We start from the raw sequence: 116,169 nt of genomic DNA, 5'->3' as shown, positions 1-116,169 counted from the left end.
CAGAGGAGGCGGGTACTCGCCCTGCACTGGGACCCGCCGACCCGAGGCGGGAAGGGATTAGTGCCAATTAACTGCCAGGTAGTTAACAGGCAGTTTTTAGCCTAATCCCTATTTTGAGGGGTGTCGTGTGGGATTCCCGACGGCTCCAAACCACGCCAGGTTAGAGCAGGCGGGCCGTCGGGTTGAGGGACTTGGAGGGGTCGCGATGTCAGTGTTCAGGTGAGTGATGGGTGCATGAGTGCAAAGGTAAGTGTGTTTGGTGTGTCTAAAGTGCCTAAAGAAGTTTAAATTACCTGTACTTACCTTAACAGCCTTTCTTCCTGTAGGCGTTGGGAGCCCATCACTCAGCCGGCACTTAAAGCTGAATGGCTGCAATCTGTCAAAAGTGACAGCCTTCAGCTTTGAGTGCTGCTGAGAGTTCTAACTGAGTCTGTGTAGAAGGACTCAGGTTAGAACTCAGACTGTCAGTGTTTCACAGCTTCAATCAGCTGTAAAACACTGATATTTTATCTGTCAAGAACTCTTGACAGATGAAATTTCAGTCTGTGACGTCACCTGGGCGGGCTCAACAAGGTCAATCAAGGGGAAATCGCGTGGATTGGCCGGACATCAATGTAGGCGGGTCTAAAACCCAAACGTTGTAGTCCCGCCTCCTTCCCGACAGCTTCAGGAAAATCTACCCCATGACTCTATTCTGGAGTGAAATCAGAAAGCACAAATGGTAATAGAAATCTGGAACTCTCTCCCCCAAAAGGATGCTAGGTCAATTGGAGCTTTCAAGACTGAGATGGATAGTTTTTTTTAGGTAACAGTATCAAGGGATATGTGACAAAGGCAGGAAAATAGAGTAGAGGTGCAGATCAGCCATGATCTAATTGAATGGCGGAGCAGGCTCGAGGTGCTGAACGGCCTACTCCTGTTCCTATGTCGTGAATTGGGCGGGGGTAAAGTTAAATCCCACCCTGGCAGTTTGAGAATTTGAATTCAGTTTTTTTAAAAAGCTGGCATCAGTAAAAATGACCATGAAGCTATCGAATTGTCGTTAAAAACCCAACTGGTTCATGAATGTCCTTTAGGGAAGGAAACCTGCCGTCCGTGCCCAGTCTGGCCTTTGTGTGACTCCAGTCCCACACCAACGTGGTTGACTCTTAACTGCCCTCTAAAGTGGCCCAGCAAGCCGCTCAGTTGCAACAAACAACTACAGGAAACTTTGGTTTATCCGGAGGTTGTATGTCCGGAATACTCGATCTAACGGCAAAAATCAGGAGCCGTTTTCTGTAAGTTTTTTTAGATCTCGTTCTTTTTTTTTCCCAGTCAGCCACTGCAAGGTCTGTAGCTATAGCAACAGCTTCAGCTACAGACGCTTGCAGCTGCAGCCGACTCTTTAGAAGCTGTTGCTAAGCAACAGTGTTTGTTGTCAGATACGAGATGAAAACCTCCGTATGCTTCAACATTAACTTTGTATGTCCGGCAGTTTTGATAGATCGGCAACACGCCGGTCCCGTCGGTGCCGGATATCACAAAGTTTCCTGTACAAAGAATTACTCTCCAACTAACAGCATTGTGGAGCACTTTATCCACAGGTCCACTATCGCCTTCTCAGGGCAACTAAGGATGGGCAATAAATGCTGGCCTTGCTGCCCACATCCCAGGAATTCATTTTTAAAAAGAATTAAAATATGTAATTAAAAAATCCACCAACCCGAAACAAATCCAGGAATTTATGGTGGAAATGGGTCAAATACAAGTTTAATGATCCTAGCGTATAAGTAATGCAAAAGGGCTTTGATTAAATTATTTAAGCTTCTACTCTGTTTAGCTATAAAAGTCCCACAATTCACCATATAATACATGAACATGAACAAAATAACCACAGGCAGAGGGACAAGAAAAAGGGACTCTTTGTACTGTAATAACAAAATAAATAATTCACATGGTACAGGTGAATACCTCAACACCATAATTTTCTCTCAAACTAGTTTTGTCTTAGCAAATGATCGAGGCAGTTTTATTGGGTCGGATCTTGCTGGAAAATAATGGCTAGTTAACGACGTAAGCTGTTATTAATGTGCAAATCGACCAGCAAGATCATGGGATTAAGAGATAAGCTGTAGTTGCGAATCTCCAGATCTTGCTAGTCGATTTACACCACTCCACTGTTTGCTTTGCACAAACAGCAGCTTACCCTTAGCCTCCCAATTATTTTTAATAACTTACTGGATTTGCATATTACTTGCCCATTGAACTCGCCACATAAAGTTAAGTCTGGTAATTAATAGCGCAAGTACCATTTTAATGACGTGATAATTGTTAATGACTGCCAATCAACCTCTCCAGCCCAGAAAGGGAACAATTGAAACTGGAGTCTCATTCCTTCAGGTAGTGAATTGTTCTTAGAGATTTTGAAAATGTCAAATTTTAAATTTTAAATCTCTTACTGTTCCTTTCTGTCTCTTTTTGTCTCTCTCTTAATCCAATCTTTCTTTCCCTCACTTTATTTCTCTTTCTATACCTGATTTGACTCTAATCACTCTATTTCCTTCTCCGTCGTTCCTCTGTTTCTTTCTGAATCCTTGATTAATCTCATTGGTTAAGGAGATAGACTGTTGGTCCCACCGTTCACTAAGCTCCCAGATACATAGAAACATAGAAGATAGGAGCAGGAGTAGGCCATTCGGCCCCTCGAGCCTGCTCCGCCATTTAATGAGATCATGGCTGATCATCCAAATTCAGTACCCTGTCCCTGCTTTCTCCCCATATTCCTTGATCCCTTTAGCCTTAAGAAATATATCTAACTCCTTCTTGAATATATTTAATAAGTTGGCCTCAACTGCCTTCTGTGGTAGAGAATTCCACAGGTTCACCACTCTGGGTGAAGAAATTCCTCCTCATCTCAGTCCTAAATGGCTTACCCTTTATCCTTAGACTGTGACCCCTGGTTCTGGACTGCCCTGCCATCGGGAACATCCTTCCTGCATCTGGTCTGTCTAGTCCTGTTAGAATTTTATAAGTTTCAATGAGATCCCCTCTCATTCTTCTAAACCCCATTGCCCTTGCCGCGTCATTATCAGCTCGCACTTCCAGCAAGTTATGGTGCAAAAATGTTCGAGCTGAAGGGTGCAGGAAAATGTCTAACTAACGGCGTGCGCCGCGAGATGTCCCATTCCAGCAAGATGCAGCAATAAATCAAGGTATAATTTGCTGCCTGTGAGACTAATTTAACAGCAGTATCTGGAGACCTACTGAACAATTATAAAGAACGGTGATCATTTTTAAACAGTGCGGACCAATGCTAACAATAATTATTGACATATTTACATTTTACAAAATGCTCAAAACTACTTGGTTGTTTTTTTTTTAATTGTTCACTCAGTTTTTTAAATTATTGATGGTGTCCCATAGCAATAAATAAAAAGACTTATTCCTGCAGTATAGAAGAAAAGTAATACAGAATTCTTATTACAAAAGCAAGATACTGCGGATGCTGGAAACCTGAAAATACTGGAAATACTCAGCAGGTCAGACAGCACCTTGGAGAGAGAAATGGAGTAAACGTTTCAGGTCGATGACCTTTCGTCAGAACTGGAAAAGGTTAGAGATGTAACAGGTTTTAAGCAAGTACAGAGCCAGGGACAGCGGGGAGGGGAGGAAAGAACAAAAGGGAAGGTCTGTGATAGGGTGGAAGGCAGGAGAGATTAAATGACAAAAGGGATGATGGTGCAAAGCGAAAGGAGATGGTAATGGGACAAGTAAAGAAACTGGAGATGGGTCGAGAGGAGGTGTAAATGGGAATAGCAGAATCATCAGCAACAGCTGCTGTCCGAAAAAATGGGGGCAGAAGTTATGAACTGAAATTATTGAAATTATTATAGAATTCTTAATCACTGAATACAGAATTTATCCCATGACAGAGAGAGTGTGTGGGGGTAATTTTGACTTTGGGTAATAGTGTAAAACAGGCGATATTGATTCAGCCACTGTTATACATCTCTCCTGACTTTCATTTCCATTGACTTCAATCGAGAGAGATCGCCCGAAGTCAAAATTACCCCCCGGTATGTGTGCGTGTGTGCACGCAAGATGGAAAAATACCTCAGGGGCCACAGGCATCAGAAATGAGCTGTTTAAAACCAACATGTGAATGGGATTCATTTCAAATTCAACAGTCTCCCATTGAGTTGTTACAACAACAACTTGCAATTATATAGTGCCTGAAAAGTAGAAAAATGCCCCAATGCTCTTGACTTCCCAGAGGTATAATCCAATAAAAGTGGACGCCAAGACAGAGGAGATATTAGGATGGATGACCAAAAGCTTAGCCAAGAGGTAGGTTTTAAGGATGGTCTTCAAGGAGATACAAAGCTGGAGAAGTTTAGGGAGGGAATTCCAGAGAGTTGGAGCTAGATGGTTGTAGGTAAGGCCGCCAGTGGTGGGGTGAAGGGAGGGGGGTTGCACAAAAGGCCAGAATCAGAGGAACAGAGAGTTTTGGGAGGGTTGTAGGGCTGTAGAAGGTTACAGCAATAGGGAGGGGTCATGAAGGGGTTTACAAATTTTAAATTTGAGGAGTTGAGTGACTAGGAGCTAATGTACATAGAGTCATAGTCATAATGGCACAGAAGGAGGCAATTCGGCCCATCGAGTCCATGCCGGCTCTCTAGAGCAATCAAGTCAGTCCCATTCCCCCACTCTATCCCCGTAGCCCTGTAAGTTTATTTCCCTCAAGTGCCTATCCAGTCTCCCCTTGAAAACATTGAGTGTCTCCGCTTCAACCACTTCTGTCAGCAGCGAGTTCCAGGTCCTCACCACTCGCTGCGTAAAAAAGTTTTTCCTCACATCCTCCCTGTATCTCTTGCCCAAATTCTGTGTCCCCTAGTCCTTGTACCATCAACTAGTGAGAACAGCCTTTCCCCATCTAGCCTATCCAAACCTGTCATAATCTCTAGCCTTTCTATGTCCTGTTGCAGTCAATTGGTATCCTCCTCATTGTTTGCCACACCCCTAAGTTTGGTGTCATCGGCAAATTTAGAAATTCTACTCTGTATTCCAATATCCAGGTCATTTATATAAATCAAAAAAAGCAGTGGCCCCAGCACTGACCCTTGGGGAACACCACTGTCTGCCATCCTCCAGTCTGAAAAACAGCTGCTCTTTTCTGTCTTTAAGCCAATTCCTTATCCAAGCTGCCACTGACCCACCTATTCCATGAGCCTCAATTTTGTTAACCAGCCTTCTATGTGGTACTCTGTCAAACGCCTTCCTAAAATCCATGTAGACAACATCCATTGCATTCCCTTCATCAATCCTCCCTGTTACTTCATCAAAAAATTCAATTAGATTAGTCAAACACGATCTGCCTTTTACAAATCCGTGTTGGCTCTCCTTAATTATCTTAAACCTCTCCAAGTGCCCGTTAATTTTTTTCCTTGATCATCAAGGACAACGGTGAAGGGTCAGCGGAAATTGGTGTGGGATATTATAAAGAAGTATATTATTGAAAAGATATTTTTCACTATAAACACTGACAAATGCAGAAATCTCACAAGGGATGGTTTCAATCCATGTTGAAAATAAACTGGTGTAAGCTCTCCCTACACAACCTTATCAGCTCCTTCCCGATGTGTGAAAGAAAGAACAAAATGATTAGCATTTATATAGCATCTTTCATGACCTCAGCATCCCAAAGGGCTTTACAACCAATTAAGTACTTTTTGAAGTGGGGTCACTGTTATAATGTAGGAAATGTGGCAGCCAATTTGTGCGCATCAAGGTCCCACAAACAGCAATGTGATAATGAGCAGATAATCTGTTTTAATGGTGTTGGTTGAGGGACAAATATTGGCCAGGACACTGGGGAGAACTACCCTGCTCTTCTTCAATGTGCCGTGAGCTCTTTTACGTTCACCTGAGAGGATGGACGGGGCCTTGGTTTAATGTCTTATCTGAAAGACCACGGGCTGGATTTTCCAAGCCCCGAGGAGGCGGGCATGGAGATGGGACAGCCGGTAAACTCGGCGAAAGTGGGAGCGGATGGCAAAGCCGCCCCCATCCCGCCTCCGTGCCATTTTGCCATGAGGCGGGACCCGAAGCTGCACATCTTGTGCAGATGTGCAGCTTTGGGTCCCGTCTCCTGGAGGCGGGAAAGGCATTTAATCCTTTTAACTGCCTGTTAACAGGTAATTAACAGACAGAAAAAAGAATTAGTGCCATTTTACCTTCACAGGTGAAGGCTTCCCGACCTCGGAGAACCCCGCCGCGTTGGAGGAGACGTGCAGAAGGTCTGTGGCGGTCGGAGGCACCTGGAAGTAAGGTGTAGAGGTGAGTGATGGGTGCAAGTGTGGAGTGGTAAGTATGGAAGGTGAGTGATAAGTTTTAAAAAGTGTTCACTTACCTTGTTTTCCTTCTACAGCCTTTAGTCGCGGTGGATCGGGAGAGCCGACATGTTGCTTGTCAGTTTCACAGAAATGTGAAATTTACAAATTTGAAAGGTTTGATGAGTCCTGAACACAAGGCCTCATCAAACTATAGAGAGTGTCAGTGTTTGACAGCTTCACAGCTGTCAAATGCTGACATTTCTTCTTTGAAGAAGTCTTGACAGACAGCACGTCTGACGTTGACATGATCTGTCAGTGACTTCCTCCCTAATTGGCCTGCTGAGCCCGCAGGGCTCAATCAGGGGACAATCCCTCTGGTTGGTCAGGCGAGGATGGAGGCGGGACATTGACACGACAAGCAGCTGTCTCGCCTCCATTCACAAAATCCAGCCCAGCATCTCCGACACTGCAGCTCCCTCAGTAGTGCACTGGAGTGCCAGCCTAAATCGTGTGCTCAAGTCTCCAGAGTGGGACTTGAGAAGTGCAGAGCTTTTGAAGTAGAAGTAGTTCTTTGTGGACACTGTTTTCTGCTTCAATATAACTTAAGAAAAATGAGAGGTGGCATAGCAAGTTGGTGATTCAACAAACCGCACTAAGGAGTAGTGGAACTTGGGTTTATGTCCTTAGCTCCTCACATGGCAAGTCATCAACTTCCATTGAACTGTCAGGGAGAGAGAGGGTGTCAAGCAGAAGATGGGTACTTCCCCACAGGAAAGTCGATTTTGAGGGTGAAGTGCCATGGGCCCCTGTAGGTTGGCACTGCCAGTGACCTGGGAGCAAGTTGCCCACCTTTGCCTCTCAGTTGGAGAATGGTATTGCCTGCATCCATGGACCTAAGAAGAAAACCAAAAGGAAAAATTTTAAAGGGTTTGCTTAACCAATAAGTATATTTGTAAAATAATTGTGGGTGGTTTCTGAAGTATATAATTTTCTTTATTCAAAAATTAATTTATCTCTATATGATTTTGCAGCTTGTTGCTGTTGATAATTAGAGCAGAAATATAGGCTCGGATTTTGCGGTCAGCGGCGAAGTGATGGTGCTCGCCGCTGACCTTGAAGAAAGCTGCCCACAAAGATCTAGCGATCTGTGTGGTATGAATTTTATCTCTCCCAGCATTTATTTGAATTTGACGCCAAGTTTAGGGGATCTCCAGTGTCCAGCAACTGGCTAAGCAGCCAATCACACTGAAGAATTCTCACAGACTGCAAACCAGGAAGTAAAATGAACTGATTATCCTTCACTTTTAATAAATTTTACAGAGAGCAAAATAAAGATTGGGACATACACATGGGATAAAGGTAGAAACTGAAATATCTTAAACAAACTTTAAAAATATATATATTATAAACCATAGAATTTTTATCATAATGGAAAAATTTGACATTTCCCAAATATAAAATTATTTTAAATCATTTTTTCAGGGCCAGAACGATTATGACTCAGTACACCAGTAGTTATGACTCAGTACACCATTAAAAACCCAGTTACATCTCATTGAAAAAGGCTTAACTTTTTCAGTGGGTTTTAACAGCGATATTAGAGCATAAAAGCTTCAGTTCTCGTCAGTTCAGTGATTTCAATTAATTGTCGGCTGCGGGGAGTTCAAGAACATTGCTGTGGAGGAGCAGGGAATGACTGACATCAACTTCTGGATTTCCGTGTTTAACTGCGCAGGTGCGGACGGCAGAAGTTGCTGTCAGTTTCACAGTTGTAATTTGCTGTCATTACAACCGCAAATTCCAGCCCATACTTTATAGAGAAATAGTGTGCAAAAGGGCAAAAATCACACAGCTTCCCACTGTGGCATTCATGTTGTCTGTAGAACAGCTCAGGCTGTTTCCATAGTGATCTTTTCTTCCTTTTGGCTATTTTCAATATATATTCTTCTACATCAGACATTCATTTTCCAAATGCAATGCAAGCAAGTCTCACCTTACAATAGTTTTGTTCAGATGCACCTCAATACATGTAGAGGTTCTGTATCGCCATGGCTGCTTTAAATCTGACATTTTGCATGTAATCTGACAGCAAATCAGTGAACTCCTCACAAATGTAACATGCAGTGAGCGATCTAGAATAACCAGGCGGTGCATTGTACATGAGAAAACTTGTAAATGTGACTGCATTTTTCCTAATTTCAGATTGCACATTGCTGAAGAAAGCAACACAGTTTGTTACGTAGAAAATGACCCTCTCAGATAAATCTTTGCTAATGTGCTCAGAGATGTCCCTCAAATATTTTTCATAATCCAGCAGATTGTCCCCCAAGGAAAGCTCTTGGAACATCTTGCATATGCTTTCTGATGCTGCTGCTGGACCCATGAAGTTCAGCACTAATTTGCAGGCATTTTTTGCCTCGTTGCTTTTGTCGTTGAGATGCAGTAGCAGTCTCATCAAAATGGAACAGAGGTGTTCAGTAAATTCAGAGTTCAGCTGCATATTTCAAAATCTGACTGGATTTTTGAAATATGCAGCTAATTGCCACGGCTCTCCTCGTTTTCAAAGGAAGGCTCTATTGCAAGTGCTTGGTGATAAGAATTGAACTTGCATAATCCTCTGGCAGCTGATTAGGATCTTGATTTTGCTTAGCATTGCCTCAATTGCAGTGAGATTGCTTGGATTATTCTTGTCTATGACCAAAATCATTGCAGACAATAATTTAATGGAATATTTTTCTATCACTTGAGATGCTCCATTTGCCGCATTTCCCAAATCTTTTACAGCAAGCCACTGGACAATAGGAGAAGCAGCCATCAAGTATCAAAGCATGCTTCCCACAAGAGTATCTACGAGTAACAATTCTGACACCACTGAGTGATTTAGAAGCTGTCCAGAGATTGCAGCTACAGTGATCCTCTGACTCTCATTAGTGTTTAACAGGATGGGAGTGAGTTGCTCAACAATGCCGATGAGAGATGGGACAACATACACAGACATTGTGCTTGCCAGCAGCATAATACCCTCATGGTGCTTTGCTGGACTTATCAGATCCCAAACTGCCTTTTCTCTTATGTTTGCATCACCTCCCTTTCCCTGTGTCAGGGCAGCTTGAAGTATCTCAGTAGAGTAGTTGCAAGCAGCAATGTTCTTAGGTTTTCGAGGGATGCTGAAGGTTTTCCTATCGAAACATAGAAACATAGAAGATAGGAGCAGGAGTAGGCCATTCGGCCCCTCGAGCCTGCTCCGCCATTCAATGAGATCATGGCTGATCATCCAATTTCATTACCCTGTCCATGCCTTCTCCCCATATTCCTTGATCCCTTTAGCCTTAAGAAATATATCCAACTCCTTCTTGAATATATTTAATGAATTGGCCTCCACTGCCTTCTGTGGTAGAGAATTCCACAGGTTCACCACTCTCTGGGTGAAGAAATTCCTCCTCATCTCTGTCCTAAATGGCTTACCCCTCATCCTTAGACTGTGACCCCTGGTTCTGGACTCCCCAGCCATCGGGAACATCCTTCCTGCATCCAGTCTGTCCAGTCCTGTTAGAATTTTATAAGTTTCAATGAGATCCCCTCTCATTCTTCTAAACTCCAGCGAGTATAAGCCCAATCGACTCAATCTCTCCTCATACGTCATTCCTGCCATTCCAGGTATCAATGCTTCAGCATTCTTGGAAAATCACTAGAACTGAGGTGAAGGTGAAGGTGAAGAACAACTGAGGGTAGAGAATATTTATCACTCTGAGTCAGGGTTACATATCATTGCACGAAGAGCATGGATAACAGCTGTAAAGGCTGCTGAGTTGCTTCATTGGTTACAACTCTGACAAAAGATTCTCTGTTGTGATTATCCAGTGATTTTAGGTTATCCAGTAAGTATCAAAGTGAGCTTGTGGCTAGTGTGTTATCACTCACAAATTATCTCAAAATGCCAGTAATATGCTTGTCAAATGGTATAAGGTATGTCAGGAGATAGGGCAAAACCACTGCACATTCTGTGAAGTTAGACAAAGATAGAATGCATCACTGCACAGGATACCTGTGGCTCAGTAATTGACTGCAATCAATTGTATATGGCTTTGAATGTTACTGGGACATCTGCAAGGCTAGATCCACATTTTCCAATGAGGACATTCCTGACACACGCCACTCAGGAACTGTTGCACTGCTCATTTGTGAGTCCTTTAACGAATAGTGTTCACCTGGTCATGAGCCATGCATTTTGACAGAACTTTGCCAACATCGATGCACTTTTGAAAGCTTCATTGTTGAGGTAACTTAACCCAACTTTGGTGGCTTTCAGATGCTCCAAAACCTCAGTTTTATGACTCACAGGAAACCCTTCAAAGCGTAACTGGACTTAAAACAGTATGTACAAGCTTTCAGTGGCTGTCTTCCTTACAACAAGTGATGGATCTGTGCATTGAAGCACCATGCATCCAATAATAGCCACAACATTATGGGATGGAACCTTATTGTTAATGCCAATATTTTCCAGGTAAAATGGCAGGATGTAAAGTAGTCTCCATTGCTTTTTCTCGTTCATGGTCTTTTGTGGATTGTTTCATTTTTTCTTTATTCATTCACAGGATGTGGGCGTTGCTGGCAAGGCCAGCATTTATTGCCCATCCCTAATTGTACTTGAGAAGGTGGTGGTGAGCCGCCTTCTTGAACCGCTGCAGTCCGTGTGGTGAAGGTACTCCCACAGTGCTGTTACATAGGGAGTTCCAGTATTTTGACCCAGTGACGATAAAGGAACAGCGATATATTTTAAAGTCAGGATGGTTTGTGACTTGGAGGGAAACTTGCAGGTGGTGGTGTTCTCATGCGCCTGCTGCCCTTGTTCTTCTAGATGGTAAAGGTCGCGTGTTTAGGAAGTGCTGCCGAAGAAGCCTTGGCAAGTTACTGCAGTGCATCTTATAGATGGTACACACTGTAGCCATGGTACGCCGGTGGTGGAGGGAGCGAATGTTTAAGGTGGTGGATGGGGTGCCAATCAAGCAGGCTGCTTTGTCCTGGATGGTGTCGAGCTTCTTGGGTGTTGTTGGAGCTGCACTCATCCAGGCAAGTGGAGAGTATTCCATCACACTCCTGACTTGTGCTTGTAGGCAGTGAAAAGGCTTTGGGGAGTCAGGAGGTGAGTCACTTGCCACAGAATACCCAGCCTCTGACCTGCTCTTGTAGCCACAGTATTTATGCGGCTGGTCCAGTTAAGTTTCTGGTCAATGGTGACCCCCCCAGGCTGTTGATGGTGGGGGATTCGGCGAAAATAATGCCATTGAATGTCAAGGGGAGGTGGTTCAACTCTCTCTTGTTGGAGATGGTCATTGCCTGGCACTTGCATGACACATGTTACTTGCCACTTATCAGCCCAAGCCTGGATGTTATCTAGTTCTTGCTGCATGCGGGCATGGACTGTTTCAATATCTGAGAAATTGCAAATGGAAATGAACTCCATGTAATCGTCAGCGAACGTCCCCACTTCTGACCTTATGATGGAGCGAAGGTCATTAATGAAGCAGCTGACGATGGTTGGGAATAGGACACTGCCCTGAGGAACTCCTGCAGCGATATCCTGGGGCTGAGATGACTGGCCTTCAGCAACCATAACTATCTTCCTTTGTGCTAGGTATGACTCCAGCCAGTGGAGAGTTTTCCCCCTGATCCCCATTGACTTCAATTTTACTAGGGCTCCTTGGTGCCATACTCAGTTAAATGCTGTCTTGATGTCAAGGGCAGTCAGGCGCATATCACCTCTGGAACTCAGCTCTTTTGTCCATGTTTGGATCAAAGCTGTAATGAGGTTTGGAGCCAAGTGTCCCTGGCGGAACACAAATTGTGCATCGATAAGCAGGTTATTGGTGAGTAAGTGCCGCTTGATAGCTCTGTCAACGATTTGTCCTGCTTTTGTGGTCAGGACATACCTGTAGGCAATTTTCCACTTTGTCGGGTAGATGCCAGTGTTATAGCTGTACTGGAACAGCTTGGCTAGAGGCGCAGCTAGTTCTGAAGCACAAGTCTTCAGCATTAGAGCCAGGATGTTATTGGGGCCTTTGCTGTATCCAGTGCACTCTGCCATTTCTTGATATAAAAAAATGTGGAGTGAATCGAATTGGCTGAAGACTGGCATCAGTGATGGTGGGGATCTCAGGAGGAGGCCGAGATGAATCATTCACTCTGCACTTCTAGCTGAAGATGGTTACGAACGCTTCAGCCTTGACTTTTGCATTTGCGTGCTGTGCTCCGCCATTGTTGAGGATGGGGATGGTCATGGAGCCTTCTCCTTCCGTTAGTTGTTTAATTGTCCACCACCATTCATGACTGGATGTGGCACGACTGCAGAGCTTTGATCTGATCCATTGGTTGCGGAATCACTTTGCTCTGTCTATAGCATGCTGCTTCTGCCATTTAGCATACATGTAGTCCTGTGTTGTAGCTTCACAAGGTTGGCACCTCATTTTTAACTACACCTGGTGCTGCTCTTCTACATTCCTCATTGAAGCGGGGTTCGTCCCCTGGCTTGATGGTAATGGTAGAGAGGGATATGCCGGGCCATGACATTACAGATTGTGGTGGAATAGAATTCTCCTTTTTTTTAAATTCATTCATGGGATATGGGTGTCGCTGGCAAGGCCAGCATTTATTGCCCATCCCTAATTGCCCTTGAGAAGGTGGTGGTGTGCCACCTTCTTGTACCGCTGCAGTCTGTGTGGTGAAGTAGCTCCCACAGTGCTGTTAGGGAGGGAGTTCCAGGATTTTGACCGAGCGACAATGAAGGAACAGCGATATATTTCCAAGTCAGGATGGTGTGTGACTTGGAGGGGAACTTGGTGGTGTTACCATGTGCCAGCTGCCCTTCTCCTTCCAGATGGTAGAGGTTGCAGGTTTGTGAGATGCTGTCGAAGAAGCCTTGGCAAGTTTCTGCAGTGCATCTTGTAGATGGTACACACTGCAGCCACGGTGCGCCAGTGGTGGACGGAGTGAATATTTAAGGTGGTGCATAGGGTGCCAATCAAGCGGGCTGCTTTGTCCTGGATGGTGTCGAGCTTCTTGAGTGTTGTTGGAGCTGCACTCATCCAGACAAGTAAAGAGTATTCCATCACACTCCTGACTTGTGCCTTGTAGATGGTGGAAAGGCTTTGTGGAGTCAGGAGGTGAGTTACTCGCCACTGAATCAATTGCACGAACCGCATCATGACAATCGCAGATAAGGCCATCTCTGACCACTTCCTCGTATCGGTCTCCACCCACATCCCCCTTCCCATCCCCACCACCACCCCTCCCCAACCCTACTTTCTTCTGTGTCGACCCCGGAAGAAACTCTCTCCAAACTCTTACAACTACACTTACGAAATCCCAACTGTCCAGCTTTTAGCCATCCATTCACCACGACATTTCTGCAGCTACTGATCTGCTCAACCACACCCTCACCACCACCTTTGATGCCCTAGTCCCTATTAAAACAATTACTCTCTCTCACCCTGGCCATTCCCCCTGGTACGGCTCTCACCTTCGCTCCCTTAAGTCCAAGGGAAGCAGACTTCAACGGATATGGCGGAAAACTGGTTTAGCCATTCACCGCCAGATCTGGCTGGACCACATAAAGCATTATCGGGTCCTGCCCTCGTCTGCCAAAATTGCTCACTATTCCAGAATCATTCTGGAATGCAAAGATAAACCCCGGCTTCTATTCTCTACTGCTAACCGTCTTCTTAAACCCCTCTCCCGTCCCCTCTACCCTCACCTCCGACAAGTGTGAGGACCTCATAGACTTCTTTGTCTCTAAGATTGAGACCATCTGTTCAGCTGCCTCTGCCACTTCCCTTCCTTCCCCTAGCCCACCATGCCAAACTTCCTCTAAGGTTCCCCCCCTGCTCTAGCCCTGAACTTGCATCTTTTTCCAGTTTCTCTCCGATCTCTACTTATGATCTCACTGCACTCATCTTGTCCATGAGACCCACTTCCTGTTCCTTCGACCCTATTCCCACCAAACAGCTGACCACCCAACTTCCTTTTCTGGCTTCCATGTTAGTTGACATTGTTAACGGTTCTCTCTCCTCAGGTAATGTCCCCCTCTCCCTCAAATCTGTCGTCATCATCCCTCTCCTCAAAATACCAACCCTTGAGCCCTCCGTCCTTACAAACTACCGCCCCATCTCCAACCTCCCTTTCCTCTCCAAAGTCTTTGAGCGTGTTGTTGCCACCTCCCAAATCCGTGCCCATCTTCCCCGCAACTCCATGTTTGAATCCCTCCAATCAGGTTTCTGCCCCTGCCAAAGTACCGAAACAGCTCTCATCAAAGTCACAAATTACATCCTTTGTGACTGTGACAAAGGTAAACTATCCCTCCTCATCCTTTATGACTTGTCTGCAGCCTTTGACACAGTTGACCACTCCATCCTTCTCTCCACCGTCGTCCAGCCGGGTGGGACTGTACTTGCCTGCTCCATTCTTATCTATCTAATCGTAGCCAGAGAATCACCTGCAATGGCTTCTCTTCCCACTCCCGTATCGTTACCTCTGGTGTCCCCCAAGGATCTATCCTTGGTCCCTCCTATTTCTCATCTACAGGCTGCCTCTTCGCGACATCACCCGAAAACACAGCATCAGTTTCCACATGTACGCTGATGACACCCACTTCTCACCACCACTTCTCTCAACCCCTCCACGGTCTCTAAATTGTCAGACTGCTTGTCTGACATCCAGTTCTGGATGAGCAGAAATTTTCTCCAATTAAATATTGGGAAGACCAAAGCCATTGTTTTTGGTCCCCGCCACAAACTCTGTTCCCTAGCCACTGACTCCACCCTCTCCCTAACATCTGTCTGAGGCTGAACCACACTGTTCGCAACCTTGGTGTCATATTGGACCCTGAAATGAGCTACCGCCCATATCCGCGGCATAACTAAGATCATCTATTTCCACCACAGTAACATCACCAATCTCCACCCTTGCCTCAGCTCATCCGCTGCTGAAACCCTCATCCATGCCTTTGTTACCTCTAGACTTGACTACTCCAATGCACTCCTGGCTGGCCTGCCACGTTCTACGCTATGTAAACTTGAGGTCATCTAAAACTCAGCTGCCCGTGTCCTAACTTGCACCAAGTTCCGTTCACCCATCACCCCTGTGCTTGCTGGCCTACATTGGCTCCCGGCTAAGCAACGCCTTGATTTCAAAATTCTCATCCTTGTTTTCAAATCCATCCACGGCCTCGCCCCTCCCTATCTCTGTAATTTCCTCCAGCCCCACAACCCCCCTGAGATATCTGCGCTCCTCTAATTCTGCCCTCTTGAGCATCCCTGATTATAATTGCTCAACCATTGGTGGCCATGCCTTCTGTTGCCTAGGGCCCTAAGCTCTGGAATTCCCTCCCTAAACCTCACGTCTGCTCTACCTCTTTTTCCTCCTTTAAGACGCTCCTTAAAACCTACCTCTTTGACCAAGCTTTTGGTCACCTGCTGTAATTTCCCGTTATGCGGCTCGGTGTCAATTTTTTTGTCTCATAATACCCCTGTGAAGCGCCTTGGGATGTTTCACTACGTTAAAGGTGCTATATAAATACAAGTTGTTGTTGTTGAATACCCAGCCTCTGACCTGCTCTTGTAGCCACAGTATTTATGTGGCTGGTCCTGTTAAGTTTCTGGTCAATGGTGACCCCCAGGATGTTGATGGTGGGAGATTCGGTGAAGGTAATGCCATTGAATGTCATGGGGAGGTGGTTCAACTCTCTCTTGTTGGAGATGGTCATTGCCTGGCACTTGTGTGGCATGAATGTTACTTGCCACTTAGCAGCCCTAGCCTGAATGTTATCCAGGTCTTGCTGGATGCGGGCATTATCTGAGGAGTTGCGAATGGAACTGAACACTGTGCAATCATCAGCGAACATGCCCACTTCTGACCTTATGATTGAGGGAAGGTCATTGATGAAGCAGCTGATGATATTTGGGCCTGGGATACTGCCCTGAGGAACTCCTGCAGAGATGTCCTGGAACTGAGATGATTGGCTTCCAACAGCCATAAACCATCTTCATTTGTGCTAGGTATGTCTCCAGCTAGTAGAGGGTTTTCCCCCTGATTCCCATTGACTTCAACTTTACTCGGCTTCTTGGTGCCACACTCGATCTAATGCTGCCTTGATGTCAAGGGCAGTCGCTCTCATGTCATCTCTGGACTTTGGTTGGTCTGGAGCCAAGTGGTCCTGGCGGAACCCAAACTGAGCATCGGTGAGCAGGTTATTGGTAAGTGCCGCTTGATTGCACTGTCGACAACACCTTCCATCACTTTGCTGATGATTGAGAGTAGACTGATGGGGCGGTAATTGGCCAGATTAGATTTATCCTGTTTTTTGTTGGCAGGACATACCTGGGCAGCTTTCCATATTGTCGTGTAGATGCCAGTGTTGCAGCTGTACTGGAACAGCTTGGCTAGAGGCACGGCTAGTTCTGGAGCACAAGTCTTCAGCACTACAGCCGGGATGTTGTAAGGGCCCATAGCCTTTGCTGTATCCAGTGCATTCAGCCATTTCTTGATATCGCATGGAGTGAATCAAATTGGCTGAAGACCGGCTTCTGTGATGGTGGGGACCTCCGGAGGAGGCCGAGATGGATCATCCACTCAGCACTTCTGGCTGAAGATTGTTGCAAACGCTTCAGCCTGGTCTTTTGCACTCGTGTGCTGGGCTCCGCCATCATTGATGATGGGGATGTTCATAGAGACTCCTCCCGTTAGCTGTTTAATTGTCCACCACCATTCACAATTGGATATGGCAGGACTGCAGCACTTTGATCTGATCTGTTGGTTGTGGGATCGCTTACTCACCAATAACCTGTCTATAGCATGCTGCTTCTGCTGTTTAGCATGCATGTAGTCCTGTGTTGCAGCTTCACCAGGTTGGCACCTCATTTTTAGGTACGCCTGGTGCTGCTCCTGGCATGCTTTTCTATGCTCCTCAATGAACTAGGGTTGGTCCCCTGGCTTGATGCTAATTGTAGAGTGAGGGATATGCCGGGCCATGAGGTTACAGAATGTGGTGGAATTCTGCTACTGCTGATGGCCCTCAGTGGATGCCCAGTTTTGAGCTGCTAGATCTGTTCTGAATCTATCCCATTTAGCATGGTGGTAATGCCACACATGTTGGAGGGTATCCTCAGTGTGAAGACGGGACTTTGTCTCTGACGTAATAAAACTCACTACGCACTTGGTTTGAGTATAAAGCAAGGCTTTAATCAACTTGTTTCAGAACATGGAGGTCTAGTTGTACTTCACTAGTTCCTTGTCTTACAAAATGTCCCTGGAAAGCTGGGCCCATGCCCGAGTATTTATACTCCTTGGACGGCGCCACCAGCTGGCCGTCCAGCGTTATTTCACGAGTAGTTTCTTGATGAATGATGAGATTTATAACATTCTTCCTGCCTAAAAGATTTGGAAGTCTGACGACTTCCTCTTAGCGGATCAGGCGGACCACGAATAGCCGCAGCCTTTTAGATTTTTGTTTATGGCCAGAAGGCACGTCTCCCCGGACCGTGTCTTGGTCCCTGGGCCGCTTGATCTGTACCGGTGGATCGACAGGGCCCGTGTTGCTCTGATCGACCCAAGGGAGGCTGGGGAGATCGTGATTCCGGGTGCGGGTCCCCACAGGCGCAGAACTGGCTTCATCCTGCTCGATAGCCGGGGATTGACCAGCGTCCTGGCCTCAGGTGGCCATCCCACGGGGAGCGCTCGGCTCCCCGAGTGGATCTGGTGGGGCAGCAGGCAGATCTCTCGATACCCCAGGTACGGCGTCATCTTTGGGGGAGCGCAGAGTGTCAGCGTCATCCCCGTGGGTCCTTCTATCGGTTGGGTCCGTGGAACCGGCCGGACAGGGAGCCAGGTCCCGGAGCGAAACGGTGGACTCCCGGTCATCCAGGTACCGCACGTGCGCGTACGTGAGGTTGACGTCCATGAGTTCTACCTCGTCGACGAGAGGATCAGTTTTAGATGATCGGACGAATCTTTGGAGCAGCACTGGGCCGAGAGCTGCCAACCATGATGGTAGAGACATCCCATGGGTGGAGCGACGCTGGAAGCTGAAGAATCGCTCGTGAGGTGTGACATTGGTAGACGTAGAAAGGAGAGACCTGATGGAATGCAACACGTCAGGGAGCATAGTTTCTCACTGCTGGTCTGGTAGATTGCGTGACCTCAGCGCAAGACGAACAGCGTTCCAAATGATAGCATTGTATCTCTCAACCTGTCCGTTACCGATGGGATGGTACGGTGTCGTTTTACTTGTGGCGATTCCCCGTTGGGAGAGATAACTTTTGAGTTCGCTTGACATGAAGGAGGGACCCCGATCAGAGTGGATGTAATTGGCCGTACCGCAAAGGGAAAAGACTTGATCAAGACATTTGATCACTGTGGAAGTAAGCATATTGGGACAGGGGAAAGCAAAGGGAAAGCGTGAATATTCGTCCACCATAGTCAGTAAGTAGGTGTTTCGCGTTGAGGAGGGCAATGCCCCTTTAAAGTCAATGCTGAGTCGCTGCATAGGCTGCATAGCGTGTATGAGCGAGCCATCCGATGGACGGAAGAATTGCGGTTTTAATTCCGCACAAATTCTACAGGAGGCGCACGTTCTTTTCACATCTTCCGTAGAAAATGGGAGATTTTTAGATCGCACAAAGTGCAACTACGGGTAACGCCAGGATGGCATAAGTCAGTATGAAGATCCGCCAGAGTCGAAGTTGACATAGAAGAGCAGAATGCCCGCGTGAGGGTATCCGGGGCCACATTCTCTTTGCCGGGTTGATAATGTATGGTGTATCCAAAGGCGGCCAATTCCATCCTCCAGAGTTGTATTTTGTTATTCTTGATCTTAGTGTGTTTCTGGTTATCCAGCATAAAGGCCACGGAGTGCTAATCGGTTATAAGTGTGAAATGGCAACGAGCGAGAAAATGACTCCATTTATGTACCGCTTCGATGAAGGCCGTAGCCTCCTTCTCGACAGGAGGATAATGGAGCTCGCTACCCTGCAAAGTTCTGGACAGAAATGCAACAGGTCGACCACCTTGATTCAAGGTAGCCGAGATCGCCACATCCGATGCATCGCACTCGACCACGAAAGGAAGATTTTCATCAATGGAATGAAGCGTGGCTTTTCCAGTTGTCACTTGAGGTTGAAAGCTGAAATAGCCGTTGCCTCTAATGGAAATGACTTTGCGTGAAGCAGTGGCTGGATCTTGTCGGAGAAGTGGGGTATCCACTTCGCATAATAGGCGAACATGCCGAGTGCCCGACGAAGAGAGCCAAGATTTGTAGGGGGAGGGAGCTCCTGAAGCGGACGAAGTCGCTCTGGATCCGGTTTGATGACACCGTTGCCCACCCAGTAGCCAAGGATGTTGACTGATGGTACTGATTTCACAGATTTGGACTCATTTAAGGTTAAGTTGCGACGACAGAGAACGTCAAAAAATCTCTGGAGGTTGGCATCATGCTCCTTCTGGTCATGACCAGTAATGGTGATATTATCCAGATATGGAAAAGTGTCCGTTAAGTTCTCCTGTTTGACTAGGCTATCCATTGCCCATTGAAAGACGGCCACCCCATTGATGACCCCAAATGGAAGGCGACAAAACTGGTAAAGCTGACCATTGGCCTCAAAGGCCGTATACTTCTTGTCAGAGTCCTTTAACGGCACTTGATGATATGCGCTCTTTAAATCAAAAGTTGAAAATACCTTGTAGTTGGCAAGGTTATTGACCATGTCTTCGATGCGTGGTAGTGGGTAGGCATCCAGGTCGGTACCCCATCCACCACTACCCTCCTCCGCCTGGCTGAACTTGTTCTCACATTGAACAACTTCTCCTTTAACTCCACTCATTTCCTCCAAATCAAAGGTGTTGCTATGGGTACCCGCATGGGTCCTAGCTATGCCTGCCTTTTCGTGGGATATGTGGAACACTCTTTGTTCCAGTCCTACTCAGGTCCCCTCCCTCACCTCTTTTTCCGATATATTGATGACTGTATCGGTGCCGTTTCCTGCTCTCGCCCTGAACTAGACAATTTCATTCACTTTGCCACCAATTTCCACCCTTCCCTCACCTTCACATGGTCCATCTCTGACTCTTCCCTTCCCTTCCTCGACTTCTCCGTCTCCATCTCTGGGGATAGGTTATTGACCAATATTCACTACAAGCCCACTGACTCCCACAGCTACCTGGACTACACTTCCTCTCACACCGCCTCCTGTAAGGACTCTATTCCATTCTCCCAGTTTCTGCTCCGACGATGCCACCTTCCACACCAGTGCTTCCGACATGTCTTCCTTTTTCCTCAACCGAGGATTCCCCTCTACCGTGGTTGACACGGCCCTCGACCGTGTCTGTTCTATCTCCCGCACTGCTGCCCTCACCCCTGCCCCTCCCTCCCGGAACCACGATAGGGTTCCCCTTGTCCTCACCTTTCACCTCACCAGCCTCCACATTCAACGGATCATCCTCCGCCATTTCCGCTACCTCCAAAGTGATCCCACCACCAAACGCATCTTCCCCTCCCCTCCCCTCCCCTTTCAGCATTCCGTAGGGACCGCTCCCTCTGAGACACCCTAGTCCACTCCTCCACCACCCCCAGCACCCCTTCCCCTTCGCCTGGCACCTTCCCGTGTAAGCGCAGGAGATGTAACACCTGCCCCTATACCTCCCCCCTTTCCCACTGTCCAGGGCCCCAAACACCCCTTCCAGGTGAAACAGCGATTTACTTGTACTTCTTGCAATCTAGTATACTGTATTCACTGCTCATGATGCGGTCTCCTCTACGTTGGGGAGACCAAATGCAGATTGGGTGACCGCTTTGCAGAACACCTCCATTCAGTCCGTAAGGGTGACCCCGAGCTTCCGGCCACCTGTCATTTTAATTCACCGCCCCATTCCCACTTAGACCTCACCGTCCTTGGCCTCTTGTATTGTTCCACAGAAGCTCAACGTAAACTCGAGGAACAGCACCTCATCTTCCGATTAGGCACTTTACAGCCTTCCGGACTCAATATCGAGTTCAACAATTTCAGATCATAATCTCGGCCCCTATTACATTTTTACTTATATTTTTTATCCACCTCTTTGTTTTGGGTTTTCCCTTCCCCCCCTTTCCTTTTTTTTCTCTCTCCCACATGGCAGCTGTCTCTCATTCTGCCAGAACATTTCACACCTAATCTGAGCCGTCTTTTGTCTCCACTAGTCCTATCACCATCTCGTCTCGTTTTGAATACCTCTTAATGTCTCTTCACTTCTTTTGTTCTCTCGCAGCCCGGCCTTTCGATCTATTTCATTTCCTTTCCAGTTTTGAAAAAGGGTTAGACCCGAAACGTCAACTCTAATTTCTCTCCACGGATGTTGCCTGGCCTGCTGAGTTTTTCCAGCATTTTCTGTTGTTAATCCGGTATACTAGTTAATAGTTTGCGAGATGCAAAGACGTTTCTTGTGTTGCTTCAGAGGATTTTTAACGACGACGACTTGAGCCCGCCAGGAAGATGAACATGGCTCAATGATACCGTCAGCTTGAAGGTGAGAGATTTCTGTCTCGATAAAGGATCGATCATCTTGGCTGAAACGTTGTGATTTAATGACTATGGGCTTACATCGGGGGGAAAGATTGGCAAACAAGGAGGGCTCGTCAAGCGAAGCCGCCGAAAGCGCACAAAACGGTACTTTGGAAACAGTAAGCTCCGGCTTTGACCCTCCAAACTCGAAAGTGAGTCTTTTGTGTTGTTGCTGGAAATCCTGTCCCGGGAGCACATCACTGCATAGGTTCTTGAGCACCCCGAGCTGGGTGGAGAAATAAGTGCGGCCATTGAGAATAAGGTCGACAAGTCAAAAGCCGGAAGAATTGGTAGTCAGTGTCGTCAGAGCCATTGCAATTTCCCTGTCCGAGGGGTAAATACGCAGTTTTAACTTACTGACAGCCCGCTCACTAATGAAGCTGTCAGAGCTGCATTAGTCGATTAGTGCATTCAAAATGTGTCCATTTACCGAAACCTTCGTGGCTGCATGGGACAGACTTTGGGGAAAAACAGCTGTGATGGGAGGAGGGGCAGTTTTACCCTTGACAGCTGTAACCTTAGTAGTGGTTCTTGGGGGAGGAGCAGTTTTATAGATTGCAGCTGTAACCTTAGTCGTGGCTCTTGGGGGAGGAGCAGTTTTATAGATAGTAGCTGCAAAACTAACAGGAGCTTGCGACCGGTATACCTTAGAAAAGTGGCCTTTCTTACTAACAGCGGCGCTTGACTGGCATACCTTAGAAAAGTGACCTTTCTTGCTGCAATGATTGCAGGTCTCGTTACGAGCAGGACAAAATTTCCTATAATGGAACGCACCTCCACAGAAGAAACACTTCCTTCCAGATTGCCAAGATGCCGCTAGGGTGGGGTCGTCATCAGTGTAGGTTTCTAGGGTAGGGTTGTCATCAGCTGGGTTGGAGTTGTCATCCGTGAGGGCTTCCGCCCGAGGCCTATTGAAAGAATCACTAAAAGTGATAGCAGCCCGTGCATGTGGTGAAAGATAGGTGTCTGCATTCCTCTTGGCTAAGTCCAGAGAACATGCCTGGTCATAGGCAGCCTGTAACTTGAGGGTTTTATTCTCCAACAGACACTGACGTATGAAGGGAGACGCAATCCCATTAATAAAGGAATCACGAATTAACTCCTCCTGGTACTGCTCAGCTGTAACGGCTTTAAGATTACAATCCTTGCTGAGCCTGCGAAGTTTCTGAAGGAATTCATCAAGTGATTCCCCGGGTTGTTGTCGAGTTGTGGCCAGTAGATGCCGAGCAAAAATTTCATTTGGGGACTTGACATATAACTGCTGTAGTATTTGGATAGCGGCGTCATAGTCTACACAGTCTTCGATATAATCAAACACATGAGGGGATACATAATTAGCAAGTATCTCTAATTTATCAGGAACATTTTCACCACACACCCTGAGGAAGTTGCTGAAAGTCCGATACCAGTGTTTCCATACCTTAGCAGCTGTAAGTGAATTCGGGTCCAGGTCGAGATGGGCGGGTCTGAGTAGTTTCTCCATGACGGATCGATTACTTGTCTGAGTTCCCTGCTACGGTTCGAGTCGTAACTGGCTGTTCCCGAAATCACCCAAAGCGTGGAGTCGATAACAAGTTGATTAAATTGACGTAATAAAACTCACTACGCACTTGGTTTGAGCATAAAGCAAGGCTTTAATCAACTTGTTTCAGAACATGGAGGTCTAGTTGTACTTCACTAGTTCCTTGTCTTACAAAATGTCCCTGGAAAGCTGGGGCCGACGCCCGAGTATTTATACTCCTTGGACGGCGCCACCAGCTGGCCGTCCAGTGTTATTTCACGAGTAGTTTCTTGATGAATGATGAGATTTATAACAGTCTCCACAAGGACTATGCAGTGGTCACTGCTTCCAATACTGTCATGTACAGATGCATCTGCGACAGGTAGATTGGTGAGGATGAGGTCAAGTAGGTTTTTCCCTCGTGTTGGTTCTCTCACCACCTGCTGCAGGCCCAGTCTGGCAGCTATGTTCTTCAGGACTCGGCCAGCTCGGTCAGTGCTACCGAGCCACTCTTGGTGATGGACATTGAAGTCCTCCAACCAGAGTACATTCTGTGCCCTTGCTGCACTCAGTGCTTCTTCCAAGTGGTGTTCAACATGGAGGAGTACTGATTCTTCAGCTGAGGGAGGGTTGTAGGTCAGCAGGAGGTTTCCTTGCCCATGTTTGACCTGATGCAATGAGAGTTCATGGGGCCTGGAGTCAATGTTGAGGACTCCCAGGGCCACTCCCCCCTGACTGTATACCACTATGCTGCCACCTCTGGTTGCTATGTCCTGCCGTTGGGACAGGACATACCCAGGGATGATGATAGAGGGGTCTGGGACATTGGCTGAAAGGCATGATTCTGTGAATACGACTATGTCAGGCTGTTACCTGACTAGTCTGTGGGACAGCTCTCCCAACTTTGGCACAAGTCCCCAGATGTTAGTGAGGAGGACTTTGCAGTGTCAACTTGGGTTGTATCCAAATCTCTATGTTCTTGGAGAGATTGAAGCCCATCAGGTGATAAGTCTAAAAGTAAGAGTTGCTTTAGAAGATCCTGCAGAGAGGCTATTATCTTACCATAAAGCATTTGTCTCTCTGCTACGTCCATATTTGTGCGTTCATGAGCACTGCTGGCCTCCAAACGTGGTAAGCTGTAAACAATGTTCAGGCATATTTTAATTAATTCCCCATTATCATCTTATAAAGGTTCTAGTTTTATGAGGAATGTACAAGCAGCCATGGCAGACTTTCAAATGAAAGTTTACACTGTGCCTATTGGCTCAACCTTAATGAAATCCTGCATATAAGTTAACAATTCAGTCTTTCTCGTGAAGTTGTAGCAGGACTGTTCTCTATTGAGTTGGATAGCCCTGGCTAACAGGGTTACAGCCTTTTTAAAATTTAACTTCATCGTCAAGCCTTTGATCTCAACCTTCATTTCCAAAATCTTTGTATAGAAATGGCTCAGCCCGATGGGAGAATGTGACATTATATGTCCATAACATAAAATAAGTGTACTTTGTTATGTCAATGTCAATTTGTTTATTCGTAATGTGGAAGAAAGTCGCAGTCTTCTTAAGAATATTTAACTTCACAAAATCCTTCAATGCAGTCAAACTGGTATTCAGGTGTTTTACAAGAGATGTAACCAATTCCAGTAACTATGCCCTCTCTAAAGCTTCATTATGCTGTACACAGTATAGCATCTCCTGAAGGTTCTTCTTTGTTCATGGTCTGCTGCAGAATTCTACCTAAACACTTGTAGTGAAACCCCCACTCTCGTGGATTAAGATGATAACTGTGAATGTGTTTGGTCACTTTCTTACCAAGCTGGACAATCCATTGCTCATCTTCTATTGCTTTCAGTTTGGGACAAAAGCTATAATAACTTCTCATCCCACTGGATCTGGAGTATAGAATTCTCCAGAAAATAATCAATTAAAATGGGAAGTTCTGTTTCACATAATTTCACTGCTGCTGAGTGGATGTTAATACCCAGGACTTGCATTAAGGTCAAAGCAGCTTTTCTATGCTGCAGAGAAGTAGACACAGTCAACAGCCATGTCAAAAGTGCACGAGATTTAGGAAGAGTTGAATGTTCCTCAAAATTAAGAACAAATTCTGTGGCCTCAGCTTGGTGTTTCTTTGTTCTGAGGTACACCAAGGAATGACAGACTGTTCCTAAGGCATTAGTGTACTGTGCTGCAATTACAAACTCCATTAGGAGAACCAGAGAACTCTATCATCAAGTTCGTGGCCATTGCTTTCATCAATGCTTTGTATAGTCTCCTTAAATCTTGATCTGTAACTACATCTGGAGTTATGTGGCAGAGCTCCTCTGCTCTTTCCACGTTTTCTTCATTCTCCTCAGTGGACAGTGCCAGATAATAAATTCCACCAGTTCTTTTCCCTCCTCTGGCTCTAGAAAGTTGTGACTGACCAGAGCATATAAAGCACCTTATTTCAATACATCTCAGAAAAGGCACTGTGGGTAGGTCCATTGCAATATAGATTTCATTGTGCAAATTTATAAGCACGCTCTCCAATTCTCTCACATATACTTCACTGCTCCTCTCTATGGCACTGTGTAGTACATCAGGGAGACCATGAATGGCAGAAATGTCACTGGCGGTTTCTTGAAACGTGGGCAGAATTGTTGGAAGTAACTTTGGCTGCTCGTTCTCCAGTTTGTCACAGGGTAGATGGGCCATCTGGCCTATTGCCTCTATGACTGCTGCTCTCATTTTGGAATCTTTTGATATCAACCACCAGCAGAAAGAACGTCCTAAGCGATAGAAAACTCTGAACAACCTCCCTCTTTATTGCAGGCTTTGGGGTCTCCTTTGTGTCCGCTAAGTATGCAACAATACTCACTAAAAAGATGCAACACACATTGCACCCATTGCATTTTCTCATCTGTTACTGTATGAATCACAGGGGGAATAGTTTTGAAGAGAGGTTTTAACTGAGGTACCATGCGATGCACATTAGCTGCAGACAGTTTGTCAACACCAGCACCATGTAGAAATGTGCTGGGCTCATTCACTTGAACTTTGACTGCAGCTCCTTTAAAACTAGTGGTAGATCTAGAAACCAGGAGCAAGTTTCTTCATGTTCAGCAATTGCCTCCTTTGATTCGGTCATTTCCATCACAGCTAAACTGATCAGTTTTTTGACCACTCGTCATGTTGATGTTGTCCTTAATTATTAACATCTCTACAATTCCAATTTCACTTCACTGCCTCAATAAGCAATGTATATATTTTAAACCACAGAATTCAATGACTGTGTTTGATTTAGTTCCTTGTGGTTGAATTATTTATATATTTGGCCCTGTTCTGTTTTGAACAATTATTTCTCTGGTACAAAAAGTGCTTGCTTACAGGTTAACGCAATCTTCTTAAGAGGTGTCAAGCTGTTTGTCGGTAGATTTTCACACTAGTTCTTGTTAGTAATTTAATTGCTCTGCTTCTTGATGTGCCTCAATAATTCCGAGACTCGAAGGTAGCAGAACAAAACAAGGCTTTTATTAACTTAGAACGAAACACGTAAGCGAGAGAGATGTCGTCCTTCTGGAGACTGTGGCTAGACTAAAGCTAGCTTACAAACGGGGCCAGGTATGGGCGGAGCCCTACACACAGCACATTCCAGTATACAATACAGCACATTCCAGTACACAATACAATGAGGTCTGGGGGAAGGGAAATGACACTGAAACCGATCTCAGTCACAGGCAGTGATGAATGGAAATATTTCATCACATTCACCCCTTCTATAGATTTAGTCTGTTCGGGGGTTTGATAGTCCTCTGCGACTGACGTGGCTGTTGCGGTGCCGCGGGTGTCGGCTGGGTGTCCCCGGTAGCCTCCTGGGTCTCTGCCGGGGGTGCCGCCAGGGTTGTTGAAGGGGTAGTTGGTGGGGGTGCCGTTGGTCGGTGTTCTTCCGGGGGTGATGAAAGAGTAGTGGGTGGGTAAGAGTTGCTGTGATCGTCGTTGCCGCTATTGCCGTGGTTGTTGTCGATGCCGGCTGGGGCGACGTCTTTTATGGACACGGTGTCCTCCCTTCCGTCGGCGTGCCGGACATATGCGTATTGGGGGTTGGCGTGGAGTAGGTGTACTGGCTCCACGAGAGGGTCCGTCATGTGGCCCCTCACATGCCTTCGCACGAGTACCGGACCTGGGGTGGAGAGCCATGACGGCATGGATACGCCTGAGGTGGATTTCCGGGGAAAGACAAACATTCGTTCATGAGGCGTGGTATTAGTGGCCGTACACAATAGCGACCGTATCGAATGGAGCACATCCGAGAGGACTTCCTGCCAGCGGGAGATAGGGAGGCCCTTGGTCCTTAGAGCTAGAGTGACTGCTTTCCATACTGTCCCGTTCTCTCGCTCCACTTGGCCGTTACCCCGGGGGTTGTAGCTGGTGGTACGGCTCGTGGCGATCCCCCTGGACAGCATGTACTGGCGTAGCTCTTCACTCATGAAGGACGCTCCCCTATCCGTATGGATGTAGCTCGGCATACCGAACAGGCAGAACAGGCTGTTGAGGCATTTAATGACCGTGGCGCTGGTCATGTCTGGGCAGGGGAAGGCGAATGGGAACCGGGAGTATTCGTCCACAATGTTCAGGAAGTAAACATTGCGGTCGACGGACGGGAGGGGGCCCTTGAAATCTAAGCTGAGCCGCTCAAAGGGCTGTGTAGCTTTGATTAAGTGGGCTCTATCTGGGCGGTAGAACCGAGGCTTGCACTCAGCGCAAGTGCGGCAGTTCCTGGTCAGGGACCGAACTTCCTCAATCGAGTAGGGTAAGTTACGGGACTTTATGAAGTGGAACAGCCGCGTGACCCCTGGGTGGCAGAGGTCATTGTGGAGGGTCTGTAGCCGATCCCCGGTGGCACTGGCACACATCCCTCGTGAGAGGGCGTCAGGGGATTCGTTAAGGGCCCCTGGCCGGTAAATGATGTCGTACTCGAAGGTGGAGAGCTCGATCCGCCACCTAAGAATCTTATCATTTTAAATCTTCCCCCTCTGTTTATTATTGAACATAAACGCTACCGACCGCTGGTCGGTAAGTAGGGTGAAGCGTTTGCTGGCTAGGTAGTGGCGCCAGTGGCGCACTGCCTCCACGATGGCTTGGGCCTCCTTTTCCACGGAGGAGTGTCTGATCTCGGGCCCTTGGAGGGTCCTCGAGAAGAAAGCTATGGGCCGCCCCGCCTGGTTGAGGGTGGTCGCCAAGGCGAAGTCAGACGCATCACTTTCCACTTGAAATGGAGTGTTCTCGTCCACTGCCTGTAGCGTGGCCCACTCAATATCCTGCTTAATGCTTTTGAAGGCGGCGTGGGCCTCAGCAGAGAGCGGGAAAGAGGATGCTTTCAAGAGGGGGCGGGCTTTGTCGGAGTAGTTGGGGACCCATTGGGAATAATAAGAAAATAACCCCAGGCACCTTTTCAGGGCTTTGGGAGTGTTGGGCAGGGGCAGCTCCCGTAGGGGGCGCAATCGGTTGGGGTCTGGTCCGATTTCCCCATTCTCCACCACGCTGCCTAGTATGCAGAAGCGCGTGGTGTTGTAAACGCACTTGTCCTCGTTGTAGGTGAGGTTGAGTTTTTGTGCGGTTTTCAGGAACCTCTCGAGGTTCGAGTCGTGATCCTGCTCGTTGTGACCGCAGATGGTGACGTTGTCGAGGTAGGGGAAGGTTGCCTGCAAGTGGTGGTCATCGACCATGCGGTCCATCTCCCTCTGGAAGACCGAGACCCCATTCGTCACCCCAAAGGGGACTCTGAGGAATTGGTAGAGGCGTCCGTTCGCCTCGAAGGCGGTGTACGGGCGGTCCTCTGGTCTGATAGGGAGCTGGTGGTACGCTGACTTGAGGTCGATGGTGGAGAACACCCGGTATTGGGCAATTTGGTTCACCATTTCTGATATGCGGGGTAGCGGGTAGGCGTCTAGTAGGGTGTACCTGTTGATCGTTTGACTATAGTCGATCACCATCCGTTTCTTCTCGCTACCCCTTACCACTACCACTTGGGCGCGCCACGGGCTGTTGCTGCGTTCAATAATGCGCTCTTTCAGGAGCCTGTCTACCTCGGTCGCGATAAACCGCCTGTCCTCCCAGCTGTACCTCCTGCTTTTGGTCGCTATTGGCCGGCAGTTAGGGGTAAGGTTCGCGAATAGCGAAGGCGGCTTTACCTTCAGGGTAGCCAGACCGCACACTGTGAGGGGCGGCTGGGACCCACCGTACTTGAGCGTGATGCTTTGGTGGTTGCACTGGAAATCCAGGCCCAAGATCACGCTCGCACATAGGTTCTTCATGATTAATACTTTAAAATTATCATATACAGTTCCGTTAACGCACAATTGTACCGTGCAGTAACCCAGAATGGTCGATGTCTGGGTTTTGTCAGCCATAGAGATGGTACCCTGAGTAGGGACCACCTTTAGGGAGAGTTGTTGTGCCAGTTCTGGGTGGATAAAGCTCTCCGTGCTTCCACTGTCAATTAAGCATTTAACCTGGCACCCGTTTACCTCGATGTCCACCATTGATCTGGATAGCGGGTGTGGCCTGGTCTGGTCCACTGTGACCGATGCCACTGTAGGGCCCTGATCGATACAAGATGGCGTCCACGCTGTCTGCTCACAAGATGGCGGACCCCACGAGGTCGGGCAAGATGGCGTCCAAGATGGCCGCTCCCACGGCGCACACGCGGCGGTGGCGGGTTTTCCGGCGGTTGGTTTTCCGGCGGGGTTCCCTCTGCACACCTTCCCGAAGTGCCCCTTCTTACCGCACTTAAAGCAGGTGGTGCCTTTCGCCGGGCACAGGTTTCTGGTGTGCTTTGGCTGCCCGCAGAAGTAGCAGTTGGGTCCCTGACGCGTCGCGGCTGTCGTAGGGCTTCTGGGGGGAGAGCGGGGCCCAGCCGGTGTCGGGCTGTCGGGCGGGGAAGATGCCTTCCAAGATGGCGGCGCCCTCGGTGCACACGTGGCGGCGTGGATGGCGCGGGCTGAAGAGTAGGCGTCTGAGTTTCTCTGGGCCACATCCAGGGATCGCGCGGTGTCCGCAGCCTGTTTCAGGTCCAACCCCGTTTTTTCCAGCAGTCTTTGCCGGATGTAAGTGGAGCTGAGGCCTGTGATGAAGGCATCGCGAACAAGCTCGTCAGTGTACACTGCGGCTTTTACATCTCGGCACTTGCAGTCTTTGCCAAGCATTTTCAGGGTGCTTAGGAACTCCTCCACCGATTCCCCAGGTCGCTGTGCGCGGGTGGCGAGCAGGTGCCTAGCATACACCTCATTCGTAGGCTGCTGGTAATGCGCCTTTAAGATGTCGCAGGCGGCCAGGTACGTCTCGGCGTCTTGGATGAGGAGGTAAACCCGGTGGCTTACCCAATTCCGCAGAATTCCGAGTCTCATCCTTGCAGCGTCCGTAGCGTCTTTGACGGCTGCGGAATTGTCCAGGAAGAATTCCATACACTCAAACCAGTGTCCGAAGTGTGCTGATGCGTCCGGAGCATGTTGATCCAAATCCAAACGTTCGGGTTTCAGGAGTTGATCCATAGTGTTGAAAATAAGTTAATAAAATTGATGTGCCTCAATAATTCCGAGTCTCGAAGGTAGCAGAACAAAACAAGGCTTTTATTAGCTTAGAACGAAACACGTAAGCGAGAGAGATGTCGTCCTTCTGGAGACTGTGGCTAGACTGAAGCTAGCTTACAAACGGGGCCAGGTATGGGCGGAGCCCTACACACAGCACATTCCAGTATACAATACAGCACATTCCAGTACACAATACAATGAGGTCTGGGGGAAGGGAAATAACACTGAAACCGATCTCAGTCACAGGCAGTGATGAATGGAAATATTTCATCATTTGCTTCCTAAGAAACCAGTGATGTTTATTTCTCAGAAAGTTGAAGCTTGTTCTTTGATTATCCATTCTTTTTCATTGTAGTTAAAAAAAAAATTCAATTCAATATCTCAACAAACTAACTTTTTTTCTTTTAATTACGAAGTTAACTTACTTCTTCAATTACAGGTCTGTTCAGCTCAGTGCAATAAAATCTGTTCTAAACAGATTGTCCGGAATTTTAACAGGCAAGAGTGAGTGGGTTTGGGAGCGGGTGGGTGGTTAAATGTACTGAAATTGATAACACGTTGGGAAGCCGGCTTCAACCCGCCGGCTTCCGCATTTAACTCGAGTGCATTCAGCTGCGAAAGAGAAACTCCCTCGGGAGAGGCGGGTTAGCAATTTAGAGCTCGTTAAGGGGCTAGTAAGAGCCTTTTTTACCAGGGGTTTCAAGTTTTACGGTGTGTGCGCGGGGTTCCCGGGCTTCCTGAACCTCGCCAGTGAAAGCAAGGTGACAGGCAAAAAATCCAATAAGTACTGAGGCCTCACACCTGCTTCCATGCCTAAGGGAAAGGCTTTTGCTCACAGCAGTTGTTCTGAGAGTTTGCTTTCAGTACTTTGCAGGTGGTTTCTACAACATGGAGATCATGCTCAGTACATTGGAGGTCACTCTCACTACATTGGAGGGTTGTATGTCTGATCTCCACTCTACATCTGTCATATATCAGATCAGCATGGGTGCCCGCGTATGCTGTTTCACTTTGGACCTCAGATGAGGACCAAGATGAGCACCAGCAGCAACAACATCAGCAGCACCAGCAGAAGGAGCAGCAGCCTTCTCCTCACCGACATGCCGCTCCACAGGAGAGAGGAGATGAGCACAGGAGTGCAGCTCGCAGGAGGCGACACCCCAAACATAGGGTATTTAGGCAGAGGATCAGCTTCCTGGACATGACTGAACACCAGTACCTCAGGAGGCTCAGGGCATCACGTCAGGTTGTGGCAGACATTTGTAGCCTGCTGGAAGAGGACCTGCTGCCAAGTGGACCTGGTAGACAAGCATTACCAGTGGCTGTCAAAGTGACCACTGCCCGCAACTTCTTTGCCTCAGGCTCCTTCCAGGGATCTGCAGGGGATAGTTGCAGGATTTCACAGTCAGCTGCTCACAAATGTATCACCTAAGTGACCAATGCCATGTTTGCCAGGGCAGGCAATTATTTACATTCTGCCACCGATGAAGCCAGTCAGAATGAGCGGGCGCTCAGGTTTGCGGCTCTGGCTGGCTTCCCACAGGTGCAGGGCATCATCAACTGCACAGGTAGCGATCAAGGCACCCCCAGATCACCCGCTGTTCGTGAACTATAAGGGCTTCCACTCCATTAATGTGCAGCTCGTCTGCAACTACAAGATCATCATCATGCAGGTGTATGCCAGATTCCCAGAGAGCTGCCATGATTCATTCGTCCTGCGCCAGTCCACCCTCCCTCAGCTCTTCGCACCTCCGACCAGACTTACCAGCTGGCTGCTTGGAGACAAGAGGTATCCACTGAAGACACGGCTGATGACACCCTTGAGGAGGCCAAGCAATAAGGCCAAATGACAACGAGATGTGTAATACAGCAAGCAATCAGGATGCTGAAGATGCACTTTGAGCAGTGTCCCCACTTCTATGTCCCCTTTTGCCATCATCCCTCTCATGGACCACCCGCACTTCCCCGCTAGCAAGGAGCTGGACAGCACTTTGCTGCACATCAGTGGGGCCATGAACGGCCAAGTCTAGGTTTTTATCCATCCATTCTTGTTAAGATGGTATTCAGAGAGTGCAAGCTATTCGTGGGGGCAAGCATGCACTCATTTGACTACCACTTTTGATGCTCTATGCAGCTGGCCACCCTTTCCATGGACGAACACATCATAGCCATGGCCTGCAACGCCACGCCAGTCATGCTTGAGGTGGACTCCTCCATTCTCTCTGCAAGTGAGCACATCATGGCTAGAAATCCTGCCAAAGCTTCACGCATTTTTTGCTGCTCCTCCAGAATCATCCTCTTTGTTGACGGCCCCCAAGGTTCAGCATCTGCATCCAGCTAAGCAGAGCTCGGAGCGTCTTGCGGCCTCCGACGAGGACTATCCGCTGCTGTCTCTATCTGCACCATCTGCTCTTACTCACATGTGATCTGTGAGACACCAGGTGACAACACTACTATCTGACTTAATAGTCCTTCCGATATGTTTGTATCTGCGCTGGTGCTTGGTGTGTATATGTCCTGTGGCGGAGCACCCTCAGAGTTAGCGACCTCCTCTGAGGAGTCTTCTTCCTCCTCTGGCTCCACTGGCTGTTGGACATTTGATGGGCCTGTGAGAGATTAAAGACATGAATTAGAACTGTCATGGTAAGAATGTTTTAAGTAAACATTCTGCACAATATCATATTTTACTGGCTGCTGACATCAAGTCAACATGAATGACTGTTGTATGCCATGTGGCTGTGTGATATTTAAATCTTTCACCGGGTAGCTGGGAGCTTTCCGTCTCTCCGTCTCTCACCACCATCAATGCTGCTGATACCCCAGTTAGCTCCAGTGCCTCCTCCTCTGCAGCAGTCCGTGTGGTGATGACTGGAGGGCCACCTCTGGTTCTCGGCCTCTCCCGGGTGCTTTGTGCTCTCTTCTCCTGCAAGGAGGGAAACATGAGACCTTTGAGTGAGAGTCATGGAATGAGTGGAACAGATGGATGGGCAACATCTGTAGAGGGTAACTATGAGGGAGAAGCGTTACATTGCATTAAGATGAGGGTGAGTGTCAGTGTTGGATGGTCAGATGGGGATGTGAGGAAGTGCAGAGAGAGAGAGAGAGATGGGTGCACCTGCAAGGTATGTTGGTGTGAAGAGTGATATGCAGGAGTAGGCTTGGGAAGGCAGAGTGAGGGGGTTGGGGTGACACGCACATCAGGGTGTAGTTGAAAGTAGCATTGTACTCACCTTTCCAGACCTCATAAGGTCATTAAATCTCTTCCTGCATTGAATCCAGGACCTCACCACCACAATCCTGCTGCTCACCTGTGCTGTAATCTCCAGCCTTGCCTTCTTGGTCGCTGAGGCTGGCTTCTCCCTCTCGTGGGCCCTAACTCTTATAGCAGGAGGTCCAGCGAGGCATCACTGAATCGAGGGGCAGCTTTTGTACGTTGGAACTGCATTTCTTTGTCTCCCAGCAACATCTCTCCAACCTACACCAACCTTCAGCTGTCACCTTTGCTGTGTTCCTTTAAATACCTGAGCTGAATTAGACCCATGCATGACGTCATCACGCCTGCTTGCGCTAATTGGTCGGGAAACCCGGAAGTCAGATGCAAATGCAGTGGCTTCGTTAAAAAGCCACTGCCAAACGTGCCGCTGAAACTTCCGGGTTCCCCGCGCGATCCAGGGCTCCCCCGCTGTCAGCGCGTGGGCAGGTAAAAATTCCAGCCGTTGTTTTTTCCAGACATTGGCCCAGAAATTCGGGTCGGGGGCTTCCCGCGGGTGCAAGCCCCCGACCTGCACTTAGCTACCGCGCCGGCCGTTGAGCTGTGGGCCCGCGTGGGATTCCGATCCTGGGCCTGCTCCAACTGCCGGCGCGCAGTGCTTGCGTATCCCAGGGGCGCAGTTAGTTCGAAGCGTCCCCTGGGATCACGTGGGCCATGGAGAGCCAATGGTAGCAGGGAATGCTCCATTTATAAGTTTGACAGGAAGAGCTGTCAAACGTTTAAATACTATAAGCCCCAAAACATCACTAAATCTTCAAATAATTTTTTTTTTAATCACATTTTTAAAATAAACTATAAATTACACGAAATAACTATTTTAAACAATAATTTAAATTTTTGAAAAAATTAATTACATTTTCTAACAGGGCTAAAAATAAACTTACCTCTCTTTAAAGTATTTAAAAGTAATAAACCTACAGGAAAAATGTTTTAATTTTAATTAATTCACCACTTACCTTGTAAAAAGCAGGCCTTGCGACTGCTTTTTATATGTCTAACTTCTGGAGACTTACCTTCCCGGGAAAACCTGCAAAAAAAACGTAAGTTCGATGCGCACGCGCAGCCTCTCCTGCGCACGCGTTCCACATCTTAACTCCTTCTTTCAGGGGAATGGAAGTGCCGGTTTCCCGCGCATGCGCTGTGCATGCACGAAACCGGCACTTACATTGGACTTACGGGTGAGTACCCCATGCGTACTCACCCGTGGAGACCCGAATTTCTGGGCCAATATCTCCTATTGATAAACTCATGATCTGCTGGAGCACAGAGCTCTCAGCTTTTACTCATTGATCTTCACAACAGTTGATGATGTTGACTTGTTTGCTGGTGTCGAGTTCACCCGAGTTCTCTGCTGTTGAAATCAGTTATCGCAGCAGAATTCTCAAATAATAAGTTGACCTTTCCTCACAAGGTTTCTATTTTGATAGTTTTTGAACTATTCGGTTGAAGGATTTAGTTGATTTTGTTTGAAAATTTCTCACTAGCTCTACTGGGTGTCAAACACAAAGTTTAACTGCTGTACTTTCAAGCAACCAACAACTTTATTTGAAAAAGCCATTGTGACCGCATTTCCTGTCTTAAATCTGATTGTGACGCCTTATGGCTCAAGCAGTCACGTGACCTGCCAGGTGATGACCTCATTGGTGATTATGACCTCATAATTGATTGAGTCATGCAGCTGTAGGCTGATGTTTAACTTGTTTTTACAACTATTTTCCAGAAAGCCAATCAAAAATAATATAACGGTAGATTTTATGAATTGTAGCTCCCAGCGGAAATTCTTCCAGAGTATGCTGGTCTCCATACCCCCAATTCTCCATAGGAAGCTGTTTCTCCATATTCATTACATCAACATTATACAGTATCATTATACAATACAGCATAAATGTTGCCATAGACCAGTTGGGCCGAATGACCTGTTTCTGTGCTGTACATTTTATGTAATTCTATGTAGTATCATTACATGGGTTCAGTATAAAATTCGACAAAATTAATAGGGGTACACCATTGTGAATTGTAGTCAGGTGTATCAGTTTTATAGTATTACTTTTTATTTTGAAGTGTCTTGAAACTTACATCAGAGCTGTATCTACTGAATTGCCTCATTATCCGTCTGCGTACATCTACGCAAGATGTTTCCTTAAGTTGTGTCTCTAACAGCAGCAATATACGAACATACGAATTAGGAGCAGGAGTAGGCCACTCGGCCCTGCTCCACCATTCAATAAGATCATGGCTGATCTGATTACTCCACATTCCCGCCTACCCCCGATAACTTCTCACCCCCTTGCTTACAAAGAATCTATCTACCTCTGCCTTAAAAATATTCAAAGACTTTGCTTCTACCGCCCTCTGAGGAAGAGAGTTCCAAAGACTCACGACACTCTGTAAGAAAAAAAATTCTCCTCATCTCTGTCTTAAATGGGCGACCCCTTATTTTTAAACAGTGACCCCTAGTCCTAGATTCTCCCACAAGAGGAAACATCCTCTCCACATCCACCCTGTCCAGACCCCTCAGGATCTTATATGTTTCAATCAAGTCACCTCTTACTCTTCTAAACTCCAGCGGATACGAGCCTAGCCTGTCCAACCTTTCCTCATAAGACAACCCGCCCATTCCAGGTATTAGTCTAGTAAACCTTCTCTGAACTGCTTCCAACGCATTTACATCCTTAAATAAGGAGACCAATACTGTACACAGTACTCCAGATGTGGTCTCACCAATGCCCTGTATAGCTGAAGCATAATCTTCCTACTTTTGTATTCAATTCCCCTCGCAATAAACAATATAATTCTATTAGCTTTCCTAATTACTTGCTGCACCTGCATACTAACCTTTTGCAATTCATGCACTAGGACACCCAGGGCTAGATTTTCAGCCGCTTGCGCCAGCAGTTAGCGCCTTAAGAGAAGTGTTTTTCGGGCGCTATGCATGTAGCGCCCGGGCGCAGCGCAGTTTGCGCCCCGCCCCAAATTAAGTTGCCCGTTAGTGCCGGCGCAAAGTTTAGCACCCGCCCGGATGCGCGCGCAGAAAATGACGTCACATCCTCGTGCAACGCCCTTTGTGCGCCCCGATTCCAAACTTCAGTCGGACCGCCCCATTGTGCGGCTGGCGCGTTTGGAAAAAGGAACGCAACACAACCAGCGCGGGCTCCGGGGGGCGCAAATTAAAGGGGACGTACTCTCCAGCATAAAGGCCAGCCTTTTTTCAGAAAACACTCTTGTGCAACGCATTTCTGGAGACACAACAAGGAGGATAGCTAACTGGTTTCAAGCAGCAAGAGCCAGGTATTTTTGGACTCAGGCCAGAGCGCTGCAAGTGGCCTTTTGGAAATTAGAGTGTTTGCCAGGATTTGATGGGGGTTGCATGGGGTGCCAACGCGGAGCTGCAGCTCCATGTCCGTAGGGCTCGCAGACGCATTGTGAGAGGGGCAGCCCTGGCTAGAGGCAGAGGGGGCTACAGGCGTCGGCCACGTAGGCCTTACCCAGTCAGGCTATACCGCCAGCAGCGCTCCTACCTAAACATGAGTGCCGCGCGACGTGTTAAAAGGCTCCGATTCCGAAAGGAGGTGATTGCAGAGATCTGCCACCTGCTTCGCCGAGATCTGCGGCCAAAGCTCAGGTGCAGGACGTCTCTGTCGGTGGAAGTGAAGGTGACGGTGGCATTGAACTTCTATGCCACCGGCTCCTTCCAATACGCTGCTGGGGACATAGCAAACATCTCCCAGTACGGCGCACATCGCTGCATCCGCCAGGTGACCGAAGCACTGTTCAGAAGGAGAAGCCAATTCATCTCCTTCCCCATGGCCCTGGAGAGCCAGCATCAGCGCGCATTGGGATTTTCCAGACTCGAGGAATTCCCCTTGGTGCAGGGCGCCATTGACTGTACGCATGTGGCTTTGCGGGCCCCTCTGGAGCATGGCGAGCAGTATCGCAACAGGAAGGGCTGCCATTCTCTGAATGTGCAGCTGGTCTGTGACCACAAGCAGCGCATCATGGCAGTCAATGCCAGCTTCCCAGGCAGCAGCCACGATGCCTTTATCCTGCGGCAGAGTACTGTGCATGACATGTTCCAGGCACAGCCTCCCCCAAGAGGATGGCTACTCGGGGACAAAGGCTATCCTTTGTGCACCTGGCTCATGACCCCGCTCGGCGCGCCCAGGACCGCTGCCGAAGAGGCCTACAACGAGAGCCATCAAACCACCCGCAACATCATCGAGCTAACTATTGGGGTCCTCAAGCAGCGGTTCCGCTGCCTTGATCGCTCCGGAGGGGCTCTCCAGTATTCGCCGGACCGGGTCTCCCAATTTGTGGTGGTTTGCTGCATGCTACACAACCTGGCTATCCGCAGGACTCAGGCACTGCCACCTGACGTTGGACCAGCACCTCAGGAGGAGGAGCAGGAGGAGCAGGAGTACGTTCCCAGGAGGGAGCGACCAGGGCCAAGGGCCGCACGACGCCACCTTATTACACGGTACTTCTAAGCCCCCTGTCAGGGAATGGCCAGGGGCCATGAGGGAAGATGAATGCAGCCGCTCCGCAAGCCCTCAGCCGGCGAAGCCAACAAACACCAAGAAGAACAACCATGGAGACTGCATGAATAAAGATAATTTTTTATTGCACAAAAATGAAAAGCCCTTCCCACATGAATCCCCAAAAACAATAAACGGGCCCCACAAAAAGCCCACCAAACGACTCACTCCCACAAACTGGGGAGGAGTCACTCCACCTTTCTTCAAACCGGGCCTCAACGTCGGCCTAACGCAAAAAATAAGCCCTCCAACAACACAACCATGGGCAAAATAAAGATGGCCACCGCCATATAAAAGGAAAGCTGCCCACACCCTCTACTGAGTGGCCCGCGAGGGCGAGACCTTGCCCAGCCTTTTGCCTCCCCTGCCCGGCCTGCTGCTCCTTCGCAAGCTCTGCCCAGTGGCTGCTGCGAGGCTGGGGGAAGGTGCCTGAGGCTCAGATGCCCTTCCGCCAGATGCCGCTGGGGGGCGGCCTACACGGCGTTTGGGCCTCGAGGGGCCGTCTGCTGAGTGGCGCACCTGAGCCTGGCCACCATCAGCTGCAGCCGCTTGCCCTTGACGCCCCAGTGGGGGAATGGCGGCGACGGATGGCGCAATGTGGGCTAGCTGGCGTCTGGGATGCGCTGGCTGGTGCTGTGGCGCGGTGGCACTCGGCCGGGCCCGCACTGCAGGATCCGCAACAATCAGCCGAGGGGCGGCTTGCTGGGATGGTCCAGCGCGGCGGCTGCCCTGGCGATGCCTGCCTGAGACAGCGCGTGTGGCAGCAGTGAGTGCCCCTGTGGTCCTGGTGTGCGCGCACATCACAGCCGCCAGGGTCTTGACGGCATCAGTCAGCATGCGGCCACTCGCGGCAGTTGCTGCCCCGAACTCGCGCACACTGGTCGCCAGCGACTCGATGGCCTCAGGCATGCGCCCCACCACGCTCATGAGCTCCGTGTGGCGCCGGTCCGAATCCTCGGCCATCTTATCCAGCTTCCGCACCTCCTCCGAGGTGAAGGTGTCCGGACTGGAGTCGCGACTCTCCCGCTGGGGAGGAGGGGGCCGAACTAGGGGACCCTTGCCGCGTTGGTGGCGGCGAGTGTGCCGAACAGCAGCACTCCCCTCTGATCCTTCCCCCCTTTGGGGGGAAGGCCGCGGGCCACGCGCACGGCTCCTGGGTGGCTGGACGCCACTGGTCCCAGAAGCTGCATTGCCCTGCGACAGTTCCTCCAGGCACTCGTCCAGTGAGGAGGTGTCAAGCATTTCCTCCTCTCCTGCGGGACGTGACTGTTCCCCCGAAGGTCCGGCTTGCTCCTCCTCCTCCTCCTGGTCGGAGGTGCTGTCACTGGCAGCTTCAGGGTCCTGGTCGTCACCAGCTGAAAGCAGGAATGCACAAGAGTAGCTTCAGAGTGAGGAGACGGAGTCAGCGAGGGAGTTAGGACTGGTGGCATTCAGCGCATTGGTGGGACAGTGGCAAAGGAGGTAGCTCGGATGGGCCAGTGCGACGCGAGAGGGCCAAAAGGCGAGGTCCTTACCATTGCCGGGCAGTGGAGGGTCGGATACTCCGCACGCTGTGGGGACAATCACACGGGCTCCCATGAGCACACACACGCGCTCCTCCAGCCGAGTGAGCTTCTGCAGCTTGGCGCGGCCACCCCTGGCACGCGCCTGGCGATTAACCGCTACTTTAGCCTGCAAGAGAAAGGACGGGCTGTAAGTGCACAGTGAAGCCCTGATGTAGTGTGCACTGCCTCCCATGGTGGAATAGCTTGGACAGAGTGAAGCCCTGATGTAGTGTGCACTGCCTCCCATGGTGGAATAGCGTGGACAGAGTGAAGCCCTGATGTAGTGTGCACTGCCTCCCATGGTGGAATAGCTTGGACAGAGTGAAGCCCTGATGTAGTGTGCACTGCCTCCCATGGTGGAATAGCGTGGACAGAGTGAAGCCCTGATGTAGTGTGCACTGCCTCCCATGGTGGAACAGCTTGGACAAAGTGTAGAGTGCCGAATGGCCATGTGATGCTCATGACTGTCCCAATGCTGCTGGCTGAGGGCTGGCCAATAGGACTTTCAGCTCCCTTTGCCCATCATGTCAGGTGTACATGCAAGAATGAGGAGGAGACTGGAAAGGCTACTCACCTTCACAATCCTGGTCAGATCGTTGTATTTTTTACGACATTGTTTGTGGGTCCTGGGGGCATCGCCGGTGAACGTCACCCTCTGGGCGATCTGCTTCCAGGCTTTGGTGTAGTCGTGGTGGGTTGGATTCCTCCCACTCTCTGGGAACAAGATCTTGCGCCTCACCTCCAGAGCTGTGACCATTATGTCCAGATCACCCTCTGAGAAGCGCAGGGCACGCTGACGGGCCTTCTCTGGCGTTGCCATGACTCCCTGGGGCTGAGCAGCAGTGTTGAGGCCTCTTTGCAAGGCTGCAGTGTGCAGGGCGTGGCAGCAGACCAATTCGTCCCTTCCCCCTTTAAGAGCTGGTCGGCGCCACGGGGTCTGCTGTCAGTCCAAAAATGACCGCACCCGCGCTGCGCCCCGCCTGGGCGCTATCCCTCTGGATCGCCGGCTTAGCACCTAAAGATAGGAGTGGAACGCCTCTTTTAGCGCTCCACCAATCTCTTAGGGCGAAGCCACTGAATTTCCGGCAACGGGGCGCTACTTTGGGGCGGGCGCTAAGGTTAGCGCCCCAAAACTGTCTATACTGAAAATCTAGCCCCCAGATCCTTCTGCATCTCAGAGCTCTGCAATCTCTCACCATTTAGATAATATGCTTCTTTTTTATTCTTCCTGCCAAAATGGACAACTTCACATTTTCCCACATTATACTCCATTTGCCAGATCTTTGCCCACTCACTTAACCTATCTATATCCCTTTGTAGCCTCCTTATGTCCTCTTCACAATTTACTTTCCTACCTATCTAATATGGGCCTCGATTTTGGGGGTGGAGGGGTTAAAATATTGGGATCGGGCAACCTGACCCCATTCCCATCCTTTTAAATTTTAAAATGCAGGAGTCAGGCCATGGATGAGGCTCCTGCAAAGCCGTGGCCTGATGACATCGCTGCACGAGCATCCTCTCTAATTTCCTTTTCCAGCCCTACAGCCACGAAAGAGGTTTTAAACCTGCATCCCATGGAACACGTGCATTTCACAAATCTCAGATGTCTCAGCCTTGGATCTATTCTGGCCAGAAGACAGAGCAAGAGGATGTGACACCCACCTTGGCTCCAATATCTGCTTGGACCACAGTTGGCACACCCTTGTATCCTTGCAGCTGCAGGGCCTTGTCCTCAGAAGGGGTAAGCTTCCTCAGGAAGGGAGTACTACCTGTCATCGCCCGCTCCTGCGCATTATGAGCCACCTTGCCTTGCACAGATGGATAAAATAGGAGAGAGAGCATCACATTGGTTGCTTACTAGGAGAGGCTTCTTTTCACGTATTCAAACCTGCTCTGAGAGATAAAGGTGTGAAATTCATCACCTTGGGAAGGCCGTCTCCCATGGCAACTGAGTTTTATGACTCACTCGCCTTTGGCTTCAGCCTTCAACAAACAAGCTGTAAAGCAAATAAAAGCTTACCGTCTGTATGAAGTAACAGAAACTGTAGTTTTAAAATTTTCCGCAAATCTTTTACCTTCCTTGCTCTGGTCATATCATTATAATTCTTTCTGCACTGATGTGCTGTCCACGGGACTGTGGATGTTGCAGCGAGGGTCTCTGCCACCTCCTTCCATGCCACTGTTAAGGGATAGGTGTTCTTACATAAGTTTATAAGTAATTCCTCAAGATAATAGGGTTCAAAGGCATTAATTGGCTTTCATAGGAATTAAGCGTACAATGATAACCCATATACACATAAGATTGCACTGACGATAATATGATTTACCGGAGAATTCACACATTACAGGTTTCAAGCTCGAAGGGTTAATGGTTGATCAGGCCTTGTCAAATTCTGAAGTATCTATTCTAATGACCCACGTTTTAAACCTTGTTTTCACTCTGCCATAACTTCAGTTTTAACAAGAATCACTCCTCAAGTCTTCACCTTGACTGAACTGTCAATCAAGTCTTTCACCTGGAGACAGTTACAGGGAACAGAGGCCCGCTTTAGGGACCTTACTCAGCTGTCCTCAGAAGAGTCACTATCTGAAGCTATAGCTTCTTGACTTGATGATCAAAACATGTCCATTGATGTCTCACTGCCAAGAGATCTATGGCAGCTCTAAAGGTTGAGCGAACAAAGGCAGTTTATAGCCTCCGCTGAATCTCATCAGCTACAACATTGGTATCCCTTTTACTAACTGAACATTGCTGACAGAAACTCACTTAAAAGCTAAAGTTAATATAAAGAATTAACCCTTTCCTTACAGCCCTCCCCTTTAACGTTTTGAATATATATCAATATATAAAAATAAGGCCGTCATTAAACATTTCATCAGCGTCATGTTCCTATCTCAATTTATTGTTACGCAAATTTCTACCCATTTCTTTTATATAATGTATTATTGCCTGAACTTGAAAGATCGTTCAGTCCTCTTTTACTGTCATTCATATTGTGAATAATTTTAATTTCAATTTTGGGGATTCACTGATTTGGAATTTCCATCTGTTGGATAGGTACCAGTGTACTTAACCCTATCCTGATTGTTTCATTAAAAAATCGGTTTCTCTATGGAGCATGCGGCAGTGCCTTGATTTAAAGGTATTCTCACTCTCCTGAGCCACATTACTTTTTTTAAATTTGTTCATGGGATGTGGGCGTCGCTGGCAAGGCCAGCATTTATTGCCTATCCCTAGTTGCCCTTCAGAAGGTGGTGGCGAGTCACCTTAAACCGCTGCAGTCCGTGTGGTGAAGGTACTCCCACAGTACTGTTAGGGAAGGAGTTCTAGGATTTTGACCCAACGACTATGAAGGAACGGCGATATATTTACAAATCAGGATGCTGTGTGACTTGGAGGGGAACTTGGAGGTGATGATGTTCCCATGCGCCTGTTGCCCTTGTCCTTCTAGGTGCTAGAGGTCGCGGGTTTGGGAGTTGCTGCAGCGCATCTTGTAATTGTTCTCGAAACACAAATATAAACACACACATCCGCCAGTAATCCACATATTCTGGGAGACTTTGGCCATATATTATAGCTGGCAAGGCAGTTAAGGATCAACCGTTTTTGTTTTAACTACTGTAATATGCTGTAAATATAACGGCACTAGGACCATGTAGAGGCCTTCTCAAATAATAGAGAATTGCCAGTCAGTTCAGGTTCTAGCCTGGCCCGCCTTGTTGGACTGTACGTCTTGTAATTCTCATCAGGCTCAGGGATATTGGAAAGCGTGTATTGAAGAACTCTAGGGTAGAAGAGAAAAGAAAAAGGGTGAGGGAAAAGGTTAGCCAAAACAGCAGAAACTCCAAGCAAAAGAAGTCTTGAAATGCAAAAAGAAGTAATTTAAACAAAACTTAAGTAGCGGTTTCCTTACTGGCACGATCAGAAAAAGCGCCGCCCAGTGTGGAACTGAGCCACAGGTCAGGGAGGTGGAGTGTACAATTCCCAGTGCTGAGTTAGCTGAGCTCAGCTGGAATGGCTGTTGGAGCAATGTAATTGACCTTTGTACTCCAGATATCCAGTTAATTCTGATAGAAAGTGCATGTGTGTGGACATCAGGTAAGGGCAGGATCAGGCTCGTTTGTGATTCCTCCCCATTGTCAAATACCCTGCTGACACACAATGTCCAGCTGATCTTTGAAACGTAGTCATTGTTCTGTTTATGAACGTGGCAGCCAATTTTCACACAGCAAGATTCCACAAACAACTAGATGAGGTGACTAACCAGTTAATCTGTTTAACTGTGGTTGAGGGGGAAATGTTGGCCAAGGCTCTGGGGGAATCCCTTTTCAAATATTTTCTCCCCCTGAACAGGTAGACGGCGGGGCTTGTTTTAATATCCCATCTGAAGGCTGGGCACCTCCATACTGCGTTGGCCTGAATTATGTGGATAGCAGCTTGGACCGAGAAGCTTGTGATTCGGAGGTGAAAGTGTTACCAACTGAGCTGAGACAACGCGGGTAGGAGTGGAACCAAGTGAGGGCAGTGTAACCGAGGTGGACTTCAAAGCATTGACGGGCGAGGAGGATGGCGTGGCTAGCACCCATGCAACTCTACCTGACCATGAGTGTGCTCCTTCAGGAAATCAATTCACTTCCCGGTCCCCCAGCCCGGATTATGCTACAGGATTTTCAGCGCTTATTTGCATATTTGATGTTTAAACCAAATTGAGATTATTTAGAGATAGATTGCAAGAATTTTTTTTTTTTTTTTTTAAGTAACACCTGGTCTCAATTGAAATACTTTTATAGAACACAGTGGAGGTAGATATATATCTGTACGTACCTGTATATATTTTGGAATCAAGCTACTCAAAATCACTATGCCTTCACACAATTCCATTGAAATAGTGAGCTAATTTTCTTTCATGATATTCAACCTCAGGAGTATTAGTGTTCTTTTTGTGCTTTACAATAAAACATATTTTGAAACCCATTAAAAGGATGATCATAACTCAAAGGTCTACCTTGTTCAACAATCCATAATTAAAAAAGACATACATTCGGTGCACTTTTTAAATACAGGGCATAAACGCTATTATCTATTAAGGGATCAGCGCCCGTTAATAAAGGGAAGCTCATGTCCCAATAGACCGTCAATTCTGAGCTTTATTGCCTATTAGTAGATAAATCACTGAATTCTGGTAATTCAGTTACTGACAGAGTGGTTATTAATGAATGGTAAAAGTCCACATTCATTCAACAAGCTCAGCGAGCACAGCTCTGTTATAATGTCACAATTTTGCTAATGGCTTTGCTGAACCAGGGGACCTCAGCTGCTTTAATTATCCTTCTCCTATCTCAGCACAAGACATTTTAGAAGGTTTATTGTAATCGCAGTTATTAGCCAAATGATCATTTGTAGCAGTAATTTATTAAGTGTCACACCAGAAGCTTCAGCAATTCTAAACCTACAAATACATGTTGAAGGAGCTTGGAACGTACAGTGTGAGAATTACTGACCGCATTAGAGAGGCCGATTCCCAACAGGAGTGACTTCACCCAAGCAAGCCAATAGAAATACAAGTGTGGCTCCTAGAGTCTGAATAAACTGTTTGAGAGAGTATTAGATGATAGAAAGGACTTGCATTTACGTAGCACCTTTCACGACCTCAGGACATCCCAAGTGCTTTACCGCCAATTAAGTATTATTGAAATGTAATCACTGTTGTAATGTAGGGAATATGAAGCATGACTTCCTGTCATCCAATACCCACAGGAGCACCTTCAGCAGATGTCTCTGGATATCAATCAGGATTGGGAGCCCAAATTGGTTTTTCTCTTCATAAAATGGTATTTTTCCATCAGTGCTTCTCATTTACACAAAAAAACACTTTAGCCTCTGAACCATTAATTATGAAGTGTTCGTAACCAATAAATTCACACCAGCTATCCAAATGTGAGGTTTTTATGCATCAATGTGACATTCCTAATGTGTATATTTCCTCAGTAATAATTGTTTTGTTTCCTTCCCTGTGCCCAAGTACACACATTGCCCCTTTGGGTCTATGCTGAGGAATAGAACAGTTCTACATTTTGCTTTCTGGGTCATCAATTATTCTCAGCTCAGATATAACAGACTCTACTGTTTGATAGCTCGTTCACACCATAACTGCATTAGTGTAACCTTCCCTTACCCACACCAGCCATCCTTGTGGTCTCATTGAGTGAGACTATTGTGCTGCTTTGTAGGCAATTTTAACTCGCACCCACAGGGGAGCTCCCCAAAAGGATGGAGAAAGCAGGAGAGGGGTGATTATGGATACTGGACTAGCAACCCAGAAGTTAAGTTCATAGCAAGTTTTAAATTGAATTCAATAAATCTGGCAATTTGTCAGCTGCCAACAGAAAATTGACGACGAAAAGCTGCAGGATTGTCACAAAAACCCAACTGGTTCACTAGTGTCCTTAAGGGAAGGGATCTGCCACCCCTACATGAATTCAATTCCACATTGTGTGATTGATGGCAATAAATATTGCCTTGCCAGTGTCACCCACATCCTAATCATTAATAATTTTTAAAAAGTACTCTTACAGCCAACAAATAAAACTTCCACCTTATGGTTCAAAGCGGGATTTGAATCAAAGTCCCAGATTTGAAATGATTTTGTTGTAACCCACTTCATCACCCAGCCTCCTTACAACTCAATTAAACTGAATTATTCATACTCTCTGGACTGTAAGCAGTAAAATTGTATATCCCCCATTTTGTTTTATTCTTTCTATAATTAATATCACAAATCATGTTACAGATTTAATAAAGTGCTACTTTCCATTCTATTAGTGCCATTTGTACATTTAGTGAAAACTCAAATTAAGAAGTTAATAACAGTGCTATGGCTTTATTGCAAAGTAGATGCTAAAGGTGCCTTAACTCTGATTATTTTAGTGTTCATGGACATGCCCAGAAAACTGCAATTTCTATCAAATCTATTTTCAGTCTGAAGACAGCAACACATTTCATTTTGGGTGAATATTTGATTCAAGACTTTGAGTTGTTGAAAATGACAGTTCATTACATTGACAGAATATTCAGTAAAACAACTGGACACGATGATGCTTCCTTTAAGTCCCATTCTCAAAAGTTAAGCTTTCAAATCAAGATTCCTGTTCTGACAGAGCAGAGGACTTGTTTTCTTCTGCCATCTACTCAACTGTTGCTATGGCAGCAGCCCGGGTCCCTCTAAGCAGTTGCTGTTATGAAACTTTCTCACCTTACAGCAAAAGACATTCATCAGTTTGGAAATCCCGAATTCAAATGCAAGGATATTGCTGGTATTTAAAAATGCACAAGTGATTTTTTTCCACACTGTCGAGCTGTAGGGTTCTATTCTCTAATAAGCAAAGCTGTGACAGACTGTATATTGTGGCATTCCCCTGCCAGGCAAATGAAGAAATTGAACCGAGATCTGATTTACTTCTAGGAGAATGGAACTTAAAAGCACTGGCAAAGAGAAATCAATGTTACTTAAGTAGTGTTGCAAAAACACTCAGAGTCTAGGCCCTTCGTATGTGCAGCTCAATAGTCTGATTTGGCAAAGGAATCTTAGGTGTGAAAGAGTTAAGAGATATCTGCCTTTTTCCTCTCACCTCGTGTTTTTGGTGAATGGTGGAGCTAGGGATTATGAAGTTATAATTCCTGTTAATTCTGAATGCACAAGAAAATAAGAGCAAATGCTGGTTTCTGTAAAACACACGTCCAATGTTACATAGAAAATGAACTAAGAAATGGAACAGAAGCAACAGTAAATCACACTTCAACACGCAAGATAAGAAAAATTAAAGTGATTATTTTTATTTCAATTTTCTTGATAATTAACAGAGAACCAAGTCCAGCTGGCCTGCATGATACAGCAATACACAAGGGAATTTAATGCTCTAGTTATTGCAATCTCCATATTCCGAGTCCTTTTTTTTCTTCTATGTATTACAATCCCACAGAAGAGGCTGCTGTACCATTTAAAGAAATGTGATTACAAAGTTTTGTTTTCATAATCAAGAATTGCATAGCAGGGGAATCTACAGCACACCCCAGACCCATAGTTAGAGACTACCCCAACACCCTGCACAGATCAACCATAGGAGAGGGACAGGAAATCTATTAGATTACCACAAAAAGAAACATAAATCAAGACAATAAATTAATCCAGCTAAACAGAACTTTAATAATAATGAGGTTAATTTTGTTTAAAAAAAATATTTCGAATGCAGAGTACCCACCATGTTGACGGAAAAGCTACGGGAGGAAAAAAAAGAAATCCACCACAGGCGGCATCAGACGACAGACATGGTAATATTCACAGGACTCAAAACAGGCAACGTCTGATGGAAGGAAAAGTCCTCCTGCCCTATTTTTGTGTGCGCGCATGTAAAAGAGCAAAACAAAGCAACACAGAAACGCTGGTGCATTCTGTAAGGCACAATGTTTGTGGCAACCGCAAAGCGAGAAAAAGAAAACAAAAAATTATACAAATACTGGACCTGTACTGGACTGGCATATTACATACACCATACACTAGGGCGCTATGAAGCTGGCATTATATGTACAGGGTACTGGCATGGTATTACATGTACCAGCACTGGGCATTACTGTACATGTGTCGGCACCAGTGCCAATATTGCACGTTTCAAACCTGTATTACAAATCCCAGATCTCGGTCTGGTAGCCTTGTATTGGGGACTACTGGCAAAACCACTATACCTGCGGTAAATGCTGCAAAACTAATTTATTTTTTAAAAACCCACAAAACCCGCTCATTGCTTGTCTGACAATCAGCTTCCTGCAGTGCATTGACGGTTTTCTTGTTCCTTTCTTGGTGTGTGCTGGGTGATTAAGAATACAAGTACCAGATTTTCAGCAAGAAACAAAGACATCACCAGTACTGGACCAGACTATTCTGTGGAATGGTCACTAGAGTTATTGGTTCAAATGATTAATATACAAGAACTGGTCATTTTCACTTTGACTACACTTAAACCGCAGCCAGAAGCAAATGCAAACACATTGGGTCCACTGATACCTAGACAAAAAAAGCATGGAGGGTCAGTTCTGTAGTATTTAATTTGCATGCATTTGTACAGTATAGAAAACCATCCTGCTGTCACGTTTAAACTGTAGGATAAGCTTGAGTATATTTGCAAGTACATTTTCTACTGTACAAACCAGCGAGTCAAAATCTTATAAAACCATCCCATGCACAATGAAACACATTTTAGTGCATTGTAAATACATCTTAATTTCACAGTACCTGCCAATGATATCTCACAAATGAGAAATTGAATAAGTATTCCATACAGGTGTGAAAATATCACTTGTTCTTCTGAACACGTGCTGCAGATCCACACACAGTCCAAACAGGTAATTGATGTCACCAAGGAGATCAAGTTTTTTGAAATGGCAGCCAGATTCTTGTTTTGTTGCATCTTCTACACATTCAAACATTGATGCACGTACAACAGAATATTGCTGAGTAACTGCGTTGCTGGACATGTTGTATTCATGAGAAAGAGCCTGATCCGCTGACACCTGCAGCAGCACTTGTGATAATGGGCTTTTCCACACTCATCGAATGGACCCAGCAACACACCAGTGCAGACTCCTCTCTCTTATTAAGGTAGGTGTGTTCAAACAACATTTATATGAATGTTAAGACATTAAAAAAAATATATAAATGATAGCTTTTAGGCTGTGCCAACTCAAATGTTTCAGCAATTAGTTATTCTGCTGTTACACAGAAAGGGCTCATTGGTTTATGGTGAGTGAACAAGTCAAATTCCATTACGAATTTCCAGGATTTCTACCAGTGTTCTGGGGATCACAGGCCACCCGTTTTGCTATGAAAACGGTGAACCAGCGGCCTTGTACGTAGGTCAAGCACACCGCTAAACAAAGCCCATTTCAGCATTGTGTTATTACAGCAATCTCATTAGTGTTCAGAACAGGATTTGAATAACTCAATCAAGTGAGAATACAATATCGGGCCATACCCATACTGATTGGCTCAACAAAAAGCTGATTGTTTAAAATATTTAAAATCAACAGAAAATGAATCGATTAACTGATCATAAATCGATTAATTGGTACAATTCTATATACTCTATCCCTCCTTTATATATTTGCTATAATCTTGCAAAAAATTTTGTATGGAAAAACTGCAAACTGATCTATAAATTGCTCAGCATCTCTCAGACAGGGTTTCAGGCCTAAATGCAACCCCACTTCCACACAAAGCGGAGAGAGAGAAAGAGACAGGGAGGGAGTAGAGAGAGAGAGGGAATGTTTACCTATGGAAGAAATTACCATTATTCCTATCAAGAGAGATTTAGACTCGCTGGTACTGTAGCACCGCACATGAAGGCTGTAGGAGAACAGTGTACAGGGTTCCCAGGAACAGCGTGAAAGTACCACGTTACAGACAAACACACAAAAAACACCAAATTCAAAGTGCTTTGGCCAGAAGTTACAGCTTTAAAAAAAAAAATGCAGTGCATTTCACATCGCTCGTACCTAGCACGCACCAGGAGACATCACCTGGACCTGGTGTATGCCATCCAGACATCTCCCATACCCAGTGTGTGCCAAGAAGAGACATTACTTGTGCCTGGTAAATGACACACTCAGACAGCATCCCTCAACATGAGCTCTGCTGCTCTGCATTAAACAAAAGATGAAACCTTTGCTGTGGATAGGTTAAGCAATCAAAACAAGCAAGTCAGTCATCTGAGAAAGTAGTGTCTTCCATCAAGCCCATCATACCTAATTCACAAGCTCTGTACAACTTACAAAGAAAGAATTATAACAATGATTACTATATCTCCTGTACTTGAGTAAATACATTATAATAAATCTGGTACCGACATGACATAGTGTATAAGGCAAGGACCAGCTAGATATTGGAATAAAAATTCAAAAAAATACATGTAATGTGGGAATTTTAGTCTTACCAACTGGTCTATGTTTACCCAATAGTGTTCCATGATTCTACCACTCTACCAGAGGCCCAAGGATATTTTCAAAATTAACATTAATTTACAGACAGTCAAAGATTAAGTTTAACCACTTAACATAGACCAAAACAAAACCCATATTATTCCATGTGTTTCCATTTCATTTGTAGTGAAACTTGAACATGTCATTCTTGGATCTCTGGTAGCTGTAAACATCTAACAACCCCTCAACTTAAAAAAATAATCATGACATTTCAGTCAACTTTCCATTAGCTCAGCCCAATTGCAATGACAACTCCTGGAGCTGAAAGATGTGAAGGTCAAAGATTGTACAATCTGAAATTCAGGAATCTCAGATTAGAATGCATGCTCTAAGCAGATCAGAAGAGGTTTTGCCTCAATGTAGTGAAGTGGAGAAGGATCTTGAGCTGTACACTAGGAAAAGAAAGGAAGTGAACGCCTCAGTCTTCCAACAGGGAAGGCAGGGAATAGCCAAACCCACACAGTCACAGATCACCTCGCAACAGGTGGCAAGGGTGGTGCCCCTCGAACAACTGCAAGAAATGAAAAAACACAGGTCAGCAAATATCCTAAGCAAACAGTAAAAGAGAAAGGCAGGATCTACTAGATTAAACAGATCTTCTGGTGGGGAGCTGCAGTGTTTCATCGAAGAAGCTTATGTACAATTTATGACAGCTTTCCCCTCCATCCTCCTGAAGACACAGACACAGTGGGGAATGGTTTCACCCTCTGGTACCTTACCCAAGTAGCCATTCATGTGTGAGCCAAAAATGTGACTGTGGCCAGGCTATTTGGCTGTGAGGACCCAGCCTTCTCCTATCTTAACCAGACACTCACGTAAACACATAAGGGTAGAAATTCAAATGGGCAGATCACACATTTGAGAACGAATGAGGCAAGTCCCAGGAAAGGTGGGGTAAAGTTGAAACGGGCATTTGGGGGGGGGGGGGGGGGGTGATCGCAACGACTGTGGGGTTAGGGGAGCACACCTGTTCCTCACGGCTCCACAGGAAGGTTTTTTTAAAATAAATTCTCTGAACCTTGCCTTTAGTTGGTGGCCACTGCTAAGGCTGCAGCTGCCACTTAAGAATCCTGAGCCAGGCACACCTCTCCTGTTCATCGCAAGCGAATTTCTGAGTGGACCTAAAACAGGCATTAACTGCCTTAAATATGCAAATAAGCTGCCTGTTTTAGGCAGCCGCCGGGGACGCCTGTACAATGGCCCAAAGCAATTTGGAATCGGACACTTTTCAGGCGTCCTTGGGGCACAAGACATTGGTCCCCGAAATAAGGCCTGTAAAATGGACGCAACGAGGCTCAATTTCAACCCCATACCCTTTCCATCAGGATTCACCGGATAACAATCTTCCTCCACCCTCCAGTCCAGGGGCACAGAAGCCAATTGCAGCAACTCAACTACTGCACTGGCTGAGGAGAATTAACTCCACTCAGACCAGGATCTGAACTTGGTGTTTGGCTTAGTACCACACTGGGCACTGATCAACACAGCCATCTGAGGAGCTAGCTTATTCCAGCATATTCAAAGGATGAAATTAAGACAATCACTTAAATTAGCACATATAGAGTATTTTACAGATATAATGTACAATAGAGCATCATGTGTGTCAAGCATTATGGTTTTAAATCTGCCACATTCACAAATTGATTCAAATAGATCCATTACCTTCTATTCCAGTACCAGTTCCAAACTTTCTCAGTTTCTAAATTTACTCTATTTCTAAAAATACACTTAGAGAGACTAGATCTGGCAACGTGTCATCCCGTTTGTCTTGCTTTACTGTAAAATCTGGTGTGTGTAGTCACTCTGTAGAAGTTGTTCCCTTATGTTACTGTTACCATTCTGGGAAAGTTTTTTTTTAAACTTCTGATGTGGATGACGCTGCAAAGTTAAATTTATTGCCATCCCTGGCAGCTGAGAGAAGATAGTGGTGGGCCACCTTCTACTAGCAGTGCTGTTGTGTAACCATCACTGTTGCACCAACTCTGGGCAAAATTTTAACAGACACACATGATAATTGATAGGCCTTCACATCAAGATTGCTGAATAATCACCTCAGGAGGACATTATGGCTCCATGTCTTGTATGTTGTACATGTAGTTTTCTAGAGCATCTGAGGTATTGGAGATTGCTCCAGAACATATTGATCTTTCAGCTTTGCATGGTCTGTGTTGTTCAAATTTTTTTTTTTTTTTTTTTTTAAATGAAGCTTCTCTGAACGTTGAAGCATTAAAATAGACATGAAGATGTGGCTAATTCCACTACATTGTACAATGGAAAATGGATAAATGTTCATGATACAATGGCCACATAAAACTTATTCCCACCATCTCCCCTCTTAACACTCAGTTCCATTGCCAACTACTCTGATGGTTGCAATTTATATTAGTGTTTTACAAGGTCAATTGTTTATAGATACAGGAAACTCTCGATTTACCGGCACCTAAATAACCAGAAATCTCTTAACCGGCAAAATTCAGAAGTAGGTTCAGGTAAGTTTTACTTCATATTAGTGGCCGTTCCTGGATCTGTGGTCGTGTAACCGGGGTTCCTGCACCTGTTGCTATGTAACAGGGACGCCTGGATCTGTGGCCGTGTATGGGGCTCTCGTACCTTTTACTATACCTCTCTGTAATCCGGACTTTTTGATAAACCGGCACCACACCATTCCCGTCGGTGCCGGATAAAAAAAGTTTCCTGTACTACAAATATTCACTGAAAAGCTATGGGCCATGTACCATGTGACAGAATAACCAGACATTATAATTTCCTTTACTCCTTCACAGCTACCATTCAATCGCTAGCTGCATAGTTGCATTTAAGGGGAAGCTAGATAAACACGAGGGATAAAGGAATAGAGGATATACTGATAGGGTTAGATGAAATGGGGTGGAAGGGGGCTCGTGTAGAGCATAAACACCAGCATAAGCCATATGGGGCGAATGGCATGTTACTGCGCTGTAGACTCTATGTAATTCTGTGTAACCCAACACATCACCAGTTGCACAATTGTAAGAGAATGTTTCTAGTGTTGGTGTCTACAGGACAGGTGCCCCGAGAAAAAAAACGAGGACCGATTCCTTTCATGTAAACCTATTCTATGCTAGTAGGGTTTACTTGGATAGTATGTTTGACAAATGATTGATCCGGGAGGGTGCCGAGCACTCATTTAAAGTTGGGATCCTTGCATGCTGACAGCACGTAAACTGGAGGGACTCACCTCTGTTCATCTTACTTGGGTACGTTTTTTGGAAATGCCGATATTCCTCCGGCGCCGGAAAGTCTTCAATCGGATGAAATGAGTATTTTGCTTCAAAATCATCTAGGGAAGAGACAATTTTTTAAATGTCTTTTTTTTTTTTAAATAGTCGATGCAAGTTATTAATAACCTGGGTGAATGAAGGAGATCAACTAATTCCTGCCACTCAGGAAACTGAGCACCTCCAGGTCTGCTCCAATTTGATTATACTGGGGTTCTGCTGGAAAACGAGATTTGAACAGCACCCTACACCCTCTAGGCTTGACTCTTAGAGGGTACTTTAACATAGTGGTTATGATACTGGACCAGTAATCCAGAGGCCTGGACTAATAATGCAGAGACGGGTGTTCAAATTCCACCATGGTAGTTTGTGAATTTGATGTCAGTTAATTAAATAAATCTGGAATAAAAAGCTAGCATCAGTAATGGTGACCATGAGGCTATCGGATTGTCGTAAAAACCCTACTTGTTCACTGATGTCCTTTAGGTAATGAAACCTGCTGTCCTTACTCACAGCAATGTGGTTGACTCTCAACTGTCCTCTGAAATAGCCTAGCAAGTTGTATCAAACCGCTACAAAAAAGATATACCACACGGGCTGCAGCGGTTCAAGAAGGCGGTTCACCACCACCTTCTCGAGGGCAATTAGGGATGGGTAATAAACACTGGCCTTGCCAGAGACGCCCACACTCCGTGAATACATTTTTAAAAAACAAGACCCGGCTCAGGGTTAAAAGTAGTTTCCCTTTGAGTTGCCCACTTTTGCCAAGTAAAAAACGGGATAGAAGCAGAACAGAAGCAGGGCAAGGGGCGTGAGCATGTCTGGCGTTCCTGCTGATGACCCTCGATAACTAACACCTCCACATTAGAAAACAAACACGTTTATGGAAAAGCGGGCTTTTGGAGTCCAATTTTCAGACCTGCCCAATCCAAAACTGAACAGGTGGGAACCCTATTGATGTTAAAAAGTCTCCAGTGAAATGTAACCTGACCATTTTAATCAGCTCCCGGGTACACGAGCCCACAGCAGTAATATTACTAGTTGAAACCCGAAAATCTAAACAAGCATAGGCTTATTTCTGGATTTCCCATATGGTGAGTTGTTGGATTGGCACAGTGTTCAGGTGCCCACAGGCGCATGTCTGCGTTGCCCATGTGGTGAGTTACTGACGTCAGCGGACCATGCTAATCATGGGGAGAATGGGAGCAGGGGCCAGCCACTTTCCAGTAAGAAGGGAGGAAAGACTCTCGGAGGGCAATTCACTCTGGCTGGCTCTCCCATACCTCCTAACTGTTGTCTCGAGCAGCATTGGGCGAGACACCTTCCACCCCTCTTAGCCAGGAAATGCCACACAGTAAAGGGCATCCAGAGAGGGTGAAAGAATAAAGCTTAAAAAAGAAACTAAATCCACTGTAATTTTTCCTTTCATTACATTCTTGATTTCTATTTTCAGCACTTTTCTGTTTGTTATTTCTGGAAATCAGCTAAAGCTCCCTGTCCTGATCACTAATCCCGTGACTTTAAGAGATTGTGTGAATGGGTGTTAGGTGAGGACAGGATTGGGCTCGCCTTGTGATGCCTAGCACAATGAATTAAATGTTCGTCACTCACTATCTAGGATCACACACCAAGAACGGATACGTGAGCAAGATAGTAGACAGCTGCAGGCTCCCATAGATCTAAACCCCAGGAAGGAGTCAGCACGTTCAGGAAAGGAGGAAGGGAACGTGGAGGAGGAAATTGGCAAAACAAAAGTACAAGAAACACGCAATACTTCTAATAGGGCAATGTGCGCTTCAACATGTCGACTCTTATGTAAAACTGACAGAGTTACAAGTTTCTGATTCTTTGATGTCAGTTTTGTCCTGTTTGCATCTGGCTGTAGTGACGGAAACTGCACACTTTTTAAATAGGATACACCCGGTGTGTGTTAATCGCTCATGCAACTGAGTGATCCAGCCGAGGATAAATATTACAATATTACAAGCACGGCCAGTAGGAGACAGGAATTCCTGTCACAAAAACATTTCAGGATGTTTTCATAAATAAAAGGAAAGAAGTTCATTCTGTGCCATTGTTCATATGATGGGAACTACAAAAAAGAAAAAGTGACAGAAACAGCTCGAATTTATCTGTTCTGAAAGCTACCATTTTGCATGTAGCCAACAAGCTGCAGAAACAAACAACCAACAAGCTGCAGAAACAAACAACCAACATGCGCAAAACTGTGAATGGGCCGCAAAAAAAAAAAATTAGGGGAAACATTGCAGACAACCCCATTGTTGAGGGAGCGATAAAACAGATTTTAAAACAGCAGCAATTTGGCACTTTTTCCCTCCTTTTACCTAGAAATGATTTGGATGATGATCCAACAGGGTCTCTGTGTCCGTTTCTTATGGGCGGAGGTGGGGGAGGGGGTGCAGGAGTCCGCATTGGAGGTGGTGGTGGTGGCTTCCCTCGATTTGGAGGGTCCGAAGAGGGTGTCCTGTACGGCGGTGGCGGGGGAGGGGCCTCTCGAGCTCCATTCCGCATTGCAGGGGGAGGTGGTGGGGGAGCTGCAGAGAAAAAGTTAAACGCTTAACAAGTTATGTCAAGTGCCACATGGAAAAATACATTTAATATTAAACACAAGAAGCTTGTTAGTTATATAAAACTGCACACAACCAGAAGGAGCGAATCCTGCAAGATTTGATGGTGATCACTGTAGACAAAAGGGAGAGATTCATTTCAAAAAATGGAACTTGGTGAGATCCATCAAATGACACTCTTAAAACTCATGCAAGTCAAATGATCACTTAGTACTGTTGTCCTGTTTGTGTTTCACTTTCTTCTCGGGTACAGTCTCCTACGCTGCAGTCAATGTTTGCAGACACAAGCAGTTTCTTAATAAAACACAAAGCAGATACCCATTATACCTCAGTCCCCCATTATACTGCACCCCTCTTCCCCCCACCCCCACCTAATGTCACTTTACAGTTTGTTCTGAAGAATGTAACCATTTTAGGAAAGTGACAGGACCTGCGAGAGTGGCCTACAGTGGATAACTCCGATTTATTACAGCTGGATGTTGGGAGAAATTTTTTTTTTTTTTTTTTTTAGAAAGCGCTGTAATAGATGCAAAAATATTGGAACAGGAGTGGAATTAGCCTGCCCCTGCTTATCCAGACTCTCTCTAATATATAAAAGAAAATTCTTGGAACCCAAAGGCACAAAGAATATCTAAAGACCATTCTCTTGAGTAATACTCGATTGAAAAGTTCTTGGTAGGCTTGTGTTGGGAACCATTAGCAGAAAGCTTCATCAGATTTATCAGTTTTTATATAATCAGTCGGATCTATTTTGGAATATTCTACCAGGGAATGCCATTAAAATTGACAGTGCAAATAAATTCAAGAACAGCAATGCATTTCTGCAGAGAACACGATTGAGGCCATGTTGAGAAGACAGCTAAGGAGGAGTTTACCCCTCAAAAACAGATGATAGTTCGGGCAAATGGCCTTTATCTCAATAGAAATTCTTGCATATTATCTAGTTGAGCTGCATACGGAGCCCTACTGATCGAGTCCCTCTGCTTAAGGACGAGGTTATTTTCAGATCATCAAGCCAAGTCTAATGCTGGCTGTTGAAGGCTCTCCATGTTCTTATACAAGGGGAAAGACAATAGGTATGAAGGACACTGTAGAGAGGCTGAACACAATTAAAGATCTGGGAAGAAACTCTAGCATCCAACAATCTAGATGCTATATGGTCTACACTGTATTTGTGATGACTCCCTACACACTGCACTCAAATAAATTTGACAAAAGATGCCTGAAGTGTCTACAAATCTGACCAGAACTTGTCCATTTGAGATTCACCGACCTGAGGACCAGAATGAGTCAACAATCGCCTTTCATTTGGAGAACTCTAAATTATCAAGACCGTTTCACTTTGTTTGCATGACATCTATTCTCATTCCCTTCCCCATCCCCCAATGGCTCAACAAGGAAGTAGGCGAGTCAGACAGATAATAAAGGTCCAAGGTTCAGACCCTCCACAAGGTGAACTAGGTGATTTCAGTCAGAACAGCAGTAAGGGAAAATTGCTCAGTTCCTGTTCCTCATTGCCATCCAGCAACCTCTGCTGAAAGCGGGCGAGTGTGGATGTCGAGTGAAAACAGAATCAGGCCTGGCTGTCACCACCCCCGCCCCGCCTACAGATAGAAAGTCTGCTAACACTGACTGTTCCACACAGTCAATGCCTTTAACACAGGATGGGAAGAAAATTGCCAAGGAGGAAAAAAAACTTTATAAACGGGACTTTTCCTTGCCCTGGCCAAACAACAACAAACTGCATTTATATAGCACCTTTACTGTAGTAAAACGTCCCAAGCGCTTCACAGGAGCATTATAATTAAACCTTCATTATAGCCAAGGTTCCTTCAATTCTGGAGCACAGCCACACCAATTTCTGCAGTAATTTGAACCAAATGCTGTGGTGAGAATATAAAGATTCTACGGCAGGTCAATCTAGTTTCTGTGGCACACTAAGCGTTCTGAACATATTTATATATTACAGAACTTGCAATATTTTTTTTAATTTAAAAAGCGCCACAATACAAACATAAAAGCAGCAGGTAACCACAGTTCACACAGAAATCTTCTGAAGAAGTGAAACTGTGTCTGAAGTAGAGTGCACTTTATATCTAGGGCGGTGGACCTGTGTGTTATTTTCCTAAAGCTCTGGCGAGATTTGCGCCCGAATTGATTGGCATCGTGTGGCATTCTCTAACTGAAAGAGAAGATTTTTTTAAAAACTGCAATTAAAAGTAGGGCTTCTGCAGGGAGAGTCAATTCTGTGGCTCATACTGGTGCTGCGGAATCACAGAAGATTAGGGGATTTGATAATAGCTCAGATAGAGGTTGATGAATTGAGGAGATGAAAACGAAGTTATAGATGTCCATTAGTTTGTCTGTATTAATTATTTAGCAAGGTTTCTGTAACTCAGACTCTGGGGCTTTTGATGTAAATCTTTGACCCCTCAACATGTTAGACAAGCGGTACCAGGGATTGATCCTGATCTATGCACAGTCTGTAAAGGTCCTTCTATTTTGTCTTTCAACAGATTAGACACGTGATGATTTTTCCTTTATTCTTGAAAATCTTTTATTCTTGAAAACAGACAAACTAATGGACTTTTGAGAATGTAGGTCAAGAGTTGCACACCCAATTTTTGGGCTGTGGTTGTTCAAATTTTAGTAACTTACAGAAATTCTAACCCTAATTTAAAGGTTATTTCCTCATTTCAAAGCATGCAAATCCAATTTTTGAACCATGATTGATACTTTCCCAAAACTTTTCAGTGACTTCATAATTTGAGGTGACAATTAATGTAGAATGCTGCATTAACTGAGTATTAATGTTCTAACATAAATATGTTTTGCATTTTAAACATGTTTTTATTACATCTTTCTTTTTTGTAGTAACATTTGTTCATCTGACGAAATAAGAGAAAATGTGGTAAGGGGGAACGTGGGCCCATTAAAAACAGATGCATGTGCCACTATAATGGATTATAAGGAAATGGCAGACTTGTTAAATTAATAGACTGTATCCGTTTTCACAGTCGAGGACTTCTATCCCAGGGTATTAAAAGAAATGGGTGAGGAAATTGCACACGTTAATCATAATTTTCCAAAGCTCCCTTGATTCGGGAATTGTCCCTTTGGATTGGAAAATTGCAAATGTTACTTCACTATTTAAGAAGGGAGAAAAAAAAAAAATCAGGAAACTACAGACCTGTCAGTTTAATGTTAGTTGTGGGGAAGTGACTGGAATCTATCAATCATCGGGGACAGAGTGATTGAGCACTTGAATAAGTATGAGCTGATCAAAGAGAGTCAGCATGGATTTTTGACGGACGTGTCAAATCTGTTTGATCTGTTGAACTTTGAGGTCACCAACATGGTAGCTAGGGGATTATCCATGGATGTTATCTATATGGACTTCCAGAAGGTATTTGATAAGGTTCTACACAAGAGATTATTAGAAAAATAAAAGTGCACGGAATTGGAGGCATCATTGTGACATGGGTTGGAAAGTAGGAGATAGAGAATAGGGATAAAGGCAGAATGTGACAAGTGGTCTTCCTCACAGATTTGTAGTGGGATCTCAGCTTTGCACCACATATGTCAATGTCTTGGATGAAGGAGTAGAGTTGTACAGGAAACTCTTTTTTATCCGGCACAGACGGGACCAGCGTGGTGCCGGTTTATCAAAAAGTCTGGATTACAGAGAGTTATAGTTAAAAGGTACGAGAGCTCCGTACACAGCAACAAATCCAGGCTTCCCTGTTGCTTAGCAACAGCTGCAGGAACCCCGGCCACAGACCAAGCGTCCCTGTTGCTTAGCAACAAGTGCAGAAACCCCCGATTACACAGCCACAGATCCAGGAACGGCCACTAATATGAAGAAAAACTTAACTGAACCTACTCCTGAATTTTGCCGGTTAACCGAGATTTCTGGTTGGGTGCCGGTAAATCGAGAGTTTCCTGTATATACAAGTTTGTAGATGACACTAAGTTAGAAGGTACAATTAGGAGCAGATGGGAGCAGGAAGCTAAAAATGGACATATGGCAGTGTGTGGGCAAAACTGTGGCAGGAGGAGTGCAATGTGGGGAAGTGTGAGGTCATCAACTTTGGATCTAAGAAAGACACATCGGAATATTTTCTTAATGGTGAGAGACTAGGAACTGAGAACGAGAAAAGGGATTTAGGTGTTCAGGTCCACGAATCACTAAAAACTAGTGCACAGGTACAAAAAGTAATCAAAAAGGTAGTAAGATAAATACAGATGAGGAAGTCCATTTTAGAAGCATAAAAACAGGAGTAGGCCATTCAGTCACTCGAGCCTGTTCTGCCATTCAATTAGATCATGGCTGATCTGTATCTCAACTCCATTTACCACTTTTTCTCCATGTCCCTTGACATCCTCACAACAATAAAACTATCAATGGATAGTGCGGAAAATTCCAATTGACCCAGCAACTACAGCCTTTTAGGGAAGAGAGTTCCAGATTTCCATTACCCTTTGTGTGAAAAAACACTTCCTGATTTCACTCCTGAATGGCTAGCTCTAATTTTAAGATTATGACCCCTTATCTGAATTCCCCCACAAGAGGAAAGAGGTTCCCTGTGTTACCCTGTCAAATCCCTTTATCATTTTATGCTATCTGCCCTCGTTTTAACTCAGCCCTCCAGAATGACCCGAACCACCCATCAGTCGCTTCCTGAATGATTCCAGGATGTTTGCCTCCAGTACTCTACATGCAGATCCACCCCATGTGTTGATTATTCTTTGTGCTAGAAGTCGCTCCTGATATCAGTTATAAATATCATGGAATCATAGACTGCTCTAACACAGAAACAGGCAATGTGGTCCATCAAATCTATGCTGGTACCTTTCTTCATATGAACCAGCTAGTCTAATCCCACTCTCACTTGTTCCCCGTCCACCTCGTCAGGCAGCTAATTCCCTTTTTAAAAGAATTCCGACTCTGCATCAATCTCTACACAGACATTTTTTCTAACTTCCTCAATTTTTTTCTGATTTTAAATTTCTGTCCTCTTGTTATAGTCTCACCAACCAGTGGAAACAATCTATCACTATTTATCTTATAACTCTCCATAATCTTGAAGACCTCCATTAGGCCACCCCTCAACCCCAATGGGGGAAAAAGCTGGCAGCTTTTCAAGACTTTCTTCATAACTGTAACTGCTCAACCTGGTAACATCCGAGTGAATCTACACTGCAGTTTCTCCATTGCGTCTTGTGCCCAAAACTCACACCGTAACCAAATTTACCAGAAATCTGGTGTTGCCCTCACAAGAATCGCTTCACCAAAAAGAAAATGCTTACAAACTTTCTTGAATTGCATTTGTGTAACTGGGGAAGTTAACAGAATCAGTAACATTCTTTACTTTTGCACACTTACATGGGAATTCCAGTGACGCACTTACTAGAAAATTATTGCCATCTTATTTATTCTACTTGGACAAAAACCAAGATGCTCTAACAGCTTCCCACGAGCAGCCAGCGGGAGCGACAGTCTGATGCACAGCACGTCGCCATATGCCAGCTCTAAAAATAAACTATATCTGACGTGACTGGCAACAAATTTGGAAGAATTCTTTTCTTGCAGCCAAACTCACCAGCTGCGGCTTAAAAATAGAAATGCTCCCAATCACTGCAGAGATTAAATATATTTGTTTTCAGTGGCAGCAGTTGGATATGGCCATTCTGTGTATCAAAATAAGATTCCCAAAGGGTGCTGCAAATTCTGACTAACAGTAGAATTTGCTACAAAGGACACGTCTTTTATATATACTCACTGTGTTGAAATCAAAACTTGCTGCATTCTCTCCTACCCCAACTCATTTTCTCGGGTCTTCAAAACGGTTAGAAACTCCTTATCTGCCTCAGTTTTCCCTTCTTCTTGCAAACTAAGATTTTAAAAATCTAAGCTTGCAGTCACCTACTCACTGCTCCTTTATCATACTCTTTTCAACCTTGGTGTCCTAAAACTATGGGCCTTCACCAAGGTTTCTCAACTTATTTTTTGGTGTGGTCCTCTTTAAATATTCTGAAGTCCAATGAACTGGACATGATGACATATTAAGAAATGTCATAGTCTAACAGCACAGGAGGCAGACATTCGGCCCATCAAGTCCGTGCTGGCTCTCTGTAGAGCAATCCAGTCAGTCCCATTCCCCCACTCTATCCCCGCAGCCCTGCAAGTTTATTTCCCTCAAGTGCCTATCCAGTCTCCCCTTGAAAACATTGAGTGTCTCCGCTTCCACCACTTCCGTCAGCAGCGAGTTCCAGGTCCTCACCACTCGCTGCGTAAAAAAGTTTTTCCTCACATCCCCCCTGCATCTCTTGCCCAAAACCTTAAATCTGTGTCCCCTAGTCCCTATACCATCAACTAGTGGGAACAGCCTTTCCCCGTCTAGCCTATCCAAACCCGTCATAATCTTGTACACCTCTATCAAATCACCCCTCAACCTCCTTTGCTCTAACGAAAACAAATCCAGCTTCTCCAACCTGTCCTTGTAGCTAAGATCCCCCATTGATACTCTGAGTATTCTAGCCTTGCCCTGCGCCTCTAAGCATATATCACCTTCTTTGTCTCTAATAGGCCCCACCCTGCCTCTTACTACCCGCTTACTGTTTACATGCCAGTAGAAGATTTTTGGGTTCCCTTTTATGTTAACCACCATTCTACTCTCATATTCTCTCTTTGCCAATCTTATTGTCATCTTCACACCCCCTCTCAACTTATTGCATTTGGTTTGGTTCTCCCTTGAAGAATTCACCTGACATGCGTCATACACCCTCTTTTTTTGTTTCATCATCTTCTCTATTTCCCTCGTTATCTAAGGACCCCTTGCTTTAGTTCCCTTACCCTTCCCTCTTGTTGGAATGTACCTAGTCTGTACTTGTAACATGTCCTCCTTCAAGATCACCCATTGCTCCGTTGCAGTTTTTCCTGTCAGTCTTTGGTTCCATTTTACCTTGGCTAGATCCTTTCGCATCCCATTGAAGTTAGCCTTATTCCAGTTTAGAAGTTCCACTCTAGATTGTTTCTTGCTCCTCTCCATTGCTAATCTAAATCTTATAATACGATGATCACTCGTACCCAAGTGTTCTCCCACAGACACTTGGTCGACCTGGCCCACCTCATTCCCCAGCACCAGATCCAGCAATGCCTCCTTTCCTAGTTGGGCCAAGTACATATTGGTCAAGGAAATTCTCCTGAACACATTTCAGAAATTTCTCCCCTCCTTTCCCTTTACCCTAGCATTATTCCAATCGATATTTGGGTAATTAAAGTCCCCCAATATCTACACTATAGCTCTTGCATATCTCTGCTATTTCCCTGCAGATTTGCTCCTCTACCTCCCTCTATTTGGAGGCCTATAGAATACCCCCAATAGTGTGATCATACCCTTTTTGCTCCTCAACTCTAACCAAATGGATTCTGTCCTTGTCCCCTCAAGAACATCCTCCCTTTCCAACACTGCAATGTCTTCCTTAATCAGCACTGCCACCCCAACACCCTTTTCTCCTTCCCTATCTTTTCTGAACACTTTGTACCCTTGAATATTAAGTGCCCAGCTTCTCCAACTTGTCCTTGTAGCTAAGATCCCCCATCTCCGGAACCAATCTGGTAAATCTCCTCTGCACCCTCTCAAGGGCCTTCACATCCTTCCTAAAGTGTGGTGACCAGAACTGGATGCAATACTCCAATTGTGGCCTAACCAGCACTTTATAAAGGTTCAGCTCAACTTTTATACTCAATACCTCTATTTATGAAGCCCAAGATCCCATATGCTTTGCTAAAACCACTCTCTCAATATGTCCCGCCCCCTTCAGGGACCTATGCACATTAACTCCCAGGTCCCTCTGTCCCTGCACACTCTTTAAAACTGTGCCATTAAGTGTATATTGCCTCTCCCTGTTCCTTCTGCCAAAATGCATCACCTCACACTTCTCGGTGTTAAATTCCATCTGCCACTTGTCTGCCCATTCTGCTAACCTTTCTATGTCCTGTTGCAGTCGAATGGCAGTCAAATGTGAAGACATTACCACGAAGAACATTGCAGTTGTTACTGTATGCTTATTCCATTAAAACAACATTTTACAGAGCAAGTGCTTTAACAGGTGTTTTAGCTCAATTTCCCCCACCTCCCTAAGTCACTCACAAGCTGCTGGGAATCCCTGGCTCAAGACCGCACAAAGTGGAGGAGAAGCATCTGGGAAGGCGCCGAACACCTTGAGTCTCTTCGCCGGGAGCAAGCAGAAGCCAAGCGCAGGCAGCAGAAGGAGCGCACGTCAACCCAAGCGCCCCACCCACCCGCCCCTTCAACCACCGTCTGCCCCACCTGTGACAGAGACTGTAGGTCCCGCATTGGACTCATCAGTCACCTGAGAACTCATTAAAAATGTGGAAGCAAGTCATCCTCGGTTCCGAGGGACTGCCTAAGAAGAAGCTGTATAGTCCATAAACTGCCGGCAACCCCCAAGCAGCCACTCGTACAGTGTGTGCTGGGAAGCTATTTGACCACGGAGGCCCAGAGGTTGATCAGGCGCAGCATTCATGATGCTGCATTCATCCAATGTCCACACACATCCAATTTTCAATTGTGATCAGTGGATCAGCAGCAGGAACCAGATTTGAATTTTCCCCTCCCTAACCCAGCGATGAAGCCTGCTTTTAAAATCAATCCATTTTCAAATGGTTTCTTGTACACATAAGGCAACTTTTCTACTATTGTTCATAAAATGCGTTCGCTTCCGAGTTTCATCAGTTGCCCACTGTATTTGATCTCTATTGCACACACAGAAAGCTCTTACCTGCACCTCGGTTTGGCGGATCTCTAGCAGGTGGCGGTGGTCGGTTCTGGGAGGGTGAAGGAGACGGAGGGGGAGGAGCGGCTCCCCGCATTAATCCCGTTGACTTGCGCGATAACGAATTGTGTCTCTGCGGTAATTCTGGGGCAGCCTCACTCCCTGGACTGGAAGGGCCATTATGTACATGGGGAGGCTGCCTGTAAGGTGGGGGAGGGGGTGGCAAAGGTTGGCTCTGAATGCTACTAAGCCTAGGATTGATTGGTGATGGGGGAGGCTTGACAGATGGAGGGGCAGGAGGTCCATCTCTATTGCCAGGAGTCCTTTGTCCTGGAGTAGGAGGCAAAGGCTTTTCTCTGTTGTATGGTCCACTGGAATGAGTTCTGCTGCTGTGCATAGGTGGCGGAGGCGGATTTGTACGTCTTCCAATTGGAGGAGGCGGTGGCGGTGCTGATGCGCTGTGCCTCACACCTCCGGCACTACTGGGGCGGGATGTGCTGGAAAGGTCTGGTAATGAAGGTCGGTGAACTCTTGGAAGCTCTGGTGGAGACGTTTTACTCTGTGAATCAGAATCATCGCTGTAGCGGTTACTGCTAGAAGGAGGTCGAGGAGCAGCTGATCTCGTGACAGGTGGATTTGGTGCTGTTTTACTGGATGTAGAATCTGAAATAAAAGGGATAAGCGATTGAAATGTAAAGTGCTGTACTTTAGAAACTACACCCTAGGCTCCCTGATGGTTTAGTGAGTTTGTCCCATGACTAGTGAATGATACAAACTAGAAAGGCCCGAGATTCAGTCCCAGACTGCAGCGTTATCTGGTCTCAGCTGGGCAGCAGTAGGGTAGCTACAATTGGCCTGAACGTCCCAGGGTTAGAGGGGAGTGTTCAGATTCCTCGCGCCTAACTGCTATCTGTTGACCCCTATTGGAAGCATGCGCCTGGACCTCAACTGTAGACAGAAATTGCCTATGATATACTCGCGATCAAAAAGCCTGTCAACAGTCATTGTCAAGGCTCACTTGGGCAAGGTACCAGAGTGTGTCCGTGACACCATATTACAGTAAGGAGTCAACACTGTGGGGAGAGAAGAGTGGAGGAGTGGCCATTCTTCCAATACGAGTCTGGATGGCTAGCCCGGCTGGATATTCAACCATATAGGCATCATACACAAGTGTGTTTCAGTCCTCATCCCATGCCACACATGCATATTTTCCAGCTGGAGTCTTTGCATAGCAAACAGGAGCGGGAATTCTGGTTGGTTTTCTCCCCCCCCCCCCCCCCCACCCCACCCCACCCCCTCGTCCTTAGCTTTTGGATGGGGGAGAAAAATTAAAAAAATTCCACTGAAATAATTGCGTCCTTCACTGCATCAGTTTTATAATTATTGACTTTTTTGCAGCAGAAAAATCAAACATACTTCATCTGCGTAATCATGCTGCTGACCTTTAGCCAGTTCTAGTTTGGTGACTGGCAGGTAAACAGGAGCCTAACACAGGTCAATAGCCTGAGTGCACAAACTGGCACAGCTTGATCTTACCCGCACTTTTGCAAAAACTTAATTACCTCTTTCAATGTGGCCAACGCGAGAAGCTTGATTGCTTCAGTAAATGGCAGCTTCACCTCCCACCTACTGTGGGGCACTGCAGCTTTAATGCAAGGTGATAATGTAGCAGAATATAACTAGAACGGTCACACATTTTAAATTTTACAGCCCATTGAGGGAAGGGAGAAATCATATGCAAACATGGAAGTCTGATAGAAAATTAATTGATGCTAGGAATCAGATATTGGAGTGGTGGTTTGGATACAAAACCGACTTTCATGAGCCCAGGAGTCTTCTCACAACAGTAACTAGGACTAAAAAGAGAAAATGCTGGAAATACTCAGCAGGTCAGGCAGCTTCTGTGGAGAGAGAAACAGGGTCAATGTTTCAGGTTGATGGCCTTTCATCATAACCTTCTAATGAAGGGTCATCGACCTGAAACATTAACTCTGTTCCTCTCTCTAAAGAGGCTGCCTGATCTGCTGAGTATTTCTCGCATTTTCTTTTTATTTCAGATTGCCAGCATCTGCAGTACAGGAAACTTTGGTTTATCCGGAGGTTAACTGTCTGGAATGCTCGAGCCACCGGCAAAAATCAGGAGCCGTTTCGTTAGTTTTTTTTTCTTTTCGTTGCTTTTTTTTCCCCACCAGTCAGGCTCTGCAAGGTCTCGCTGAAGCTGTTGCTAAGCTACAGAGATGCTTGCAAGGTACGGCCGACTGTTTAGAAGCAAGCAACAGGGTTTGTTGCCAGATACGGAGCTCAAAATCTCCGTATGTTTCAACATTAGCGCTGGTTTGTCCAGCAGTTTTGATGGGACGGCAACAGCTCGGTCCCGTCGGTGCTGGATAGCACAAAGTTTCCTGTATTTTGCTTTTGTAGCAACCTGGACTAGTTGTAGAGTATAGCGAGGCATGTTGCAAATTGGCAACATCACGACAGGTCTTTCCAAATGAAGGCTTAACTCTTCAATACTTAACTGCAGTATAAGACTGGGTAATATTAATATATGCATACATATACATATATACACACACACACACACATATAAGAAATAACTTGCATTTATATAGTCTTTTTCACAACTTAAGGAGGTCCCAAACCATTTTCTCACCAAAAAAGTACTTTTTAAAGTCTATTCACTATTGCAATGTAGGAAACGCGGGCGCCAATTTGCGTATAGCAAGGTTCCACAAGCAGCAATGAGATAAATGACCAGATAATCTGTTATGGTAATGTTGGTTGAGGGATAAATATTGGCCAGGGAATCAGGAAGAACTCCAGTGCTCTTATTGGAATAGTGCAATGGGATCTTTTACATCCACCCAAGTGGGAAGACGCGGCCTCGGTTAGCGCCCCATCCGAAAGATGGCACTTCCGACAGTGCAGCACTCCCTCAGTACTGCACTCAAGTGCCAGTTGGGTCATGCATACAAGTACCTGGAGTGGAACTAGATCAATTCTACCACGTTTGTGGCTCAGAGCTGTGCTACATAGTGTCATGATGCTGTCGGAGAGCTGAAATTATTATTTTTTTTTAAAAATCTTCTCTCATTGCCGATATCAGAACAGCTTTACTGACAACCAGTTATCTCAAAGGGTACTACAATCCACATAGCAACAATCACGAAGCTGAACCTCTCTAAACTAAGAGAGTTTGCCCAAAGTACCTGAATTGTCTCTGTGTCCTACTGGACGAAGCTTTGGAACTCCACCCTGAAACAAACCACCCATTGGTGGGACTGGCCCTCCAGACACATGTCCTGCACCAAATCCACCACCACCACCGCCTCCTCCTTTAGGAGCTGCAGATAAAGAAAGAGATGTTATTAAACATGCACAATGATAACTAGCTTTTTGATGGATTTCAGTGGCATCTAATCATTTGATGTGGCACAAGTAGCAAAAACTCAGCCCAGGCATAAATCAGCAAGTAATTTAAATCATACTTAGCGTGCATCACTGTCACCAGGTTTATTCAGTGTTTTAGTACCAATAGGAAAAAAAAATTGAACTAAGCCAATACACATTGTACATTACACTTCTTCTTGTATGGTGCTCTTAATTCATCATCATCTCAAATTGCCTTCTAAACTAAGGAGAAAGCACCAGTACTTCACCATAGTTTTAAACAACTTAACATACCCCTGCCAAACAGATCCCAAGTTTGAAAAGACAAAATCTGTAATTGTACTGCTGGGGATTTCACAGTTTTTAAGTGAACATCGTGCAACAATGTCAAAAACTCACCATTATGATTTACTGAAATCGCAGTAACATCACTGCTGTTCACTTTTGACACTTACTTTCAAGAATTGGGGCACTTCTATCATTTGCATTGGTCACTTTTCGAAGTTTGGCTCCCTTTGTGATATCACTTAAGAGCGCCCCTCGATTACGGTGTTCGTCTCTGCTCAACTTAGGTGTAACTGTATTTGCCTGTTTAAAAAGATTAAAATTAACCAAAAATATATATATATTTTAAATTGCTGCTACAAAGCTCTTGGCAAATTACAACTGAAGACTATGGTGGAAAAATTCAGTGGCGCCCCCTTTGGGGCGGTAACTTCGCCGGGGCAATACTTTCCGTGGTAGCGCCCCAAGCAGGAGGCGGGGTGCTAATAAAAGCACTCCCCCTCCTTCCTGAGGCTTGAGAGTTAACTTTTAACCAATATGAAATTACAGGCAATCCCCCAAACTGTCACATTTAGTGCCCCCAAGCCTTTTTTCTTACCTGATTAAAGGCTGGAGGTGGAGGGGGTGCAGCAGGCGGGGGTGGGGGTGGCGGAGGTATTGGCATATTTTCCCACTGCCTGCTGGTTCAGTCTCTATTGTATTTCACAGTGTTCTGGGTCATTCATATACCTGAAAAATAAGCAAATACTGTGCAATCAGGGTACAGAATTTCTTCTACATCACCATCAATTGGTATTTCAAAACTTAATACCCACCCCCCCACTCCTGTCCAGAAAGCACTGGTTTATAATGATGTACTGATCCAGAGATTCCCAACAGCCCTCCAGTATTTCATTCGTAGTCATTCTTCATGCATGAATCAAGGCAGTGTGCGTCAGCAGAAATTCAACCGTGGGGGCTTGACCGGCAAACACGTTCCTATCCTCACGCAACATTCTCACACTGCACATTCCAGCAGGGTCGTGGCATAGAATTCAGGAGTAGGAACCCTAACCAAGGCTCCTGGTTTGCAGCTTACTCAGAAAAATGGACAGAATCACAGTATCCAATCCCCCAAAACAAGGGTTAGTCTTGCGCTGTGTGGAACAGTTCTGCCCATTTGCTCTTCATTTTTAAATTATTCCCTCTAGTTTTTGATCTCTTTCTGAATATAAACAATTGTTTCGATGAGTTTTTATCCACCTTCATAATTAGGTCATCTTGAAGTATTCTCCTATTCAATGAGAACAAGCCCCGCTTCCTCAATATTTTCCCAACTTAAGATTCCAGCGTTAAGGAATCATCTTGATGTTGCACCCTCAAGGGTCAGAACATCCTTTCTTATGATACGATGAGCAGTGTCGCACAGAGTACTCCTGGTAGAGTTCCTACAATAAAAAGATGCAGCCATGCATTGGGCTGTTTCAATAATCTCAAAATTTGTGTCTTGGAATAGCCCATTACATAATTATCATTCATCACTTTTTTTGTAGTGGGACTAGAATTGCTGGATGAAATGTCTATTGGCTAGAAGAGTCTCTACATCAGATGATGTATAACACAAAACACACCTATTTGGCACTAACTGGGACAGTCACTCAGAAAGTGGTAAAAGGAAAATGTCTTACAGGTGCAGCAGGGGGTGATCGACTGATGTTGGCACTGAGGCATATCTCTGCAGGAGAGCAGAAGAATCACTACTTTGTATGCGTGTATGCTATACCTGCATTGGGAATGCCTGCTTGCAAAAAGCACCCAGTCTACAACATCTGAGAATCAATCGCTTACCTGCATTATCCTCAACTTCAATCCATAACATGTGTTGTGTCAGCCACTTGTATAATTTTTTCAACGGACATAAAATCCACCCATATCCATATGATCACCCCACTTCCAGCTTTGTTCAGCTTAACCCTTCTGTAAATCATAAACCCCCTAACACTGTAATCTCCCAGGCATGTGACCATATATAAAAAAGGGCAGACAAGACTGCGCCTCCAGATACTTTTTCTCATACTCAGTGCATGAACTGATACCACAGGCATTCCCACATTTTCTAGGAACCCAAACAAATTTATATATGGAGTAACCTGGGAAGTAGCATGCCCTAGGTAAACAATAATCCAGTTTACCACTGATGTGCAACGCAAGCAGTGACTCTAAACTACTCCAACTAACAGACAAATAACACTCCGAAAGACTGTATATCTCCAGCTATATTATTAAAGAAGGATTTGCATTTATTTAATTTCCTCAGTCTATCACAAAGTGGTTCACAGCCAATGAACTATTTTTCAAGTGTAGCACTGTTGTTTTGTAGGCAAATACAGCAGCCAACTCACACAGAAAAGATCCAACCAGCAGCAAATGAGACAAATGACCAACGAGTGTAATCTGCTTTGGTGCTGTTGGTTGAGAGAGGAACATTGGCCGGGGCGCCAGGAGAATTCTCTGCTCCGCTTCAAATACTGGCATGGAAACTTTTATCTCCAAAAGGCAACACCTACAATAATTCAGCACTCCATTAATACTGCAGCGAAGTGCTCAAATCCCATAATGAGGCTTGAACACACAACTGTATGACTCAGAGGTGAAAGTGCTGCCAGCGAGTAAAGCTGAATACATCATCTAGGCTGGCACTTTATTGGAGCATTAAGTCAAATTGAACAGAGGCAAAAGTCAAACAATAGAGATACAAATCACAGAGGTGCAATGAATTTATAAAAATCTTGTCATCTCAAAGCTCTCAGACTTCAGAGGTAACAGTCTTAGTTCAGACCAATGTCTGTGAAACAAAATTTACGACTTCAAATTGGATTTTCAGTGTTCCACTAATCCTACCTTGTAGCTGCCTGGCAAACTCGAGTTTCACTCAAGAAGCTAGATTCGAGCCTAGGTTTATACTTTTCAACCCTTTGAAGTCTAAGCTGTGGAAAGACAATTGACAGAAATTGCTCTCAAATTAAAAGTCAGATACTTCTTGCAGTGACAGACCCATCAATCAAATTAGATTGCACATGGATTGAGGAGGCTGCCTGGCTACCAGCTTCAGGCCAGTCACCCACCTTCAGAAGAAATTTTAACCTAATGAGGGACTGTTTATGACCAAACCATGTGAACAGAGGCAAAAGCAACTACATTTGAAGTAGCAACTACAGGAAACTTTCGATTAACCGGCACCTAAATAACCGGAAATGTCGGTTAACCGGCAAAATTCAGGAGTAGGTTCAGGTAACTTTTTTTACTTGCCTTCCTCCATGTGTTGCTATGCAAGGGTGTGGCTGCAGCTGTTGCTAAGCTACAGAGACGCTTGCAACTTGTGGCCATTGTTTTGAACCTGTTGCTAAGCAACAGGGTTTGTTGCTTTATACGGAGCTCTCAGCTCCATATCTTTTGCTATAGCTTTCGGTTATCCGGAATTTTTGATGAACCGGCACCACGTCGGTCCCGTCCGTGCCGGATAAAAAAAAGTTTCCTGTACATGCGAGACAGGGTACAAGTGTTATACATACATTAAAAAACCAGGCAGACGCAAACCTGTTACAGGTAAAAGCAAAGAAACCTTTCCTAAATCTCCCCATCTTAATCGAGTAAAAAGGTAAAATATCAATGTGCTTATGATTCAGAGGAAAATTGATCTTCAACCAGTCACTGCAGCAATAATGACACCTCCAACAGTGCAACACTCCCTAGTACTGCACTTAAAATGTCAGCCTAGATTATGTGCTTAAGTCTCTGGAGTGGGACTTGAACCCACGACCTACTGACTCAGAGGCGAGTGAGCTAGCACTGAACCAAGGCTGACAAAATTATTCACTTTTATCTACAAGGTCTTGATAAGGTAATGAGTGTTCCCAAGCAACAGTCTGCAAAGGTATCAATGGCAAGTGTTAATTAATTCTAAGTGTTGTGTTTTTCAAATGATTCACATGGAGACCATTTCCCCAATTGTTGGATCCACTCCCTAATATTGCAATAGCTTAAGCAACAGTAGCTGAGAGAATATCCTACCATTAAACTGGATATGAACTACAGGAAACGCTCGTTTAAACGGCACCTAAATATCCAGAATTCTCTATTAACCGGCAAAATTCTCACTCCGAAAACAACACAATAACCTTCCGGACTCAATATCGAGTTCAGCAATTTCAGATCATAAGCTCGGCCCCCATTTCATTTTCTCTTGTAATTGTTCCACTCCTTTCCACACCCCCCCCTTTCCTTTTGTTTCTCTCTCACACCTGGCAGCTATCTTTTGCCCTGCCAGTACACTTTACACCTAATCCCAGCCTATTACCATCTCGTCTAGCTTCTAATCTCTTTTACTTCTTTTGTTTCTTTTATTCTTTTGTCCGATCGCAGCCCTGCCTTCGATCTAGTTTCTTTTCTTTCCAGTTTTGAAGAAGGGTTCAACCCGAAACGTCAACTCAAATTTCTCTCCACGGATGTTGCCTGACCTGCTGAGTTTTTCCAACATTTTCTGTTGTTATTTCAGATTTCCAACATCTGCAGTATTTTGCTATCGTCACAATAACCAGCAATGTTGCCGAGTCAGAGTCGCTCGCGGTGGCCGAGTTAGTCAGTGGGGGTAGTTCTCCAAACTACCACTACTCGGCTTCTTGGTGCTGTCGGAAGTCGGAACACCTCAATACCCCTGTAACAGGAGTCTGACTCTCCCGCGCCGCAAGTAGTCTCTTCTGATCCGCCATTTTACAGGGGTACTGTGCGTCTCCCCCGCTGCTGGTAGTCATTGCATTGCATTACCCTCAACTGGCAGTACTGTACTTAATCAAGCATCTTCCACCATCCATTTAACACAACATTCTGTAGGTGAGTACCCAATTACTGTATACTGCACATTTCTTATTTTTCTTTGTTAAAAATAGCCTCTGTAGATAACCCTCTCCGTGATCCGGAATTTTTGATCAACCGGCAACACGCCGGTCCCGTCGGTGCCGGATACCAAAGAGTTTCCTGTACTCAGAAAACTGCATCTGTTTCTGTGCTTTCCTTCCCACCCGCACTGCCACCACCCGCCCCCAGCCACGTCCTCGTAAATTCATTCAGTCTTTATCTCCTTGCAAGCTGCTAGTTAAACGAACTCACTGTGTGGGATTAGTTACGTTTCGGTGACAATGACTTTAACCGGTGTTCTTTCACAAGTGTGAAACACCCATAAAATCATCATCTCCACAGATTATTTGTACAGCAGCAATTTAAACAAGAGTGCCGTGGAGCAGTCTTTTCATCAGTTTGTCTGGAATCTGGCCAATCTGCTGACAGCTGCTGTTTCGGTGGAATTTCAAGTTTACCCAAAGCAACATCAAGTTCAACAGTGATGAAACTACAGTGAACTTGCTTCAGCTGTCTGGGCATATCCTTTAGGAGACCTGCAAAAGGGTTTATCTGCACTGGGAGAGGTACTGCAGCCATGTTCAGTCGTTACTGGTGTTGTTCTTGGCTTTTCAATTGTTTTAAATGGTGCAGGGTTAACATGCTGTTTGAAAACATTGTTAAGCAATAATTCACTGGTGTGTGTTACTGTTTTTAAACTTGTAAATTACCACTTGTCTGGGCAATGAATGGAATGTCCACTCCCACTGAATAACTAGACACTTAAAAACTTTAACAAATTTAGCAATTGAACTACAAACTCTATATAGTTCAAAATGGTTACATTACTGGCACCTTTTTTGATAGTTAAGTTACTACTTTTAGAATGCTTCAGACAATTCAAAAAGTTTTACTTGTTACTTTTAGAAAAGCTTGTGCCACGGTACATATTCCACATCCAGAATGAGAAACTAAACTGATTTAAGCATCTGCTGCAAACCCACCATCACATCAGACCGATATAAACTGTTCAAATACTTACAGGCATGGGTGGACAAAAGTCGTATTTGTTACTTTGTGATTTTGGCCAGGGATCATCAGTGATACTGAGGCAAGATTAGTATATGTCAGTACAGGAAACTTTGTGCTATCCGGCACCGACGGGACCGAGCTTTTGCCGTCCCATCAAAAGTGCCGGACAAACCAGCGCTAATGTTGAAACATACGGAGATTTTGAGCTCCGTATCTGGCAACAAACCCTGTTGCTTTACAGCTTCTAAACAGTCGGCCGTACCTTGCAAGCGTCTCTATAGCTTAGCAACAGCTTCAGCAAGACCTTGCAGAGCCTGACTGGTGAAAAAAAAGCAACGAAAAGAAAAAAAACCTAACAAAACGGCTCCTGATTTCTGCCGGTAGATCGAGGTTTCCGGACAGTTAACCTCCGGATAAACCAAAGTTTCCTGTAATGTGAAACCGCATTGAACTGATGACCAGTTACCCTTGTCGTCGGTGGTGGTCTGCCTCTTAAGGAGTGAATTAAACCATCCCACAGGTGGTCCTTGCCTTCGGGGACATGCGCACCATCTCATTTGCCACGTCTGGCGACCATGCAGCAATACAAACATGGTATTAGACAGTGAAGACTTCTGAAATTCTTTGTAAAAGAGAAAACAAAACTGAAGATTTTTGCTCCTCAAAGGCTCAGCCAGTTCATCCAGTGAATTGTTAAACCTCACAGACCAAGAAGGGACCTGATATGCACCGAGTTAGGCGATCTTAATCTGGGGCTTAATGTAGGTGTTACAATTAGGCTAAGTGCCCAGTTTGGGGAAAGGAAAACGGTCAGGGTTCTCACTCCTTTTTTCTATCGAATTGACTCCTGCTGGATGTTTGGCATGGATAGGACTGGGCTCAGCTGTGGCGCCCCCCCCACCCCGGTCAAATAGTCACCAGCACTCACACAAAGACTGTTTGAAACTTATTATTGCAGTTGAAGCAAAGGAGTATCAAAACTCAACAGAAGTGTCAGAATGCAGAATATTCAACTCAATTCATGCCAATTAAAAATTTACAACACTAAATACTGCATGTGAAATTCCAATCAGATCTTCATCAATGTACGTGACCCAAAAATCTAAAGGTCCGCAGGACTAACAGTAGAAGCAAAACAGGAAATGAAAAGTACACGATAACATGCATCCTAAAGCTCATGCTCAAGTATAAGACACTCTCAAATTAATAATAAGATATAATTCTGAGGAAAAACCAGAATAATCTCATTGGATTTTCTGTATACTCACATTCCCATGTGAAAAAAAAAGTTTCCCGCTAATTCTGAGGCACAGGTTTCATTACAGTACAGAATAAACCTGCTACCACAAACATATTCTTTGTGCAAACTGTCTCTGGTCCATACAGAATGTTATACACTGGAATTAAGCAACTATACAAACCACAAACTCAAATTATAGTATACATGCATCAACATTCATTACTTTCACACTGAAAGTGGAATTGGAACTGACTGAATTGGTTTAAATAAAATAACAACAACAACAACAACAACAACAACAGCTGGGTTGGTTTAAATAAAAGCTAGTTTGAGATTTATGGAGCTGTTTCAACCACATAATGCAGGACATTTACATTCTCCTTTAAAGGGATGACAGCCAGGTAAACAGGGAGGGAGTGAAAGGAAGATGGATAAAAACCATGAACAAAAAGGAAGCAAAATGATTCAATCAACACCAGCCAAGACAAATCAGTCCGCTTGATCGGCACTTCATCCACTAGCTTAAAAATCCACCCCTCCACCACTGGCATACCATGGTTATAGTCCGTGCTACCTACAGGATGCATTGCAGCAACATGTCAAGACTTCTTTGGCAGTATCTCCATAACCCAGGACCTCCACCACCTAAAAGGACGAAGTTAGCAGGTACACCACCGCCTCCCCAAGTCATACACCATCCCGACTTGGACATTTATCACCGTTGCTTCATCTTCGCTGGGTCAAAATCCTCAAAACTCCCTACCCAACAGCATTGTGGGAACACCTTCACCACTCAAACTGCACCATCACAAGGCAACGAGGGTTGGGCAATAAATGCCAGCCTCGCCAACGACGCAACCATCCAGAGAATTAATTTTTTTTAATTGAATTATTTAAAAAGGAGCCATGAATAAGGACATAAGACACAATTTTAAGTCACAAAAGACATAATTTTAAGATCCAGCTCCTAAATGGATATATAAAATTAATCTAATACTAAATAGTGGGATCTGTCAAATGTAATAATTACCGACTTCTCCAGATAACATGATTGGGGTCAGACTTTCAAGACTGATCTTATCGCAACTACACTTAAGCAACTTAGTTAAGTCGCTACAGTTAACACCTTGCAATTTTACAGCTAAAACAGAGATTAAATTAGTAATAATCTAAATAAAAACAGAAAGTTTGCTGTCACAGTACCAAAACGGCTATCAAAATCATAAATGACATCCTATGTAACTGTGACAAAGGTAAGCTATTCCTCCTCGTCCTTCCTGACCGGTCTGCAGCCTTCGACATGGTTGACCACACCATTCTCCTCCAACGCCTCTCACTGTCATCCAGCTGGGTTGGACTGCGCTCGCCTGGTTCCATTCTTATCTGTCCAGTCGGAGCCAGAAAATCACCTGCAATGGCTTCTCTTACCAGTCCCGCACTGTTACCTCTGGAGTCCTCCAAGGATCTATCCTAGGCCCCCTCCCATTTCTCATCTACATGCCACCCCTCGGCAACATCATCCAAAAACACAGCATCAGTTTCCACATGTACGCTGACGACACCAAGCTCTACCTCAGCACCACCTCGCTCGACCCCTCCACTGCACTAAATTGTCAGACTGCTCTTCCAACATCCACAACTGGATGAGCAGAAATTTCCTCCAACTAAATATGTGAAAGACCGATGCCATTGTCTTAGGTTCCCTAGCCACCGACTTCATCCTTCTCCTTGGCAACTGTCTGAGGCTGAACCAGACTATTCGCAACCTTGGTGTCATATTTGACCTCGAGATGAGCTTCCAACCACATATCCACGCCATCACCAAGACCGCCTATTTCCACCTCCAAAACATCGCCCGACCTCCGTCCCTGCCTCAGCTCACCTGCTGCTGAAACCCTCATCCATGCTGTTGTTCTCTCTAGACTAGACTATTCCAACACACTCCTGGCTGGCCTCCCACGTTCTACCCTTCGTAAACTTGAGGTCATCCAAAACTCTGCTGCCCGAGTCCTAACTCGCACCAAGTCCCGTTCACCCATCACCCCTGTGCTCACTGACCTACATTGGCTCCCGGTTAAGCAACACCTCGATTTTAAAATTCTCATCCTAGTTTTCAAATCCCTCTATGGCCTTGTCCCTCCCCATCTCTGTAACCTCCTCCAGCCTATACCCTCCAAGATCTCTGCGCTCCTCTAATTCTGGTCTCTTGCACATCTCTGATTTTCATCGCTCCACCATTGGCGGCCGTGCCTTCAGCTAACAAGGCCCCAAGCTCTGAAATTCCCTCCCTAAACCTCTCCACCTCTTTCCTCCTTTAAGACACTCCTTAAAACCTACCTCTTCTGCCTTAATAGATCATGTGGCTGTAATGCTCCTGTGAAGCACCTTGGGACACTTTCTACATTAAAGGCACTATATAAATACAAGTTGTTGTTGCTGATTAATATTAGCAAATATTGCACATGATGTAAAGCCATCGTTTACAAGTACAGACCACTGCATAACCTTTACCGTGGCGGCTTGAACAGATCCCAATCTCCTTATTGCTTTCATCGCTAAACCTATTGTGCCACGGTACCTACTTTTTTTTTTTTACTGCAAATCTTTCAAATAATTCTCACCTCAATGTTTTCTAGCCTTTGGCACAGACTTTCTTTTCCTGGTCCAGTAGTGACTACCATAATATAGAGTGCTTGGATCAAGTGGAATACTCAATTATTTCGGTTTCTAAAGAATGCTGTTGCTCATTTGGTACATCAGCTGTCTCAGGCTATGCAGATTCTATACTGCTTTCAGAACACCGAATCAAAGGGAAGGAACTGTCAAAACAATTAATCTAAAGGAGTCCTATAGAAGTGTTAAAAATTGTGAGTAAATTGGAAAAACTATTTCCACTGGTTAGTGAGTCTGGTTTGGGCATAAATCTAAGATATTCATCAAAAGAAGGAAAGAGGTATTTACACTGAGGATTGTTAGCACATGGAATGCTCTAGAAGAAACAGTGGCGGAAGCACAATCCATGATGAATTTTAAAAGGAACTTGGATAAATATTTGAAAAGGAAAAATAAAAAAAGGTATGGGGAAAGGGCAGGGGAAATGGGAAAGTGGACAGCACTTTGAGAGCTGGCACAGGTGCTAATGGCCTCCTCCGTTGCTGTAGAATACAATTCTAAATGTTCAGGCTCGGGTAATTCCATAAATGGCCTGGTAAATATGCTTGTCCTGTGTCCACACTGGCTTTTTACATTTGCATTTCTTTTCAGGAGTATCATTCAGCAAGAAATCTACTGCAGGAAATAAGCTGCTCTTTCAGAACTTTTAGTGTTGTTCTGCAGTTTGTTTTCCTGTACACCCCCTCCCCCCCCCCCCTCCCCACCCCTCCCCACAACAAGTTAAATCCTGTCTGCAGCAAACATTACGCCCTCAGAGCTGAACTGCTTGGAGCCTATTGTTTACACACCTTACTGATTTCCTCATTCTGTAGAACTAAAAGTGCTGCCTCTCGTCAGACGCGGAGTTATGGAATGTTGCTTGGTCTGGTACTTTCACCACATTTAGCGCCCTGGGCTATGTTTCAACTTCGCCAGGCTCGGAACACACCAACCTCAGGTATCTTACAGAAACGGCACAGAACTTTTAACTGTTAAAGCTTTTTTTTTTAGGTGAGGGGCGGTGGGGGGGGGGGAAAAGGAGTGGAGGAGGGAATTAATCACATGTAAGTTTTATGGCTATGGTAGAGGCAGCATTTGCTAACCTCAAAAACAAGTCTGAAGCTGGGACTGGAATGCTGGAATCCTCAATGGAGTTTGTCTGCAGACAGCACAGGAAATAGCTGGAATGAAAGAATCCTGAGCACAGCAGTTCGCTGAACCCAAGGGGCAGACCATCTCACTCCTCCAGCACCATTAGGAACAGCCATTGGGGGGCTGTATACTGCACAATCATTTCAAACTCTTATATGACAGCAAGCACTATGTCCATTTGTCCATTTACAGTGTGGCATGAATCCAGTATATTAGAAACAGCTCCAGATTACCAACTACTCCATTACAAACTACAGAGCAAGGCTATCATGGTCCATTAGCAAAATCTAACTGCAATTGTGAGGTTTAGAATCTGCTGACTTAATTTTTTTTTTTAATTCGTTTTTATGGGATGTGGGCGTCGCTGGCAAGGCCAGCATTTATTGCCCATCACTAATTGCCCTTGAGAAGGTGGTGGTGAGCTGCCTTCTTGAACCGCTGCAGTCCGTGTGGTGAAGGTACTCCCACAGTGCTGTTAGGGAGGGAGTTCCAGGATTTTGACCCAGCGACGATGAAGGATCGGCGATATACTTCCAAGTCAGGATGGTGTGTGACTTGGAGGGGAACTTGGAGGTGGTGATGTTCCCATGCGTCTGCTGCCCTTGTCCTTCTAGGTGGAAGAGGTCACGGGTTTGGGAGGTGCTGCCGAAGAAGCCTTGGCGAGTTGCTGCAGTACATCTTGTAGATGGTACACACTGCAGCCACGGTGTGCCGGTGGTGGAGGGAGTGGATGTTTAAGGTGGTGGATGGGGTGCCAATCAAGCTTTGTCCTGGATGGTGTCGAGCTTCTTGAGTGTTGTTGGAGCTGCACTCATCCAGGCAATTGGAAAGTATTCCATCACTCTCCTTACTTGTGCCTTGTAGATGGTAGAAAGGCTTTGGGGAGTCAGGAGGTGAGCCATTCGCCGCAGAATACCCAGCCTCTGTCCTGCTCTTGTTGCCACAGTATTTATGTTGCGGTTAGTGTCTGGATTGCAAAACCCAGGTATCTGTATAAATGCTGACTTTGCTAATCGGCATTTGGTAACTTTATTTAATTTTTTCTCTCAGTAGGTTTCTCCTTGTTATGGTCCGATACCTTCATGTGTGGATCCAGAACTCCATAGAGTGAGATACAAGTGCAGAGAGAACAGCACTGGATAGAGGAGTTGTAATTCTGAAGCACTCAAGAATCTGTCTGCTAAAATACCCTGACATTTACTTCGAAGGGTCTGCAATCTGATGCTGCATGCATATACATAACCTGATAGAAAATGAGAGGGCGAAAGGAGTAGGGGCAGAGAAAGGAAGCAATAAAGGTGAAGAGATAGGACGATGCTCAACAAAGTAGCAGCAAAGCCTTTCTGAGCACTTGATTAACAGGTTATAGTTTTAGGATAAGAGCAAGGAATTTTAATTACTCATGAACTCTAACGCGGGAAATCTTATAGAATTGTTCTTCGCAACTCTCCTAGTGAACTAGTAAAAGTCAGTATAGCATTAAACCGTCCAAACTAGAAGGTCCCAGGTTCAATTCCAGCACTGTGCAAATTAGTTGATCTGGTTGGGCCATTATAGTTAGCCTCAGCTCACCAGGCTAGAGTGCTCCCGATCACTATGCAGTGACCTGTACCACAACTTGCATGTATCAAGACGTTAGGAGTGAAAAGGATTGGCCTCATCATTGCTATACATGGGCGAACAGGCTACCAGTACTCGCCATACTGTCCCACATATAGAATGGTCAATTAGATGAGATCCTATGTGACAAATGACATCCTATGTAACTTTGACCGTGGTGCACTATCCCTCCACGTTCGGTCTGCAGCCCTTTAAAATGGTTGACCATACCATCTTCCTCCTAACGCCTCGCCTCCACAAGAAGCCAAAGTCTGATAAATGGCCAATTTCTTGATGACATTATACCTAGTTCTTACAAATCACTGACAATTTAGGTTGAGTATATTCAAGGCTGAGATAGATTGATTTTTGGACTAACAACAGAAAATGTTCTGACGAAGGGTCCTCGACCCAAAACATTGGGCTCGATTTTCCAAGCCCCGAGGAGGCGGGTTTGGAGGCGGGAGTGGTGGGAAAATTGCAGAATCGAGGGGCACGAACCCATCCCGCCCCCAACCCGCCTCCGTGCCAATGTCCCAGGAGGCGGGTATCCGACCTGTGCTGGGAGCCACCTCCCCGAGGCAGGAAGGGGATTAGTGCCAATTAACTGCCTGTTAACAGGCAGTTTTTTGCCTAATCCCTATTTTTAGCCCTGAAGTGTGGACTGTCCGACGGCTCCGAACCACGCCAGGTTAGCGAGGCGGGCCGTCGCTCTGCAGGGGTTGGAGGGGTCGAGATGTCCGTTGTGCAGGTAAGTGATGGGTTCATGTGTGCAGAGGTTAAGTGTGTGAGGTAAGTGTAAAGTGTTTTAATAAGTTTTACTTACCTTTACTTTCTCCTGCAGGCTTCCTCCCTTCAGGTCTCAGGAGCCCCTCAGCTCACAGGCACAGAAAGCAGAATGGCCGCTGAACTGTCAAAAGCTGCAGCCTCTGCTTTCTGGTCTGGAGAGCTCTCTAACTGACTCTGAGTAGAAGGACTCAAGTTAGAAGACAGATTGTCAGTGTTTGACAGCTTCACAGAGCTGTCAAACGCTGATTTTTCATCTGTCAAAAGCTCTTGACAGATGAAATGTCAATCACGGACGTCACCAGTAACCAGGTGTCCCTTAATTGGCCTGCTGAGTCTGCTGGGCTCAATCAAGGGAAAATAGCATGGGTTGGCCACAAGTCGATGGAGGCGGGACTACAACACAAAAAATAAGAGTCCCGCCTCCAAAAGCTCCCCATTGACAAAAATCGAGCCCATTGACTCGGTTTCTCTCTCCTCGATGCTGCCTGACCTGATGAGTGCTTCCAGCATTTTCTGTTGTTATTTCCGATTTCCAGCATCCGCAGTATTTTACTACTGTATTAGGTTTTTAGACTCATAGGGAATCAAGGGATATGGGGATCGTATAGCCTACTCCTGCTCCTAATTCTTATGTTCTGACATCACACTTGACACACCAGCCTGGGCCAATTCCTTGTGTTTGGATATCAATAGCTCCTGTAATGGACGCACTCTGATTCACTGCACTGATGCACAACTATAGTCATATACAGAACCTCCATCCCAGCACTTCTAAAAGAAATTGGAACTTTGCCCATCCTTAACACGTCTGACTCCTTAAAGGGTAATTGTACACATTGCAAAAACTGAAAAGATGCGATCACAAGAGGCAGTTCTGTCCCAAGAATGCTACCACAGTAGTCTCCTGAGAAATGCACAGGGTCTAAAATTCAGCCTGAGCTATCCAAAAACCAGATGTCTGCTGCTTTTAGTTTAATGTCCATCCAAAATATTAACATTTTAGCAGGGACCTGCTTTTTCCCCCAAAATATCCTAAGCCCTGCTGCTTTGCAGATAAACTTTAGATCGCCCCTTTTTTTCTCACCGCAGTTGCAGTGTGCTTTATTTCAAACTCGTTTCCTCATATGCCATACTCCAAAGAAATGGCAGGCCAATTAAATACATACTTTGGTTCTATCTTCACAAAGGAGGACACAAATAACCTCCCAGAGATGCCGGGGAACATAGGGTCTAATGAGAGGGAGGAATTGAATGAAATCAGTATTTGTAGGGAAATGGTGTTAGGGAAATTGACGGGATTGAAGGCCGATAAATCCCCAGGGCCTGATAATCTACATCCTAGGGTGTTAAGGAAGTGGCCCTAGAAATAGTAGATGCATTGCTGGTCATCTTCCAAAATCCTATAGACTCTGGAACAGTACCCATGGATTGGAGGGTAGCTAATGTTACCCCACTATTTAAAAAAGGTGGTAGAGAAAAAACGGGGAATTATAGACCAGTAAGCCTGACATTGGTAGTGGGGAAAATGCTAGAGTCCATTATAAAAGATGTAATAGCAGAGCACTTGGAAAATAGTGACAGGATCGGACAAAGTCAACATGGATTTACAAAAGGTAAATCATGCTTGACTAAACTACTGGAATTTTTTGAGGATGTAACTGGTAGAATAGATAAGGGAGAACCAGTGGATGTGTAGTATTTGGACTTTCAGAAGGCTTTCGATAAGGTCCCGCATAAGAGACTAGCGTGCAAAGTTAAAGCACATGGGATTGGGGGTAAGGTACTGACTTGGATAGAAAACTGGTTGGCAGACAGGAAGCAAAGAGTTGCAATAAACGGGTCTTTTTCCGAGTGGAAGGCAGTGACTGTGGGATACCGCAGTGATCGGTCCTTGGACCCCAGCTATTCACAATATATATTAATGATCTAGACGAGGGAACTAGATGAAATATCTCCAAGTTTGCAGATGACACAAAGCTGGGTGGGCGTGTATGCTGTGAGGAGGATGCAGAGAAACTCCAGTACGATTTGGACAGGTTGGGCAGATGCATGGCAGATGCAGTATAAGAACATAAGAAATAGGAGCAGGAGTAGGCCAATCGGCCCCTTGAGCCTGCTCCGCCATTCAATAAGATCATGGCTGATCTGATCCTAAGCGCCAATCTACTATTCTAACAGAATCTCCTGAATCTAACAGAATTAGACACACGAAATAGGAGCAGGATCAGGCTACACGGCCCCTGGGCCCGCTCCGCTACCCACAGGGCCGTGTCTGATCCGAACCTAGACTCATGTCCAAATTCCTGCCCGCTCCCCGTAACCCTTAATTCCCTTTACTTCTAGGAAACTGTCTATTTCTGTTTTAAATTTATGTAATGATGTAGCTTCTACAGCTTTTTGGGGCAGCATATTCCATGGACCTACCACCCTCTGAGTGAAGTAGTTCCTCCTCATCTCAGTTTTGAAAGAGCAGCCCCTTATTCTAAGACTATGCCCCCTAGTTCTAGTTTCACCCATCATTGGGAACATCCTCCCCGCATTCACCCGATCCAACCCCTTCGCAGTCTTATATGTTTCAATAAGATCGCCTCTCATTCTTCTGAACTCCAATGAGTAGAGTCCCAATCTACTCAACCTTTCCTCATATGTCCATCCCCTCATCCCCGGGATTAACCGAGTGAACCTTCTTTGTACTGACTCGAGAGCAAGTATGTATTTTCTTAAGTATGGACACCAAAACTGTATGCAGTATTCCAGGTGCGGTCTCACCAATACTTTGTACAACTGAAGCAATACCTCCCTATTTTTATATTCTATCCCCCTAGCAATGAAAGCCAACATTCCATTGGCCTTCTTAATCACTTGCTGCACCTGCATACTAACCTTTTGAGTTTCGTGCACCAGGACCCCCAGATCCCTTTGTGCTTCAGTACTTTCCAGTTTCTTGCCATTAAGATAATAACTTGCTCTATGATTTTTCCTGCCAAAGTGCATAACCTCACACTTTCCAGTATTGTATTCCATCTGCCAAATCTCTGCCCACTTACTTAGCCTGTCTATGTCCCCTTGCAGGTTTTTTATGTCCTCCTCACTCACTACTTTCCCTCCCATCTTAGTGGATAATGTGGATAAATGTGAGGTTATCCACTTTGGTGGCAAAAACAGGAAGGCAGATTATTATCTGAACGGCAAAAGATTGGGAAAAGGGGAAGAGCAATGAGACCTGGGTGTCCTTGTGCACCAGTCGCTGAAGGTAAGCATGCAGGTGCAGCAGGCGGTTACGAAGGCAAATGGTATGCTGGCCTTCATAGCGAGAGGATTCGAGTACAGGAGCAAGGATGTCTTGCTGCAGTTATACAGGGCCTTGGTGAGACCACACCTTGAGTATTGTGTGCAGTTTTGGTCGCCTTATCTGAGGAAGGATGTTCTTGCCATGGAGGGAGTGCAGCAAAGATTCACCAGACTGATACCTGGGATGACAGGAATGACTTATGAAGAGAGATTGGGTCGATTAGGCTTATATTCGCTAGAGTTTAGAAGAATGAGAGGGGATCTCATTGAAGCTTATAAAATTCTAACAGGACTAGACAGACTAGATGCAGGAAGGATGTTCCTGATGGTGGGGGAGTCCAGAACCAGTGGTCACAGTCTAAAGATAAGGGGTAAGCCATTTAGGACAGAGATGAGGAGGAATTTCTTTACCCAGAGAGTGGTGAACCTGTGGAATTCTCTACCACAGAAGACAGTTGAGGCCAATTCATTAAATATATTCAAGAAGGAGTTAGATATATTTCTTAAGGCTAAGGGGATCAAGGGATATGGGGAGAAAGCAGGGACAGGGTACTGAATTTGAATGATCAGCCATGATCTCATTGAATGGCGGAGCAGGCTCGAGGGGCCGAATGGCCTACTCCTGCGCCTATTTTCTATGTTTCTAATTGCACCTAGTCCTCTGGCAGTGCTACTGTTAGGTCTAACGGTGAGGTCCAGTGATAGCTTCATTTGACTTTCTTTCACCATGTTGGTAATTGCTTAGCTGCCTTTTTTTAAAGGTACAATTTAAAATTTTAGTCTTTACACAATGCCACACGCATTTATCAGGAAATAACCACCATGGTCAGGAACTTAAGTGTGTGGAGAGAATCCTTAGTGTAATCTCATGTCCGATCCTATACCACCTTTTAGATTGGAACTTCTGCATAATGAAAATGAATGGTAAGTGATTGGCAAAAGAACCAGAGGCAACATGCGGGGAAACTTTTTAACACACGTGGTTAGGGTTTGCAATGCACTGCCTGATAGGGTGGTGGAGACAGATTCAGTAGTAGCCTTCAAAAGGCAATTGGATAAATACTTGAAGGAGAAAAAACTGCAGGGATATGGGGAAAGAGTGGGGGAGTAGGACTAACGGGATTGCTCTTCAAAAGAACCGACGCTGGCTCGATGGGCCGAATGGCCTCCTTCTGTGCTGTAATACTCTATGATTCTATGAATAAAAAAATCTCATCATGCTGCTCCCTTCATGGCTCAGTTGGTAATGATACTGCTGTGTGAAACGAAGCATACAGACAGGAGATTCCAGGTTTACTAAGGTGGTATGTGCTAAGTTAGCTGATGTCAACTGTTGCACTACATTTGGCCTCTGTGTCCTTTCAGCAGGCGTAATGAAAATAAGATCAGCCAAGGTTCCCACTGGCTGTCACTCCTGTTTGTAAGTGTGGGTATGGATGCTGGGTGAGAACAGGATCACGCTGGGTTGCGATTGTTCCTCCTCCGCGGTGAAATGGTCTGCTGGCACTCACTGCCGAGTCCCACGTGTGTGAGGTACCAGAGGGTAGCTGTCACTCGTGGATCTACACACCAGCATGAGTCACTGCTTTCAGGAGAGGACAGACATTTGCGGGGGGGGGGGGGGGGGGGGGGGGGGGAAGAAGAGACAGTATTTTTTTTTAAATCACATGTTCAAGCCCTGAGTTAGTAATTTAAAATTCCTCGAGAAATCTTGTATTTTTTTCAGTTTAATGAAGCACATCTGGACAACCAACTAACATTATCCGGTCGGTGGCTTCCCACAGGCGTAAGCCTCCGACCTGCACAAACGAACCGCGCCGACCATAATGCTCTGGGCCGGCGCAGAATTCCGTTGCTGTGCCTCCTCCAGCTGCCGGTGTGCAGGGCTCGTGTATCCCGGGGCGCAGCTAGTTCGCAGCGTCCCTGGGGTCATGTAGGCCACGGGGAGCCAATCAGAGCAGGGAATCTCCATTCATAGATTGATTTGACAGGAAGACCTGTCAAATCTATGAATAGAGATTGGCCCCAAAACATAAGTAAAACTTCAAATAATTTTTTTTTTAATCACATTTTTTAAATGACTATAAATTACATAAATTAACTATTTTAAACAAAAATTTAAATTTTTGAAAAAAATAATTGAAGTTTTTAACGGGGCTAAAAATAAACTTACCTTTCTTTAAAGTATTTTAAAATGATAAATCAGTAGGAAAAAACATTTTCTTTTACTTTCTTCACCTCTTACCTTGTTAAAAGCAGGCCTTGCGCTTGCTTTTCCAGGCACAGCTGTTTCAGACTTACCTGGACTGCAGCATAGTATGAACAAAACGGAAGTTCCAGCCGTACGCGCTGCCTCTCCGGCGCAAACGTTTGTCCTGTGAAGCCCTTTCTTTGAAGAACGGAAGTTCCGGTTTCCAGTGCATGCGTAAAACCAGCACTTCCGTTGGCCCTACGGGTGAGTACACAGCGCGTACACAACCGTAGGGAACGGAATTTATGGACCATTATAAGAACAAAGACTACATAAGCAATTCATAAAAGGTTTTCAGAAATTTAAACTTTTTTTTTTAAAAAGATCCACCGCTTTTCTGAATGACAAACCAAGAATATCATGTAGTTTTGAGAATCTATAAATTTCTCAGCTTTTTAAAAAAAAGCAGAAAGCTCCCATCATTGGTATGACACAAAATTCTATTTAAAATATGGACAATTTCAGTTTTGTAAAACAATTTTGTTTTAGTTGCACACTTCTTCTTCTTAGGCAGTCCCGCGGAACCGAGGATGACTCGCTTCCACATTAAAAATGAGTTCGCAGGTGACTGATTAGTCAAATGCAGGACCTGCAGTCTCGGTCACGGGTGGGGCAGATGGTGGTTGAAGGGACGGGTGGGTGGGGTGCTTGGGTTGACGTGCGCTCCTTGCGCTGCCTGCGCTTGGCTTCCGCTTGCTCCCGGCGAAGAGACTCGAGGTGTTCGGCGCCTTCCCGGATGCTTCTCCTCCACTTTGTGCAGTCTTGGGCCAGGGATTCCCAGGTGTCCGTGGGGATGTTACACTTTTTCAAGGAGGCTTTGAGGGTGTCCTTGAAGCGTTTCCTCTGCCCACCTGGGGCTCTCTTGCCGTGCCGGAGCTCCGAATAGAGAGCTTGTTTTGGGAGTCTCGTATCGGGCATGCGGACAATGTGACCCGTCCATCGGAGCTGATTGAGCGTGGTCAGAGCTTCGATGCTGGGGATGTTGGCCTGAGCAAGAACACTGACGTTGGTGCGCCTATCCTGCCAATGGATTTGCAGGATCTTGCGGAGGCAGCGTTGGTGGTACCTCTCCAGTGCTTTGAGGTGTCTGCTGTACATGGTCCATGTCTCTGAGGCATACAGCAGGGCAGGTATCACTGCTGCCCTGTAGACCATGAGCTTAGTGCCGGGTTTGAGGTCCTGGTCTTCAAACACTCTCTTCCTCAGGCGACCGAAGGCTGCACTGGCACACTGAAGGCGGTGTTGGACTTCGTCAGCGACGTCTACCCTTGTTGACAGTAGGCTCCCAAGGTATGGAAAGTGGTCCATGTTGTCCAAGGCCTTGTCGTGGATTTTGATAATCGGGGGGCGGGGGCAGCACTGTGTGGCGGGGGCGGGTTGTTAGAGGACCTTTGTCTTACGGATGTTTAGTGTAAGGCCCATGCTCTCGTATGCTTCGGTGAAGGTATTTACGATGGTTTGGAGTTCGACCTCCGAGTGAGCGCAGACGCAAGCATCGTCTGCATACTGTAATTCGACGACAGAGGATGGGACGACCTTGGATCTGGACTGGAGGCGACGGAGGTTGAACAGTTTCCTTTTTGTTCTGTAAATTAGCTCCACTCCAGTGGGGAGCTTACTGAGGGCGAGATGGAGCATTGCAGCAAGGAAGATCGAGAAGAGCGTTGGTGCGATCACACAGCCTTGCTTGACCCTGGTTCGTACGTGAATTGGGTCTGTGGTGGAACCGTTGGTCAGGATCATGGCTTGCATGTCGTCGTGAAGCAGGCAGAGGATAGTGACAAACTTTTGAGGGCAGCCGAATTTGAGGAGGACACTCCATAATCCCTCACGGTTGACGGTGTCGAAGGCCTTTGTGAGATCAAAGAAGGCCATGTACAGCGGTTGGTGCTGTTCCCTGCATTTCTCTTATAATTGACGTGCGGTGAAGATCATATCCATTGTGCCCTTTAGTGGGCGGAATCCGCATTGCGACTCTGGGAGGAGCTCTTCGGCCACTTGGAGAAGGCGATTGAGGAGGATTCTTGCGATGACTTTTCCTGTGGCAGATAGCAGGGAAACTCCTCTGTAATTACCGCAATCGGACTTGTCACCTTTCTTGAAGATGGTCACAATTACGGCGTCTCTGAGATCCCCTGGCATGCTCTCCTCCTTCCAGATAAGAGAAATGAGTTCATGAATTCGCGCCAGTAGTGCTTCTCCGCCATACTTTAGTGCCTCGGCGGGGATTCCATCTGCTCCTGAGGCCTTATTGTTCTTCAGTTGTCGGATGGCCTTTTCAACCTCATGCGGGGTTGTGCTGAGATGGTGGCGGGTAGCATGCTGTGGGATGGAGTTGAGGACATTCGTGTCGAAGACAGAGTCATGGTTAAGGAGATCTTCAAAGTGCTCCTTCCAGCGGGCACTGACTGCCTCTGTGTCCTTGATGAGTACCTCTCCGTTCTTGGCCCACAGTGGGGAAGGGCCTTGGGTGCTTGGGCCGTAGATGGTCTTGACTGCGCTAAAGAATCCACGCACGTCGTGGTTGTCGGCTAGCTGCTGGATCTACTGCGTTTCTCCACCCACCATCTGTTCTTTAGGTCGCGAGTTTTTTGTTGGACCTCGGCCTTCAGGCTTCTGTAGAGCTGCTTTCTTGCTCTCGAGTTCTGTTGCTGTTTCCAGATCAGAAATGACTTGCGCTTGCGGCTTATTAGCTCCTGGATCTCCTGGTCATTCTCGTTGAACCAGTCTTGGTGTTTCCTGGTTGAGTGACCGAGCGTCTCTTCACAGATGCTGATTATGGAGGCCTTGAGTGCAGACCAGACACTGTGGGCACTCTGTGTCTCTGCATCACTGGGAGTCGTCAGGTTGTTTGTGAGGCGCAGGCTGAATAGGGCTTTCTGAGTGGGGTCTTAGCGAGGTTGCACACATACCTCCAGTAGCAAACCTCCTTATGCTTTGCTTTTCTCAGCTGCCTGATTGATTCTGACTGCATCAACAGTTGTGCCACTGACACTTTACTTGATATTGACAGGCCGCCCAACAGGACTTTCATTTTCTAACCTAGATCCCCAAGGACATCCTCCTTCTGCAATATAATAGAGGGAAAGTTTACATGCAAACTACATGCCTTTTTCTCAAAATCAATCATGCTCCTTGTTGTTGCAACAACTTGTTACACATAGGAACCAAAGCCTTATATAAAAGATATTTCAACTGTACTCACAAACCCTGGTCATACTTAGAAAAAATTCATCATCGTGACTTCTTTTAAATATCAAACTGCTCTAAAGAATTATGCAGTAACCTAGGTCATCTCCAGTGGTGTTATTCATGGGTAGTCTGGCACCTGGAGTGTGAGTTTTGATGTGTCGCACAGCTTCACTTCCATGCCACAGAGGCTTGCTCACTGCTGTAATGAGGCAATAAAACTACAACTGCCATAATGCATCTCACACACACACGGGAAGGGGTAAAGCCTCGCTCTTTAAATATTTAAATTAAGATACGGTTAAGTTTATAACGTGTATGTAGGGTTCAGTGGATTCCCGTGCATTTTGCAAACCAAATTTGACACCACACTGGACTATACTCTGTGTATTGTCAAACTGAACTGATACAAGACTATCCCTTGCAGGTTGGGCTCTGCACTGCCAGTTCAGCATCAGTGTGAAAGCATTGATACTAAACTTGCAGTCTGAATGCACTCAAAGTCTGCCAGTATGTAATGGCTGCTCAGTTATTAATTCATATGACTCAATATGAAATGCATTCTTCCAGGCACCGAGGTGTGGCACCTGAATCTTAAATAGTAATTCGGCTATTTGGTCAAAACTGCCATTTCCCAAGTTGTTTAAGTTCATGCATCACCTTGAACAAGCTAAAGTAAGCAGAGCTTCGAATTAATTCAATATCTCAGGCAATACCCAGGAATCTCCATTGCCTCAGGTAAAACAATTTACCAAGTAAGTTAATACCACTGTAGTATTTAATAAAGTTCTACACAAACAATAGGTTTTATGTTTTTAAAGAGTACAAATTCTTCCTGCACCCAAAGTAAGTCTGTCCAATGTGTCACATGGAATTTCTTATTATAAATTAAATACATTACAACAGGAGTGTGGGGTTCATTGGTTTATACAACTGCTTTTCACTTTTGGGACCTGCAATCAAATCCAACCCACAATGATAGGACCCTTACACCCAGTATATAGGAGAATCTCAGCCTATGTAAAATGAGCTTGGCCAGTCTCATTCTCATTCCTAGGGGGCATGCACAACTGCCCCCCCTATGTCACAACACCTAACATTTTTACAACCAGGCAGGTTTTTATTATTAATTATTTCCTCTTGTTTTTAAATCTGATACAGGATTTACAAGTTGACAGCACAGCTCTTTCCTAACTCCTGCATAGTCTGACTGCAGTTCAGTCTTCGCCTCTGACTCCATGCTTTGGCCACTATTTATCCTAGGCTAAATGATAAATTACAAGTTGGCAATATAAAATAAAAACAGAGCAGACAAAAGACCGAGGACAAAGCAGGCATCAAACACAATAAAATCATGTGCTCCTTACTGTCAGATCCAGCATTCAAAAATCCATTTTTCTAACACTCAGCCTTGTAAAATGTCACACACATTCATATACAATAGATCAGATCGGAGTCTGCTAATAGCTGTACCTGTCTCGGTAAACTTTGATCACCAGGTCAAATGAAGTCACACTGGCACTAAACATCTCATAGATCTTCAGAGAAAACCAGTATTCAAGATCTGGTTTCATTATAGTGCTGCTAGAGTTCGGCTACCAAAATTAAATGTCTACTCAGACTCCTACATCCAATTTTCAATATTCGATTCAAAGGGTTAGTGTAGAGGAAAGATCAGCACAGCAATTGTAGCCCCGGATGTCTTTGCCAAGCTTTGTAGATATACAGCATAGCTTTGCTGAAAGTGCTTTGGGTCATCTGTCATTATCATTTTTCAAAGTCATTTTCTTTATAGTCTCTCTGCACTATCCCAGTCCGAGCTCAGAGGCATCCACCAATGTCATTCCATTGTTGATCACTAGAATGTGCCCGAGAGTAACTGTGTCTCCGTTCTATGCCTCCCAACAATAACATGACTGTAATTCATAATTTAACAGATGGGCAGTTACTGCCATGAAGCCATATCTCACCACCCCAAAACACAGTGTTTGGAAGCACTGAGACACTGCACACCCTACTGTACTACCGCTAAAAGTCCTCTGAGAGCGTGGGCATACGGCTAGGTCTGGTGCTGCTTTCCAACCAGCTACATTCAAGTGGCAACAAACACACCAAACCACCACAGGCTGTCATTTTTAAAAAATGAACAATATTCAGTATTGTAAAAAAATATATTATACACTATGGTATCTCAAATCTGCACATCACCATGACGATGAATGTCTGGAAACCACAGTGCCCAAGTAGCAGTTTCTCCCACATACTCAAAGTCGGTTATGTGAATGTCACTGCACATGGCCACAAAGTTCTGCAACAAGACCTCAGAGCGGCTCAATGACTAATAAGTACAACTTCTTACTAGAAAGTATCCGTGGCGAACCTGACAAAGCATAACAAGGTGTATGTTACAATGAGGTTTTTATTTTATTTTTACATTATCTCAGCTACTTAATTGTACCTATTTCCTGTTGCACAGCGAAGACTAGCCAACTCAGTAAAGATTGGGAATCAAATCTGGGATTTTCTGTATGGGCTTAGTATACTGGGTGGTGCCTTTACTTGAAGTCACCATGGGAGCTTTATTATTACATAAAGTTATTTAAAGAAATGTTCAGAATTTCTACTCATTCATTTCTACGGCAGACTCGGGTATAAACTAACCACAATGGAACAATACAGCTTTCTTGTTCCATTGTTCAAAGGTGTACTATAAAATTGGATAATACAACCACCATAATCATAATTTTCAGTGCATAGTTTTGCAGACCTACGACCAATCCGTACTTAAGCAGATTAACGATCTCAATCAAATTGTTATTCTACTCATTTTCATTTAAACGGGTCAGTTTAACGTAATGCAGAATCCACTTTTACAGTGCAGCCAGTTTAAAAACCATTCTTAAGATCTAGAAGCAATACTAAATCACTCCACTGAATAGTCTCTTGTGACATAACATGCAAGAAGTCTAGGGGGAAAAAAATCAGATGAATATTACAAATTGTATATACACGAGAGAATACGAGAAAGAAAAAAAAAGGGGAAAAAAGTTATATCCTTGTACCAGGAAAAATAAATTGTGATATTGCTGCTTGTGAAATCATTTTATACATCACCACAACTCATCAAAGCTTGCAGTATATAAACAGAAGCCTGACATCAGAGAGTGCCTAACACTGTACAAATGCACCCAGCAAGAATCAACATCTTGGAGGGAGGGGAAGAGAATTGGATAAAGAAAAGCCACTTTGCTCCTATGTTATCCAAAACACACACGGGCAGCATATTTCAAAATAATAGCTTGTTATAGACAGGATATTAATTAACTGCTCTTAATAGAAACATAGAAGATAGGAGCAGGAGTAGGCCATTCGGCCCCTCAAGCCTGTTCCGCCATTCAATGCGATCATGGCTGATCATCCAAGTTCAGTACCCGGTCCCTGCTTTCTCCCCATACCCCTTGATCCCTTTAGCCTTAAGAAATATATCCAACTCCTTCTTGAATATATTTAATGAATTGGCCTCTACTGCCTTCTGTGGTAGAGAATTCCACAAGTTTACCACTCTCTGGGTGAAGAAATTCCTCCTCATTTCTGTCCTAAGTGGCTTACCCCTTATCCTTAAGACTGTGACCCCTGGTTCTGGATTCCCCGACCATCGGGAACATCCTCCCTGCATCTAGTCTGTCCAGTCCTGCCAGAATTTTATAAGTTTCAATGAGATCCCCTCTCATACTTCTAAACTCCAGCGAGTACAAGCCCAATCGACCCAATCTCTCCTCATACGTCATTCCTGCCATCCCAGGGATCAGCCTGGTGAATCTTCGCTGAACTCCTTCCATGGCAAGAATATCCTTCCTCAGATAAGGCGACCAAAACTGCACACAATACTCAAGATGTGGTCTCACCAAGGCACTGTACAACTGTAGCAAGATATCCTTGTTCTTGTACTCAAACTCTCTTGCTATGAAAGCCGTTTATTCCAATTCTTTGCTTTCTATCTGCCAACCAGTTCTCTATCCAAGTCAATACCTTGCCCCCAATCCCATGTGCCTTAACTTTACACGCTAATCTCTTATGTGGGACCTTATCGAAAGCCTTCTGAAAGTCAAATACACCACATCCACTGGTTCTCCCTTATCTATTTTACTAGTTACATCCTCAAAAAATTCCAGATTAGTCAAGCACGATTTACCTTTTGTAAATCCATGTTGACTTTGTCCGATCCAGTCACTGTTTTCCAAGTGATCTGCTATTACACCTTTTATAATGGACTCTAGCATTTTCCCCACTACCGATGTCAGGCTTACCGGTTTGTAATTCCCCGTTTTCTCTCTACCACCTTTTTTGAATAGTGGGGTAACATTAGCTACCCTCCAATCCATGGGTACTGTTCCAGATTCCATCGAATGTTGGAAGATGATCAGCAATGCATCTACTATTTCTAGGGCCACTTCCTTAAGTACCCTAGGATGTAGATTATCAGGCCCTGGGGATTTATCGGCCTTCAATCCCATCAATTTCCCTAACACCATTTCCCTACAAGTACTGATTTGTATCACACTGTAGAATATGTGTTCGAGTACCCATGGAGCCAGACCCAGAATGAATTGTTGCCTCCAGGAGAGAGAATTAGAAAGGAAGAGAAAACACTCCCACGAGGTATAACACTGAATAAAGTAAAGTACAGACATCGGGGAGAAGTTAAATACATTTGTCCAACTTGCATTGCTATTATGATTTCTAGTCCATATTTTAGGCATATATTGTATCCAATGGATTCCCAATGTGTTTTCTGTTTATACCATTTGTACTAACATTTTTATAAACTGAGAACCAGTCAGATAAGGTGAGGTAGACTTATAGAAGATTAAAATGGTGCAGCATGATGGCTTAGTAGGTACACGCACAACAAGGTGTGGTATTTGAACCAAATGATAAGTAAGGCATGTTTTTAAGTTTATTCTCACAGTCCCGAGATAGCTGATCCCAGTCAAGTGGCAATGCTGGTGCTACAGTTGACCTCAGCCAACAGCATTCCTGTCTTCAGTAAAGGAGAGATATGAAGTCAAAAATCAGAAAAATAATTGAAAGCAAGACTCAACATGAAGAGTGTTACAAGTTTGAACAGAGAGCACAATCTGTTACATTTGCAAATGAAAGGCATATCCCATGGAATCAGAAATACAGTCATAATATAAATCTCCTTCTACAATGTTCAAATGAGTACTAACCCCAACCTTATTCTCTACTCCAGTAACCTTTGTGTCTACTAAGTTCTGTAACGTATGCTTGCATTACTAGGAACTGGAAAGAAAATTCCACAAACCTACCTCAGGTAGAACCCAAGAGCAGGTCCTTTAATCCCCACTTTAGAGTCGCAATGTGATTTCTGGTGGGCATGAGCTCGTGGACTAAAACTAAACATGTGCATTGAAACAGCACTTCTCGGGGACCAGGAAAAGTCTGCAATTCCCCCCTCCCCCACTGACCATACGGAATTATACAATTCCTTACACTGTTGGGAGTGAATCTGTACCCATGTTATAATAAATGCTCCTCTGCACTAACAAAGTATTTTATTAGTGAGAATTTTCATTTATTGGATCAGTAACATAGATACATAGAAACATAGAAGATAGGAGCAGGAGTAGGCCATTCGGCCCTTCGAGCCTGCTCCGCCATTCAACGAGATCACGGCTGATCATCCAAACCCTAGCACCCGGTCCCTACACAGACAGCCATCCCACCCAAGCCCTATGCCCGTAACCCCGTAACCCCACATATTTAATCCCCCCTAACACTAAGGGCCAATTTTTTTTTTTTTTTTTTTTTTTTTAAATCATGGCCAATCAACCTAACCTGCACATCTTTGGACTGTGGGAGGAAACCAGAGCACCCGGAGGAAACCCACGCAAACACGGGGAGAATGTGCAAACTCCACACAGACATACAAAGTATGGCTACTGATGTGTCACAAGTACAATATAAAAGTAACTAATGGAGTTAGCAGGCTGACAATTGCCATTTTGAAAATGTGTTAAGATGCCATTTGATATATGCACTGGTTTCTGCATCTACATGTTCAATGGGAAATGTGAAAGATTATAGCTTTCTGGGTCATGTAAGCCTGCAACTTACAAAAACCCTAAATGTAACCATGTAGTCATTATCCAGTTTAAAAACAATCATTCAGAAAACCACATCAAATGTACTCAGCCAACAGCAAACTAGGCAGAACAAGCCACTGTACTAGAATTGCGCTCCCATAAAAGATTCGGCTTTTTACTCCACATTTTTTTTTAATAAAGTGTTATTCTTAATTCCTCCTTTCCTGGAAGGCACAGACACATGGCCATGGCATGGTTCCACAGGCACCAGACAACCTCTAATACTATTCCTGGGCAGCCATGCGCGAGGCCAGAGAATGCACATTGGCAGATTAGACGACCAAAGGAGCGTCACAGTCTAGCAAAGAGATGCCCTCACTCGAAGCTCAACGTACACATTTTCAGCAGGGTCAATGGATAGTGACTACGAGTTGGAACTCTGGCTGATTCTACGCGCTGTCATTTGCTCACGGGTGCTGGAGCCAATTGCAGTGCTGAGGCTTATTGTTACCTCGGCTTAGATAAACTAACTCATTACAGACCAGTTGTTGTACCTGGGGACCTTCTAGTTTCTTTGGCTCAGCACATTACCAACTAAGCCACTGAGGAGATGTAGAAGTCTTTTTCAGTAAACCCTTCTCTCTCCAATCAACAACAAAAATTAGCCACTGGGCCCACACTGTCTGCAACAACTTGGTCCATGAAATACTTTTACCATGAGTCTATGAAAGAGAATATTGTATATCAGTGCCATGCACAAGCAGGAATGGCTCTATTCAGTACTGAGATTTTGAAACACAAATTGGAGATAAAAAATTTCTGCTTTCAGCATTTAATTCCACCCCCACCCCGCGCCATATTTTTAAAATTCCCCCTTCCTTTTCTGCAGATTTCTTCTTCATTCGCCTGTCCCGTCATCTCTGCAGGCATGAGGGAAGGTGCACAGCACTGATCAGAGGTCACCAATGCCCCACCCCGTCTGCAGCCAGCTTTTCGGGTATCCCGGGCACTATTCGACTCTCTGATATTGACTTTCGGAGACACCTAAACCTTCACTTGATGCAGCTCAGATTGGATACTGAGTGAGTTGAACCTGCACTTGTCCCCACTTTGTGGCTTTGAGTGTTCACAGAGAGACTCCGCACCACTGTTAGACATTTCTTTACAATAATATTTAATACAGTTAGAAGAATGCACACCAACCATTTTGGTAGTGAAACAGTTAAAAAGGTTACAAATCAGAAGTTTAATTAAAACTAAGTGTTAAATGATAGGGTGTCAGTGTCCATCTGTGTGGTTGCTCTTAGTATTTTAGATTACTGCTGTAATACTCATCAGGTCACGTATCCAAACCGTCCGAGTTTGCATTCGGTTAGCAAAAGCACGAGGCCGCTGGATGTTCTCTGCCGAATACAGATATTCCCTTTTTCTCAGTGTGAAAGTGATGGCGAAATACAAGCTTTTCCACAGATGATGTGGCCATACATTTTGGGGGTGCAAATGTTGGATCAAACAAAAATTAAACATCAGAATACTTCATGGCTAATTTTGAAACATTAAAGGTGACCGGAGGAGTTGGTTTCCCACTGGTCCAGATTTAGAAGCGGTACAACCTGCCAGGGGATTAGTCATTGTCTTTGTGCAGCTTATTGTCCGGTTTTGTTTTAAAGCTTCTGACACTGGAGTATGGCTCCAGCTGTGGCAACAGTCTTTTACACCTAATCCAAGTCTCCTCGGGTCTCTTCGCCGGGAGCAAGCGGAAGCCAAGCGCAGGCAGCGCAAGGAGCGCACGTCAACCCAAGCACCCCACCCACCCACCCGCCCCTTCAACCACCGTCTGCCCCACCTGTGACAGAGACTGTAGGTCCCGCATTGGACTCATCAGTCACCTGAGAACTCATTTTTAATGTGGAAGCAAGTCATCCTCGGTTCCGAGGGACTGCCTAAGAAGAAGAATCATCATTCTTTATGTAAGGAGCCTGTATATTATGTGTGAGTGGGCCATTCAGCTACGGGTGGCATTGTAGCTGTGCCCAATCCTCCATTCAGAGCCCACGCTACAGGAGAAACTGCTAGCGAGTGAAATAGGAGCAATTTTTAGCCCCCCCAATCTCAGCCTGGGGGTACTACGGCCTACTGTAGTACTCCCACTATTCTGACTGAAACTGGCTAGCCCAACACAGACCAGGAGTTGAACCTGGGGAATTAGTATGTCCCAGTTCCAGAACACATTTATCTACCGAGCTTCAAATAATGTGTAGCTGCCTCCCTGAGACAGCACAGGGTACCCAGGACAGCTCCACTCTAGCGCCTTGTGCAGACTGCAGCACTGGGGCTCAGTGCACTTAAGTACTTGTAACATTGTCTGTTACCTGCAATTTGCTAACATATTACTGCAATCAGCTGAGTAAGCTGAAGCCTAAGAGCAGAGAGTTTGCCTTTGGTAGCAGTGGCCACAGCCAGTATAACTATTTCCAATGATATTAAGGGAACCATGGAGTACACAGCTTGGCTCTCTGTGGTCCAGTAGCAACCAGTTTACTCTGTTCACATTCGCTCGGCTGCTAGCTGGCTAAAGCTGCTGTGTTTACCGTTTACGGCCGCTATGTTAGTTAAGCATGTTAAATAAATTGCATCCAGCCAGTACAGCCATCGTTAAGATAACCCACTGTGACTGGTATTCAATTTGGCTTAAACAAGCTTTCACTGGGCAATCGGCTTAGCTATTAATACAAGGATGAACATATCTTCTGTACACTGCTTTCTCAGACATCAGCATCCTAACCCTAGACTTCTCCCCCCCCACCCCACCACCACTTTCATTGGGATCAATATACACTAGCAAATACTCTAAGGATCTACAGCTCCATAACCTTATTTGGAATACAAGATTGCCACCTTCCAAATCCAAAACGTCAGAGTCAATTATCTTAAATGTTTAGCTTGGCTGCATCTGGGATTAGGGAGGGATTTCACAACATGTTCCCTTTTCAAAACTGCTGCCTGTTTTTACTCACCTCCCTCAGAATGTCAAATAAATTAGAGAAATGTTAATCAAACAAACAGAATGCGTCCCTGATGTCGCAGTTGGTAAAAAAAAAGGCAGTGTACAGACTAGCAAGTTCCAGGTGCGATTCCGTCTGAATTAGCTGATCTCGGCTGCAGTGTACTGGCAGGTGTGACAACTGCACTCAGCACCCCAGGCTAGGGAGGGGGAAAGAAAATCAGCTACAGAGCACTATCCAGTAACTCATGCTGGAAACTGCACGCACGACCGTTGAGGAAGAACGAGAGGCTCAGCTGAGATGCTTGCCATGGTCCAATAGCTTGCAAACATTCACTGTCTAGGTTCAGTGAAGAACGGCCACTTGGATAAGGTACCCGAGGGCTGGCGGCACCTGTATAATCATACTCCAGCATAAGTCAGTGTCTACAGTAGAGAAAACTGTTACAAAATGTTCCAATCTTCACCCCATTCAGCATATAGAAGTATTAGTGTCATGTTCAGGCTCTTCAAGGGTTACTTGGAACACTAGGAATATAGCACTGATGGTATTTTTATGCTGCATGTATTAGTACTGCCTTCCCAAGTCTGTCAGTTTTTATACAGTATGCATATCAGCATGAATTTCCACAATTAAGTAATTGTGAAGTGGGTGTATTAGTACTCCAGGGCCAAACTCACCACAAAGGACTACCACATGCTGTACAAACAACAGAGTGAATCAATAGAACAATCCCAGGTTGCTCTCAGTATTCAAATAGTGTGTGCATCAAGACTCGGTCCTATCTCACATTGTGTAAACACTGGAGAGAATTGGTACTGTATTGACAGGACGGGCTTTGGTAGGGATGTTTAGCATTTCTCCTTCGCCTCCCCTTCCTTCTCCCTGCTGGTTTTGATGTGATGTGTGATAACACTTCCTGCTCTTTCTGATTCTACACCCTAGGTTTTATTATTTAATTTCCTCCAGGTCTCAATCACTATTTTACACAGTGCCTCTGGTTCAGTCAGAATTACTGTACTCTATTACTTCTAGTCATGAGTTGATGTCCTCTCCTCCTCTCCTGAAAGCACTAACTCATGCCCCACGAACACCACTTGCCCTCCGGGTACTTCACCTTTGTGCCCATGTCATGTGCGAGCCAAGACAGTGATTTGTGTGGGCCATCCTCACCCAACTACCATACATGTACTTCTAAGAGAGTACTGGAGAGATATCAGGAGCAGGAACCCTGGCTGAATTTGCTATCCCTAACCCAATTGTAATATTCTTATTGGCACCCCAGCCAAGGGTAGACTAGACACAGACTATCAAACCTGGTATCTTGGTTTGTATGTTTCAGTTATATGTGTCGTTATCAAGTGAGCAACCGGAAAGTAGGCTTAGGTTCTTAGCAGGGAGGCTCTGCGATCCAGCTTTGATTGGAACTGTGGCAGAAAGGGGAAACGGTAGCAGAGGGCAAGGGCTGCAATCGGTCGCTCACATCAGGTATGTCTCTTTACCCAAGTCCCTCACATGACAACTTGGATTAAGCAGTTGTTGATGATAAGCCTGGTGTGCAACACAGGGTTCAAATGTTGAGATCAGGTTAGCTGGAACATTGCAAAATGTCATGCCTACGCCTTTCCATCACACTTAAGGCAGACATTCAAAATATATGTGATGCCAGAGAGATAATGAGAAAACTCTTAAGCTTGGCATGACAACAGCTGGAAGGCTGGTTATGAGCATTTATCCAGGACTCAGTGCCTATCAAGATTGAGTTGCAGAGAGACAAGCAGATGCTTCTGAAGATCTGTACCTCCAACTGGTGGGGCCAGGCTATGCTGTATGGCCATGGCTATGCTGTGGGCAGGTAGAAGAGAACAATGCACTGGCGAGTTGTGCTAATCACCATGGTGCTCGTGAGCTACTCCTGGTATCTGCTGTCTGCCTGCAAATGCTCAAACCTGTGCTTCAGTTGTCTAATGACTGTCTAGTTTCTATTCATCTGTGAGTTAGGACTAGAAGCAGAGAAAGCAGGATCTCTTTGGCTCCAAGATGACACAACAATTGATGAAAGGTTGGAACTGAGTCAATCCTCACTAGCAAACTGTAGTCAGACACCTGAACTAGGCAGGTCTACAGTATTCCAGGACACTGCTGACAATTGACCATCCAGCCTGACTCATTAATGGAACTTGGAGGGGTAGACCCATCACTGTAGACTGAGATTCTTCCTTTTCAGCTCCGGATAAACCTGCAACTCAGTGCGCTCACAAGTTTGGTGGTCCTTATTGGGCAAGCACTGGTAAACTGCACAGTTTTAGCATGTTAAACTACAGTAGTACCACTGTACACATGTGGGGATAAGCTTTGGATGATTCCAACCTGCATCACAACTCTCTAGACTTAGGTAAGTGCAGTGTGCCCCTATGGGAAGGGAATGTCCATTCTATATTGGGTAAATAGAAATGCTACCTGGATGAATTTATCTTGGTTTGGAGAGCCACTCTTCCCAATTTTAATCTTTGGTACTGGTCTGTTATTGCTCCTTTCTGTGCCCTCAATCAATACTTTAAACAGATTTCAACTGTTTGCTTTCCTCCCATTACTGTACAGCAAATCCCTCTCGTTTTTAGTTATTAATTCAGGGCTGTAAGCAATTAAAACTTTTAATAAGGGTACATTTAATTACTGTGATGTACTGTAATCCATTAATCAATTGGTCACCTAGACTGCTGATATGGGAATGGCGCAGTACACCCTAGACTGTAATCTGTTCTCTATGATTTTGTTCTTTAGGAGACAACTGGTTTAATTGCAATAATATACAAATCCTGAAATGCATTTGGGTTTTCAGTTTACAAGTTGGATAACTGCTGGATGAAAAGGTTTCACCTAAAATGCATTTGAAAATATTTAGCATGATTCTTCCTTTCCCTTTCCCCAATTTAGCATGCAATTATTAAATCAATACCATGTCCAGGATTGTTTAATGTACCTAACTACATAACCATTACAATAAGAAATAGCGCCACTCTCCATTTTCTGTTGATCCCCGTGTTCGGTTTTAAGCTAAATCTCACTCCGGTAACACATTGGACCCTAATCGAGGTCAAATAAATAATAGGATCTTCTGAAGTTGGCATCCAGGACATTTTTGATGTCTCCAGAAAAAAAGTAGTGGAAGACAGTTCTCTACTCACTCCCAGATCGCAGATCATATAGGTGTGTGTACAGTTTGGGCGTGTCGGGCATACACAAGTCAGATTTGTGAGATGTGTGCACCACCCATGGAAGAACAAACCTGGTGGTGATCATGTTAAGAATTGCAAGGCCTAATTGGCATAGGTGGCCATCTGATACTTTCAATGTCAAGATTGCTATCAATCATGATTTTTTTTTAAAATTCTTTGACAAAATGCAGCTGAGTTTATGAGGAATCCTCCATCCAACAGTAAACCCCCAACCTGCACATCTCCCATTGAAATGCAATGGGGAAACGTAAAAATGGTCAATATGTGTCAAACAAATTGCAAACAAGCACGAGGCAACAAAGTGGGGACAGAAAACAGCATGTTTCACCCCTAAAATGAGTGGGACTGGATAGGCATCCTAAATTTGCTAAATCAGGCCTTGAGATTCTAAGATTTGCATCTTTCTCCCCTTCTTCCTACACTACCTTTTATCTTAGTCACCCACAAGCTACATTGCAATGAACAGAGGCCAGCAATATATGCTCAGCAAAATTAGGCAATTCTTCCTCCTTCCTACCAATTGCAGCATGGAGTTGCCCCCAGATTTTATCTGATACACACACACTATCCACCTGTATCTACAGGTAATCCCCTCCCTCACACAATTCTGGATGTGGGGGTATCCTGTGCCAGAGCCCGAGTGACCCTGTTCCTGAGGGCACTGCCCTCCTTGGAGCTCAGGCCCGATTCCCAGGTGCCCATGTTTCCTGCCCTCGAACTTCACCCGCACGATCCACCTGGATATAGATTTGGGTTTTTTTTTCTTGTTATGGTCCTTTCAGGAATGCCAATGCCTGATGAATCCCAGCCCCAAATGCCTGGGATTCACACACACACTTCTCCCTCAACCACCACTAGGCCCCGACTCCAGGGGCTGCGTTTCATGGCCTCCCCCGGTTGCTTACCTTTCTCCTTCAGTCACATACTCCGGCGGCGGCTCGGGGAGGGAGGGTTATTATTAATATTGCGGAGGGGGGGGGGGGGGGTTAGGGAGAAGGGGGAGGGTTTAAAACTCGCTTTCCGATCCAGTCTCCGGGCCCGCTTTTTCTCTCGAACTCCTCGATTCCTGCGGCCGCCTCTCTTGCGCCGCCGCTTCCAACTTTTTCCTCATCAACAACCCGGAAATTTTCTCTGTCTCTCTCTCTCTCTCACACACACACACACACACAAAGTGTCCAACAAAATGGCGGCCGGAGCCGCGAGCGCGCACGCAACAGGCGGGCGGCTCCGCGGTGCACGTCGCCCGCACGGCGTGCGCGTGCCCGTGCGCGACGCGGTCAGCCCCCGCCCAGCACCGCCCCCCAGCGACTGGCTGAGTAAACTGCTGCTCCACTTGTCCCACTCTGGAATGATTTTGATTCCGGTTTTTTTTTAATTTCACACACATCTAATTAAACTGGAGCAAAATCCTGATGCTCTCCAGCAATTTGTTTTAAAAGGCCTGCTGGCTCATGGTCAATCAATATGGTCATAAATTGACCATTTCATAGAAACATAGACGATAGGAGCAGGAGTAGGCCATTCGGCCCCTCGAGCCTGCTCAGCCATTCAATATCATGGCTGATCATCCAAATTCAGTACCCTGTCCCTGCTTTCTCCCCATATCCCTTGATCCCTTTAGCCTTAAGAAATATATCCAACTCCTTCTTGAATATAATGAATTGGTCTCAACTGCCTTCTGTGGTAGAGAATTCCACAGGTTCACCACTCTGGGTGAAGAAATTCCTCCTCATCTCTGTCCTAAAAGGCCTACCCCTTATCCTTAGACTGTGACCCCTGGTTCTGGACTCCCCCGCCATCGGGAACATCCTTCCTGCATCTAGTCTGTCTAGTCCTGTTAGAATTTTATAAGTTTCAATGAGATCCCCTCTCATTCTTCTAAACTCCAGCGAATATAAGCCTAACCGAGCCAATCTCTCCTCATACGTCATTCCTGCCATCCCAGGTATCAGTCTGGTGAATCTTCGCTGCACTCCCTCCATGGCAAGAACATCCTTCCTCAGATAAATTTCAACTAAATTTGGCGTGTCAGTGAATCATAGAGTATTACAGCACAGAAGGAGGCCCTTCGGCCCATCGAATCTGCACCAGCTCTTTCGAAGAGCAATCCAGTTAGTCCCACTCCTCACTCTTTCCCCATAATCCCTGCAATTTTTTCTCCTTCAAGTATTTATCCAATTCCCTTTTGAAGGCTACTACTGAATCTGTATCAGGCAGTGCATTCCACATTCTAGCTCAGGGCTTGAACAGTGTGATTTTTTTTTTAAACTGTCTCTTTCTTCCCCCCTGCAAATTTCTGTCCTCTCCTGAAAGTAGTGACTCATGCTGGTGTGTAGATCCACGAGTGACAGCTGCCCTTTGGTACCTCACACATGCGGGACTCGGCAGTGAGTGCCAGCAGACCATTTCACCATGGAACAGGGAGAAGCGGAGGAGGAATAATCGCAACCCAGCGTGATCCTGTTCTCACCCAGCATCCATACCCACACTTACAAACAGGAGTCACAGCCAGTGGTCACCAGTGGGAACCTTGGCTGATCTTATTTCCATTACGCTTGCTGAAAGGACACAGAGGCTAAATGTAGTGCAACAGTTGACATCAGCTAACTTAGCACATACTACCTTATTAAACCTGGAACCTCCTGTCTGTATGCTTCGTTTCACACAGCAGTATCATTGCCAACTGAGCCATGAAGGAAGTAAAATGATGGGGGGGTTTTTATTCATAGAATCATAGAATATTACAGCACGGAAGGAGGCCATTCAGCCCATCGAGCCAGTGTTGGCTCTTTCGAAGAGCAATCCCGTTAGTCCCACTCCCCCACTCTTTCCTTGTATCCTTGCAGTTTTTTCTCCTTCAAGTATTTATCCAATTCCCTTTTGAAGGCTACTATTGAATTTGTCTCCACCACCCTATCAGGCAGTGCATTCCAAATCCTAACCATTCATTGCATAAAAAAGTTTTTCCTCATGTCACCTCTTGCTCTTTTGCCAATCACCTTAAATCTGTGCCCTCTCGTTATCGACCCTTCAGACATTGGAAACAGTTTCTCTTTACTTACTCTATCTAAATCCTTCATGATTTTAAACACCTCTATCAAATCTCCTCTGCTCCAAGGAGAACACCTCCGGCTTCTCTAGTCTATCCACGTAACTGTATTCCCTCATCCCTGGAATCATTCTAGTAAATCTCTTCTGTACCCTCTCCAAAGCCTTCACGTCCTTCCTAAAGTGTGGGGCACAGAAAGGTGTCATAAGAACATAAGAAATAGGAGCAGGGGTCGGCCATTTGGCCCCTCGAGCCTGCTCCGCCATTCAATAAGATCATGGCTGATCTTCTACCTCATCGCCACTTTCCTGCACTATCCTTTCCCTTACTATCACATCATGTGGTTCTATTTCTACCAATAAAAATAAAAACTGCAAATGCTGGTAAGCAGAAATAAAACAAAAAAATGCTAGGAATACACAGCAGGGTATGGGATTCTGGGTTGTTAGAGATGCAGCAAGGGAATACTGTGGCTAGGTCAGCTAGATGGACAGAAAGTCTCCTGCCTGATACTGTTACTATTAAATTATTATATTAGTTACCATCTGTAAGAAAAAAGGCAGTGTATGAAGTTTCAAGTGTGAAGTCTTTAGTTCTAATGAAAGGTGCACAAGGGAAATGTTTTTTTCTTTAGATGCTGTGCAGTCCTAGTTTTATGTGATTCTAGTTACTTGCCTCTTAAATGTTTGTCACCTTTGAGGATTGTGTCAGCCGTGACTCATTGGTAGCCACATCTCCTAAAACCTCCACATTTTCCAAATCAAGAAGGTCGTGGGTTCAAGTCCCGCTCCAGGCTGGCACTCCAGTGCAGTACTGAGGGAGTGCTGCACTGTCAGAGGTGCTGTCTTTCTAAGAAATTAAACCCAGGCCCCATCTGCTCTCTCAGGTATGTGTAAAAGGCCCCATGGCACCAACAGCCATTGTCCTCAATTTTTTAAAATTCCCATCCTTGTTTTCAAATTCCTCCATGGCCTCTTACCTCCCTATCATTGTAACCTCCTCCAGCCCTACAACCCTCCGAGATATATGCACTCCTCTAATTCTGACCTCTTGAGCATCCCCGATTTTAATCGCTCCACCATTGGTGGCCGTGCCTTCAGTTGCCTAGGCCTTAAGCTCTGGAATTCCCTCCCTAAACCTCTCCGCCTCTCTACCTCTCTTTCCTCCTTTAAGACGCTCCTTAAAATCTACCTCTTTGACCAAGCTTTTGGTCATCTGTCCTAATATCTTCTTATGTGGCTCGGTGTCAAATTTTGTTATAATGCTCCTGTGAAGCGCGTTGCGACATTTTACTACATAAAAGGCACTATATAATTACAAGTTGTTGTTGTTGTAACTACACTTCAAAAGTCTTCATTGGCTGTAAATTGCTTTGGGATGTTCTGAGGTTGTGAAATAAAATATGACTTTCTTTCCTCGTATAGCATTTAAATTTTTCACTCTAGGCTTGGAATAAGTGCTGTGTTTAAAGTTCTCATTCTGCTTAAAAGACATCAAGGAAGGTGTGGCGGGTCCTCACAGCAAACTTATTTTTAGAGCAGAATCAAGCACCTCACTGTTCATCTTTCTCTGAGTCAATGTCACTGCATCTCAGCTCTTTCAATTGCTAGCTCATAACTGGAAACTCATTCTCAAACTGCGTGAACTGTTAATGCAAAACCGGTTTTGTTAGCATCAGACCCTTGCGAGGCATCAGATAAAATTGTGACATCGCTTTACATATTAACATCTTTCAATTTGATAAACTGAACCTGCCTGAGACATACCTTTCCTTGCTTTTTTTTTTAGACTAATTCATCTAGCTGGTTGAATTAAGTTTAAAAAAATAAAGAAAATGTATATAAAAAGGGATAATAGATGTAACAGAAATACACAGAAGCGACAACACGGAAGCAAGCCATTCGGCCCAAACAAGTCCGTGTTGCTGTTTACCCTCCATGTGAGCCAATAGCCCTAATCGCATTTGCCCACCCTGTTCAAATATCTCTTCATCCCCTTTGCTTCCATCTACCTATCCCGGCTAATCATAAATGTTTACATTGTTTCTGCCTCAGCCATTAACCATGAAAGTGAACTCCAAGCCTCACAGCTCTCTGTGTAAAGAAGTTTTTCTTGTCCTCTGTTCTGAATATCTATTCGATCTTGTATCTATGGCCCCTAGTTCTAGATTCCCCACCTACTGGAAGCAGTTTTCTTCTACCTACCCTGTCCCATCCTTTCATACTTTTAAATACATTTATCATATCGCCCTGTAATCTGCATGTTCTAACAAAAAAAGACTGAATTCTCATCTTTGTTTTCAAATCCCTCCATGGCTTCGCCCCTCCCTATCTCTGTAACCTTCTCCAGCCCTACAACCCTGTGAGAACTCTGCATTCCTCCAACTTTGGCCTCTCAGCCTCTCTCTCCTGCTTTAAGACCCTTCTTAAAACGTACCTCTTTAGGTCACCTGTCCTAATGTTTCCTTCTTTGGCTTGGCGTCAATTTTTGTTTGATTACGCTCCTGTGAAGCGCCTTGGGACGTTTTACTAAGTTAAAGGCGCTGTATAAATGCAAGTTGTTGTTATTGGATGAGATAAGAACATAAGAATTAGGAGCCGGAGTAGGCCATACGGCTGCTCGAGCTTGCTCCAACATTCATAAGATCATGGCTGATCTTCGACCTCAATTCCACTTTCCTGCCCAATCCTCATATCTCTTGATTCTCCAAGAGTCCAAAGATCTATTGATCTCAGCCTTGAATATACTCATTGACTGAGCATCCACAGCCCTCTGGGGCAGAGAATTCCAAAGATTCACAACCCTCTGAGTGAAGAAATTCCTCCTCATCTCAGTCTTAAATGGCCGACCCCTTATCCTGAGACTGTGCCCCCGAGTTCTAGACTCTCCAGCTAGAGGAACAACATCTCAGCATCTACCCTGTCAATCCCCCTCAGAATTTTATATGTTTCAATGAGATCACCTCTCATTCTTCTAAACTCAAGAGAGTATAGGCCCAATCTACGCAATCTCTTCTCATAGGACAGCCCACTCATCCCATGGATCAATCTAGTGAAACTCCGTTGCACCACCTCTGAGGCATGTATGTACTTTCTCTGATAATGAGACCAAAACTGTGCACAGTACTCCAGGAGTCGTCTCGCCAAAGCCCTGTACAATTGTAGTGAGACTGCCTTCCTCTTGTACTTCAACACTCTTGCAATAAAGGCCAACATGCCATTTGCCTTCTTAATTTCTTGCTGTACCTGCATGCTAGCTTTCTGTGTTTCCCGTACGAGGACACCTAAATCTCTCTGAACACCAACATTCAATAGTTTCTCAGCTGTGGCTCGGTGAGTAGGCTGACACTCCAGTGCAGTACTGAGGGAGTACTGAGGGAGTGCTGCACTGTCAGAGGTGCCGTCTTTTGGACGAGACGTTAAACCGAGGCCCCATCTGCCCTCTCAGGAGGACGTTAGAAATTCCATGGCACTATTTCGAAGAAGAGCAGGGGAGTTATCCTCAGTGTCCTGGCCAATAATTATCCCTCAATCAACATCACTAAAAAAAACAAATAATCTGGTCATTATCAAATTGCCGACTGCATTTTCACATTACAACAATGACTGCACTTCAGAAGTATTTCATTGGCTGTGAAGCGCATTGAGACGTCCAGTGGTCGTGAAAGGCGCTATATAAATGTAAGTCTTTCCTTTTTCTTTAAAAAATATTCTGTTTTTCTATTCTTCCTACCAATGTGAATAACCTCACATTTCCCCACATTGTACTCCATCTGCCACCTTATTGCCCACTCACTTAACCTGTCCATATCTCTTTGCAGGCTCTTTGTGTCCGCCTCACAGCTTACTGTCCCACCTAGCTTTGTATCATCAGCAAACTTGGATACATTGCACTCAGTCCCTTCATCTAAGTCATTAATATAGATTTTAAATAGATGAGGCCCAAGCACTGATCCTTGCAGCACCCCACTAGTTACAGCCTGCCAACCTGAAAATGACCCATTTATCCCTATTCTCTGTTTTCTGTCCGTTAACCAATCCTCCATCCATTACCCCAACCCCATAAGCCCTTATCTTGCGTAGCAACCTTTTAGGTGGATCATTTCTTATTTATTGCTCTTATAGTGCAAAACCGAGTATTAAATAGTTAAGGTGAAAAATATTCTACTTGCAGTTGATTATTATTCAATGAGTTACCAGCACTGTAGCACCCACACAAACACACACAAAAGGAAATTAACCATCGCACTGGGGTATAAGCAATATGTTATCTAACATCATGACTCGCCTCCTCGATTGCAAGCACAATTCAATCTGGTGCCAGCTAATTCATTTTATCTTGGTCCCTTGATGGGTATCTGTATGTGTTATTGTGAAGGAGGTTGTTTCCTAACCACCATAGGAAATGTTTGTGTGAGGGAGGAACAGATCAAGGATTTGGGGAGAGTGAGAGAGAATGGGCGGGGGGAGTGAGGGGGGCGGGGCAGTGGAGGGGTGGGGGGGCTGCGGATGGGACCTAGAGAGAAAGCAGGGTAGTAGCAGCCAAGTATCAAACAGCATAGGAGCAAAAACAGGAAGTGGGAGCAGCCTGGAAAAATGACAATCAAATGGCAACAACCTGCGACAGGGAGATGCTGGTATAATGGTGTAAAGGAAGAGGGGCCAAGCAGCCATAGAGCTGGATCTGGAGAGGGAAGGGAGTAGTGGTAGATTGGGGCTTGTGAGAAAGCAGTAGCGAGAATGGGCTCTAGGGAGGAAGGGGGGGAGCAGCGGTAGAATAGGGTTCTGAGGAAAGAACAGCAGCAGCATGAGACAGAGGGACATTGGAAGCAATGACTGAATAGGGCCTGAGGTTGGAGAAAGAGACCAATGGCAGAATTTTCTTTTTAACATTCATTCACGGGATGTGGGCATCGCTGGCAAGGCCAGCATTTATAGCCCATCCCTAATTGCCCTTGAGAAGGTGGCGATGACAACTGAATAGCTTGCTTGGCCATTTCACTGGGCTGTTAAGAGCCAACCACATTGCTGTGGGTCTGGAGTCACATATATGCCAGGTAAGGATGGCAGATTTCCTTCCCTAAGGACATGCGTGAACCAAATGAGTTTGTACGACAATCCAGTAGTTTCATGGTCACCATTACTAGTGCTAGCTTTTTATTTCAGATTTATTTAATTGAATTTCAATTACCATGTGAGTGGGATTTGAACTCATGTCCCTGAATTATTAATCCAAACCTCTGGATTACTAGTCCAGTAACATGTGGGGCCTGGGGAGGGCACAGCAGCAGACGTAAGAACAAAGGGGTGAAGCAATGGGGCCTTAGAAGGGTGCGGCAACTGAACAGGAAGCGAACCCAAGAGTCACCTTTCCAAATTCTCACACCCAACCACAAGTTTTGCACTACAGTCTCTGTGACCTTAAGCTATTTTCACATCCAGGAAATGGCTTGCAAACTGTAGGATTGTAAAGTCACAAATTTGCATTTTTTTCTTCTCAAATTCACGAAGAACACAAATCTGCAACAGATGCCCAACACTTTCAGATCCCAGCGCACATTTTTTTTCAAAAGTCTTCAGCAATGGTTCAGTAGGAAACTGTACCCTGTTTCAGCTTGGCTGAGTTGGTAGCATTCTCACCTCTGACTCAGAAAGATGTGGGATCAAGCTGCACTCTAAGACTTGACCACATAATCCAGGCTAACACATCAATGCAGTTCAATTGAGCGGTACACTGATTCCTCCAGTCTATAAACCACTGCACACACTCTGCTCTTCCAATCTTCTTTGTATCACCAGAGCATGAGGTCACACTCTGAAACTTTCTTCTTGCTACCTCTTCAACCATCTTTTCAGGCAGCTCCATAATTCTTCTCCTATTGATGTTTAGCATCAATTTTCCTCTCTCGGAAGAAGCTTGGGATGTTTTACTTAGTTAAAGTTGCTAGTTACTTAGTTAAATGCAGTTGTTTGTAGGAGGTGTTGTCCTTCAGATGAGACAATAAGTCAAGGCCATGTAATTCAGTTCTGATGAACATTAAAGATCCCATGACACAACTTTCAGAGAAGTTCTCCCAGTGTCCAAGCCAACATTCTTTCCTCGACCACCAAAAAATGATTAATTGGTCAGTTACCTCACTGCTGTTTGTGGGATCTTGCAGTGTGAAAAATAGCTGGCACATTCACCTATAGTGGCTGCAATCCAAAGCAATTCATTGTATGAGAGGCATTTTACGGCATGTCTAAGAGACGTGATGAGATGCTACATAAATCTTTCTTCTCTGGTATGGCGCTGAGTTATACAGACTAGGAAAGTCCCAGATTTAATTCACAAAAATAAGTACAGATAAGTTCTCATGGCGAAATCCAGCCCTATATGTACTAAGGCTGTTTTGTATTGTTTCTAAATTGACAAACTGGGAAAAGAGACAAGACCCACAGTGTAGGACATCACCAAGGATGAAAAGAGTACAAGAGAAGATAAGGGAAAGCAGGAAGGAGTTGGTGATACATAGGTTTGCTTATAAAGTCCTATAGTTGTCGCAGGAAGAAAAACTGAAAGAGGTAAGGAATTCCACAGTTTTGAGATCCTGGGAAAAATTAAGAGTAGGAAACGGTTCAACGAGCCTCGATTTTCACAGAGTGAAGATACAGTGAGGAGGAGCATGTAGGGTGGTGTATAAGAAAGCAAGAAAGAAAGAATGAAAGAAAGAATGAAAGAATGAAAGAAAGAAAGAAAGAATTAAAGAATTGCATTTCTATAGCGCCTTTCATGACCTCAGGACGTCCCAAAGCGCTTTACAGCCAAAGAACTACTTTTGACATTAAGTCACTATTGTAATGTAGGAAACGTGGCAGCCAATTGTGCACAGCAAGCTCCCAAGAACAGCAATGAGATAATGACCAGATAATCTGTTTTTATTAGCGAAAAACAGATGAAAAAAATTTGGAACTCAGGAATAACAAGAAAGGAAAGTTCAAAGAAATAATGCCCCATGGTAGTATCAATGAAACAGAGAGCGAGACAAGGGGATTATTTTGGCCAAAGGGTGAAAACAGCCACTAAATGGGTGCTGTGCTAATAAGAAACTTCTGTTTGAAAGTGTGGATTTAGCATGCAATTTTCAGGCTAATTGCGAATATTATGATTTAAGCATGCCTGCGGCGCTGAAACCGACAACTGCAGGTTTAGCACTCAAGTGCTGATTAGACGCAATTTTCGTGGAGCAGTATATGTGGGCCCCACTCACCCGCTTCCATTGAACAACAACAACAACAACAGCTTGTATTTATATAGTGCCTTTAACATAGAAACATAGAAAAATAGGAGCAGGAGTAGGCCATTCAGCCCTTCGAGCCTGCTCCACCATTCAATATGATCATGGCTGATCCTCTATCTCAATACCATATTCCCGCTTGATTCCTTTTGTGTCTAGAAATCTATCTATCTCCTTCTTAAATATTTTCAGTGACTTGGCCTTCACAGCCTTCTGTGGTAGAGAATGCCACAGGTTCACCACCCTCTGAGTGAAGACATTTCTCTTCATCTCAGTTGTAAATGTCCTACCCCATATCCTGAGACTGTGACCCCTCGTTCTAGACTCCCCAGCCAGGGGAAACATCCTCCCTGCATCCAGTCTGTCTAGCCCTGTCAGAATTTTATATGTTTCAATGAGATCCCCTCTCATTCTTCTAAACTCCAGTGAATACAGGCCTAGTCGACCCAATCTCTCCTCATACGACAGTCCTGCCATCCCAAGAATCAGCCTGGTGAACCTTCGCTGCACTCCCTCTATGGCAAGTATATCCTTTCTTAGGTAATGAGACCAAAACTGCACACAGTATTCCAGGTGTGGTCTGACCAAGGCCCTGTATAACTGTAGTAAGACATCCTTGCTCCTGTACTCAAATTCTCTTGCAATGAAGGCCAACATACCATTTGCCTTTCTAATTGCTTGCTGCACCTGTATGTTTGCTTTCAGTGACTGGTGTACAAAGGGACACCCAGGTCCCTTTGTACATCAACGTTTCCCAATCTATCACCATTTAAATAACATTCTACCTTTCTGTTTTTCCTACCGAAGTGGATAACTTCACATTTATCCACGTTATACTGCATCTGCCATGTATTTGCCCACTCACTCAACTTGTCTAAATCGTCTTGAAGCCTCTTTGCGTCCTCCTCACAACTCACAATCCCACCTAGTTTTGTGTCATCAGCAAACTTGGAAATATTACATTTGGTTTCCTCATCCAAATCATCATTGATATATATTGTGAATAGCTGGGGCCCAAGCACTGATTCCTGCGGTACCCCACTAGTCACTGCCTGTCATCCCGAAAAAGACCCATTTATTCCTACTCTCTGTTTCCTGTCTGTTAACCAATTTTCAATCCATGCCAATATATTACCTCCAATCCCATGTGCTTTAATTTTGCACACTAACCTCTTATGTGGGACTTTATTAAAGGCCTTCTGAAAATCCAAATGTAGTAAATGTCCCAAGGTGCTTCACAGGAGTGTTAGAAAACAAAATTTGATCCAACATAACAGAGGAAGATGGAGAGAGACAGAAAGAAAGACGGAGTGAAATACACAGAAGTAAACCCACACTCAGAACCTCAGTAAAATGAATTAAAATGGCCACCGCACATCTCATTTAACCGTCAAGTTCATCGCATTGCCCAAAACACAATCATTATTCTGGAATTATAACAAGCCTTTACACGGGTTCACGTTGAGGACTTTAATTTCACAACCTCAGGAGCGCTTTACAGCCAATGAAGTACTTTTGAAGTGTAGTCCCTGTTGTAATGTAGGAAACGTGGCAGTCAATTTGCACACAGCAAGCTCCCAAAACAGCGATTAAGCTGCAGATTCCTTTGGGACACTTTTTAAAATCACCGTCCCAGGATTTGTTTTTAAATCAGACATTCTGGAAGGGTGTGTGTGATGAAATAACTGTGTTCTGATATTTGTACTTGCACTTGTAATGTCTGGAATGTTCCACTAGGGGGAACCACTAATGCTCCTCCCTGGCC

General features: G+C 45.2%; 1 protein-coding gene and 1 long non-coding RNA gene across 2 annotated transcripts; both read right to left on the bottom strand.

The window, feature by feature from the left end:
- Nucleotides 1-43,155: 43,155 nt before the first annotated feature.
- LOC147101260 (uncharacterized) lies at nt 43,156-44,316 on the bottom strand. The gene is made up of 2 exons (XR_015073468.1): nt 44,225-44,316; nt 43,156-44,095 (listed from the first exon to the last, which is right to left on the bottom strand). It is a non-coding gene; the product is annotated as an uncharacterized LOC147101260 (long non-coding RNA).
- Nucleotides 44,317-48,119: 3,803 nt separating this feature from the next.
- On the bottom strand, nt 48,120-105,267 carry wipf2b (WAS/WASL interacting protein family, member 2b). The gene is made up of 8 exons (XM_085966549.1): nt 104,985-105,267; nt 70,260-70,390; nt 69,832-69,964; nt 69,196-69,330; nt 65,993-66,649; nt 56,942-57,151; nt 54,557-54,658; nt 48,120-51,850 (listed from the first exon to the last, which is right to left on the bottom strand). Exons 2-8 carry the CDS (start codon nt 70,323-70,325, stop codon nt 51,810-51,812), a joined length of 1,344 nt encoding a protein of 447 aa, XP_085822675.1. The 5' UTR covers nt 70,326-70,390; nt 104,985-105,267; the 3' UTR covers nt 48,120-51,809.
- Between the last annotated feature and the right edge of the window lie 10,902 nt (nt 105,268-116,169).

Source organism: Somniosus microcephalus, chromosome 24 (assembly GCF_052327205.1).
Source record: "Somniosus microcephalus isolate GS21.2 chromosome 24, FLI_Smic_1.0, whole genome shotgun sequence".
In the NCBI taxonomy this organism is placed as follows: domain Eukaryota; kingdom Metazoa; phylum Chordata; class Chondrichthyes; order Squaliformes; family Somniosidae; genus Somniosus; species Somniosus microcephalus.
This window is presented reverse-complemented; position numbering and strand designations above follow the sequence as displayed.

Excerpts from the sequence above, each read along its gene's own strand:
- wipf2b (XM_085966549.1), bottom strand. The coding sequence starts at position 70,325 with ATGCCAATACCTCCGCCACCCCCACCCCCGCCTGCTGCACCCCCTCCA. Across the intron at positions 57,152-65,992 it reads TCCGCCAAACCGAGGTGCAG|CTCCCCCACCACCTCCCCCT; the intron begins GTAAGAGCTTTC and ends TTTTCTCTGCAG. Across the intron at positions 54,659-56,941 it reads ATCATCCAAATCATTTCTAG|ATGATTTTGAAGCAAAATAC; the intron begins GTAAAAGGAGGG and ends TCTCTTCCCTAG.